The following is a 139347-nucleotide window of genomic DNA, read 5'->3' on the forward strand; positions in this document are numbered from 1 at the left end:
CCTGAGTTATATTCTTTTATAACAAACTAGTAATCTAGTAAGTAAAATGTTTCTCTGAGTTCTGTGATCTGCTCTAGCAAACTAATCGAATCTAAGGACTAATCTAATCCCCCTACAGTGGGACTCTCCCATCTGTAGGTCAGAAGCACAGGTGACAACCAGGACTTGTGATTGATGTCTGTGACAGGGGCAGTCTTGTAGGACTGAACTCTTAGCCTGTGAGATATGAAGCTATCTCCAGGTAGGTAATGTCAGAAATGAATTAATTGGTTGGTAATGTGGAACAAAACAAAACAAAACACATCAGAACTGGTGTCAGAATTGGAATACCCTTAATCACACCTGCAAAGACGCTTTTGCTGTGTAAGGTAACATTTTTCACAGGTTCTGGGGATTAAGGCATGGACATCTTTGGGGTACCATCTTCTACCATACATAGTTATTTATTTATAGTAGTACTACTGTTTCTGTTTAATGAAGCCATACCAAGTTTCCTCTTGCAGACAAAGAATGTCACCTGCCATAACAGTAAACAAAGGATGTTGCAGCCATCAAGCCACCAGCCAATGCAGCCACCCCAACGGTGCAACCTGAAGGGATTCAGGATGGAGAAAAACAGGATGCTGGCCCTAGGTAAGGTGGAGCCCTCATGATGGGTTTAGTGCCCTTGTAAAAGGGACCTCAGAGAGCTTTCTTGCACTTTCTGTGAGGTGAAGACACAGTGGAAAGACAGCCATCTATGAACCAGTAGGCAGGTCCTTACCAAACACTAAAATCTATAGGTGCCTTGATCTCAGACTTCCCAGCATCCGGAACCGTGAGAAACAAATGTCTGTGGTTTAACTCCCCTAGTCTATTACTGCTCGAACCGACTAAGACATGGACATATTGTCAGTAGTATTCCATATAGTTCTTAGGTAGGAAAGAAACAAAACTAAAAACAACTAAAAACTGGGAATGCAGCCAGAGAATGACTGAGGTTTGGGAAACTGAGGCCTGGATGAGAAGGTTCCAAGGCTTGTCTCAAGTGAGGAAGCAGGTGGAGTTGGAGGAAACAGCATCTGTTTGGTAGAAGGCCTACCTCCCAGTGACCCGACAGCAATCCTGTTGACATAACCCCGTTGATCAAAGCAATCCCGCAACTGCTCCAAACCAGTTCCTGTGGCTCGTGGTGGAATTCACTCAGCAGATCCGGAGCTGGTAAATATAAAAGTCTGGTCCTCGGGTGGGAGCTGCATCCTGGAAAAGGCTGCTGACAACGGCTCCCTCTGCCAGTGCTAAGCCAGGCGCTATGGAATCAGTAACAGTCCCAACAGAAGACCCCAGAGACCTGAGAGCCTGCCCTAAAGTCAGGGGCCTGGAGACAGCCCTGGAGACTAGCTCAGGTAAGAGGTGGCAGAGGGTGCCTCAGCCCTGCAGCTGAGGGGGGCTGGGCAGGCTGGTGGGGGGGCTGGCAGCAGAGGGCTGACACCCTCCCCTCCGGGGCCGCCAGGATTCTCAAGCCATGGGTGGGCTTCATTTACAGTTGAACCTTGAACAGCTTGGGGGTTAAAGGCGCTGACCCTCCACGCAGTAGAAAATCCGCCTATAACTACAATCAGCCCTTTGTATCTGAGGTTCCACATTCACAGATTCAGCCTACTACGGATTGTGTAGTAATTGGTACTTATTGAAAAAAATCTGCATATAAGTGGACCTGCAGTTCAAACCCATGTTGTTCAAGGATCCACTGTATTTCCTGTGTTCACTAACCTACCAGCCCAGAAGCTTCCTTCTGAAGCCTGTGTTGTAGTGAAGAGCACGTAGTTAAGAGGATAGATTTGTTTATTATTTGGGTAACTTGAAACGTTACTTTTCTAAGAGCACAGGCTTTTGATTCAGAGAGACCTGCTCTGGCACTTGCTTCATTGATAAATCGATTGATTGGTTCTTGGCTTCTCCCCGTTTGGTGGGGTGGACAGAGCAGGGATCCCCAGGGCAGAGGGGACTGACAGACAAGATTATGGGTGGGGAAGGAAGAAGAACAGCATGATGTTCCCTGAGGACCACCAACGTCTGTACAAGCGGAGCCTCAGTTTCCTCACCTGTAGAAGGTGGCCGGGGCTCTCCTCTTACTACGCACTACAGTGTGGTCCGTGGACCAGCAGCACTGGCATTCCCTGGGAGCTTGTTAGAAATGCAGACCCTCAGGCTCCACCCCAGACCCGCTCGCTGTACCAGAATCTGCATGTTAACAAGATGCTCAGGCAGCTCGTGGGCACAGTGTGGTTGAGAGGCTCTGATGCAGTGGCTTCCATGTTCCTGGAAGGCAGAGAGCTGATAGGGGGAAGCCAGGTTTAAACTCAGGTCTCCCCAGTGCTGAAATCCACGCTCTTAGGCCCCACTGTCTTCCCATCTTTGTGCGTCAACTAACACACAGTTCAATCCCTGTTAAGGGAACTCTACTCAGTATTCTGTAATAACCTATATGGGAAAAGAATCCGAAAAAGAATGTATGTATGTATATGTATAACTGAATCACTGTGCTGTACACCTGAAACTAACACAACATGATAAATCAACTACACTCCAATATAAAATAAAAATTAAATTAAAAAAAATCCCTGTTGAATGAATGAACAAGTGAATGAACACATGAATTAACGGAACCATATCCCTTTCAGTGCTAACACAAATCTTTGGTCTTTTCCTTCCTTCTAGGTGGAAAGCCGGCCCGCCATCAGAAGGCCATCCCCAAAGCTCACCTAACTTTCGTCATCGACTGTACTCGTGGGAAACAGATCTCCCTGGCAGCACTCCCAGGGCCACCCCGCATCCCTAGTCCCAACCTAGGACCTGTCATCCCTCCAATGAAGACTTACATCTTGTTATGTGGGGAAAACCGGCCCCCCCGTATAAATCAGGAGGCTCCCCTAGGTGGGGGAGGCCTTGCCCAGACCAGGGGCCCCCTGCCACCCTGCAGAGAGACTACGGCCCCAGATTCCTCTCCAACCAGCCCACCCTGCCTCCAGGGGGCTCCTGAAGCCAAGGGGGGCCCTGTGAAGACCGTGTCCTCGAGGTCTTCAGCTTGGGGGACGGTCATAGTCTCGCTCAAAGCCCTCTCCTCCTGTGTCTGTGCGCAGGCTGATTAACTGGATGAGCCTGGCCAAGGGAGGAAAGGGCTGGCAACCCAAGCTCCAGAGTTCAGCAGATGCATTTCCCAGGGGTTCACTCCCTCTTCCCCAGCCAAGCAGAAGTCTTTTGTGCCTGAGCCAGGAAAGGAGCGTTAGATCCCTAAAGGACATCTGAAACAGCCACGAGTATCCTACTTCTCCATCCTCTCCATCTTTGTTCGCCTTTCAGCGGAAGCAGGATAAGGCAACGCCACACAGAAAGAGACTAATTCACTAACACAGCAAGTTCTGAAGGAGCATCTCCCGCATGCCAGGCCCTGCAAAGTGCTAAAGAAGATGCTACAGCTTTCTTGGAGCTTGTACTCTTGGGGGTGGGGAAGAAAGGTTAAACAAGCTAATAAAGATGATTTTGAACAGTGTAATGAGTTCTGTGTAGAAACTGAAACAGGGTGCTGGGATGGAAAATGATGGGGCAAAGAGCTTTTCTGATACACTGATTGGGAAAGGCCTCTCTGAGTGGGTAACAAAGTATGATCTAAAAGATGAGAAGGAGCCAGCACTGCGAACCATCCTCCCTAGGGTCACCTGGTTGGCATCTCATCCCAGAGCAAGAGTCAGAACCTCCCAGCACAATGGGCAGGGACAGCACATTGCCTGCTGTCAGCTCACGTGCAAGTGTGTAGGTCACTAGGGATCACCCGGAGGGCACAGGACTCAGGATGGGAGAATCAAGGGCCCAGGTGGGATGGGAAGTAAGAGGAACTGGCTTCTCAAGAGGGGGCAGAAGTGCTCAGAAAGGGAATGGAGTATCATGTTTGAATGAATGAAAATAAGAGATATGATTTATTGAGCTGCGTACCAGGCTTATACTGCCCTCTAGGGATACAGAAAAGGGGGCTGGGGGCTTTGTCCCTACCCCACAGGGCAGTCCTGTCCTCAGCAGCAAGTGGGGGTTGCTGTGAGGGGAGGTGTAGGTCTAAGAGATGCACAGAGCTGTGTGAGATTCATCTGAGGAAGAGTGTCTCAAGGCTCTTGGATTAAAATTGCTGGATGTTCATTTATTCAATGACGGTTTTACTAGGTTCCTACAAACACTAGTGGCTAACATGTACTGACCATTTGGTCTGTGCCAGGGATGTGACATCCTCCAAGTGTCAGTACCGGGAAGCACTGTTTTGTACCCATTTCACAGATTAGAGAATCAAGGCACAGAGAGGTTGAGGAATGCACTCAAGGTCTCATAGACTGGTTCAGTTGGGATTCGAAAACAAGCCAGACTGGTGCTCAATTTCTTGCTCTTAACTGTAGAGCAGATGGCCTCTCGTCCTTGGCAGGGTCTCTTCTAAACAGAGGGGATCTAGAGAGAGCAGACCCTGTCCTCAACGAGCTCACAGCCTGGTGGGGAGGCAAGAAGAAGGTGACTATTGCAATAGCTTCCGGTAAGTGCAACAGTAAAGGCACAGAGAATGATGTTGGTGCTGGAGGAGGATGCCCAGTCCATTAGGGAGAGGAGATCAAGGAGGGCTTCCTGCAGGAAGTGGCATCTAAACTAAAATCTGACCAGTGAGTGAGTCATACAAAGGCAAGGGGGCCAGGGTGGGGAGTGTTCCAAGGAGAAGGACCAAAGTTATTCAGTCTGGCTGGAGTATTCATTCACTCACCAAGTATTTGTTGGGCACCCACTGTATGCTAATCTCTGGGCTAGACCCTGGGATGGAGCAGTGATAGACAGACAAGGCCCTGCCATGAAGGAGCTTATCCTCCAGCTGGGGGAGACAATGCATGTACACACTCAAAACAGAGAGGCCAGAGAAGTGACAGGGACCATATCATGTGAGGCCTTGCAAGCCACGATGAGGTCTTTGTTTTTTGTTTGTTTGTTGTTTTTTGGGCAGCGCTGCATGGCTTGGCTTGGCTTGTGGGATCTTAATTCCCCGAACAGGGACCGAACCTGGGTCCCCCGCAGTGAGAGCACGGAGTCCTAACCACTGGACCGCCAGGAATTCCCGAGGTCTTTTTTTTGTTTGTTTGTTTTGTTTTTGCGGTACGCGGGCCTCTCACTGTTGTGGCCTCTCCCTGTTGTGGCCTCTCCCGTTGGCGGAGCACAGGCTCCGGACGCGGAGGCTCAGCAGCCGTGGCTCACGGGCCCAGTCGCTCCACGGCATGTGGGATCTTCCCGGACCGGAGCACGAACCCGCGTCCCCTGCATCGGCAGGCGGACTCTCAACCACTGCGCCACCAGGGAAGCCCCCGAGGTCTTTTAATTTTATTCTGAGATGGGGATCATTGGAAATTGTGAGCAGAAAGCAACATTACCTACCTTTAAAAAAAATTCCTTAGCTCTTGTGCTGGGATAGGAAGGCAAGGGAGGAAGCTGAGGAGGCTGCACCTTAGTCCAGACAAAGGGGGTGATAGTCTGGATTAGGGAGGTGGTGAGAGGATAGTCTGGATCACATATACCCCCTCCTCTTTCCTCCCCCTGCTGAGAATCACTGGACTAGAAAAGCGCAAAGACGTCGCTGCAAAGGGAGTTTGAGACCCACAAGGAAAAGTGTGGGGCTGCAGGTCTAGCTTTGCGCCAGAAGGTGTCGCCCTATCATCAGAATGGAGGCACAACCCCCTGGTCTGGGTGGGGAGGGCGGGAACCTGCGCGCTGAGGGGCCGGCGCCATGGGGCCAGCCATCTGGTGGGGTCAAGTTTTCAGAAGCCAGACTTTCATTCTAACCAGAATCCCTCTCATTTAGAAAAATAACTACTGATATTTTTATATGCACCACATGCCACCTCAGTTCTTCTCACACTAGACCCATGAGGTGGGTATAATTTTTGTTGCCATTTTACAGGTGAAGAAACTGAGGCACAGAGAGATGAAATGATTTGCCCAAGGTCACCAACTAGAAAGAGGCAGAGCCCAAATCCCAATCCCAGGCGGTGTGACTATGTAGTCATAGCATCCTAACCCTGTACTGTGCTGTAGGTGCTCTGTTCATGTGTGTTGAATGAGTGAAGGAAGGAAGAATGAACGTTCTCCAAGGACCCAGCCTAGGGCCTGGCAGTGTGTAGGGAGTGTTTGGGGGTCGAACACGTGAGTGAGGCCCTCACTGAGCTGGGGGCACACAGGTGCAGGAGAGCAGCTCAGTCTCTTCACCACAGTCCTGTGAGGGGCTGTCCCATTTTACACATGTGGAAACTGAGGCTCGGGTAGGTTAAGCAACTGGCCCAAGGTCACACAGATAGGAAGTGGCAGAGCCAGGGCTGAAATGGAGGTAGTTCGCCCTCCGAGCTTTACCTACCCACAATAGTGCAGGAACTTACTGAAAAGCTGTTGAGAGAATGAATCAACAAAGAGATGAAAGACTTTACTGAACCAGTGAGTGGAATGTGTGCATCAGTGAATGTGTTTCCAGGTTGGCAGTTATGCCTAATCAGGACTGTGTCCCCTGTGCCCTAAAAGTGCCTGGTACATAATAGGTGGTCAAGAATTGTGTGGGAAGGAAAGAAGTAAGGAAGGGAGGGAGGGAGGGAGGAAGGAAGGAAGGAAGGAAGGAAGGAGGGGGAGGAAGGAAGGAAGGAAGGAAGGGAGGAGGGGGAGGAAGGAAGGAAGGAAGGAAGGAAGGAAGGAAGGGGGTGATGAAGGGGCAGATTTGCTGTCCTGCTCTCTCCTCTCTGGCTCCCTGGGGCCAGCAGCCTCGCTTTGTGCCCTTCAGGGAGGCACTTCAGAGGCCCCCCACCCAGTCTAGCAGCCCTCAGGCTCCCATGGGAAGTTGACCCTGGGTCCAGGCCCTGGAGGGCCTCAGAGCTCATGACTGGCCTGGCTGGCTGCCCAGGGTGAGCCCCAGGCCAGCTGTGCTGACTGTAAACAACACCTCCCCTGCCCAGAGGCTCCTGCTTCAGGCACCAACCTAGCAGACTCAAGTCACCATGCCCCTCAGGACCCTCTCTTGTTTGAGGGCAGAGCCAGAGGGTGGAAGCTTGGTTTTCCCTGTTCAGAAAACAAGCACAGAGATTTTCACAGGAGCTTAGCATTTATCGAGCTTATACTAAAACACCATCTGTCTCTGGTTGCTCACAGCAGCCCTGGGAGGGGGTTACCTGATCTTTGTTTATGATGAGAAATTAAGGCTTCCAGGTGCTTTTCTCCCCCCATCTCTACCCCCAGGGCCCAGATAGGTCTTCTGAGAGGACCCTGGGGAACCTACCTTTTAGCTCCGCCTCACCTGCTTTTCCTGGAAAGAAGACCCCCGGTACAGGGCAGCTCCTCTGCCCTACCAGCCCAAGTCTTGGTCTTTTTTTTTTCTTTTTTCTTTTTTTTTGGTTGCACCAGGTCTTAGTTGCAGCAGGCAGGCTCCTTAGCTGCGGCAGGAGGTCTTCCTTAGTTGCAGTAGGAGGGCTCCTTAGTTGTGGCTCACGGGCTACTTAGTTACATCACGAGAACTCTTAGTTGTGGCATGCATGTGGGATCCAGTTCCCTGACCAGGGATTGAAACTGGGCCCCCTGCAGTGGGAGCACAGAGTCTTAACCACTGTGCCGCCAGGGAGGTCCCCCAAGTCTTGGTCTTGATGGAGCCAGAGACAGTGTGGGTGAACAGAGGGTGTCAGGATCCAAATCTAAATGAAATAACAGGGCTCTAAATGAGCCCTTCTGGGCATTTTCAATGCATGGCATATGGGGGCTAGAGTCAACCACCATGTGCCAAGCCCCTTAAGTGAATTACAGAACAACCACCGCAGGTAGATCCTATTAAGCACCATTTTATGGTGCAACAGAGGCACAGAGAGTTTAAGTTACTTACTCAAGATCACAAAGCTCAGAAGCAGCAGAGTCAAGATTTGAAGCCAGGTGCTGTGACTCCAGAGTCCGCAATTGACCCTCCACCCTTTACTGAGGCTTCTTAGCTTTTTAAAAAATTCTACAAACACTTACTTAGCTCCTTTCCCATGCCAGGCTTGGGAGCAAGAGGGCAGAATAAGGCATCTTCTGACATGGCAGACCTGGGATCCAAGGCACACTGGGAAGAGGATGGGGGCAGGCGGGAGATGGAGGGGTACAATGTTGGAGGCGGGTCAGGGAAGGATGGCCTGGGGATGGGGGGGTTGGTCTGGTAGAGAAGCTCTGGCCTGAAGTTCTAGAGTCCTGGGTCTTCACCTCATCTCTGCCACTGACTTGCTGTGTGACCCTGGGCAAGATCCTACCCCTCCCTGGGCCTAGGTCTCACCATCAAACCATGAGGAGTTTGGAATGACTCCCAGAGGACACAGGGCTGGCCAACCAAGCCTCAGGGTCTGCCCTCACTCCCAGGCATGTGCTCCTTTCATCTGAATTTGAGCTTCTTTTAAAGACAAGTTTTGGACCTAGGGTTCTTTGGGCTCTGTCTGTGACTCTGAGCGGGTAGCTCTGGAAGGCTTTCTGGAGGAGGAGGCTTTTGGCCTGGGCTAGGACTTTGAAAGTGATGGAACCTCCTAAGTCCTCCACACCCCTCTGGCACCACCTGACCTGGACCTTCTTGCAGGTCTCTAGCCCTAGAAGGCTGCATCTTTTCAACCACCTCGGCCTCCTGCCCACCCCCACTCCAAAAGCTCGAAGATGTAGGAGTTCCCCTTCCCTGTACAGGAAGGGACCAGGGGAGCTGCCTCGGCCCTTCGGTGGTGGGGGACTGATCTGGGGTGACCCAGCAGAGGACCTTCTAGAGTCACAGACAATGATTCAAATTCCAGCCATACCACTTCCAAGCTGGGTGACCTTGGGCCAGTTGCTTGACTCTCTGAACCTCCTATCCTCCTTGGTACCTACCTTGCGTTTGCGATTGTTGTGGGGATGAGCACGTGTTTGGCACACACTAGGTGCTCAGTGGATGGGGCTGCTACAATTCTTCTTCACGGGGCGGGGGCGGGGCCCAGGGCCCGCAGCCAGGCCTATATTTAGCCTAGAAAGTGTGGGGGGCCAGTGGAGACAAAGCGTGGCGGCCAGCCCAGGCGCCAGGGGGCGGAGCCAGCGAAGGAAAGCCTGCAGTCCCCACGTCCCCGCCCTCCTCTTCCGCAGGGTCACCTTGGCAGGAGGGCACCTTCACTCTAGATGTGCCCAGTCCCCAGCGGCCGCTCTGTCCGCGGCGCAGCCCTCATCCTCTAAAACCGGGATCTGGGGAGGGGCTGCTGGGGCCTGCGGGGTGGGGAGTATTCGGCCCCACTGGTGACTTAAGGAAATGCCCCCTTTCCCAGCCCAGCCTCCTGCCAGCCCGGCCCAGGGAGGGACGCCGCTGGGGTCGGGACGCCAAGGTGAGCCTGACCCCAAGTGGGGGTCGAGGGAGGGGGAAAGCTGGTCCGGCTCCTCCCCCCAACTCCTCGCCGATGAGTGTCGGGCTGCAAATAGCCCAGTGGAATCAGTGAGTCACAGAGGCTGGAAATACCGCGCCCCCGCTTCCCTCCCCTCCTCCTGTCTGCACCGAGCTGCGAGCTGCGTGGAGGAGCTCCGCGGAGGAACCCCGATTTCAGTAGCGCCTGGGGGTGTGTGTGTGAGTCCTTCCAAAGGGTACACAGACTCCCTGAACCAGTCAGCTTCCCCGCCAGGTTTCAGCCGGGCTATGCCCCGGGGCTGTGTGACCCGAGGCTAGTCACTCGGCCTCTCTGGTCCTCAGAACCCATCTGGTACGAGATAAGCTTCAAGAGCAACCCAGTGCAGCTGGCCCAACTCTGGTGTCCCTGTGCCTGGGACAGTGCCTGGCAGGTAGTAGCAGGGGCTGGCAGTTGGAAGAGAGGGCGATGCAAGGTTTTTCAGAGAAATAATTCCCGGATTATTGCCCTGGTGGGCCTGGGAGCCGAAGGAGGAGGCGAAGGACACCCACATTTCTGTGAGGTCTTGAACTTTGCTTGAGCTACCACCCCTGCCCCCAAATCTCAAGGAAGGTATGTCTGTTCATCCCCAGCCTTCGCACGCTGCTGCCTCCAGCCCCATCCCAAGTTTGAGAACTTCAGACGGGTGATCTCCAGAAGTCCATGATTCTGTTGTTTATTGTGTGTGCAGGGTACAATGCCAGAACCCTCCTCTGCCCACCCCCAGTCATTTCCTAAGGGTCCCAGAATGGCAGGGGTGAGAGGGCACCTTACAGCACACTGACCAAAGAGGTGCAGAGGGCCGAGGCTGGCCTTGCCACTTGCTCCAGGGGCCCCGACTAACTGGGAACCACCCTTACCCATCACCCCTTTTTCTGTATGTGGGAGACTGAGCCAGGGTCACGGGGGGGCAGTTGGGGCTCCCCAGAATGAAGGCAGACGGGAGGTCCTTGCCCTGGACTGGGGACTAGGAGGGAACTGGGGTGGGGACTCTTCCTGTGATTAGGACATTTTCTAGCAGGAAACTGTGGGCGCAGGGTGCACAGGCTGAGAGGCAGAATGAGGGGAACTACCCCCCATGGCCCGGAGGGCTGGGAGGGCGGTTTGAGAGCAGCTTCTGACATCGTGGGTTCAAATCCAACCATCAGTGGTTAAGCTGGGCGCTCAGCTGTTCAGACTCTGTCCCCATTGAGAAGAATGGAGATGGTAAATCTGATTTTAGAACGTTCCGAATTTGGCTTTAACCCGTGGTAATGTTTAGTATTTGAAGGACAAAGATAAGTGTGCACGTGTGTACGTGCATGTGTGTACGCCTCTTTGTGTGTGTGTGTGTTTGTGTGTGGTATACACACACCAAGCCTATAGCTTCACAGATTATAGAGGACAGGATGGGGGAGGTGAATGGCCACAAGGGAAGGTTGGCAGGAAGCTGGGGTCCTACCTTGAGGACCCAAAGCCCCATCCATGCTTCCTCTGTTGGGTAACATGTCGGCAGTGGAGGCAGCCCCAGGAGCCCAGGTCTCTGGGTGGGAGGGAGAAGGATCAGCCCCACCCCTTGGCCCAGGCTTACCTGGGGGCATGAGCAGGTAACAGACGGTTCACACAGTTTATCACGAACCAGCTGTATTGGAAAAACCCCATCCATATACAGACACAATGTGGCCCTGCGCTGGCACAGCTGGCTGGCTGGGGCACCTTGTGGGCAGACAGCCTGGCAGCTGGTTCGGGGCTTGGAGAACAGCAGAGGGGAAGCGGACCATCGTGGCTGTCTCTGGCCTCCCTGTGCCCGGGCAGTTCGCTTTAGCTGGGCACCTCTGCCTGTGATCTCCCTCTGCTTCTCCTGCTCCCCTTGGCCAAGGGGGTCCCAGGTCCCCAGGTCCCCAGTCCCCCTGCCCCTGCCCTGCAGAGACTCCATAGATCAGAATTTGTCTGTCTGTCCTGCAGATTATTTGCCCAGAGTTCCTGCCTGTCCCAATCCCCCTTCCCCAAACTGGGTTCTTCAGGATCTCCTGTTCCCCATCCCAATCCCTTTATTCTGGATTAAGTGAACGAGGCCACATCTGGAATCTGGGGGCCACGGGTGAAGTGAGGGGGTCCCTGGCCTGCCCTGGGTAGAGCAGAAGGCCACATTTGGAGGGGACGACCCACCTGGGGTCTGGGGTGGAGGTGTCAGGGCCTGAACCTGGGCTGAGATGTCCCGGAAGCTGTCATGAGGGGGTCAGGAGAGCCACTCTGGCCGGCCAGTGGGGGAGAAGATGGGGGAGTTGGGGGAAGGGAGGGGGAGGCCGTCAGATTTTTATCTCGGTCCGGAAGATCTGCTGGACGTGCTCCGTGTGTGGCTGGCGCCGAGCCCGGATGATGAGGCTGCCGTCCTCTCTCAGGGCCGAGGTCACCGATGTGGGGTCCACGTCCTCCGGCAGTTGGCACTTGTGAGCAAAGGTGTTCATGACTGTGCCGTCAGCTGCCAGCTGGGGAAGGGGTGATGGGTCAGGGCAGGCTGCCCCGCACCCTTGTCCTGCTCACGTCAAGCCACAGCCCCTGCTCCCCAGTCTAACCCCAGCTGGGCCCCCCTGGGCCGAGGGGTTCTGCTCTCAGGTGCAGAGGCCCGGCCTAGCGGCTGGCCAGGGCTGAGCAGGGACAGGCGCTCCAGCGGTCCCAGGGGAGAGGCAAGGGCTTGGTGGGGGAGCTCAGATGGGGAGGAGACTCAGTGGCAGAATCTGGGGCTCCTGAGCAGCAAGGAGGTGGAACAGAGCAGAGCTGAGCCCTCTTGGATTCCCGGATACACGGTGTCCACCGTCAGGGCTCGGCCGGCGGCCCCTCCTGCGTGACTCAGCCAGCACATAGTGTCCAGAGGAGCCTGGAGCGGCTGAGTCACTGGTGAGGGTGGCAGGGCTGGCACGTGCTGCTCACCGGTCCTGGTGCCCACAGTTCTTGGCTTCCCTGAGAGGCGCCCCTCAGGCATCCAGCCTCCTGTGCTCAGGGGAGAAAGCCAGGCCAAGGGGGATCCAGAGGCAGCCTTGGGCCGACCCTCTTCCCTAAGGAGCAGCAGTGGCTCTGGCCCGCTGGGGGCAGCATCCCTGTTCAGCCAGGGCCACACCCTCCTCCGGGGTGCAGGCCTCCTGGAAGCTGGGACTCAGAGACCCTAGTGACCAAGTGACCCTGAGACCTGTGGGTGGAGGGAGTGTGGGGTTTGGGGTGTGTGTGACCCTGAACTGCAGGGCCTCTGCGCAACCTTGGGCCTAATTCAGGGGTCCAGAGGTGAGGGACCAGTGAGCCCCCCACCTCTCCAGATGCCCACAGGAAGGGCTATCCTGCCTCAGCCACGATCTCCCTCCTCTCATCTCCCTTCTCACATCCCCGCAGCATCCCTCCCCCTCCCCCATCCCCTGTGGTTTCCTCAGCTGCCCCGGACTCCGGAAAAAAGCATCTGGGAGCCTGGGGCAGAGAGAGGCAGTCACGGGGGTCCCGTGGCCCACCTGCTACAGGAGCGAGGCCTCTAGTTTGTCCTGGGGGTTGGGGGGTACTGGGCAGGGTGCGGGGTCCCGGGATGAGTGGGGACACGGGGCAGAGGGTACAGGTGTGGGGCCCAGGGTCTGTGGGCAGGGAGCGGGCTCACCTTCTCAGCTCGCACCTCGATGTTGTTGTTGGAGGTGGTGACAATGATGTCTTCAGGTGAGAAGTCGCTCACGTCCACGGCAAACTCATAGGCATCTCCCAGGGTCTTGATGTTGCCCTGCCCGCCGGGACGGGCTGTGGGGAGGGCTGCCGTGAGCAGAGCAGAGGGTGGGCTGGCCCTCAGAACCCAGGTCTCCGGCTCCCTCTCCGGAGGGAAGGGGCTGGCCCCGGGCCTGAGCTCCCCCCCAGCCGTAGCTGCCACCCTCCCTGCCTGCCACCTGCCCTCTGGCAGCACACCTTTTCCGCCCGGGGGATGGGGCCTTACCCAGCACAGGTGGGGTGGGTGTGTGTATATGTCTGTAGTGACCCACCCAGGCCTGGAGTAGGGGTGCGTGTAGCTGAGCCCCAGGCCAGAGCTGTTTCTTGAAGCCCTGCCTGTTCTCAGGCCACATCTGTCTCTGTGGCCGCATCTGTCCCGGGGTCACACGCGGCTGCAGCTGTACGGCACCTGTTCCCGGCAGCTTGGCAGCTGCAGCCACATCAGGTGGTGCCCTGGAGCAGGTGTCCCCTCCCTGGGCGCCTCCCCTCCCCACGGAGGACTTGCCTGGGAAGGCCAGGGGCTCCGAGTGGGGCCGCATGAAGCTGCCGAAATCCTCGGAGAACATGCTCAAAGCCTTCTCCATGGGCGGCTCCTGCGCGGGAAGGGTGTGGGAGGCCGAGGAGGAGGAGGAAGAATGGAAGCTTCTCTCCGCTCTGAAGGTGGAGGAGGTCCTGTGGCTCATCCACGGGCGGGCGGCCGGGCCCTGGCCGGTGGGCAGGGTGGACAGGAGGGCGCGTGGGCAGGAGGCTCGGAGGGAGCGTGCCGGGCCCCGACTGCCGCCGCTTTATAAGGCCCGACCGTCCCTGGGCGCGGGGCCAGCCCCTTGTCTACCAGCTAAATTTAGTCCTCTCGGTGGCCCAGAGGGGCTGGAAATCTTCTCCAGTGAGACGGCACTGCTGACAGTCCAACACAGGCAGGCCCATGAGGCTGAGCTCACTGCCCGGCATTCCAGACCGATAACTCCAGCACCGGAGACTCCCATGGCAACGAGGTGGAGACTCATGCTGTCCCCTCGCCACTCAGACCCCTGGGCCCGCCTCAGGACCTTGTGTGCGTTCGGTGTTTCTGTGTCTCCCCCACCAGATTGCAAGCTCCTGGAGGACAGGGTTTTCTCTCTCTCCGTCCCCTGTCCCCCAAAGTTCCAGCCCTGGCGGAGAGGGATCTAGGTGTGGGTGATCAGGGCAGAAAGGCCCAAGCCCCTGGCTCTGGGGAGAGTGGGAGATGCAAGGTCAGGAGGTCAAGGGTGCATGGAGGACCCCCACCTGCTGGACCCCTGTGTGAGGCGAGGGGTTCCCTCCCTCAGGGCAGATAATCACAGCCATCTCTCAGGAAGAACTGAGACAGCCCCGGGGGGGGCGGGTATAGACTGTGCAGCTGTTCCCCTGCCAGCTCCCATGGGGACCCAGATCTCATGCTTACCTCCCTACCCCCCACCCACACCTCCCAACTTGGGAACATTTCGGGACCCAAGAGGAGAAAGCTGAGGCCAGGCTGGGGCTTGGGCCTGGACTCAGGGGAGAAGATCAGATAATTTAGGAATGGTCCTTAACAATATAAAAGGTTATGTTCCCAGGAAATGTCTGCTTGGCCTCCAGCTCAGAGGAGATGCCGGGGGTGGCAGCGGGCAGGGTGTCTGTCAGAGGTACAGGAGAGCTCCGCAAGACAATCCTTCTAGCTCTGACTTCTCAGGTGCCTGCTGGGCACCGGCTCCTGGCTGTGAGCTCTCCAGCATGGCCTCATTTGATCCCCGCACGGCTCAGGAAGGAGATGGTAATCCCATTTTATAGATAGAGAAACAGAGCCTCACAGAGACCCTGGGGCTTGCACATGAGCAAGTGGCAGAGCTGGGATTTGACCCCTGTCTTATCTGATCCAAACCCTCCAGGAGGCCGGGGTGACCTGAACATTCGTGTATGGAGACAGTCTGGTCCTGAACACCCCTGAGAAGCCCCTCGGCCCGTGCACAGATCATGCGGGACCAGGGGGTGAAGCAGGGAAGGCCCTTCTGGGAGGCGGGGGGGGTCCTCTGCTGCCCAGGTTGCAGTGTGGGGCCTCTGGTCCCCCCTCCAAATCCTGCCCTTCCTTCCCAGATCAGCTCCGGTTCCTCCTCCTCCGTGGAGCCCTCCCTGATTGCTGCCGCCCACACAGGGGGGCCTGCCCAGATGCCCTCTGTACCAACTGGCTTTGCCCACCCCAGCACCTGAGTGTGACGTGGTCTTCCTGGGTCCTCTCTCCCCTATCAGACTGGCAGTTCCCTGGGTTAGGGATTCGCCTGTCTCCCCGCTAGACTGGGGGCTCCTGAAGGTCGGGACAGTTTCTCTTTTCTCTGGCTCCCACAACACTTTCTCCCTGGGGCGGTTGGCGGGGTGGGGGGTGTCCGTCAACACGGGTAACCGCTGATGCCGGTAGTCCATGAAGTGGGGTCAGGGTGGTGGCTGGAGCCAAAGGGGTCTGTCTGTCTAGTGGAGATTCCTGCCTGGCTTGTGTCACCCATCCTGGCCGACGGGGTTCCAGTAGGGCTGCCAGGAAGTCACCAGCACTGAGGTGAGGTGGAAAGAGGGTGGGGTGGGGGTGGGGGACCCAGAAGCCTGCCTCCCGCCAGGGAAACAGGAGCCAGTGGCTAAATGCAGATACAAGGTCATGGCGCTGAGGGCCTGAGTCACTGCTCCTGGACGTCAGATCTCATTACCCACCCCCGCCCACCATTCCTCCCCCTGCTTCCCCCCATCCCTGAGGCATCACCCGCACATGCACTGGATCCACTGACTTCAATGGCCAGGAGGGACCCTGAAAGGTCATCAAGGCCGTTCCCCTGTCTCTGTGCATGTCTCTCCTTTCAGATCCCAGGGGCAGAAGGAGCTTCAGAGACGATCCAATGCCTTGAATCCCATACCTGCCAGGGCACCCCAATCACATGGAGGGACTTTCAACAAACACAGACTCTTCTCATGTACCCCAAGATTCTGATCTGGGCTCTTGGGAAGGGACCAGGAATCGGCTCCCATCAGGTCCCCACTCAGCCGGCCCACAGGCCAGTGTCCGGAAACCACTCATCACTCAGCAGGTATCTACTGAACACAGGCTATGTGCCGGGCACCGTTGAGGCTCTGGGGGACTCGTGATGAACGAGGCAGAGATAGAGCCCTGCCGCCATGGCTCTCAGGCTCCCCTCATTGGACAGAAGAGGAAACTGAGTCTCTGAGCGGTGAAGGACCCATTAGGGATGGGAGAGCTGCTCTGGCATCAAGCTCTCACCCTTCACTGCTTGATGCAGGAGAGGGAGAAGTTGGGGGCTGGCATCAGGGGCAAATGGCTTTGGGAGGGACTAGCCACCACACCATGTCCCTTTGCTTCCCTCTTCCCAGTTTCCTGATGCTCACAGGGCTGGAGGTGAGGGTGTGGATGTGCGGTGCTGGCTGGCTGGCCAATGCCGGCTGTGAGTTGGAGCCAGCAGCTGCCCGAGACCAGAGATGGGTTTGGGATGTCAACAGGGCGGCCAGTTATCCTGTTACTGTACACAGGTTGGGGCAGCGGAGGCAACGGTGGGCCCAGATCCGTGCAGAGCAGCAGCCTCCACCCCCCAACCCCCCCACCCCCCACCCCCAACACACATGTGCTCCTATTTGGGATTAACTTGGCTGACATCTAGGGGCAGAGGGTGGCTCAGGACCTCAGGATTTTAACAGGTCATTGAAGGTCCATCGTGATTTTCAGAAAGGGGGCTTTGTCTGGAAGAGCAGGGGGAGTTGTCCCAGATCTCTTGCCCAAATCTTCTAAAATTGGTATCAGGCACAAATCCTCTGCTTTGTGCCCAAAGCCTTGCCCTGAAGGCTGAAGCCACAGGAGCTGGAGGAGCTCTGGGAAGAGGGAGAGCCACAGAATCGAAGTCTGGGTTCAGCCTCTGCTTTGTGACCTTAGATGAGTGACTGCACCTCTCTGATCCTCCATTTATTATCTGCAAAATGGTGATGCTGTCCCTGACCCACAAGGGTGCTGGGAGGATGCACTGGGTTCCAGACCAATGTGCATGTTGCTACATTCCACTGGGGTGGGACAGGGTCTGTGGCATTTACGTAGAAGCCCCAAGCAGAGCCACTGCCCCTTGGGTGCTGTGGTTTGAGGCAGTTTTCTCAGACTGGAGGGTTTGGACGTGAGGATCTAGCCCAAGTTCCTCCCCTCCGCCCAATTCCCTTCCCCCGCTCCAGCTTGTCGGCCCCCTCCCCAGCTCTGAGCAAGGCAGGTCTTCAAGGCAGGACCTCGGAGAGGTGTGAAGCCTTTGGAGTCAGGCAAACCTGGATGGAACTTTTTTTTTTTTTTTTTGCGATACGTGGGCCTCTCACTGTTGTGGCCTCTCCCGTTGCGGAGCACAGGCTCCGGACGCGCAGGCTCAGCGGCCACGGCTCACGGGCCCAGCCGCTCCGCGGCATGTGGGATCCTCCCAGACCGGGGCATGAACCCGTGTCCCCTGCATCGGCAGGCGGACTCTCAACCACTGCGCCACCAGGGAAGCCCAGTGGATGGAACTTTTGACTTTGTCCCTCAGCCTCTGTGACCCTGGGCAAGCAAGCAGCCTCAATTCTCCGAAACTCCGTTTCTTTATTTAAATATTTTTTTATTTTTTACTTATTAATTTATTTTGGCTGGGCCGTGTCTTAGTTGTGGCACTCAGAATCTTTGTTGTGGCACGCAGGATCTTTAGTTGCAACATGCAGACTTCTTAGTTGTGGCATGCGTGCGGGATCTAGTTCCGTGACCAGGGATCGAACCCTGGCCCCCTGCACTGGGAGCGTGGAGTCTTACCCACTGGACCACCAGAGAAGTTCTGAAACTCCGTTTCTTTAAAATGGCCTAATACTGCCCACCTCGCTGGGTTTCTCTGAGCACTCACTGATTTGGAGGAGGGTTGAGCACAGTGCCTGGCATATAGCAAAGATGCAGTAATAATAGCACCCCTTCCCTATGGGTCCTTCTCCTCTTCCTTCTCTGCTCTTTCAAGCCCCTCCCATGCCCAGCTCTGAGAACCCAGAGCCCTGACCTTCAGCCCCTGCAGATGACCCCTCACCATCCTGCTGTGTCATGAGCTTCCCCCTCCCAGGCCCTGCATACCCCACCCGGTAGCTGGGTTGGTTGCCACCCACCTCTGTGTGGCTCTGGTAGGTTGGGGAGCCCCTGCCCCTCGTCCCTCCTGGCTGCTCTGGCCTGCACCACTCAGCTGGCTGGGGCAGTTCCAGTTGGTTTGTCAAGGACATTCTTAATGGCCAGGGTAAACCCCGGCGGGCTGGGGCGGGGAGGCGGGGAGGCCAGGATGTTGATTGGTGGAACACACACCTGTCCAGGTGCACCTGAGCTGCAAGCAAAGGAGTCTCTGTCAGAGGAGGCCTGGCTGGGGCCACAGCAGAGCGGACTGACAGAGGTGAGGGGCCGCCGGGTTCAGAGCTGGGGCAGGGACTTGGATGGAACCTGCCAGGACCAGGGCAAGGCAGGGCAGGCAGGGCAGGAGCAGGAGGCTGGGCGGCAGGGAGCCAGCACCTCCTTTGGACCCTCAAGGCTTCTCCTTCTGGGCCTGGAGTTTTCCTGACTCTGGCCTGAGCTGAGGGGGAGGAGGCTCAGGGATGGGCATGGGGAGTCAGAGCGGTCCATGGGGACCCCACAGTGAGACAGTGACTCCCCTGGGCAAGGAGACTGCTCTGAGCAGTGGAAGCAGACAAGCGTCCAGGGAGGGTAGGAGTGGTGGCCACAGGATGGGGAAGGGGGCTCTGAGCCTGGGGTCCTGGCTTGATCAACCTGCTGCTGGACATGGAGGGGACAGCTAGGGACCACTGCCCTCCTCCCAAACATTAACACACACACTCGCACCCTCGGGGCCACCCCCTCAGGACACACCAGACCCACGTCCCCTCCTGAAAATGCCACCTTTCCCTTCTATCTGGGAAGTACATATTGGAAGGGCCCAGTGGCTGGGTAGGGGCGTTGGAGCAGCTCACCAAGGGTCCGTCTGCCTGTCCATTCCCTCAGGGGCCTGATGGAGGAGCTGGTAGGGCTTCGTGAGGGCTCCTCGGGGAATCCCGTGACGCTTCAGGAGCTATGGGGCCCGTGTCCCCGCATCCGCCGAGGCATCCGAGGTGACAGCTAGGTTCCCTTCCGCTCCCTGTCGAAAACCCTTCGGGACATCACCCTCCCTGGGTCCGCCTCCCCACCCACTTTGGAGCCCAAGAGCTGCCCCCGTCCTGGGCGGCAGGGAGGGAGGGGATCTGTCTGCCAGTCTGTGGGACAGACGTGCTAGATGTCTGCTCTCTGCCTTTGGGGAACGCAGTCCCCAGGCCTGATCACTCTGCCGGGGACCTTGCTAGGGGCCCAGTGGGTGCTCTCTGGCCTGACACCAGGACAGCCCCACTGGTCCTCGGACAACAGAGCAGTCTCTCTAGACTCTCGTGTCCTCTAAGCTATGTCCCCTGCGGAGATGCTGGAGAAAATGTAGTTCCCAGCCCTCCCTCCACACCCTGCCCCCTCCGTCACTCTTCCATAAGTACCTCAGGAAGGGGCAGGGGTGGGGAGGGCGGGTGGGTCAAAGGCCCCCTCCTGGCGGGGCCAATAGGCCTGGCGCCCACCGTGCTGCCACCTTCACTTGCACAAATCCTGCTGTCTCTCACGTGAGGCGGAGCCCCCTCCCAGCTTCCCTGGATTCGACCACCTGGCCCCAGCCCCACACAGCCCCTGCCCCCCGCCCCCACCCCGTGCCCTCAGGGGGCCCTGGGCTACCACCTGATGCCCCTGCCCCAGGTGGCCTCGAGTGGTTGAAGCAGAAGCTGTTCCGCATGGGTGAGGACTGGTACTTCCTGATGACCCTCGGGGTGCTCATGGCCCTGATCAGCTACACCATGAGCTTCACTGTCGGGCGTGTGGTCCGAGGTAACCCCTCCCCGACATGCATGGCATGCGCGCCTGCTCTGGACCCGGGGCTTTCGAGCACGCTTTCGGGATGCCAGATGGGCCGCCAGGTGCAGCGGGGGTGGGGGAGGGCTCTGGGTGGGGAGGAGGCCTGGGTCTGGTCCTGGCTTTGCTCTTGACTTGCTGTGTGACCCTGGGCAGGCTCCTGCCCCTCTCTGGGCCTCAGTCTCCTCATCTGCACAATGAGTGAAAGACCAAATATTCCTTCTTCCTCTGAGCTCTCTGCCCACCGCTTCCTGCCACCCCCGCTCCTTCTCCTCCCTCCTTGCTCTCAGCTCAGTAACTGTGGGGGAGAACACTTGTCCAGACCACCAGGCATAGAACATTCTCTCCTCATGCTTTGGCAGGCTCCACCCTGAGGTCTCCCTGGAAGAGGGGGCACGGGGCAAGAAGTGTCTAACACACCTTCTCTGGGAGACTTGCTCAGGTGGCATTATGAGGACCTGCCATGCACCAGACCTCATCTGAGAGCCCATTTGACAGATGGGGAAACAGAGGCTCAGAGATGTTGAATGGCTTGCAAAAGGTCACTCAGCTAGGGAGTGGCAACACTGGGATATGATCCAGGGTCCTACTCTTGCCTCCTCTTGGGGATCTGCCACTTACTGGGTGGTCCTGGGCCACCGCCCTCTGAGCCTCCATTTCCTGGCCAGCAAGTGGGTGTCTGAGGGCTGCAGAGCCTGTGGATGGCTCCCTGACTCCCAGCTGTCCCCAGCACACAAGTGGCTGTACCGGGAGATCGGGGACAGCCACCTACTCCGGTATCTCTCCTGGACCGTGTACCCTGTGGCCCTGGTCTCCTTCTCCTCAGGCTTTTCCCAGAGCATCACGCCCTTCTCGGGAGGTAAGCCCATCGCCATGTCATTCGCCTGTTTGCCTTGTCCCGCAGTGCCCACTGCCCAAAGCCTTTTCCTGTCCCTCGGGGCTCCTGATGGGGGGAGGCAGGAAACTGTAACCCCACTTCACAGCCAGAGAAGCCAGGCTCAGAAGAGTTGTGTAAGTTGCCTGAAGTCACACAGTGAGAAGGACAGATCTTTTTTTTTTTAATATAAATTAATTGATTTATTTATTTTTGGCTGTACTGGGTCTTCATTGCTGCGTGCGGGCTTTCTCTAGTTGCAGTGAGCGGGGGCTACTCTTCGTTGCGGTCGGTGCTCAGGCTTCTCATTGTCGTGGCTTCTCTTGTTGCGGAGCATGGGCTCTAGGCGCGCGGGCTTCCGTAGTTGTGGCACGTGGGCTCAGTAGTTGTGGCTCGCAGGCTCTAGAGCGCAGGCTCAGTAGTTGTGGCACGTGGGCTTAGTTGCTCCGCGGCATGTGGGAATCTTCCCGGGCCAGGGCTCGAACCCGTGTCCCTTGCATTGGCAGGCGGATTCTTAACCACTGCGCCCCCAGGGAAGCCCCAGGACAGATCTTGCTTGACTCGGGTCACTGTTGACTCTGCTGCCTTTCTGAGGGCTCCTCTGGGCCGGCACCATGGTTCCCCAGGGAGGGGCTCACGGAGGGGCACATCTCTTCCAGGCCTCTCAGCTCTGCTTTCAGCTCCAGGCCAGCAGCACAGGGGAGCTGCAGGGATGCATCTGGGTGGCCTGAGATTCTCTCCTAGGTTCCCCCCCATCCTGCAATAGCTGACTGGCAGGACCAGCTGGAAGAACGTAGGCAATTCACATCCCCTGTCTGTCCCTCAGCTTCCTCATCTGCAAAATGAGTTTAGGAATCCTAACTCACAGGGTTTAGGAGAGCTGACGAGATCATGATGTGAAGCCCCGTGCAGGGTAAAGCGATAAGGGTTTATCTAGAGATTGTCCCTCCTCTTCCTCCCCACCCTCACCCCGTCCATCCATCCCCTGCCAAGGTTCTGGAATTCCGGAGCTGAAGACCATCTTGTCGGGCGTGGTCTTGGAGGACTACCTGGATATCAAGAACTTCGGGGCCAAGGTGGTGGGCCTCACCTGCACCCTGGCCACGGGCAGCACCATCTCCCTGGGCAAAGTGGTATGGACGGGCATGAGAGCACCCCACCCCGTCCCACCCTGCCCTCCTGCCCCCTCTGCCTCTTCTCCATCCCCACCGAAGCTAGGTCAGGGGGAACTCAGGCCAGGGCCTGCCTTCGCGGGGCTCAGTCTTGGGGAGGAGACAGGCCAGGTCCCCAGAGTGTGACAAAGGAACTGGGGGGATGGAGGCATAGGGAGTGGGTGGGGCAGCCGGGCTGCTTCTGGATGAGGCTCCCTCTACCCCCCAACCCTGGGCCCGGAGCGGGAGGAAGGAGAGGAGCAAGGGCCCCGGCTCCCCCCAGGGGGCGGACCCTGTGCCCTGTGCGCACACCTCCTCTGGCAGGGCCCCTTCGTGCACCTGTCTGTGATGATCGCTGCCTACCTGGGCCGCCTGCGCACCAAGGCCATTGGGGAGTCTGAGGTAAGGGGCTCATGGGCCCCCCCCTCCTTGGAGGAAGGAGACGGAGGGGAGGGCGGGGGCTGACTCTCAGCGCGGGACTCCGGATCCCCCCAGAGCAAGAGCAAGCAAAACGAAATGCTGGTGGCGGCAGCGGCGGTGGGCGTGGCCACAGTGTTCGCAGCGCCTTTCAGCGGTGAGGCCCTCGCCTTGCACCCCGGGCTCCCACCCGCGATCCCCCGTCCCTCCCCTGGCAGACTGACCAGCTCGCTCCTCCGCCCAGCGGAGGAACCCGCAGGGAGGATGGCGGCTAATCCGGTCTTGGTTGTTACTTCAGCCTTACCGGGAGGGCAGAGCCGCCCCAGGGTGGAGGTGGGGGTGGGCGTCGAGATGCTTCACGGTCACATTAGACAGACTTGGGTTTGAGACTCAGATCGCCTTGCGTGACCCTGGGCCGGTGAGTTCAGTTCTCAGCCTCATTTCCTCGTCTGTAAAATGGGGATTGTAATCGTCCCCACCCCAAAGGCTGTTGTAAGGTTTGAGATGGCCGAGAGGAGCGCCTACAAGCCCGTTCCCTGGGCAGGGGGCTCCCGCCCTGCCCTGCCCTCCCCTCAGCTCAGGACCAAAGAGAAGGGGTGGCCCTGTCTCTTCGGGCTGTGGGAGAGCAGGACGGGAGTGGTCAGGGCGCTGGGAGGGGCGTGGTGGTGTCTGTCGAAGCTCAGTGTTGCCCCCAGGCATTCTGTTCAGCATCGAGGTCATGTCCTCCCACTTCTCGGTCTGGGATTACTGGAGGGGCTTCTTCGCTGCCACCTGTGGGGCCTTCATGTTCCGCCTCCTGGCTGTCTTCAACAGCGAGCAGGGTGAGCCCCGCCCCCTGCCCCGCCCCCTGCCCCGCCTCCCCTCCCTCCTCCCCCCTCCCCTCCCTTTTCCCTCCTCCTCCCCTTCCTCTCCCTCCTCCCTCTTTTCTCCTCTCCCTTCTCTTCTTCCTCTCCACTCCCCTCCTTCTAGAAGTGCGGAAACGAATTCACCTGTATTGGGCATGAAGGATGGGAGCCCCGAGGGTAGAAGCGGATGAAGCTGGCCGGGGAGGCAGGGCCAGGGAAAGGGTGTTTGGGGGCAGGACATGGCAGCACCTCCACTCCTGCCTGTTAACTCTGAGCCTTCGGTTTGGCCGGGGTAGGACTGTGGTCTCTGATCCCCACTCCCCTCCTTTCCCAGAGACCATCACCTCCCTCTACAAGACCAGTTTCCGGGTAGATGTGCCCTTTGACCTGCCAGAGATCTTCTTTTTTGTGGCGCTGGGGTGAGTGGATGCCTCTGGCCCCCCAAGAGCCCAACTGGGGGCCTCCCCCAGCCTGAACTGCTGCCCTTGGTCCTGGCGAGGGGCTCTGGACTCCCCTCCCCTCCCTGCAGGGCCATCTGTGGCATCCTGAGCTGTGCTTACCTCTTCTGTCAGCGAACGTTCCTCGGCTTTGTCAAGACCAATCGGGTCCTCTCCAAACTGCTGGCCACCAGGTGGGCTCTGAATGGGGGCCAGGGACCCCTCAGGGTGATGCCCCTAGACTCTCCTGAGCCTTATATAGAGATCCCCACCTCTAACACCCCTGTCCAGGTCCCCATAGTAACTGCTCCCCCACTTACTAGGCTCCCAACCCCAATATCTGAGCCCTCCCTCCCTCACTAACCTCCCTCCCCCTCACTGAACCCCTACTTCCCAGTGGAGCCCCAGGCCCCTTACTGAGCCCCCTCTCCTTACCAACCTTGTCTGCCCCCTGGCATTGGCATTTCAGAATCAGCCCTCCTCCACCTTGGCGGGTCCTGCCCTGGTCCCACCTGCCTGGCGGGCAGCCTGCCTCTGTCCCAAGCTCTCCTATCAGCCCCGAGCCCTGCTTACCCGAGCGGTGTGGGGCTGACCCCCACACGTCCCCTGCGCCTGTGCCTCTTCCTCCCGTTCCTGCCTCAGCGTCAGCCCCCAGGATGGCAGGGCCGCTCCGTGGGGTGGGGGGAGGGGAAGAGGACAGCTGGCACTGGAGCTGGCCCTCCACCCCCACCCCACAGCAAGCCTCTGTATTCGGCTCTGGCGGCCTTGGTTCTCGCCTCCATCACCTATCCCCCTGGCGTGGGCCGCTTCATGGCTTCTCGGGTAAGGGGTGTTGAGCTGGGGTGGCCAGAGGGGGGAATGCCCAGTCGTTGTCCAACTTGCGCCCATCATCTCCCTTAATCCCCACAACACCTATAAGGGGATGGCTGTGCAGCTCCAGGAGGGCCAGAGCCCTTCCCAAGGTCTCCCCACAACAGCAAGTGGCAGAGGAGGATTTGAGGCAGGGTCAGGCAGTGGGGGGTGGCAGGGGCTGCCGCCCGGCGCTCACACAAAACTCCGAGCTGCCCCCTTCTCCAGCTGTCCATGAGGGAGCATCTGGACTCACTGTTCGACAATAACTCGTGGGCGCTGATGACCCGGAACTCGTCCCCACCCTGGCCCTCGGAGCCCGACCCACAGAACCTATGGTTCGAATGGTACCACCCGCAGTTCACCATCTTTGGGACCCTTGCCTTCTTCCTGGTTATGAAGGTGGGCTCCCGGGGCCCCCAGGGATGTGCGCAGAGCTGAGGCCAGCCTTGGGTGGGATGGGGTACCTCCCCATAGCATGTACGTAGCGCAGGGCCTAGGCCTTCTCGCAGACTCCCTGACCTGACCTCCGCCCGCTGTGTGGTCCTGGGCAAGTTGCTTCAGCTCTCTGAGCCTCGGTTTCCTCATCTTTAAAATGGGCTAGTTACTGTGCTTACATCAAGGAAGGTTGAGAGGGAAAGGAGAGTCCCTGGCACAGTGCCAGGCACACAGTAGGCACTTTGCCAGGGTGGGGATCCTTCCCCTGGGCACACCTTCCCTCACACCAGATACTGGCGATGGGCGTGTGCCTGGGCATCCCTCCTTCTCCCTGGGAAACGCCCCTGTCCCCGTCTTGTCCCTCCCTTGCCTTCTCTTGTCCAGCTGCCTCTAACCTCTGCCCCCTCGGTTCCCACCCCCCACAGTTCTGGATGATAATTCTGGCCACCACAATCCCCATGCCCGCTGGGTACTTCATGCCCATATTTATCTTCGGTGAGTCTGGGGTGTTGAGGGTCTGAGAGACTCAGGGTTATCGGGACAGGGCCATGGCTCCTGGTCCAGCCACCTCCCCAGGATGGTACTGAGGTTGATCCCCAGGGATGGAGGACTGTGGGGACCGGGTCAGTCTGGCTCCCTGCCCTCACCCTAAATCTGTGACCAGGAGCTGCCATCGGGCGCCTCATAGGGGAGGCCCTCTCTGTTGCCTTCCCAGAGGGCATCGTAGCTGGAGGTGTCACCAACCCCATCATGCCTGGGGGGTATGCCCTGGCAGGTGAGTAAACCGGGTTCCCACTGGATGGGCAAACATCGTGGGTCTGGGCTGGACCCGGAGGATCAGCCAGTAGCTCTGCAGGGCATGGGGAGGTCGTTAGCCTCCCAATGAGCCCCACCCTTCCCTGAGCCCCGCCCCTCAGCCTCCATTACGTTTTCTAGCTCCGGTCTTGTCCCTAATGCCCCTTCTTCCTTACTGCTCTTTCTCTCACCAAGCCCAGGCATAGGGCACTTCCAACAGTGGCCAATGTGTGGCCTCTGGACAATTCCCCCCCCAGCCCATGGCCATAGTCACAGCAGCCTTGCCCTTTGCATGAAGCTGTCTCCTGGCCTGAGCCCCCCTCCCTGGCTCTGCCCTCTGCAGGGGCTGCGGCTTTCTCAGGGGCTGTGACCCACACCATCTCCACAGCATTGCTGGTCTTCGAGCTGACTGGCCAGATCGTGCACGCACTACCTGTGCTGATGGCGGTGCTGGCGGCCAACGCCATCGCCCAGAGCTGCCAGCCTTCCTTCTATGATGGCACCATCATTGTCAAGAAACTGCCATACCTTCCGTGGATCCGGTGCCGAAAAATCAGGTGAGCGGTGTCTGCTCAGGCTGGCTGACCGAGGTGATGGTGTCTGGGTGGGCTGACCTTGGACATGGGTGAGTGTGGGAGGGGCTGACACATGGCTGCTCCCTAGTCTCCATTCTCTCTAGCTCCCTGTGTGACCTTGGGGGAGTCCTTGGCCTCAGTGTCTTACTGGTCATCAGTCGGTCTCCACAACAGGAGGACAGATATCGCCCATTTGTCAGAAAGTGGGGCTCAGAGAGGTGCCATGTCTTGCTCCAGGTCACACAGAGAGTCAGCACCAGCTCTGGGAGGTCCCACCCCTCCCCCTGCTCCTGCTCTGCTGTCCTCACTGGGGCGTTGGGAGCCAGAGGTGGGACTGGAATACTGCAATGGAAATGAGCTTTGAGGTCCTGACTCAACCAGACAGGGCCGAGCAGCCTCTGTCCCCAGAGAAAGAGGACTAACAGGCTCTGAGAGTCCTGAGTCCAAGGCCCAGCTCCAAACATGCGCAAGTTGCTCCCTTCTCCAGACTCAGTTTCCCCATCTGTTAAATGGGGGTGGTGACTCCCGTGATTTTCAAACTTTAAAGCTCTTTTTTCCCTTTATGCCATAAAACGTTTCTTCAAATGAAATTCTCCAGCGACGGCTTCTGCATAAAACAGATCAAAGTAGAGCTGGTCTAGGGGGGAGATAGGGGTCCAGAGGGCTGGGAATCCAGAGCCAGGCCATAGGCCAGCTGGTTCCTCCCTGCCCACGTTGGGGTGCTAGGAGCTGCTCATCCCAGGAATCTCTTAGACCCTGCCCACGCTGGAGAACCGGCAAAACTCCTCCCGGGTCCCCCCAGCTTGTCCAGGGGTCTGGATAACCCCCACCCCAGGACCTGATGGGAGCATCCGTCTACCTCAGCTGTGACCACGTAACTGTGGAGCACTTCATGAACTGTACCATCACCACGCTGGCCAAGGACACACCGCAGGAGGAGGTGGTCAAGGTCGTGACCTCCACAGACACTGCCGAATACCCCCTGGTGGAGAGCACAGGTGCCCGACAGGAAGGGGGAGCACGAATGGGGAGGGGGCATTCCCTCTACCTTCCTCTTGGACCTGGGAGGGTCAGGCCCAGGAATGGGTAAGCAGGGCATTGTACCTATCAGGCACCTGGATCCAAAACCAGGCTCTGCAACTGTGTGACCTTGGGCAAGTCACTTCACCTCTCTGAGCCTCAGTTTCCTTATTGGTAAAATGGAGGTAATAGCCATCCTACTTGCGGGGCAGGAGTAGGATGATGGTAACACTACTAGGGTCTCCCAGAAGGCTCCTTCCCTCAGTCTCCCCTTCAGGCATTCCCCAACTGAGTCACCTCCCTCAACCCTGTTGCCATGAGAAAGACATCCTTTTAGAGAAAAATGAGTGGGGGCCCTTGTTAAAAGACACATAAGCTGAATCTTGGGAGAGGACCTAGCTAGAGCATCATTTCCCTCTAGGACAAGTACAGTATGAGTGGGAGAGATAAGCTGGGGGGTAGGGAGGGGACAGCCATGCCCCACTCAGGGCCACTGTCAGCCCATATGTCCCCTTTGTGCAAATGAAACAAAATTGCACACTTGGCAAGCATAGCACAGCTGGATTTTGATCCCCACTTGTCCTTTGGGCAGGTATCTTGTGCAATGAGCAACCTGCACAACCGTATGGGTCATCCCCATACCTACCCCAAGAGGCATAAAGCTATTTATGAGCAGCAGAACTGTAGATAAATCCCTTAAGCTTTATGAACTGCAGTTGCCACATCTGGAAAATAGGGAGGACAGAGTTGTCAGAGGTTCTCATCCCAAAGGCCAGGCCCTTCTCCCCACCCAAATTGGGACACCTATAACATTATCCCATAGAACATGCCAAATATCACACTTGAAAATATCTGCACATGGGTGACCTCTCAAGAACCTTCACCCCCCTGCTAGAACAAGACAAACTCCACTTCTACCCTTAGAGCCACAGGAAGCAAAGAGTTCCCAACCAGCACAGGCCCAGCCTGTGGGACCCTGCTGCTCATCCAAGAAATAGCTTTAATTGTTTTTGTTTTTAAACAGGGAGCATTTGTATGTCCACTTGTAAAGTTTTTATTTTACTGGACAAAAAGCAAAAAGATCAGACTGTCCCTCAAAACTAAATACCTGCAGACCCCAGTGATACCCTGGAGTGAGTCTTGCCAAGCCTCCAGCACGCAGGAGGACCTCAGAACATGGTGGCCTTCCAGGTTCATGCCTTCACTGGGCTGAGCCAGTGAAACTTCCTATGGGAAATGAGGGACAAAGCCCAGCCCTGACGCACAGTTTCATGCAGGTGTCCCAGACCTGCTCCTGCCTTGAGGCCCTGCCAGGTGGGGCATCTTGGGGTGGGCAGGTTACCTCCCGGGCCCCTGGCAGCCTTACCTGGCCACCCTCAGCTACCACTCCTCCACGTCAGAAGCTGAGTGACCTTGGGCAGGACAACTAACCTCTCTGTGCCTCTGAGCCTCGGTTTCCTCTTCCGTAAAATGGGTGATAATAGTTCCTGACCCATAGGTGCTGTACATTCCCAAAAGTCATGAGAACACCCAGCACAGTTCTTGGCACGTCGTAGCTGTCCAGTAAACGTAAGTTCTTTTTTCATAATGTGGCTTTTTTCCTCTCCCTCTCCACTTGTCCAGAGTCTCAGATACTGGTGGGCACCGTGCAAAGGGCACACCTGGTGCAGGCCCTCCAGGCTGAGCCACCCTCCTGGGTTCCAGGACACCAGGTGAGTGCTCATATGAGGTGTCAGTAGAAGATGGGGAGTCAGCAGGGTTGTGAGGGGAGTGGCCAGCTGATAGCCTGTGGTTTGACAGGGGCTGCCTGGGGAAGGGGGAGCTGTCCCAGGCCCCCATAACCCTTCCCCCATCCCCAGCAGTGTCTGCAGGACATCTTGGCTGGGGGCTGCCCCGTGGAGCCAGTGACCCTGAAGCTGTCCCCGGAGACCTCCCTGCACCAGGTAATGGGGAAAATTTGCGCTGTGGGCAGACAGGGGTCCTGGGATAGAGGGAAGAGCCTGAGAGGGAAACTTGGCTCCAGCTTCCCGGACATGCTATGTGGCTCTCTGTTCTTCCTGTGCCTGCTTCCTCACCTGTGGAATGGGCATGCAGTTCCCGCCCTCTCTGTCTCTCGGTTCCAGGGCTGTTGGGATGATGCAGAGACTAGGGAAGAGGGAGAGCTTGGGAAACAGAGGATTCTGGATGGAGAGAAACAGTGGTTAAAAATATGTCTTTTCATCAAGGCACACATGGGTTTCAATTCCAGTTCTACCACATTCTGCCTGTGTGATCTTGGGCAAAGTACTTAATCACTCTGAATGCTGATCCCCTCCCCCCTGCAAGCACAGAGGCTGGCACATGGGTCATGGAGGGACAGAAGCAGGTTGGGGACCTAAGCGTGGCCCCAACCCCTCTGTGCCAGTGGATGATGCCGGATGATGCTGAAAAACGGGTCCTTTCCACTAGTCCCTTGTGTGGACTCTGGGGACCCCTGGTGGTCATATTGGACATTGTAGGCCCAGGTCTTGGTCTCCCTCCCACCATCACAGCCGTCCAGCCCTCCCAGGCTCAGAAACAAGGTGGGTTGGGCACCACTGGGACAGAGCCTGGCCCAGGCCTTCACCTCTGCTCAAAGCTGCCAACCTAGGAAGAAACTGAAGCCAGAGGGTTCGGGTGGGTGCCACCTACCCTCCAGTGTTTCCTAACCGCCCCCCCTGCAGGCACACAACCTCTTCGAGCTGTTGAACCTTCAGTCCCTCTACGTGACGTCTCAGGGCAGAGCTGTGGGCTTCGTGTCTTGGGTGGAGGTACCATGGTCCCGAGGGTGGAGCAAAGGGGAGGAGCCATGCTCGAACAGGCTGGGGAGGTCGGGGGCACCAAAACTCTGCCATCAAATTTGGAGGGGCCTTGGGACTTCCCTGGTGGTCCCGTGGTTAAGATTCTGCTCTTCCACTGCAGGGGGCGTGGGTTCGATCCCTGGTCAGGGAACTAAGATCCCACATGCTGCACAGCATGGCCCAAAAGAAAAAATTTGGAGGGGCCTCATGGGATTCTGATGAGCCTCACTTCCTGGCCCAGAGTAGCCAGCCACTTGGTCCAGCTACCTCTACCTTATTTTGTGGCCAGCCCTGCCATTCTCTGGGCCTCAGTGCAATAGGGAGGCACTGGCTCTAAAATTCACTCCAGAATCAACCCTTAGGGGAGTCACACTATACTGGCGCCCCCCACTTGCAATCTCCTCTACATCCGCCCCACTCTGTTCTCTGTTCTAGTTGAAGAAAGCAATTTCCAACCTGACAAACCCTCCGGCCCCAAAGTGAGCCAGCCCGGCAAGATGAAACAGGGCCCCTCAGCTGCCCTGGTGAAGGAGATGGGGCAGAGACCTTGCCTCTCTCCCCCGCCATCATAACGCACCCCTCCCCTCCAGCCCAGCACAACTCCTCGGCGAAGTAGGCAGCTAAGCTAGCACTGGAGAGGCCCCATAGTCACCACGTCCCATTCTCCATGAAACACGTGCTACCTGCCTTGAAGGACAAATCCCCCTCTGGAGAGAACTCAGAATGCAAGACAGCAGAAAACCAGCATATGGTGGGTGCTCCATGAAAGAATCAAATTCACAAATGAAGACATTGGTATATTCTGTCGCCAAGGGCACGCAGAGATGCCCTCTGAGGGTTGTAGGACTCCCAACTGGAGGCTCCTGAGAAAAAATAAAGCTGATTGCCAGAGCCGTCTGTCTCTCATCTCAGCTTCCAGGGTGTTAATCCTGCCACCTTAGCAAGGCCACGGTCGCCGGCCCTGAGTGAGCCCTTGGGCGCCCCCTGGTGGTCATATGGGCATTGCAGGCCTGGGGCCTGGTTTCCCACGCCTCCTCAGGTCCCCCTTCCTGGCTGGGAGTTATGAAAGCAGGTTCCCACCAGGTCTTATGATGCTTGTGGTCATGTGTAAGCACGACCCTGTGGCCCAGTTTCCCTCACTCCAGCAGCCTCAGCCTCCTCCTTGGCTGAGCCAGGGTTGACAAAGTGGGGTCCCCACGTGTGGTTCCCTGGAGAGTCCACAGAGCCTTAAGCATCCTCCACGGGGACCCTCCTGGCTGCTGGCAGCAGGTTGACCAGCTGTCTGTGTATTTTGGGGGGTAGGGGCCTTCCAGAGCTCCCCCCATCAGGGCCTGAGGACATGCCGTCCCCAGCAGAGACCAGGCCAAGTTCCTCCAGGGTGAATCCACCACTTTAATGTCTTCAGAGAACCTTCAGGGAGATGCGAGGAGAGCAAGGAGCGGGGAGCAGGGAGCAGATCCAGAGAGTGAGGGACAGACAGACACTCCAGAGACAGAATCCTCGTGAAGAGCACTAAGGAGCAGATGGTAGGTGCCCCAAGAGGCTACCCCGCCTCTGGTGGGGGCAGAAGCACAGAGGGGAGGGGCGAGGAACCGAGCCCTGGGGTCGAGGCGGGGCTCCCAGGCCCTTCCGTGGTTGTCTGCCTGGGAACCTGGCTGTTGGCCCCTCCGGGCGGCCTGCCTGGTGTCTCCTGAGTCCTTGAGCTCGCTGATGGCAGAAACTGCAGGGGAAGGTGCCCGCCTGAGCCAAGTAAAGAGGGAGAAGGGGATTATGGCTCCCACTGCGGGGGGCAGGTCCACAGAGGCACGGAATGGTCCCCAAGGAATGCTGGCCCCCATCCCTGCCGCACCCACCCTGTGCCTGCCCTGAGGGGTCAAGAGATGCCCAGCCAGACCGTGGTGTCCTGATACACCTGGGCTGCCCACCAGGCAAGGTCACAGTGTGAGCAGGCTCCGGCCCCCGCCTCAGTTATAGAACACCTCGTCCTCCTCCTCCGAGAGGGAGCCACTGTCCACCGACGGGAGGGAGCCCTGCAGGCGGGCCCCACCCTCGGGCCCCGGGGCCCCCAGTAGCTGCTGCCAGTGCTGCTGTTCGGGGCTGGGGGGCTGGGGGCCAGGGGCTGTGGTGGGGGGCTTGTCAGGTGAGGGCCATCCATCGGGGGAGGAGAAGGCCAGAAGACTGTCATCCTGCGAGGGGACACTCAGAAGACTGTCCTGAAGGTAGATGCTCTCCAGGTCTGGAAAAGCAGCAGGGGTGTGGGGGTGAGGAATGGAGTTCAGAAGACCCGGCTCCGCACCCTCTCCGGGAGTGTGAGGCAGGGAGAGGGGCAGAAGACCTGCCTCCAAATCTGGCTTTGTCACTGCCAAGCTGTGTGACCTTGGTCATGTCACTGAACCTCTCTGAGCCCCAGTTGCTCCCTGGGGGGGGGGGGCGACAGGGTGGTGGTGGCAGTGGCAGTGAGCAGAATAGCTAAGAGCAGGCTCTGGAGCCAGAGCCCTCAAATCCCTCTGCGCTCTGAGAAGTGGGGCAGCCAGCGCTCTTCCCAGGCCTCCGCTCCCTTCCCGGCCCTCACTGTCACAGGGAGGAGCAAATGAGATAGTGGGTGCAGGCGCCACCCAGGACCCAGGCTCCCTGAAGCCCTCGGTAGTAACCTGGGGTCCTAGAAAGGTGGTTGACTGTGCTTGGTGTTAAGGCTCAGATCCTGGCTCTGATGCCTGTAGCTGTGTAATCTGAGGTGTTTCTTGATGCCTCAGTTTCCCTCATTTGTAAAATGGAGATAACAGCACCTACGTCCTAGAGCTGTCACAAGAATAAAGTGAAAGAACACATGTAAAGCACTTAGCACCGTGAGCACTTAATTCATGTCATCTGTCTGTCTGTCTATCATCTATCTTTCTCTCCTTTATGCTCGTGGCACTCCCTGGGCAATGGGCGGGGCAAGGATCACCAGCCTCAGTTTTCAGATGAAGAAAAACTAAGGCTGAGGGACAGAGGGGCTTGTCTGAGGTCACAGGGCAGAGCAGGCATGCAGCCCCAGCTCCGCCGCACCCAGCCCGCCCTGGCGCCCGCCGGGCTGTACCCTGTAGCTGGATGATGTCCTGGGGGCCGTTCTCTGGGTGCAGCTCCTCGTCGTCCAGCGAGGACCAGGCACTCAGCGTGGCCTCCGTGATGGCAAACTGCTCGGCAACCCCTGCGGGGGACGGACCCGGCTCAGCAGGGGCACGGGCAGAGGGTGAGGGGGCATCCGGTGCCAGGTCAGGCTGGCACCAGACACTGCCTCTTGGGGCTGCCCATCCATGCCCGGGCATGCTGCTCAGCATGTGCCCACCAACGCCCCGTCCACCCCATGGCATTATTCTTGCCTGCCCAGACAATGCCCAGGGGGTGACTCTGGGTCCCCTGAGGACTACAGCCCCGGCCAGTCCCCGTCCCCAAGCTCCCCCTCCCCCCTCTGACCTGCGGCAAAGCGGGCCTCACGCAGCTCATCGGGGAGGCAGCAGTAATGCTCGTCCTCGGCTGCGGGCGGCTCCCAGCCTGAGCGCTGGGCACTCCAGCCCTTCCACTCGATGAGATGGGCCACGCGACCACGTGCCATGGCCGTGGGCTTTGTGATGTGGTCCTTGATGCTCTGTACCACTCCTGGGGCAATTGAGGGCAGCTGAGTGATGGCTCTGACCCACGGCCCAGCTCAGGGCCCCACCCCCAATACCCCAGGTCCCCCAGTACCTCAGGGCAATCCCATGGCCTGTACTGCACGTCCATTCAGCGCCCCGTCCTCTCCCAGCGCCCTGCGTCCGCCAAGCCCCACGCCCACAGTGCCTGTACCTGTCCAGTTCCTCCTGCCAGGACAACGCCTCGTGCCCGCTGCCCGCCTGCCCCACGCCCTCCCACAGCCTGAGGCCCTCTCACGTAGATGCTCCCCACCCATCTGCAGGCCCCATGCCCCGCCCCCCCCCGGCTGTGTCCTGCTCCCAATCCATGCTCCTGCCCACCTGGTGCTTCTTCTCCAGACCTGTCGCACCCTTCATTCCCTTTGTGACCAAGTTTAGACCCTTCTGCTCAAGGAGGTTCACTCAAGGATCCATTCAAGATCCACCCAGCCCTCCCTGTATCCAGTACTTAACAAGTTCCGAGAGAGCAGCCCCTGTGCCTAGGACACTGCCCGCTCTGCTGAGGGCGAGACCTGTAGCAGGCAGGGAAGGCTTCCTGGAAGAGGCAGACTGGAGTCCAGCTTGGAAGGCAGCTTGAGTTGGATAAACAGAGGCAAGACTGGAGGCTATTCCAGAGATGAGAAGAGGAGGAAGGCATAGAAGAGTCTGGTGTGGTTCCAGGACCACTGGGGACAAGACATGGGGCAACACCAGGACTAGGGAGGCAGGAGAGGCCGGGAAGCCCCACAGGGGCCAGACTGGGGGCTAAGCGAGCCAGACTGAGGGCGCTACTGCTCTTCTTAGAGCAATGGGGAGCCACAGCAGGGTAATGAGCAAGAGAGTGACAAGCCAGATCTCTCGTTTAGGAAGAACATCCTCATTAGAGGATTAGGGGCCAAGGGTGGAGACAGGGGGACATTAGGGGCCATGGAAGGGATCCAGCAAGAGACAGGACAGGGCTGGGCAGATGCGGAGGAGGGCCTGCAGGGGTTCTTGTGAGTAGACCGGTCGGATGTGGAAGATGATAGACAGAAGGTTGTCAAGAATGATTCGGCATCTCCTTTAACCCAGGCTGAGAACTCAGATCTGGGAGTCACTGGTCCCAGAAGCCATGACGTGAGGAGCAGCAATATTTAAGAAAGAAAGGCATCCATGAAGGAAACTGAGACATAAAACTCTGGGGAAATGGGAAAGACGGAGGTGGAAAGCAGGGGGAGACCCCCCACGGGTTGGGGAGTGCTGGCAACCAGAGGAGGTTTCTGGAGGCGGTGGTTCAGTGGCCCCCGAGGGGCAGGTGAGGTGGAGGGAAGGGGTTTCAGGTGGCGGGAATGATAGGGGCAAATGTGCGGGGGCGGCAAGGGCCTTCTGGGGAGCCGTGAGGGATGTAGAGAAATGGGAGCCTGAGGACAAGGAGCAAAGCTGCGAGCAGAGGCTGGCTGGCTGAGAAGAGCCGGTGCTGTGGTCAACGTGGGGCAGATGCCGTGCTGGTCCGGCGTGCCCACCCACTGCCGCTGCAGGTGCTGCTGCCGGCTCACACCTGTGCCCTTCTTGGGAGCCTTGCCCTTAGCTGATGGGAGCTGCCTCACCCAGAGGTGCTCGGAAGGTGGCAGCCAGTGGTGGACCGATGGAGGAGTAATATAAAACCAGCCACCTTGGGACTTCCCTGGTGGCGCAGTGGTTAAGAATCCGCCTGCCAATGCAGGGGACACGGGCTCAAGCCCTGGTCCGGGAAGATCCCACATGCTGCAGAGCAACTAAGCCCGTGTGCCACATCTACTGAGCCTGCGCTCTAGAGCCCGCGAGCCACAACTACTGAAGCCCACGCGCCTAGAGTCCGCGGTCCACAAAGAAGAGTAGCCCCCACTCACGCAACTAGAGAAAGCCCGTGCCCAGCAGTGAAGACCCAACGCAGCCAAAACAAACAAACAAACAAATAAATACATTTATATAAAAAAAAAAAAACCCAGCCACCTCGCCTCAAAGTGCCATGAATTCTGTGGTGCAAGTCATGCTCCTGTGCTCCCCATGGGATCAGGCTGAGAAAGACAAGACTTCTGCAACTACACTTCTGCTGAGCTCCCTCCCCTGCCCTGTCCTGCTGCCCTTGCTCCCTTCAGGTTTCCTTCGAGAATAACCTCTCAGGAAATCACTAGCACAATTCTCCTCTTGGGCTCTGCTTCTAGGGAATCTGACCCAAGTTGGCACGAGAGCAGGTTTCATGTGCTGCAGAGAAGCAGGAAGAACACAGCTGGCAGACACCTGGAAAATTGGGGTCATCCCCTCAGAACTTGTGGAGAACCCAACAATTTAACCCATGGCGGGGTCCGGGGGGGTGGGCAGGAGTCCTAAGTCCTGCAGAGCTCAGCACGGAACCTGGCATTTAGAAAATGCTGAATCCAGCAGGGCCGCAGTCCTTCCAGCTGCAATTCAGCTTTGACCTTCCCACCACCAGTGCCTGTGTGCGAACTTCCAGGACAGGAGAGGGCAGCTGGAGCTTACCCACAAGGGACGAGGTGGCCAGGGCTGCCACGTTGTAGTTGCTGGAGCAGGATCTGGAGTCGGACAGGTAGCCGTTGGTGGTCTGGAAGCACCTCTGGAGAAACGGGGGGCGGATGAGCAGGGTGGGGCAGACCTGCCAGATGATTTCCCCCCACCCCTCCCATCCCCATTACGCACCCTCCCCACGTCCTCTGGCCATCTTGCCACCCCCCCCCACAGGACCATCCCCAGCCCTGCTTCCATCAGGCCCCCCTCCCCCAGGGCTGGCAGCCCTGTGTGCCCAGGCTGGGCCCAGCAGAGGGAGGGGCAGTGGTGTCAGCTGGGGCTGGCTAGACTGGGGGATGTGCAAGTGCACTGACCTGCCAAGGATCCCAACAGAAATCCATCTGTTTGTCCTAAAACAAGAGGAGAAAGAGGAACAGGCAGGGTCTGGCCCACTGTGCCAGCAGATGGCGCGAATCCTGGAGCCCTGGCTGGTGGTGTGGGTCAGCCTTCTGGTCGTCCCTGAGGTCGGGGTCTGCCTATTCATGGGTCATGCCCTGGTGTCCCCTGGCATGCAGAGAGAGGAGCGGGGGGTGCAATGATGGCTCTGCCAGGGGACGCGGTGGGTTAGGGGATAGATCAGACCTGGGCTGGCCTCTGACTGCCACTTCTACCTGGGTGTCCTTGGACTAGTGACGTAACATCTCAGAACATCAGCTTCGTCCTCTGTAAAATGGTAGCAATGCCATTTATCTCACAGGTTGTGCGGAAGCGTAAATGACATAACGTAGGCAGAGTGCCTAGCACGACGCTTAGCATGTGGTATGTGCTCAAAAAAAAAAAAAAGGTAATTATATCAACTGGTAGGTTCAAGCCACAACCTCTGGGGCAAAGATGGAAATTATGCGCAGGATTTGAGGCCCTAGCAAGATCGTCGTGATCTACCTGGACTGAGAATTCCATTCCTTTACTCTCCAGCTGGCAGTGCAGGCTGCTAAGGAGTCCGTGGGCTGGTAACAGAACATCTAATCTGCAAGGCTGAGTTAATTTGGGTGGGAAGCCCTTCAGCGTGGGACTCTCCTTTCTAAATAGGTCTGGTTCAGTTCCTGGATGCCCAGACCAATTCAGACCTTCATCCAGCTGAATACCAACCCTGAGGGGTCCTGATCCCACAGGAAGGAGCCAAGTTCGGCAGGGACAGAGGAGGCTGAAATGGTTTCTGCTCCCTGTGGGGAGCTGTAGGGCACAGCCCAGGAACCAGGGCATACATGGGGGTGAAGGTGGGGATGAAGCGTGACCAGTTACCTTGCCAGTGACATGGTCTGGAGCCACGATGGGTGGGCGGCTGGAGGGCAAGTCTGGGTTCAGGGGGGCCGTGCCCTGGGGCATGGGGCAGTCCTTGTGGGTACTTGTGAGCAAATCTGGAAAAAAGAAAGACAAGGAACTTAGAAAAGCCCAGAGCTCTCTTGCTCACGAAGCTTGTTCAAGCCAGTCCTGAGAGATGGGCGTTACTTTATTATTACATCATTTCGTAGAAAACAGACTCAAGCTCACAGCAGGTGAGAAGTCCAGCCAGATCCCCTCAGTGGGGTTTACTTGCCCATCTGCTTGTTACTCCATTTGCACTAAGTCTAGTACCCACACTCCAGCAATGTGTTGACCTCACAGAGATCTCCAATCGACTTATTTTCTACCTTCCACTAACTCCTCATGTCCTCACTTCCCTCCTGGCCCAGCTAAGACTTCCTGGCGTATCCTACAAGCTCTCCTTGGCAGATACCCTTGACCCTCTTAATCCTGTTTAGTCTAACCCTCTGCCTGCTTCGTGCCTGGACCCTTCGAGCTGCACGTCGCTGGGGAAAGTCACGGGCGTCATGTTAAACCGGTGCCTGCCAGCCGCACACAGGCCGCCACCCAAGGATCCTTCCATGTTTCTCTGATTCCTGCTAGTTTGCGTCCTGCGAGGTCGACTACCTCATCCTCCTTCCTTCTTGAACTCCCCACACTGACAGCCCTGCTGCTCCCCGGACCTTGCTGCTGGCTTCTCTCCAGCCCTCAATGCAACCCAGGAGCCTTCAGAAGGCATCACCCCACTCTCTCCACCTCAAATCATCGCCCTGCCCGCACGCCACATCGTCTGCTTTCCCTCTTGGGACAAAGGAATAACTGTCCCCCCTCGGTCCAAGACCAGTCCCTCCACCCGGGGTCTGGGCTCCGTCTCTGCCCTCCCTCCGGGGCGGGCTTCTGCGCTCTTTCTCGTGTGGCCTGTGTTCCCTCCCCACCACGGCAGCCCATCAGCGTGGCACGGGCTGCAATGCCTCTCGGCTCAGGGACTCTTGCCAGCATCCCCTCTCCTCTCTTCCGCCTCATGGAGCCCCTCACCTCTGGGCCAGCCCCCAGCCCCTGCTTCCCTCTACTCCTTGCTCACTCCTCTGTCCCCTTCGTGGCCAGACTTGTGTCCGACCTCTACTTCCCATCTTTTCCCATTTTCTCCCCCGCCTGTCCCAACCAGCCTTTCATGAGACAGCCCTTGGCAAGTGGCCAGAATCCTGCATGGGGTGGGGGTGGGGGCCAAGCTCAGCGGTGACTTCTTCAGCCCCATCTTCGGTAGCCACCCAGGAGGCACTAGGGTGGCGCCCATCCCTCCTTCCCTCTCCAGCCACACCCTTCTCCCGGCTTCCCCCCCACCTCCACGGCACTCTTCTTCAGCCTCCCGCACTGCTCATCCCCTGAGCCCGCCCCACCGCTCCATCCCAGGCCCCTTGCCTCCCTTCTCTCTCTCCCAAGAGATCTCACCCGTATGTGGCTGACACCCACAGTTACACCTCCAGCTCCGACTCTTGGCTTGAGCTCTTGAATGAGTTTCCAGCTCCCTACGTGGATGCCCAACAGGCATCTCAAGCAAACCCCGGGCAAAACGGAACTTGCAAACCTGAGTCCATCTTCCCTTACTTCCCCAATTTTAGAAAATGATGCCATGGTCCGCCCGGCTGTACCAACAAAAAATCCAGGAGCTTTCTCGGAGTCCTGCTTTCCCCACCTCTCCCCACCAACCCCATCCAATCCACCAGCAAGTCCCACTGGCTCTCTCTCAGAGCTCCATTTCAGATTTATCCTTCTCCATACCCACCGCTGTTCCCCTGGTGGGACCCATCACCTTCTCTCACCAACAGTCACCTGCTTCCCCTCCTGGCCCTGCCATCCACTCTCCACCCAGCAGCACAGGGACATCGCATTCCAGGTCAGACTGTCTTCACCTGCCCTGGCTTCCTTGCATCGCACTTTAGAAGAGCCAGCCCCTCACCTCGGCCTTCAGGGCCCTACACGTCAGCCCGCCGACTCCTGACCTCAGTCCTCTGCCTGCCCCCTCGCTCACTGTTTCAGCCACTCTGGACTCCTTGCTGCTCCTCAGATGGCCAAGCTTGTTCTTTGGCCTCGCTGTCCCCTCCCCTGCGCCTGGAACACTCTTTCCCCAGGTCTTCCTGAAACTCATCATCCAGGATTCAGCTCAAGAGAGACCTTCCTGGGCTTCCCTGGTGGCGCAGTGGTTGAGAGTCCGCCTGCCGATGCAGGAGATATGGGTTCGTGCCCTGGTCTGGGAAGATCCCACATGCCGCGGAGCGGCTGGGCCCGTGAGCCATGGCCGCTGAGCCTGTGCGTCCGGAGCCTGTGCTCCGCAACGGGAGAGGCCACAGCAGCGAGAGGCCCGCGTACCGCCAAAAAAAAAAAAAAAAAAAAAGCGGGGCTTCCCTGGTGGCGCAGTGGTTGGGAGTCCACCTGCCGATGCAGGGGACACGGGTTCTTGTCCCTGTCCGGGAAGATCCCACATGCCGCGGAGCGGCTGGGCCCGTGAGCCATGGCCGCTGAGCCTGTGTGTCCGGAGCCTGTGCTCCGCAACGGGAGAGGCCACAGCAGCGAGAGGCCCGTGTACAGGAAAAAAAAAAAAAAAAAAGAGAGAGACCTGCCCTGGCCACGCTGTTCAATGTGGCCCTCCCTGTCCCCATGCCGGCCACCAGTCATTCCCCTCACAGTCATCACCGCTGATATTTCTGTTTATTTAAGAGTCCAACCGCTCTCGAGCATGGAGACCATGGCAGCCCTGCTCAGTGCTCTGCGTCCAGAGCGTAGAACCCCGCCTGCACTTAGTAGGTGCTTTGTAAACATCTGTGGGGGTGATTTCCACCTTTATTACAGCATTTAGCACAGGATGTCTGGTAAAATTATTTATTTTTTACCGGGGGGGGCAGGGATCGGCCTGCCCCTGATGCATCCCCAGGGCCTACCACACTGTAGGTTCACAGTCGTTGCTGAGGGAATGAACACCTTGACCTGAGCAACTGGAATTGCCGGACTGAATCCTTGGGCCAAATTGAAGAGGACTCGTCCGCCCCCCCAGGATGACAGAGAACACCCTTATCATTCATTTGATTAATGCATTTAGTTACTCTTCCATTCACTGAAGAGTATTAGCTGAGCACCTACTATGCGCCTCGCGCTGTTCTGAGTACTGGGGACACAATGGTGAAGAAGACAGAGATGGTTTCTGCCCTCATGGAGCTGACGTTCTAGTGAGGGAGAGAGACTATTCACCGAAAACTCACAAATGAGTAAGAACCATTAGGAAACAATAATAGCTATGAAGAAAAAAATGACAGCGTAGGTAGGAGGGGCTGGAGAGGGCTTCTCAGAGCTGAGGCCTGAGTATCAGGAAAAGCCCAGTTATGTGAAGATCTGGGGGATGATCGTTCATTCCTTCATTCATGCATTCATCCATCCATCCATGCAGCCATTCATTCCTCACCCGCTGAGCACCCATCTACTGGACGTCTACACTGTGCAAGCACCTGGGGACGAGGCAGGATTAACTCCATCCCTGCCCTAGGGGAGCTCACATTTTGATGCAGGAACACCTTCCCGCAGAGCCCCTCATTCAAACACAAGGCTGAGCCAGGGGAACAGCAGCACCAGAGGACTGCTCTGCTTTCTACATTCTCCTTTCTCAGTGTGATGGCAGAGTCCTCACCTTGACCTAAAGAGGAAGGAATCTGTGGCTCAACCTGACAGGTGAGGAAACTGAGGCACAGATGGGAAAGCCACTAGTCCCAGGCACACAGTCAGTCGCCGGCAGTCAGGACCTGAGTCCTGTGGGTCTGACGCCGAGGTTCACTCTCTTCCAAAGCACAGAAAGAGTTTTGATGAGTTCGGGGTGGGGATTGGGGGCTGCGCAGGAGAGCTGATGGCAGGGAGCTGGCCAGGAGGTAGGCGGTCCAGGAGGTCGTGGGGATGGTGGTGCGGGAAGACGGTGGGCATGGCGCGGGTGGGCGGGGCTTGCACGAAGCCATGGGGTCTGGAAGGAGTCTGCAAGGGGCAGCAGTGTCTGGGCTGCCATAGGGAGGGGGGCCCTCTGCGGGACACTGGTCCCAGCCTGCAGCCTATCCAGCCCTGGGCGCTGGCTCCCACCACCCCTTTCTGGCTTGGGCCAGAGCGGGCAGAGGCGGAGGAGCTGATGGCATGGAAGCCGCCAGGGCTTCCTGGAGGAAGCTGAGGCCAGAGAGGGTCTGAGGCTGGAGATGAGGGGCTGGGGGCGCCACTGGTGGATGGAGGAGAGTGGGCTGAACTGGAGACTCGGGGTAACAGGGAGGAAAGAACTGGGTGGCAGGGGATGGTGCGGCTGCTGCACCCGATCCCCCAGATCCCGGTGGATCTGTTTCTCCTGTTTATGTGCACCCACAGTCCCCTCCCCATGGACTTTGCTTCCAACAGGCAGCACCTGAGGCTCTTTCTAGGCGGGCTGCCCGCGGGCAACTGGGCTGAAACTGAGAAGTGCTGCTGCTCCCACCGGAGCGGCCCTTAGCCCGTGACTGGAGGGGCAGGACCCCAGCTCCTCTGTTTTGGGTGGGAAAACACTGAGCTTCACTTTCATCCCAGAGCTCCCTGTGGGATTAGGCAGAAACCACCCCCCGCAGGATGACAGACACCCTTTCCTGGCTGCGTCTTCTCTGCCTCACTCTCTCCACTCCTGTACTGGTTTCCTCTGTAAGATTTCCTTCATATTCCAGCTGTACCCACTCACATTCCAGCTGTACCCACATCCCCGTTTCAGGGTCTGCTCCTGAGGAACTGCTCCTAAGACAGCTGGGTGAGGCTTTGGTGCCAGATTGCCCGGTTCAAATCCTGGGCCTGCCCTTTATTATCATGGGATCTTGAACAAGTGACTTTGCCTCTCCAAGCCTCTATTTCCACATCTGTAAAATGGGCAGCTGAGGGAGACTGCTCCTGTTCCTCAGGAATTGTCTACCAGGTTCCAAACTGAGAACCAAGACGCTTTGAGGGCCCCGCTTTTGAAGAAAGTCTCTGTCAGGGGGTGGAGGCGGGATGGGGGTAGCAGACGCTCTCTTCAAAGTGGCTGAAACCGGCTTTGCTACCCCAGCTGTCAACCCCCTTCTGACTCTGACTACCTATTTCTCCCCACGGGCTAAATGAGGGGCTCCCAGAGACTCACCTGCAGAAATTTGGGAAGGCTGCAAAGGGGAACATTGTGTTGTCAAGGGTCAAGTAGACACTGAGGAAGGGGCCAGGTTTGAGCCTTGCTCCACCCAAGGCTCCATTTTTGCTCCATTCTTGAGCAGTTCCCTAAGAGGGCTGCTTGCAGGCAAGAGGACCCCAGCCCCAAGAGGCTGCAGGGTGGATCACTTTAGGGGGAAAAGGGAATTGGGCAGGGAATGCAAGAGGTCAAACCAGGTCAGATCTCCCACGACATGGGCTCTATAGTGGGGAGGCCCTCCCCGCCGCCGCCATGGCTCCCCGGAGAATTCACACGTGCTAACCCGAAAGACCCTGGCCCCCTCCCACCTCGTGTCCCTCCTCTCCTCCTCTCTCACTCCAACACACTCCTGCCTCAGGGCCTTTGCAACGGCCGTTCGTTCCTTTTCTCCATCTGGGACTCTCCTGCCACCTACAGATTCACTCCCTCCCTCCGTTCATGTCTCCGCTCAAATGTTACAACCTCAGCGAGGCCTCCCCCAACCATCTTATTTAATATGACACCCGACTCTTTCTACCCCCTCACCCTGTTTTACACCCATCACTCCACAATGTGTGTGTCTGTTTCCTTGCTCATGGTTTCTCACTGGAACATGAGCTCTGTGAGGACTGGGACCTGGTGTTATTTGCTACGTTAGTCCCAGCACCTGCCTAGGGCCTGGCACATAGTAGGTGCTCATTAAACATTTGTTGTAAGAATGAAGGAATGAGTATTTGCATGCCTACAACACAGAGGCTTCATCACTGAGCCAGTGGTAGCCAAGGGAGACCACTAGAGCTCCGGATAAATACAAATGTCTTGGCCATTTTTTCTCAAGTTCCTCATGCCAGACCCCACCATGTCAGAGAAGAAAGGGACCCAGAGAGGAGAGAGAGGCCTGCAGAGTAAAGAGCAGCCAGCCATGGCTGACGGGGAGAAGGAGAGGGTCAGATGGGATGCGAGATGAAAGTTGCCATCCAAACTGGGTGGACTGGACTTAGTGTCCAGAAGAGGCTAGAGAGTTCTGGAATGTGCCCAAAGGCTGTTACGGGTGGGCAGGTCAGGGAGGTTCAAGTGAGACTGTCTGGAGAGGGGACTGGAGAAAAGGGAAGTGGAGCCAGGTTAAGCCCCCACCCACTGAATCCACAGCTCAGTGACCCGGGCGCTAAGAGCAGCGAGGGCAGTGTGGGATCATGGGGGCTAAGCCGTGCACCCCATAAGATGTCCAATACATCTTGCTCTTTATGACCAGTCCTGGCTGTGTGACCCTGACAGAGTCCTGCCCCGCTCTGGGCATCATAGTTTCCATGTGTACAAAGGCAACGTTCCAGGTCCCTCAAAGGTGGTGTTCAAACCAGGGGCGCATCCTTTAGTGGGTCAAGCAAGCAATTTACTAGGTCATATTTTTAAAGAATGAAGTAGAATTGAGTAGAATAGAAAATATCAGAACCCACTGCAGAGACAGGCTAAGTCTTATTTCACGAAGCCTCTCTTTCAATTGCACAGACACACGTGTGCACATGTGTGTGTACTGGATTACGAAGCAAAATAATTTATTCTTATGGGTCCAGTCAAAAAAGTTTGAAAGTCGCACTCTGAAGGTGCCAGCATGCACAAGCTGGGGCCTCCAAGGTGCAGACAGGGTGATGCTGGCTACAGACTACCCCTGGGAACTCTGAAGGGTGAGGGAATATCTCCAGGCCCCTGCCCATCGCCCGAAGCTGTTTTAGAACTCTGCAACCACAGGCCAGGGAGCAAGGGGAGCTGGCAGGTGATGTCGAAGGCCTGGAGGGACGTGACTCGAACAAAGTTACCTGTCGACGTCGTGGCGGACATGGGCTCCTGGCTCCCAGCCCCCTCCCCAGCTTTCCTGCCCCCCACCTCAGCGGGGGTGCAGGTGCCTCTGCCAAAGCTGCCTTCTCCCCTGAGGACTTTGGCCCCGTGATGTCACAGGCTGGTTGCTATGGAGACGTCAGGTAATGAACCAGCCCAGGGTGAAATCACAGGCTGCTTTTCGCCCAGCTGGGACTGGCAGCCACGTCACCACCGGCAACTGGAAAAACACAGCTTTCATGTGGGGTGGGGGCTGGGGGATAGCCCGAGGAGACCCCTAGCCTCTGCTCCTGTGGGCTCCTTCCTCTCCCAAGGGAGCTGTGGGGATACCTTCCCCCTTTCCCAGTCCACACCCTACTCCCCCGAACTCAAGGTCTGAGGCTCCTTCTCAGACTGCCCCCCTCCCCAACCTGCCCTGGCCACAGAAGTGACGGGCCTCTGGTTGCCACGGCAGCCTGGACGGGGCCACGCTGATCCTTCAAGGAGAGGGGTGCCATCTAGATGTCCCCTCCATCCCTCTGCCTTCAATCGGAGCTTCTCTGCGTACCAAGGATGCTTCCTGCCTTCCCATGCCAGCTCCTCAATCTGCTAGAGTCCAGCCACCGCAGCAGATCCTCCTGATGTTTCACCTAAACCCCCCTGGCTGCAAACGCTCCCACACTGGTTTTCTCTGCTCCTTCCTTGGGTGCGTCTGCAACATTACCACCCAGATTCTTCTCACCTCCTTCCCAGTCGTCCAGCCCCTTGAGCTGTTCCTTGGTGCCTATGTCCCAGCCCATTTGTCAGCGTGGCTGCCACCTCCCCCAAAGTCTCCCAGGGCTCCACACCCCAGGAGGACACAGTGGTTCCAGGCTTAACCCTGCTCCTTCTCAGCAGCCCAGAGAGGGTAGACCTCCTCTTGAAAGCATACTGAGTAAACTGAGTAAAAAAGTAAACTGAGTAAAAAAGTAAACTGAGCAGCAGCCGAAGCCCCTTGTGATGGCCCCGCGTGATGACCCTCCCTGGACAGTCACGGGCCTCCCCACTAAGCTTCTTGGGACCCCTGCGGCCAAGTGCACGACGCAGTCCTCCAGCCATCTGCGCCCTAGGTGTGTGCGGCTCAGCTGTGACATGCCAGGTTCCTGCCTTGCACCCAAGAGAGCCCAGCGGGCAAGGCCTTCCTTGCACAGTCCCTGCTCTAGGTTTAAATCCCGGCTTTTCACTGTCAGCTCCAGGGCTGTGGGCCTGTGAGTGGCCCCTGGGAGCCTCAGGGTTCTCATCTGTGAAATGAGAATACTGGCGGGTGGCCGTGAGGATGAAGCACCTACCACGCAAGTACTCCATAAACGACAGCGGCTCTGCCCGCCCCCGCCCCAGACCTCACGTCCTCTTTCTGGACCCTGGGACAGATCTCAGGCACCACCCCTCTGGTCCTTCCCCAGGGCTGGAGCTTGCCCTGGGGGACTCTGCAGAGGGAGGCCACCAAGGGTGAGTCCTTGTGAGTCACTGCCATGGCCGCAGTCCGTCCCTCTGAACTTGGCAGTGGCCTGGCCTTTAGGAGACAAAGTGCCCCCCGCCCCCCAGGACACTGATTTACAGGTCACCAGGTCCACGTCCATGGCAGGAGCTCCATAAGTGCGTTGGTACACCTCAGAGCTGCCCAAAGGGGTCCCTTTCCATGTTCTCTTCAGGACTTTCCACACATCCTAGCTCCTTTTTACTTCCTCTGCCATCCTGTGGCCCAACTTCTTTGAACACCCTGATCTAGCCTCACCTCCTCCAGGCAGCCTGCCTAGATTGTCTTCAGATGTATTAGGCTATTACCTTACCAGCAGCCCTAATGGGCAAAGTCTGGCATACAGTGATTTGCTTGCACTGTTTACTGAACACCTACTATGTGTCAGGTACTATCCCAGGCCTTTCGATCCATTATCTCTGATTCAATCTTAATAACAACCCAGCAAAGTAGGTACTGTTATGCCCATTTTACATATGGGGAAACTGAGGCTCAGAGAGGTTAAATCACCTCTGCAAGGTCACCTACTAGTAAGTGGCAGAAATGAGGTTCAAACCTAGGCCAGTCTGAAATGCCAAAGCTTGTGCTCCAACCACTGACCAGCGCTGATCTCCTGAGAGGGTCCTCAGGCTGTTTTTCCACCTGTGTGTCCTGCCTCCCCCACTAGACAACTCCAAGGGCAAGGTTGTGTCTCCGTCCTCAGACTGTGAGCTTCTAAACGGCAAGGCCGGTGGGGGCGGGGGATGAATTGGGAGGTTGGGATTGACATATATACACTATTGATGCTATGTATAAAATAGATAACTAATGAGAACATACTGTATAGACAGGGAACTCTACTCAGTGCTCTGTGGTGACCTAAATGGGAAGGAAATCCAAAAAAGAGGGGATATATGTATACGTATACCTGATTCACTTTGCTGTACAGCAGAAACTAACACAACAGTGTAAAGCAACTATACTCCAATAAAAATTTAAAAACAAGGGAGGGGGGCAAGGCCCCATCTTCCCATTCCTCAGTCTCTCCACCGTGCCCAGGGGGACTCTGCCAGGGGGACTCATGGGCTCTGCTAGGGCCAAGGTGAGACAGGCCTTGGGGAGCTGAGAATGGAGGGGTCACAGTCAGTGCGCCTGAGTACTGGGGGTGGTTCTGGTCGGCTCCTTTAGAGCTTGTGCCTCCTCCCAGACATAATCAGATGCCTGGCCTTCCAGAAGGAACTCCTCGGTCTCCAGTTTCTGCTCTCACCACCTGCCAGTGCCCGGTGCACTAGACCCCGGCAGGGGCTGGGGGGGGCAAGAGGCTGATGGGTTGGCCTGGAGGAGTGGGCTGGGACGGAAAGGGGCAGGCAGAGAGGCTCCGGAGCCAGGGACATGGGATGGGCACTGAGAGACCTGGAGCTGGACAGAGGCGGGTAGACAGAGATTGCTCTGTACAGATTGTCACCATCGGTGGTAACACAGCCCAAACCGAATGCTAACACTGGAGTTATTCCAGAGGGCTGAATTTCTTGAGCATCAGCCACACGCTCGGTACCTCCCTCCATGTGGGGACATGAGAAGGCAAAGGGCAGGTGTTCCGTGCTCAGGCTCTGGGATCACACAGTCCTGGATTCAAATCCTGCCTCTCTGTGTTCTGGCTGTGTGACCTCAGGTAAGACCCTTCCCATCTCTGAGCCCTACATCCCCCCTCCAGGGCTGAATGAGAACTAACAAGGTCAGGCGAGTGATGCCTCAGGCAGCTCAGGATAAGCACCCAACAAATGGTAGCTTAAAAATAGATAATGAACACAAAATAGCCTCTAGAAACAGCATTTGTTGCCTTAATCTGGTCCCAATCACTTTCCCCCATGTTCTCAGCACCTCAAATGCTTGTTTCTTTTCCCATGAGGCAGGACGGTGCTCGAAGCCTCTGTAGCTTGCCCTTTCCCAGCCAAGAGGGTCTGGATCAGCTGTCTACACAGAAGGGTAATAATAAAAATTAAAAATTAAAGTGACAGCTAACACAGTATTTACTACATGCCAGGTACTGGTCTGAGTGCTTTACGTGAATTAAGTCATTTAATCCCCTCCCAGTAACCCTAAGATGTCAATACCAGTATTATTCCCATTTTACAGATGAGAACACTGAGATACATATACAAGGTTAAGTAACTTGCTGAGGTCACAAAGCTAGTGGATGGCGGAGCAGGGATGCGAACCCAGGCTGGCCGGCTCCAGAGTCCGCGCTCTTTTTTTTTTTTTAATTAATTTACTTTTGGCTGCGTTGGGTCTTTGTTGCTGCACGCGGGCTTTCTCTAGTTGCGGCCAGCGGGGGCTACTGTCCGTTGTGGTGCATGGGCTCTAGGTGTGCAGGATTCAGTAGTTGTGGTGCACGGGCTTAGTTGCTCTGTCGCACGTGGGATCTTCCCGGACCAGGGCTCAACCCATGTCCCCTGCATTCGCAGACGGATTCTTAACCACTGCGCCACCACGGAAGTCCCAGAGTCCGCATTCTTACCCTCCCAGGCCTGGCTCGCAGAAGCTAACTGCTGCCCAGTGCTGGGATGGGGTGGCTCTCCCAGGTGTGGCTTGCACCTGGGGTTTGGCTGGGGTGGCCCCAGTTGCACGTGGGCTCTGGACTTGGTATGGGCATCAGCAGGAGGTCAGCAATTCCTGGCCTGGCTGCAGGTTGAGCACTTGACACAAGGAAGTGCTTCAAGTAACAGGGCTGTTGTTAGCAACTGGTGCAGGTGTGGAGACTCAGAGGCTCGTGGGGGCTCCAGCTGGCAGCTGGAGAGGAGTAGGACGGCCCGGCCCTGGGTCCGAGGGCTGGCTGTGTGGTGCAGAGGACAAGGGCCCAGGCTCCAGAGTCAGTGTGACTGGGTTCAAGTCCTGCTTCTGCTCTTTCTTTCTTTCCTTCTCTCTCTCTCTCTCCCTCCCTCCCTTCCTTTGTTCTTTCAAAATATTTATTTATTTATTTATTGGCTGCATGGGGTCTTAGTTGCAGCACGCGGGATCTCTCACTGTGGTACGTGGGCTTCTCTCTAGTTGTGGCGCGAGGGTTTAGTTGCCCCGCAGCATGTGGGATCTTACTTCCCTGACCAGGGATCGAACCCGTGTTCCCTGCATTGGAAGGCGGATTCTTAACCACTGGGCCACCAGGGGAGCCCCGTTCTTTCTTAGCTATGCAGCCTCGGGCTCTGATCAGTTTCCCTGTTTGTAAAAATGGGGACTGTGATAGTATAAGACCCCCAAATTAGCTAGTTGCGCCTTGAATGTTCCCACCAGTACTTGGTAAGCCGTAAGCACTCTGGGAGCATTAGTGATGACTAGAGGGGTGGGTGGCCTCCACTTAGTGGCTTGGTCACCCAGAACCCGGAGTGCTGGGACGATGGTTGTCCTCTGCTGAAGTGGTCTCACACCTTCTTTACGAGCATCCAACTCGCCTGCGTGCATGTTGAGACTGGAAGTAGGCCGAGCCCTCAGGAGGGGGACAAGGTCAGAATACACAACGAGGAGCCCAAGCCACTGAAGGAAGGGTGGAGAAGACCCATCTCAGGCCAGTGTGACCTCAGACAGGCAGGGCAGAGGGTTCCAGCACCAGGTATGGGGTAGCAGCCAGAGGACCTGGGCCCCAGCCCCAATCCTGTCACCACGTGGCAGCCTGACCTTGGTCTGCAGGTCACAGGCAAGTCCACCTGGGGCTGGGCCTCCAGCACCTGGCACAGGATGGCCAAGTGATGGGGGAGGGACACAGTCAACAAGGAAACACCAGATCCCCGACACCTGGAGCCTGCCCAGAGCCTTCAAGGTTTCTGGAGACGCACTGAGAGCCTGTGGGGTCTGAAGAACACTAAATACTCTTCACTCTTAATTCTACCTTCCCCTCTGGCCAGGCTGTAGGCCTCAGAGCACATGCTGTGCTGGGCTCACTGCCTCTGGGTACCCAGCGTGTACGCAGTGCCTGGCACACAGTAGGTGTCATGCTAACATCAGCTTAATGAATAAGTAAGTGAATGAACCTCACACAGCCTAAGCCCCACCCATGATCCCAGCCCTGACACCCTCCTGAGACATCCTGAGCCACTTACCTGAATGTCCCACATGGACTTGTGGGCAGAGCCCCATAGAGGCCAGAGGATGGGGGGAGGGGTTGCGCTCCTTCCCCAACATCTCCCAGGACAAGGTCCCCTCCAGAGCCTGCCCAGCCCCTCCCCAAGGCCTGGTCATCCCTCCACACCTGAGTAAGCTACTGGGGGTGATGGGTGAGGTGGCAGCCCCCCAAGGCCATGGTTGGGATCAGTGGATTTGGCTTCAGCCTGCAGAGCTGGAGCCAAGGCCTCAGTCACCCCCTCACCTCACCCGCCCCCCCAGCTGGTCCCACTGTGGGGTGAAGTTACCAGGGTGGGAGAATGACCCAGCCAGCCTCTTCTACAGTGCTGCTCAGCAGCCTGTCGGAAAACTGATGGTGGGGAGGGTCCCAAAGACCCATCTGCCCATCCCCCCTGCTCTGTGTAGAAGTCCCTGCCACCCCCAAACCTCCCCCCCTAGGGCAGCTCACTCCGGCTCCCTGGGGACCACCTTGGGGAGAGCCATGGAGCTCAGGCACAGAAGGAGAGCGGGAGAGTGCCCAGTCAAAGGCCCAGGGGTTACTGGGAACATCAGCTGTCTCTGTCCCTTCCAGTCCCCTGACCGAGGGTGGGGGTGGGGCTGAGGAGTTAGGGATGAGGGTGGGGGAAGGGGAACCTCCTTTATAACCTGTTCATCTCCATTAACCCCTTGCTGCCAATGGGGTTCAGGGACTCTGAAGACAGGGGCATGGGGTAAGGGGACAGAGTGGGGACACCGAACCACTAAGGCCTGTGTCTTGGGGGGTGTGGGAAGGAGGGTCTGCTTGCTCTCCTGGTGCCCCGCAGTGACCCCCGAGAAGCCAGGAGCAAGTAGAAGCCTCCGTCCCTTCCGAGGCACACGGCAGGGGGTGTGTGGCCGGCTGCTGGAAAGGAAGCGGCCCTGCTTCTGCCGCCTGGTGGGGTGTGGGTCTAAGCGGGGCTGGGGATGCGGTGACCTCCCCACGCTCTCTCTCCGCGCTGCTCCCCCCCAACGCCCTGTCCCCCTCGGGGCACCGTGTCCCCTGGGGCTCGGCGGGGGTGGGGTGCGGCCGGCCGGGAAGGGCGGGTCGTCCCCCCTACCCCCACCGAGGTTCTTTGGAGCGGCCAAGGGGACGTGCGCGCGTCCCCGGCGCGGGGCCCCGGGCGCCCCATCTCCTTCCCTTACGGTCCGCGGCCTCCTCACCTCGCGACACGCAGGAGCCCATCACGGGGCCGCGGGGCCGGGCCGCTGCGCCTTGGGTGCGCCGGGCCGCCGGGCGCTCATGTCTCCTCGGGCTCGGGGCTCACGCGCGGCGCTGGCGCAGCGGAAGCGCGGACGAGTGGAGAAGGGGCCGGGGCTCCGCTCGCCTCAGTCGCCGCTCCCGCCGGGTCGTCCCCGCCAACGCCGCTGCCGCCGCAGCGCCCGGCTCGCCTCGCGCCGCCGCCTCGCGAGCCGCGCCCGCCCCTGCCAGACGCGGGCAGCACGGCGGGCGGGGCGGCCCCGGGGAGCGCTCGCCCCGAGCCCCGAGCGCGGAGCCCGCGAGGCCGCTCCGCCTCCAGCGCGCCCGCCGCCTGCAGACCTGTTGCAGCAGCCCGGCCGGGGGGTGGCGGCGGGGTAAGCAGAAGCCCGGCGGGGGGGCGGAGGGAGGGGAAGGGGAGCCAGAGGGGGAACTTCTCGCCCTCCCGCTTCCCGCGCCACTAGGCGAGGGCTGAAGGTCAGGGAAGAGGGCGGTGGGGGCGGGGAGATTCCGGCCTTTGGGGCACAACCTGGCTGAGCGCAGTAACAACAATTCCATTGTACCCATTTTGCTGGGGAAGAAACAGGCTCACGGAGGTCGGATGCCTCGCCTGAGGTCCCTCAGCTATGAGGGACAGCGACTTTTGACCATCAGCTTCTCAGTGGGGGGACGGCGGCCCAGGCTGGGGATACAGAGGGTGGGGATGGTGTACCAGTGGCCTCACTGACGGATGAGAGTTAAACTTCACTCCACGGGGTCAGGCGGGTGAGAGGCCTGGGCTGCCTCAGCCCTGCGCCTGCCGTCCGATGGGGCCACAGTGACCCCTCTGATCGTTCACACTCGCTCTCTCACGTACCTACCCACGAACACACACGTGTGTACGCACTTGCACGTGCACATCCACACACTAACAGCCACACACACTCATATTTACACACAGACGCCCCCCGCCCCAGCTCCACAGCAAACCTTCCCCCTGCACGCGGCTCTTCAGCATCTGAGCGCTCACTTTCACATCCTTCTGTCGCACTCCATCTTTACACCTGCCTGTGCACCAGGCAGGGCAGGTGTCACTGTTTCCCTTTTACAAGGGAAGAAGCCAGGTTCACTGGTTCTCTTCCACAACCTGGTGATGGCCCAGCAGGACTCTGAAGGATGAACGAGGTTTGAGGCAGGGGTGCAGGTGGAGCCGGAGGCCTCTAGCAGGGCAGGATCTGGGTCCTGTGGGACTGCTGGGTGGCAGTGGGGTGAGCAGTGGGGCGGGTGCTGCTGTTTTTCTCTTTCCCCAGGCCTGGTGCCCTCTTCAGAGTAAAGTCCTGATGGGGAGTGACCCTAGCCACGGGTGTCAGCAGAACTGGTGTGAATGTGGCTTCAGCTCACACAAGCTGTGTGACCTTGGGCAAGTTGCTTCACTTCTCTGAGCCTCAGATATTTTCTTTGACTGTTAACTGGGGGTAAAAATTTTACCTCATGGGATTGCTGTAAGAATCAATGAGATAATTGTGCAAAATGACTGACACATAGTAGGTTCTTAGAGCTAAAAATAATTAACGGTGACGGTGAACACAGGTGTGGCGCACTATTACTTCACCAGGTGTCCCTACCCCCACGGGAATTCTGAAGAAACTCCACTCAGTGGATGCGCTGGTGTGAATGAGACAGGTGTGCCGGTCCTAGAGTCCAGTGCTGTACTCAGACATGGGTGCTCAGAGCCTTCCATGCTATGCCCCCATCAGACGAGCCTCCCCCACCCCCAAGTCTGGTTTGGGGGAGGATAGCTCTGAAGGGACGAATGCCTTGCTCAGTGCCAGCTGTGTGCCTGCCCTTGTGTGGAGAAGCAAAGGCTGGCCTGCCTGCAGCCAGCCTCTGGGGTCCTGTGCTATGTGGCCCAGGGTTGGGGCGGCAGAGGTGTCCTTTCTCTTCTTCCTGTCATGGAGTGACTGGATCTGGCTTGCAGGGAGGGCTCTGACTCACCATGACGCAGGACGCTCGGTCACAGCTGCAGATGCTCCCAGCTGGCAGCCTGGCAGCTCTGGGGACAGAGGGGACGGGGAGGGGGACCCCGGCAGAGAGGATGTGCAGCTCACAGGGGAGAGAATGCCTGGGGAGCCCACTGTGCCCCCTTCAGCCCAAGACAGAGACAGGTGGATGAGTCTGGGCAGTGGTCCCTCCCAGGGTCCCTTGCTCACCAGCCCAGAGACATGTCTGGGGTGGAGGTCTGGCTATCTTAGCCTCTGGCATTCGTGCTGGTCAGTTCCACCCCGACTCAATCCTTTCATTGTACAGATGGGCGCTCAGAGAGGGGCAGGGGCTTGCCCAAGGTCACACGGTAAACTGGCGGCAGAGTGAAGACTAGAACCCAGGCCTCCTGCCTGTCAGCCCAGCCCTGGCAGCAGCCTGAGACTGGGCCATGTGGGGTGGGCCGCTCCCCTTGCACACCCACATTCACCTTCCCAGTCCTTGGAATTCTGCTGAAGTGGACGATTCCCAGACAGCTCCAAGATGTGTGGCTATCCTTCCCTGGGGGCAGGCCGTCCTTTCCCAGCTCAGCCCACAGCCCATCTGCCCAGCGACCTTCTACTACACTCCCACCAGCCATGGAGGGGAGGGAAGAGGGGGACTCCTGGTGGGTGAGAGGACCAGGGGAGAGTGCCCAGGCCATGCCCTTCACACTGAATCTCGCTCTCCCATCATGACTTGGGGGACCCAGCCAGAGCCCTCTCTCCTGTGGCCTGCCCCACTTACTCCTATTCAACAATGGACATCCACTAGTCCTGAGCGCCTGGCCCCGGGCTGGGCGCTGGAGTGTGGAGAGCAGATGCTGCAGGGTTTTGATCCGAGGGGGAATAATCAACGGGAGCCATTAGAGTGACGAATCAGACTCAGTCCTGCCCAGGCAGCCCCGGGAGGGGGGACGGTGCGGTGCACGGGGAGCCACGTGCATAAGTAACTCGGGTCAGGGTCGACAGCAGTGCGTCCCCATGCCAGCCAAGTGTGGTAAGAGGAGGGTTGCTTCTGCCAAGGGTCATGAGGATGGTTTCAAGGTGACGGTGACCCTGCAATGGAATTTTGAAGGTTAAGTGGGCTGCTGGCAAATGGAGATGGAGGAGGGCTCCGTGTACACAAAGGCTTGGAGACAGGGACGCTGAGGAGCCCATGGGCGACTGGCATCTATAACATCCAGGGGTCCAGTGGGAGAGGACGAGACTTCAGACTGGAGTTGCCCACCTCCCAGCCTCAAGCATGTCCACAATATTTGTTTTCTCAGGAAAGGCAGGCAGAGCTGGATAAGCAGAAAGAGAACAGAACTGGAAACCAGACATCTAGGTTTAACACCTGTGCCCAGAATAATACATAGTAGATGCTCAATAAATATTTGTTAACTGAAGGCAAGAAAGTGAGACTTGTCCAAGGCCACACATCTTGAAAGTGGTTACAGCCAGGGCTGATTCAACCTCTCATTCACCCAGCAAATACTTATTGAGCACCTACTATGGGCCCTGCTCTGAGTGGTGCTGAAATTTCGGCATGATCCAGACAGGTCCCCGTTCACTGGGGGAGGGAGAACAGACTGGTTGGGGAGGTTGGCATTAACCCAATAATGACCCAGACAAATTGAGACTCACAGCCCTGGAAAGTTCTAGGGAAGAGCTCTTGAGAGGGTAGAAGAGAAGGACTTGATCTGGTCTCGCAGGTGGAGGGAGCATCCAGGGGAGGTGGCAGTGATTGAGTCCACAGCTGAAAGACGAGTGGGACCTGGTTTGGCAGAGAGAACAGCACAGGCAATGGTGTGGAGGAGGGAGGAAGTGTTGGATTCCCAGGAAGGAGAGAGGCCCAGGGTGGCTGGAGCACAGAGGATGAGACGGGGGCAGGGAGTGGCAGGAGCTAGCTGCTGCAGGGCCTCATGCTGGGATCTGGTCTTTATCCAGAGAGCACTGGGAAGCCCCATCCTCTGTTTCTTCATCTGCAAACCGACCTTCCTTCCAGTTATTTTTGGGATGGGGGGTTGTCGAGTCCCAGATGAGGGTCCCAGTACAGTTCCCTATTTCTCTGGAGGCCCAGCCTGGCCTGAGGGGCCCAAGGACCAGAGCTTGGGGCCTTTCTGGGAAGCCTGAGAGAGAAGGCCACAGGCTGACCTCAGACTGTGTCCACTCTTAGCTCCAGCCTCGGGCCTGGGGGCTTCTAGCCAGAGTGGGGTGACTGGTCAGAGTTCCCTGTCTTCCCCCAGGAAACAAGCTGGACTGGGTGGGATAGGGAGAGGGAGAAGGGTAAGCCCACAGTCTGATGGGGCAGGGGAGACAGAGTCCTCAGGGACCTCCAAGTCTGCTGGAGGAGACCCTGTGATAGGCACTGGTGACACTGGAGTGAAACCAGCCCTGGCCCTGGGGAGGCTTCCAGCCTGGTGAGTGAACAGTTACACTGAGTTCATCTCTAAAATGCTTGACCCAGGCCTGGTCTACAGTGGCTGCTTCATGACAGGATCCCTTTCTCAGGATTCAGAGGCTGGTACCCTGACTCCTGGACTTCAGGATCTCTGCAGGCAGGGAGGAGGCCCCCCTGCTAGGACCAGGGTAGAGACACTGGGTAAGGCTCACCTGAGATGCTTTTCCTGAGCCATGTGTGTCATGTGGCATGTGGCCACCAGGGGGCAGCCTGAGACAGCATCATTCTTTACTGCTTGCATTTTCCTTCCTCTCTTGGCCAATTGACCCAGAAAGTACCATGTTTGGCAACTCAGACCCAGCCACGGTTCAAGGCTGTGTATCATGTGCCCTGCACAAAGGTGCCCAGTCGAGGGGGAGGACACTGAAACCCTGCCTGTGCTCTGGTCACCAAGCCCTGAGCTCTGGCATGGGCTGGGTCTGCCCAAGTATGGGGTGCCTTTTCCTTAGCGCAAAATTGTCATCTGCTTTCCATGCTCTGTACTGCAAGGTTGCATCCACCCACATTCACACAGAGTCTCCATCTAGGCCAGCAACACTCCTGAGCTCAGACATCACCTGGTCCTAACCCCTGCTGTACAGATGTGGAGACAGCCCAAGGGAACCAAGGCCAGTTAGTAGCAGAGCTGGGACTGAAACCCCACAGCCAGCAGGACTGCCTGCTCCACCTGGAGTCTTCAGGTGCCAGGTGCTACCTCTTGGAGGCCTGGCCCTGCCTAGGGGTCCCAGGAACCAGGGATTGAGACCTTTCAGGAAGCCTGAGAAAAAAGTCCACAGGCTGACCTCAGAATGTGCCCACTCTCAGCTCTAGGCTCAAGACTGGAGGCTTCCAGCTGGAGTGGGATGACAGGTCAGAGTCTCTCCCAGGCAACCAGCTGGACTAGATGGGGAGGGACAGAGAATAAGCCCCCAGTCTGATGGAGGAGGCACAGCTACTGTGCTGGGCACTGGGGAGACACCAGCCCCTGCCCTCGGGAAGCTTCCAGCCTGGTGAGTAAACAAGTGGTGAGGTGTCTCCAGCATTAGGACCGATGTCCCCCAGCTCCTTGAGAGACAGGCATTCTCATGGTCATTACAGGCACACCCCCTGCTGACCTCGGTGGGGCCATCGGTAGGGGTTTGGGGCGCAGTTTCAGGTGTTTGGATTAATAACAGCAACAATAATAATCATGGCAGCTGAGACCTTCCCGTGTGCCAGCTGCTGTGCTGAGACCCTTTCTGGTCCTGTCCTGTTTAATCCTCCCAGTAACCTTAGGAGGTGTGTCCGAGCTGTGGCCATGCTGGGGCAGCCCTGAGACCCCCCAGCATTCCTCCTCTGTCTTGACCCTGGGGGGGCTTACGAGCCCAGTAGCTCCTGGGACCTGGAAGCATCGCCTCCATTCCTGCCTCTGGACGTTTGCACAGACTGTGTGCTTCCCCTCGATTAGTCCATGTCACATGTATCCCTCAAGTCTCAGCCACAGAGGTCTTCCCTGTTTCCCTCCTCATTCCTGTCTACATTCATCAAATATTGATCAAATCAGCACCTGCAATGTGCTGTCTGCTCAAATAAGGGGATATAGTTGAGAGTAATCAGACAAGTCCCAGCTGTCTTGGAGATTAGAGTAGGTGTCAGCAAACTACGATCCGTGGGCCAAATCTGGCCCTCAGCCTATTTTTGTAAATAAAGTTTTATTGAAACGTATCCATGCTCATTTGTTTACCTATTTTCGATGGTTCTTTGCCTTGCAATGGCAGAATTGCGTACTTGCAACAGAAATCTTATGGCCCTCAAAGCCGAAAATATTTGCTATCTGGCCCTTTGCAGAAAAAGTTTGCCAACACCTGGCTTAGAGTCTTGCAGAGAAGACAAACATTAACAAGCCACTGGAGGGACTTCCTGGGTGGTGCAGTGGTTAAGAATCCGCCTGCCAACACAGGAGACATGGGTTTGAGCCCTGGTCTGGGAAGATCCCTCATGCCGCGAAGCAACTAAGCTCGTGCACCACGAGCCTGCGAGCCTGCGCTACTGAGCCTGCGCTCTAGAGCCCGCAAGCCACAGCTACTGAAGCCCGTGCACCTAGAGCCTATGCTCCGCAATAAGAGAAGCTACCGCAAAGAAGAGTAGCCCCCGCTCGCCGCAACTAGAGAAAGCCCGCATGCAGCAACAAAGACCCAATGCAGCCAATAAATAAATAAATAAACAAACAAGCTACTGGAATAAATAATAAATTGACAAATTGTGAGACGTGCCAGGAGGGACATAACAGGGGCAGGAATTCAGACTTAGGGTTAGACTGGTCACCACTTCTTCTTACCTCCCACCCTTGATACCCTGATCAGGTCAGTGGAGGCAGGATGTGGACAACATGTACAATGTGCTGGCCCGTCTGAAGGTCAAGCCTTAGACGGGAGTCTCCTACTGGGTTGTGTTTATGGCAGAGGTGAGGGTCCTGCTGAAATCTGCAGTTTGGGCCACTGCCCTCATTCTCACATCACCAGACCTCAGAGTCAGTCATGAGCGCTCTCACGTCCTCCATCTCCTCGTCCCCTGGGAGGCAGGCAGAGCGGGAAGTACTGTTCCTTTTACAAATGGGACAACAGAGGCTCGTTTTGTTTAATGACTTGGCCAAGTCTCGCTGAGCAGCAGGCAGAGATCTTGATGTTGTGGGAAAGCCCTGGACAGTATTTAGGACAACAGGGTTCTAGCCCAGGAATCATTTGGGCAAGTCTGTTCCCCTCTGGGCCTCAGTTTGTTCATCTGTAACGGAGAAGGTTAGGGAAAGGAGCTCTTTCCTGGATCTGCCAGCAGCACGCTGGGGCTCACCGCCCCCCCCCAACCCCAGGCATTGGTTTGTCTCTGTAAAGTGGGGAGAGAAATGCTGGGCCCTCGCACACTCCTGGGGCTGGGCCCAGGCTAGGCAGATCACAGATGGGAAAGTTCTTTGAGCTCAGGGGAAGAAAGGAGCTGTATAAACCCAGGGGGTTATTAAGGTGATGGGGATGGGGCCTGAGCTGATGGTCCCAAGGCCCCAGGGCAGTGTGTGATCTGACCAGCAGAGGGCACTGTGGGGGAAGCTATGGCCAGCTCCTGAGCTGGAATTATTGTCCCTCCTGGAACACAGATCGAGGCCCCCTCTGTGTGCCTAACCTGCAGTGCTGGATGTGGGGACACGGCTGTGAATGAATGGGACCCGAGATGCTCCCAATCTAGGGATGGGTTGGGGTGGGGACTTGAAGCACACAGGCCTTAATACTGAGATGGGCACTATGGCGGGGCCAGGCAGGGATGGTGACCCCCTTGCTGGAGGTTCATGGGAAATCAGAGGTCAGAGGTCTGAGCTGGACAGCCAGAGAAGTGAGGCATACGGGCTGCCTGGGCTTGAATCCTGGCTCTGTCACCTATAGGCAAGTTACCTCACCTCTCTGGGCCTCATGTTCCTCACCTGTAAAATGGGAATAATAATTGCACCCACCTCACAGAGCTGTTGTAAGGACTAAATTAGCTACTCCTGGGTAACACCTTAGAACAGGGCCTGACTCGTGCAAGTTCCTTAAATGTTGCTATTGTGACCTGAACTGGACAGTTTGGACATTGGCAGCTAAAGCCACGAGGGGTTCACCTCCACGGATGAGGACAGGGCTGAGGATGGAGCCACCTGGAGAAGAAAGAGGAAAAGGAGAGAGAAGCACTGCTGGAGAGGGGGAGGGGAGCACAGAATTGGGGAGGAGGGGGTTTGGAGGAGGAAGGAGTAGCTAAGCCCCCAGTGCAGCCCCAAACTAAACTCCCTGCTGAGTCACCCCCTCCCAGCCCCCTCCCCAGCTGTGTGCTCTCAGGCATGCCCTTGGGCCTCTCTGAGCCTCAGTCTCCTCCTCTGTAAAATGGGGTAATATCTCCTGCATCACAGGGCTTCAAGGCTTCCTTAAGATGGCTTGGCTCTGAGAGGAGTGGAAACGCCCCCTGCCATCTTCTACTGTAACCCCTGGTCCCAAGAGAGGGGTCTGGCTCTGGCCCCATAGACTCCCAGGCCTTTTGTTTAGAAAAGCAGCCAAAGAGGAAAACCCCCAAAACAAACACAGCCCAGCTGGTCTCTGCAGCCCTGCCCAGCCCTACCCTGCCCACTCCTGCCTTCCCAGCCCCAGAAGTGGGTGGGGGGAGTGGGAGGAGAAACTGACACTCTGGGAAAGCGTTTTTCCCAGTGCAGGGTGGGCAGTAACCAGGTCAGGGTGGAGTTGACGGAAGGGCCCCCAGGACTCACCTGAAGGCTGAGATGTTCCTGTTCCAGCAGGTAGGACAGTGAGGATCAGAATCCATTGGGAAGCTGGTTAAACACGCAGGTTCCAGAGCCCTGCTGCCTCCTCCCCCCAACCCTGCCGCCCAGGTCCTGATTCCCTAATCTTGTGATGACCCCAAGCCCTGGGGGATTCGATGGAGGAGGCCCAGCTGGGCCTGCTGGGAAAGGCAGAAGCCAATTTCGGGAAGGGCCTGGGGTGGGGTTTGTCTGAGGACAGGGGACTCTTCCAGCAGGCTTGGAGGCTGAGGACATGGCAACCATGAAAATAAGGAAGCCAAAAGTGCAGGGGAAGAGGGGATGGGGAAAGGACACACAGAGGGATGGCAAATAAATGCAATTAAAAATAAAGATTCTGAGCTTCCCTGGTGGCGCAGTGGTTGAGAGTCTGCTTGCCGATGCAGGGGACACGGGTTCGTGCCCCGGTCCGGGAAGATCCCACATGCCGCGGAGCAGCTGGGCCCGTGAGCCATGGCCGCTGAGCCTGCGCTTCCGGAGCCTGTGCCCCGCAATGGGAGAGGCCACAGCAGTGAGAGTCCCGCTTACCACAGAAACAACAATAATAATAATAATAATAATAATAATTCTTAGGATTCTGCACCTCACTGTGTGAAGGTTTTGGGGTTTTTTTTGGCAGCGCTGGCATGTAGGGTCTTACTTAACTCCCTAACCAGTGGTAGAACCAGCACCCCCTGCATTGGAAGCACAGAGTCTTAACCACTGGATTGACAGGGAAGTCCCCTGGGTGAAGGCTTTTCACACATTGTCCTTTCGGTCCTTATCACGAGCCTAGGAAGTGGAGGTTATTTTCAGGACCATTGTACAGATGAGGAAAGTGAGGTTCTGAGAGACAAGTGCCAGGATTCCATATCCCATCTGCCTAGGAGAGCACAGGAGGCAGTGCTCTCTGTGTCAGGATGTGAAGATGGGGTGCAGGAGGTAAGGATGGGTCACTGGGGCTTTGTCTAAGGCTGGTCCCTTTGGGGACCCTGAGCTTCAGAGTAGAGTCGTTGTGACACTTCCAGCCCTGACAGGGGGCAGGATGAAGGTCATGGCTGGCCAGCAGCAAGGTCCAGAGCCTTCTAATCCTGGAGAGCTAGGGAAGAGGCAGGCATCAAGGGTGTTGCTGGGCTCTGGACACAACCTGAGGAGGGGGAGACATGGCTGCGGGGACAGTAGTTACTTCCCCTGTCCCCAGGGAAGCCGCAGTGTCCTGGCTGAAAGCTGTCTCCGCTGCCTGATTCTCATCCAGAAAACTCTGCACTGCTCTGAGGAAGACCCTCCCTGGGGGCCCTGCTTTCCCAGGAGCACACCTGTGCAGACCCTGATCCATGGCAGAGTCAGGCAGCGGGGCTCTGGGGTCCATCCTGGGTAAGTATCACTGTGGGAGTGTAACCACTTCCTCTCTCTCCACCACTGAGAGGATCTAGTTCACGGTCAGGCCCCGGGTCCCAGGCTTTGGGTCGGAGAGCCTGGTTCAAATCTGGAGGTGAAGAAGAGGTTGTCCAGGCTGGGGGTGCTCCTGTGGTAGAGGGGAAGCCAGGCGGGGAGGCAGGAGCTAATTCTGCAGGACTTCAGGCTCCCAGCCTCGGAAACCCCCTGGCTGGGGACTTATCAAGGGATTCTCGGTCCCAAACTGGCTGGCCCCCTCCCTGGCCAGCCTGCAGGCCATCTTCAGCTTTCAGTCTCTCTCCCTTCTACCTCACTTTACCCCCATTTTCAGTTCCTCTTCCCATGTCTCCCTAACCCTCTCCCCCATGGCTAGCTGGGACCCGCAGGCCTGGACCACCTCGGGTCAAGTGCCCTCTGATCTAATTTGGACCAACACTTCCTCTCCTTCTTAACTCCAGTCTGGGCTGGGCACCTCCTGAGAGGAGGAGGGGGCAGACACGGGGGCTGCAGGGTGGAGGTGGGGATGAGGAGCAGATCTCCAAGCAGGAGATGGGAAGAAGCTCTGGGATGCTGGACTGCAAAGGGAGATTCAACTGTGGCCAAGTCACTTGACCTGCTCTGCCCCAACCTTCCGGGGTGGCTGTGAGGATTAGGGGATGCTGCACCTGGCGTGCACTTAGTCTTCAAGGAAAGTTTGCTGTTATCCTCATTGGAGAATGGCTTCACGTGACCTTGTCTCACCCCCTCACTTCTCACTGGGGAAACCACGGCTCAGAGAGGGTGTGGGCCCTGTCCCGGGTCACACAGCACTCAGAGATGGCTAGGCCTGCGCCTTCCCGTGTGGCAGGCTCCATTGTGCTCTCCCCAGCAGGAAACCGCTGTGCTCAGCAGCCTGGGCAGCAGAAAGGAGGAACGAGTTTGGCTACGTGACTTGCAGGCCCCGGAGGCTGAACCAGGCCCAGCACCAGAAAACAACCTGCTGGGGGCAGCCTGGGCAGGGCAAGAGGGGTGGGCACCAGGGCGGAGACCTCCCTGCCTGGAAATGGAGATGTGGGCTGAGCTGAAGCCTTACCTTGGGCCCCAAAGCTGCCTGCAGGAGGGCAGCTGGTCTGTTCATTGCTCCCCAGAAGAGCAGCTGCTTGGGGGAGGAGAGGGCACACAGGTGGGCAGCAGGGCCAAATGGGCACCTGCGGCACCTGGGGGTGATTTGCACAGGCTGCCCACCTGCTCATCAGCTCCAGTTTACAGGGATTTGGGGGGCAAGAGGTGGAGGGCTCGGCCCTGGCTGGGCCTCTGCTGGGCTGCCCGGGTGGGGTTCAGAGAATGGTGCAGTGTCTCTTTGGGCCTCAGTTCTCCTGGCGACTCATGAGGGGACAGTTGCGTCCCTCACTCCGGACGCAGGGCTGACTCGGGGCCAGGAACCCAGCTTGAGGAGAAGGCCCTCTGGGCCCAGCTGGTTCACGGCTGGGCTGGTCTCCACAGGGAGGGCCGTGGAGGCCAGACCCAGCAGCCAGCGCGCTACCAGGAAGCACAGTGGAGCCACTGAAGGATCCAGCACAGAGGTGGGTGCTGGTCGGATGAGGCTGTAGGAAGGGCCAGACTGGAGGATGGGAGGCCAGAGGTGAGTCCACAGTGTGGGCAGCAGCAGGGGTCTGGAACAGGATGGAGGGAAACAAGGTTTCACAGAGGCCGAGTGGATGAGGCTGGAAGTGTGGGTGCCGGAGCGGGCTGCCTGGAGTCCGCCCCCGGCTCCTCGTCCTGCTGTGTAACACGTGGCCGCATATTGATGGTGTATTAAGTCCCCTGCACCTTGTTCTTTGCACGTAAAACAAAAGTGAGTTTGGAACCGGGTCAGAACAGAAACCCCCCCTGCCTCGTTCTCTGGATGCCCCAGCACAAATGCCCCGACCAGAGGATGCCTAGAGCAGGACAACGGGGCATAAAGAAGCGGGAGCCAGCACAGGATGGGAGGCAGAGGTCTGGCCTGGACAGCAGAGGGGCTGGCGAGGAAACTGGTGTCCCTTGGGGCAGGTCCAAGAAGTCAAGGCGGCCTCGTGAGCTGGGGTGGTGGGCGTTGGATAGAACCTCCGCTGGTGGGGTCTGGACGCCAGTGTCATTAGGGGAGCCAGATGTGCAGCTGGGACCCATTGCTGAAGGAAATGGAACTCGGGGAGGCGACTGGAAGGGAACACCCTGTCTGGATGACGAGAACCCCTTGTGATGGGGCCAGCTGCAGCCCTGAACGGAGCTGCTGGTCTCTTCTCCTTCTGCAAACTGCCACACATCCAGGCCACAATCCGAGACTGCCTCACTCGTCTGCTCTCTGAGAGAGAACAGGGGCCGCCGCAGGACGCATATCTCCCAGCTTACCAGCCTTGGACTCTCTAAGGCCCAGTTTCCTCATCTGTAAAATGGGGCTACAATGATGCTTGCCTCAGGGTGCCGATGGGAGGAATCAATTAAACCATGCGTGGCAGATACAAATTGCCTGGCACATCTGGCTGCTGGTGTGACATGGTGTGGCCTCACGTAGACCCTGAGAGGCAGATCCACTCTGCCCATCATACAGAAGAGGAAAACTGAGGCTCAGAGAGGTTAAAGCAATTTGCCCTGCAATTCGAACCAAGCAACTCCCAACCCTGGTTCTCTCCATGGTGATGGCAGGCAGCGTGGAAAGGAATGGGTGGGTGTGTAGGTTTGGGACGGGATCCACATGCCCTTCACCTGGTATCAGGAGAGGTGACCTGGCTCCCCAGTCGCATCCTACATCTCTCCTGGCCCATCTCCCCACTCCTGCCAAAGGCAGACCCTAGAGGGGTCAGGTCAGCAGCTCCATAAGCCTCCCTTGCTGAATCTAGCATGCCTCCTTGGGCTACACTGATTCTTGGGTCTAAGTTGAATCTTTCCCACTTTAGCTACAGCCTGTTCCCTCCTCACCTGCCTCTGGGCTGGCAATTGGCAGCCACCCTTACTGAGATGCACCCCCAGTCTACTGGTGTGGAAGAGAAGTCACCAACCCCTTCCCGGGGGCATTGTCCTTTCTGGCCCAGGGGTGCCCTGAAGCACTACCAGCCTCCCTCAAGAGGAGGATCTGCAGTTCCTCAGACTCAGAGGAGTTGCTGTGGGCCCAGGACAGAAATCAGGCAGAGAGAAAAATCAGACATCTAGTTCTAAGCAAGAGTCTGGAGTCATCCTCCTCCGGCTGTGCATTCTGGTGCCCAAATCCAGCAGGGCCAGAGCATTGAATGCCGACTGGAGCTGGGCAGAAGCCAGCCAGCTTCTCCTGGCATGCCTGCAGGTGAGCAGACAGTGAAGCCAAGAGCCAGCTCATCGCTTGGGTGTAAACAGCAGCCCAGCGGGAAGTTGGCATCCACCTCCTCTGCCCTTTCCCCAGCCCCCTCCCCGGGAGCCCTGCCCAGAGAAAAGAGGGTGTCCTAACTTGTTGGAGGAGTTCCCATCCCACACCTGTGCCCATACTGGGTGGGTGTGTGGGGTGACTGAAGGGGGCCCACAGAGAATCCTTGTCCTCCTGGCCCATCCCAACCCCACATCTTCTCTCAGCTGGTGCTGGGAAGGCTCCAGGGTTCTTGGAATGCTGAGGCCCCCATCTCATCCACCCCAGCCCAGATGCCTTTGCCACTCACTCCCAGGGCCCATGCCAGCAGGGCAGAACAAGTGCCATCTGGGAGCTGGATCGTGCCCCGAAGGGGGCCCATTGGCTCCGTTCCTGCCAGCTGAGAGCTGTGTCCCTTGGAAGGAGGGGTGCAGCTCCAAGGTTTCCAGAACAAGGAAGAAAACAAGTCTCCACAGAGCACTAAGACCCGACGCCCTGCGCTTTACAGACACTATCTGGAAGGTGGGTATTGTCACCCCCACTTTAAAGATGGGGAAGCTCAGGTGAGACCAGCAGCTGCATGAGGGATTGGACTCTCTCTGCCTTGTGTGTTCCTGTCTCCCCAGTGGCAGCCACACAGCAAGAGAGCAAGTTTTACTTGTGGAGTGAATGAATGAATGAGGCTCAGAGAAGGCAAGCGATCTGGCCAAGGTCACATAGTCAGAAGGTCGTTCAACTGAGAATTGACCCTGGCTAGTTTGAGCCCTAAACCCAGGCTGTTTCTGAGACCCACCTACCATGGTGGGAGCATCACACAGGCACACATGCAGGTGCACCTCCCCTGCTGTCAAAGTCCTGCCCACACACATCCACACACCTACACACACAACCCTCAGCTAAGAGACTCCACCTGCCATACCACTTAAGCCCATGTAAGGGGCCCTCCCCATGCCATCTCCGGCTGGTACGTAAACCTCCCTCTGTGCGGGCCTCACACCCTCCTCTGTCACCACCCGCTCCTCCACGCTTGGAGAAGGCAGGATGGTGCATGCCCTCTTCTACCTCCGCAGTCCTGGCACCCTCTCTGCCTCTCCAGGCCCCAGTAACCACATCAGCACCACAGAACATCGATGCTGGGAGGGCACCCCATAGTGTACAGATGGTCAGACTTGGGCCAAAGAATGGGCAACATCCAGGACATGGTGCTGGAGCTGGTACCTGGGCAGAGCTGGGGGTTCGGCTGCCTTCAGGGCAGTTCCAAGATTTGGGGCCACCTCCTCGCTGTGTCACATGGTTCAGCCCCAGGAAGCAGCTGAACATGCAGACCGGAGGGGCCAGGACCTCCTCCTGCTTTGTACAGCCCCAGACCCGCTTGGTGACCAGCTGGCCTCTCGGGTCCCTGGGACTCACTCTCCGAAGCAGGCTGAACCTGGAATGGGCCCCTTGTCCTGCTTCCCCACTAATACAGGGCCCACAAGGCAGGGGTGGTCAGGGAGAGTCAGGGAGCCCTGGGAAGAGCAGATGGCACGTGCCACACTGTGCCAGAGATGATCCACACAAGTTTTCTTTGAACTTCACAGCAACCCTGGGAGATAGACAGGGACCAGTCTCATTCCCATTTCCTAGAGGGGTAAACTGAGTCCCAGAGTGTTAAGGATCTTGCCCAAGGTCCCCCATCCCTGGCATACAGTAGGTGCTTGCTAAGTATTTGTTGAGTGGATGCAGTTGCAAGGGAGGGGGAGGCGGCTTGTCTAAGAGCATGAACAGAAGCAGAATTTGAACCCAGGTCTGACTCCAAAGGCTTTTGGCTTCCCTGTCTCAACTGAGCTTCCTCGGCAGCCTTGGGACCCACACACAAGGCATAGCTGACATTTACCCATTATGGGTCTCCTGTGTGACATGGCCAGCTTTCCAAGGTTCCGCGCTGTTTCCTTTCACACTGAGAAAAAGAAAAGCAGCCCCTGACATCCAGGAGCCGGCCCGGTGCTCCTGGCCAGGCCACCGTGCACTCCTGTTAAGCGTAAGCAATTTCATAGATCACCAGCATCAGACAAGGCCCCTCAAGGACCACGATGGATCAAGACAGAAAACAAGACCACTCCATAATCATGTCTGAACACAGACAAAAAGTGAATGTGGTCCAAACCACAAAAATGACCAAACATCCCAGCTGAACGAGTGACGACTGCTTCTTTGCCAGTCACAGCTTGAGCTTCAATTCATCCCTCTTCCCTTCCAGACTAAAGCCATTAAGATACCCAATCACAGAATCACCCCCGCTTCCTGATGCATCCAACCCAGAGCAAAGCTCCACTCCCCCAAGCCCCCCCACCCCAAGGCTCCTAACTCCAGCCCAGATCCCTTCCCAAGTCCTGCCTAACTCCCGCTCACGGAGCTGTCCCTCAGTTTCGTCCCTCAGTTTCGTCCCTCGTTGCAACGAGCAGTAAAGCCAACTTTGTTCAGGTGTGTTTCTGGTGGTCTCTGGCTGGAAGGCGTTGACAAAGTCTTAGAAAAACTGCACAAGACATGTTTTGTTCAGCCCATTTTGTTGATGGCCCTAGAGCCGCAGGCCAGGAACGTGTCAGCCTCTGATGAAGCATGACGGGGTGGGAGAGGAGCCCGTAATCTCCATCTGTTCCCAGGAGGCCGAGTTTCAGGCTCTGGGGCTGGAGAACAGTTAACTCCTTGGTTAATTCCTGCCGTCCCAAATGTGAGCCTTGAGACCTCCCCTCCCCACGCCCCACCCTGGCAGGTGTCAGACATTTGTGCTGCGGGGGACCAGAGATGGGAGTGAGCCCTGGGCCAGGGGTAGGAGACCTGGGCTCATCTCTTGCCTCTGCCTCTCATTGGCCATGTGACCTGAGCCTCCGTTTATCCATCTGGACAATAGGGTGGGGCTGGGTCTGAGTGGGATAAAGGAACCCCTCTCCAGGTATGATCAGTTACACAACTCCCTGCTATAACCCTTCAGTGGTCAGGACAGAGATCTCCTAGTCTCCCCTCTCGGTTCCTGGTTCCCTGAGGGTTAACCAAACTTCCCTTCCGGGCTTGATGTCTGGGTGACCTGGGGGCAGGTGAGGGACTGGGGGTCCTATATGTCCCCAGTTACTAGAATTCTGGCTGGATAGAGAAGAGCATTACTCGTGACCGTTTCTGAGGGCTCAGGGCTTGGCCTCTGCACCCCGTCACCCCCATCCCTCCAGGTTCCCTAGATCAGGGACCCCATCCAAGCCAAACAGGACGGGAGGATGGAGCCGGAGGTGCCGCAGGAAGGGCCTCGGGGCCTGTACGGAGGACTCTCTGGCAGAGGCAGTGGAGGACGACAGTCTGTGTAGCTTCATTCAACTCTATATCCTGCTTCTCTCGCGACAAGGGGATGTGGCCGTTCCCCATTCTGCCCCAGGCAGGAGGAGACGAAGGAGGCCGAAGCTGAGGGATCGGGGCGAATCAAGGATGGGTGACCTTTCCTGAAAGGGATCGTTTGGTGCGGAAGGTTAAGGGACTTTGCCTTCCCGCAAGTGCGGGGTCCTCTCATCTTTGCAGCCCCATCTTTGGGAGGGGAAGAGGGAAAAGGAGAATCCATAAAGCAGGCAGGGGTGCTGGACCCACCTCCCAGCTTTACCCTGTCTCCTCCTCCCTCGCACCCCATTCTGATTCACCAACTCCACTCTGCACGTTCACGGATGATCACTCTGCCTGCAATGCCCTTCCCTGCCCCACTTGTATTTGCTGGGTAATTGCTACACATCCCTCAAGCCTCAGCTTCAATATTACTTCCTGGGCTTCCCTGGTGGCGCAGTGGTTGAGAGTCCGCCTGCCGATGCAGGGGACACGGGTTCGTGCCCTGGTCCGGGAAGATCCCACATGCCATGGAGCAGCTGGGCCCGTGAGCCATGGCCGCTGAGCCTGTGCGTCCGGAGCCTGTGCTCCGCAACGGGAGAGGCCACAACAGTGAGAGGCCCGCGTACCACAAAAAAAAAAAAAAAAAAAAAATTACTTCCTCTTGGAAGCCTCCCCTGGTTGAGTCTCCTTGCAACGTACTCCGTGGCTCTCTCTGTTTCTTCCTCCCAAACTTGATCCCACTGGGTTGTGAACAACCGTTTATTACCCTCCTCGAGGGTAAGGGGCAGCCTCTGTGTTGTTCCCCGTTGAATCCCCAGGGCCTGGGATGGGCCTGGCAAACTGTGGGTACCACATAAATGTTTGATGGTAAATAAATACAGTGAGGGCTTCCCTAGTGGCACAGTGGTTGGGAGTCCACCTGCCGATGCAGGGGACATGGGTTCGTGCCCCGGTCCAGGGAGATCCCACGTGCCGCAGAGCGGCTGGGCCCGTGAGCCACGGCCACTGGGCCTGCGCGTCCGGAGCCTGTGCTCCGCAGCGGGAGAGGCCACAACAGTGAAAGGCCCGCGTACCGCAAAAAATAAATAAATAAATAAATACAGTGATGGAGATGCGGACTCTGGGTACCAGAGCTGAGAGCAAGATACCTTGAGTTGAGAGAGCCTCTGGTGGCAAAATTCTGGGTAGGGCTTTGAGAGTAGGAGTGCCTGAGATGAGTAGGGAGGGGGTACATCCTGGGCACAGCCTGGGCAAAGGTAAGGAAAAGCCAGTGGGAAATTATGGATTTGCAGAGACTTCTGCCTCCAGTAATGGTGGGATATGTAATTTGGACCAACCCTCCGGTTGAAGACACGAGTCCCTAGATCCAATTCAGAAACATCATGTTCTTAAGACCATCGAACAATTAACAAGAATTCCCTAGTAAGAATCTAAGAGACGGGCTTCCCTGGTGGCGCAGTATTTGAGAGTCCGCCTGCCGATGCAGGGGACATGGGTTCGTGCCCTGGTCCGGGAGGATCCCACATGCCGTGGAGCGGCTGGGCCCGTGAGCCATGGCCGCTGAGCCTGCGCGTCCGGAGCCTGTGCTTCGCAATGGGAGAGGCCACAACAGTGAGAGGCCCGTGTACCACAAAAAAAAAAAAAAAAGAATCTAGGAGAAGGCAAAAATCCAGAGAGGAAAGCCCAGTGTGGAGATCACATTGGCCAATCTGGAAGAAAAAGCTTTGAAACTGAGCTGTGGTTTTGATGGCCACAAGGGGGGCAGGGAAGGAGGAAGAATAAAAGGTAAGCCTAGCCTTTTGTCCAAGATGGGGAGCCTGATATCCCACCCCTTCTTTAACCAGAGACATCCTCAGAATAAGGGTGAACCAGAAGAAAACCAAGCCTTGAGCCCAGTCACCTGGGTGACTCATGAAACTCAAGACTTGAACTTGAATTACAGTGGCCTTAGATTAGCAGTGTCTCCAGGTGCTTGGTAGAAGCAAACAAAACACTTGTCTGGAGGGAGCTGCCATCATCTTAGGCCTCATGCTATTTTCACAAATAATTTTCAAATACAGTGAGCTGAACACAGTCAAAGATAATTAGGTACAGAAGGAAAAAGACACCATGAGCAAGAATCAGCACAAACAGAAGACACCAGAAATAATAATTATGTATCATGATAGAGGTGTTAACTAATACTATGGTGGTAATCGTATTGCAATATATAAATGTATCAAACCAACATCCTGTACACCTTAAACTTACACAATGTTATATGTCAAATATATTTCAATAAGTTTGAAAAAATATGACAGAAATAGACCACAATGACTTCATATATTGGAATTATCAAAAATTATGGCCTTAGAATCACAAGTTCAGGGACTTCTCTGGTGGCGCAGTGGTTAAGAATCCACCTGCCAATGCAGGGGACACTGGTTCTATCCCTGGTCCGGGAAGATCCCACATGCCGCAGAGCAACTAAGCCCGTGCACCACAACTACTGAGCCTGTGCTCTAGAGCCTGCGAGCCACAACTACTGAGCCCGCATACTGCAACTACTGAAGCCTGCGTGCCTAGAGCCCGTATTCCGCAACAAGAGAAGCCACCGCAGTGAGAAGCCCTCACACCGCAACGAAGAGGAGCCCCTGCTCACCACAATTAGAGAAAGCTCGTGCGCAACAACGAAGACCCAATGCAGCCAAAGCCAAAAAAAAAAGACCAAGTGCTCTGAAGCCAAACCCCCCCAAAAAAAGATTTCTTACAACTCAACAGTAAAAATGACAAACAACCCAATTTAAAAATGAGCAAGGGATTTGAACAAATATTTCTCTAAAGAAGAAATATGAATGGCCAATAAGTACATGAAAAGGTGTTCAACATCATTAGTCACAGGAAACTGTAAATCAAACCCACAAGGAGACACCATTCACACCCACTAAGATGGTTACAATAAAAAAGACATTAACAAGTGTTGGCAAGCGTACAGAGAAATTGGAATCCTCATACATTGCTGGTAGGAATATAAACTGGTGCAACCACTTTGGAAAAGAGTTTGGCAATTCCTCAGAAAGCTAAATGTGATCCAGCAATTCCATTCCAACAGAGATACCCAAGAGAATGAAAAACATATGTTTACATAAAACTTCTACTTGAATGTTTATAACAGCATTATTCATAATAGCCAAAAAAGTGGAAACAATCCAAATGTCCATCAACAGATATGGTATATTCATACAATGGAATATTTTTCAGCCATGAAAAAGAATGTAGTACTGGTACATTGTAAATGAACCTTGAAAACATTATGTTAAGTGAAAGAAGCCAGATGATACAAAACTGTGTATTTCATTTATATGAAATGTCCAGAATAGGCAAAGTCATAGAGATAGAAAGTAGATTAGTGGTACATAAACCGTAGCAATATTTCTTTGGATCTGTTTCCTAAAGCAAAGGAAATAAAAGCAAAAATAAACAAATGGGACCTAATTAAACATAACAGCTTTTGCACAGCAAAGGAAACCATTGACAAAATGAAAAATTCAACCTACTGAATGGGAGAAAATATTTGCAAATGATATGACTGATAAGGGGTTAATATCCAAAATATATAAACAGCTCATGCAACTCAACATCAAAAAAAGAAAAGCTTGATTTAACAAATGGGCAGAAGACCTAAATAGACATTTTTCCAAAGAGGAAATGCAGATGGCCAATAGGCACATGAAAAGATGCTCAACATTGCTAATCATCAGGGAAATGCAAATCGAAACCACAGTGAGATATCACCTCACACCTGTCAGAATGGCGATCATCAAAAAGAGCACAAATAACAAATGTTGGCCAGGATGTGGAGAAAAGGGAACCCTTGTACACTGTTGGTTGGAATGTAGATTGGTGCAGCCACTGTGGAAAATGGTATGGAGATTTCTCAAAAAACTAAAAATAGAACTATCAGATGATCCAGTGATTCCAATCCTAGGTATATATCTGAAAAAATACTAAACCACTAATTTGAAAAGATACATGCACCCCAATGTTCATAACAGCATTATTTATATTTGCCCAGATATGGAAGCAACCTAAATGTCCATCAACAGGTGAATGGATAAAGAAGATGTGGCATATATATATATATATATATATATATATATATATATATATATATATGATGGAATACTACTCAGCCATAAAAAGAATGAAATTTTGCCATTTGCAACAACATAGATGGACTTGGAGGGTATTATGTTAAGTGAAATAAGTCAGACAAGAAAGACAAATACTGTATGATATCACTTATATGTGGAATCTAAAAAATACAACAAACGAATGAGTATAACAAAAAAGAAACAGACTCACAGATATAGAGAACAAACTAGTGGTTACTAGTGGGGAGAGAGAAGGGGGGATGGGCCAGATAGGGGTAGGAGATTAAGAGGTACAAACTATTATGTATAAAATAAACTACAAGGATATATTGTACAACTTAGGGAATGTAGCTAATATTGTATAATAACTGTAAATGGAGTATAACATTTAAAAATCGTGAATCACTATATTGTACACCTATAACATATAATGTTATAATATAAACTATAATTCAATAAGAAAAATTTTTTAATAAAAAAAAGAAGGTAGATTAGTGGTTGCCAGGGGTGGGGGATGGGAGAGAATGGGGAAAAACTGACAGGTACAGGGTTTCATTTTGGGGTGATGAACATGTCCCGGAATTAGACAGCGTTGATGATTGCACAATCTTGTGAATATAGTAAAAGTGACTAAATTGTATATTTTAAAAGGGTGAATTTTATAGTATGTAACTTATATCTCAATTTTTAAAAAGAACCTCAGAGGGCTTCCCTGGTGGCGCAGTGGTTGGGAACCTTCCTGCCAATGCAGGGGACACGGGTTCGAGCCCTGGTCTGGGAAGATCCCACATGCCGCAGAGCAACTAGGCCCGTGAGCCACAACTACTGAGCCTGCGCGTCTGGAGCCTGTGCTCCGCAGCAAGAGAGGCCACGACAGTGAGAGGCCCACGCACCGCAATGAAGAGTGGCCCCTGCTCCCCGCAACTGGAGAAAACCCTCGCACAGAAACAAAGACCCAACGCAGCCAAAAATAAATAAATTAATTAATTAATTTTAAAAAAAAGATCCTCAGAGATAATGTTAGCTAATAATAAGGGCTAACATCTGTGAAGCACTATGTATCAGACCTGTTCTAAGCACTTTACATGTATTAATTCACTTATTCCTCTCAGCATTCCTGTAGGTAGGTACTGTTACTGTTCCATTTTACAGACAAAAACTCAGTTGGAGAGAGGTCACTTGTCTAAGGTCATCCAAGTCAACCGGTCATTGTTCAAACAGGGAACCTGAGGCCCAGAGAGGGGTAATGACTCAGCCAGGTCACACAGCAATGTAATGGCAAACTCAGAACCAGAACCCAGGGCTCCTGCATGGTTTCCTTCAGGAGGCTTTCAGAATCAGGTCTTGTTTGGGCTGGGGGTTGCCATTAGGGGTCTGTGTGCCCCTAGAGGCCCCAGGAAAGTTTTTGCAAAGGATTAAAAAAAAAGAACAGCTCCTGAGGCTGGAACACTTACCATAAGCCAGGCACTATGCTCAATGCTCTATGCCTCATCCCAGTGAAACCTCCAAAACCCCTGTTTATCTTCCCCCTTTTCTTTTTTTTTTTTTTTTTTTTTTGGCTGTGTTGGGTCTTCGTTGCTGCGCACGGGCTTTCTCTAGTTGCGGTGAGAGGGGGCTCCTCTTCATCACAGTGTGCGGGCTTCTCATTGCGGTGGCTTCTCTTGTTGCGGAGCGCAGGCTCTAGGTGCACGGGCTTCAGTAGTTGTGGCTCACGGGCTCTAGAGCGCAGGCTCTGTAGTTGTGGCATAGGGGCTTAGTTGCTCTGCAGCATGTGGGATCTTCCCGGACAAGGGCTCGTACCCGTGTCCCCTGCATTGGCAGGAGATTCTTCTTTTTCTTTTTTTTTCTTTGCGGTACGCAGGCCTCTCACTGTTGTGGCCTCTCCCATTGCAGAGCACAGGCTCCGGATGCGCAGGCTCAGCAGCCATGGCTCACGGGCCTAGCTGCTCTGCGACATGTGGGATCTTCCCGGACCGGGGCACGAACCCGTGTCCCCTGCATCGGCAGGCGGACTCTCAACCACTGCGCCACCAGGGAAGCCCGGCAGGAGATTCTTAACTACTGCGTCACCAGGGAAGTCCCTCTTCCCCCTTTTTACTGTTGCAAACTGGGGGCTCAGAGAGATGATGGGACTTTCCCAAGATCACACAGCTAGTAAGTGGTGAAGCAAAATATTAACTCAGCCCTTGGGATTAGCATCCATGCTCTAACTACCACATGATGAAAGAATGCATGAATGAATGAATGAGAATTAAGGAGTTCCCTGGCAGATCCCAGGCCCAGAGTGTCACTCGATGGTCATCACAGATGTTGGGGGAGGGGACAGGACCAGGGAAAGAAGTTTTGGGGACATGGGACTGGACCATGCAGCTGCTGGTTGAGTCAAGAGTTACCAGTGCTTGGCAGAGAGGGCCCAGCAATATGAAAAGCGGGGCGGTCAGTGGGCTCTGGACTGGGAGGGCCCTCCTGCTAGGAATCTGGGCAGCAAACAGCTCTGGGCAGCCTTCCAAGTTCCTCTCCTCGTCCCCGATAGACCAGGGCACCCACAGCTTGCTGGTGAGAGCTTCTTCCTCTCCCTGCCGTGATGGCCCCTCTTGGTTGTAGTTCTTCATTAGGGGCTGCCAGCTGGGGCAGGGAGGGCCCCAGTGTGGAGCTGAGCACAGCCCTCAGACTCAGCCCGGGCTCAGCCCACCCTGCCCTGCCAGGGAGGCACGAGGAAGGGGGACACCTCCTCTCCAGTGCCCAAGAGTGCCTGGCAGAGTCCACAGTGACTCAGGGTAGTGGATGTGGCCCCCATGTGGTGACTACGGGGGGGAGATCCCCACGGTGTGGAGCCCTCCTGTCTGGGTCCCCAAGTCTCCTCACTGTAGGAATCTGCAAAGATGAGCCTTATCTCCCTGCTGACTTGGAGTGGAGAGAAAGAGCGCCCTGGCCTCCTCCTTTTCAGAAACTTCAGCTCCACTGACAGCAGCACCCTAGACCTGGGGTGGGGAGTGAGGGGTCGGTGGAGCAAGGGGACGGTGGGGGAGGCTTTCTCAGGGAGAGAGAGAGAGACGGGGGTCTGGATTGCTGGGACATGCATCCTGGTGACCAGTTCACACAGCCACTCAGCTCACATTTGCAGAAAGGCTGTAGCCTGGCGCCGTTCAGGGCATGAACTCTAAAGCCAGACTGCCTGCGTGTTCAAATCCCAGCTCGGGTATTGGCTAGCTGTGTCACTTTGGGCAAGTCACTTGATATCCCTGAGACTTGGTTTCCCCTTCTGTGAAATGGGCATCGCAATGGTGCCTACCTCATAGGACTGAGCTAAGTAAAGTTCTTAAGACAGCCCCTGCTGTTCTGGGCTTCCCTGGTGACGCAGTGCTTGAGAGTCCGCCTGCCAATGCAGGGGACACGGGTTCGTGCCCCGGTCTGGGAGGATCCCACATGCCGCGGAGCGGCTAGGCCTGTGAGCCATGGCTGCTGGGTCTGCGCGTCCGGAGCCTGTGCTCCGCAACGGGAGAGGCCACAACAGTGAGAGGCCTGCGTACTGCAAAAAAAAAACCCCAAAAAACCCAACAACAGCCCCTGCTGTTCTAAGTGAGCTTTCAATCCTTTCACCCAGTGCTCAGCATCTGGGTCCCGCTGGGAGCCAAAGTCCCCAGGCTTCATGGAGCGCACAGCCAAGTGGAGGGTAGACAAACTATAAATAAGGATTTGAATAAATAAACAAGATCTTCAGGATTTGGGGATAAGTGCTGGGAGGGAAATACTCAGAGGTTTATGATGGAGAGTGCAGGAGGGAATGGGGGTGTCAGGGAAAACCACTCTAAGGAGGGAATATTTAAGCAGATTCTGGAAGGATGAGAAGGCAAGCAGCTATGTGATGATCTGGGGAGAGTGAATTCCAAGCAGGACCAACAGCACGTGCAAAGACCCCGAAGCAGGAACTTTGGCACGCCTGGGAACAGAAGGGTGATGGGTATGCTGGACAATTCTTGGTTGTACAGGCTGTCCTATAGGATGTTTAGCAGCATGCCTGGCCTCTACCACTAGACACCAGTAGCGCGCGCGCACACACACACACACACACACACACACACACACACCAATTCTGACAAACAAAAATGTCTTCAGACATTGTCAGATGTCCCGTTGGGGCAAAATCACCACGCTTGAGAACCACTGGGTTAGGGTGAGCACAGTGAGAAGTCAGCCAGGTTGCCGGGCCCATGGCACCTCGTAAGCCACTTAGGAGGTGTTGGATGGTGGGAGAGCCAAAAAGGGACTGGGATGTGGCTGGTGAGAAGCGGACGCCTGGTGCCTGCCCCAGCCCTGCCAGGGTGTGGCCCGGACCCAGCTTTGCACAGCCTCCTGGATGACCCCCATGCCCCCTGGAGGACCTCCATCTGAATTGCCCCTCTTGTCTCTGCCAGCCTCCCCTCTTTGTCCCCCCATCCTCTCGGGGCACACTCTGGGACCACTCCCTGGCCTCCTCAGCCTCTGAGCGTTTGCTCCTTTAGGTAGACCACACCCTGGCATGCACAGATAACAGGTCCTCAAAATATCGCCTTAGGGGCTTCCCTGGTGGCGCAGTGCTTGGGAGTCTGCCTGCCGATGCAGGGGACACGGGTTCGTGCCCCAGTCTGGGAGGATCCCACATGCCGCGGAGCGGCTGGGCCTGTGAGCCATGGCCGCTGAGCGTCTGGAGCCTGTGCTCCGCAGCGGGAGAGGCCACAACAGTGAGAGGCCCGCGTACCGCAAAAAAAAAAAAAAAAAAAAAAAAAAAAAAAATATCGCCTTAGGCAGAAATAGAGACACAGATGTAGAGAACAAATGCATGGACACCAAGAAGGGAAGGTGGGCGCGGGGTGGTGGTGGGATGAATTGGGAGATTGGGATTGACATGTATACACTAATACGTATAAGACAGATAACTAATAAGAACCTGCTTATTAAAAATAAAAGAAATAAAATTCAAAATAAAATAAAATAAAAATCATAGTTGTTATATTCCACCCCAAAGAAATACTGCCTTAGGGACGGGTGATCTTAGACCCACTGACCAGAACAAAAGCAGACATAAGGGGTCCTCCCTTGGTCCCCCACTCAGGGGAGGCATGGGTGGGAAGCTGCCTAGACTACAGCCCACTTCCCTCCAGGGGAGCCCCACCCCTCCCCCGTCTCTGCTCTCTGGCTCCCTCTTTCTCCAATTCGCCCTCTTTCTGGGCATCTCTTGTCTCCTCTCCACCAACCCAACATCCGCCATCATCCTGTCTGTCTGTCTGCCTCCCACCCCACCTCATCCCTCTGGCTCTGGCTCTGTCCTTCCCTGTTCTCTCCTCTCTGCCTTGGTCTCTTTCCCTCCCTCAGCACCCCCTACTCCCTGCTTCCCCCCACCCCGAGTCTGTCTCTCTCTCCCCTAGTGGCTCCAGTGGTTTGGACAAGCTCAGCTCCCTTCTGCCCAGATGACCTCACTTCCCCACCACACGCAGGCACGCACACACTCACTGTCACACACAAATACAAGCTACACACACACATGCACGCACCCTGGTCCCTGGCTGGGTTTCCCTCAGAATCGGAAGGGCCCCAGCCCCAGCGCTGGTCTACCTGCCCGGGTCCGAGGGTGGTGGAGAGCCATTCACATGCCCTGCGCCTGGCCTGCACCCTGCCTGGTCCCTGCACAGCAGTCCCTCACCCCCCGCCCAGCAACCTCCCTCCCATCTCCCCCTGGGGCTGTGGGGGCAGGCTCACAGTTCAGGGTCCCCCCTCCGCTCCCCAGGAAGGACTAGCCATCTCCACTGTCCCCCACCCTCCCCTCTGCCTTCTACAAAGGGACCAGCCCTGGCCTGGGAGCTGGAAACCTGGGTCCAGCTGGCTTAGCCTCCAACACCCTGGGGGACCTTGAGCTCATGCCTCAGTTTCTTCCTCTGTAAAATGGACCTTGCAGTACTTCTGGAAGGATCAAATGTGCTAATTCAGCCCCGTGCCTGGCACACAGCAGGCACTCGCAGACACAGACACGAGGATTCTGGGGACAGCCGCCCGCCTGCCTGGCTCCCACCCCAGTCTAAGCCCTGGGCACCTCTGTAGTTAGCCCCCCACCAGCGGTCTGTCTCCAGGAGAACTTCCCGGCAGACTTGAGGGGTCGGAGGGAAGCGGGAGCCAGCCTCCTGCCTTCTAATTTAGATTCCTGGGTTTATGGCAGGAAGCACAGTGAGGCTGATGCTGTAATTAAGGCAATTCCTGAGGCTGCGGCAGGAGCCCACCGCAGGGCTGGCCCCCTCTCTCTCCTCTCTACCCCTCTGCCAGAGGCCCCGGCCTCAGACCTTCAGCAGGCTCCTCGGCCTGCAGCCCCCTGCTGCTGCACTCCATTTTGCAGCCCGGGAAACCAGAGACGGGTAGCTGCATTCCAAGGGTCACACAGCACTCAGGGTCACATGCCTGAGCCACCCTCGGGGGTCCCCCTCTGGCAGCTAGGGTCCAGCCCAGGGTGCAGGGAGAGTCCAGACACGTGGCTTCTTTGTTCTGGACCCCAGGGCCCATCTTCCCTGAGTCCCGCTCCCCCCACATTCCTGAGGTGTCTGGGCAGAATCTGGCCAGGGCTGTGGCAGGAGGGCAGAGCCCGCCCAGGGGTCAAGACCAGGGCAGCAGCCTGGGCCTGAACATCCGTCTCCCTCCTCCCAGTTGGGGCCTGCCCTAGCTGAGGCCTGGGACTGTACTGGGGTCTGCGGTGGCCAGGGAGGGGACCTGGGGGCTCAGCATCTCTGACAATCCATCCCAACCACAGGGCCCCAGGGCTGAAGCTCAAATCCTCGCTCTGCTCCTGGCTGGGTAGCCTCGGGCCACTCCCCTCCAAACCTCAGTGTTCTCATCTGTACAAAGGGTGCAGCCGTTACCAGGGAGGCCAGTTCTCCCCGCCGCCCCTGGCTAGGCTCAGAATGAGATCCCACCAGAGTGTGTGCGGCCTTCCCCGGTCCCTACGCTCCCTCTAGGCCCAGCCCTACAAGGCTCTGTGGCCCCGGGCAAACCTCTTGCCCATCCTGGACCTCTGCATCCTCCTTGGGAAAAACAAAGGGCTTGGACAGAATCAGGGGCTCAGACCCTGGGACTTCACACGTCAGTACCAATGCAAAAAGTAGGGGCAGGTGTGGGTGGGGCTGTGACTTTTTGCTTTGCCAAGTTTGGATATTTTTAACAACATCATCAAGTGCAAAGTCACAGGAAGAGCAAGGTGAGGCTGGGCGGTCACGCTCTGCGGGCCTTTCTTCCTTCGTAGCCTGTTGCAGACATGTTTGCCCCAGACTGCCTCGGATTCTGGACTGGGCTCAGGGCTCCGACCCAAGGGCTGGGCTGTTTGGTGTTCGCGCGCGTGTGTGTATGTGTGTGTGTTGTGTGTGTGCGTGTGTGTGTGCTCCTGCGAGTGTGTGTGTGTGATGGTGGGCAGGGGAGGCTGCTGAGGGGCAGGAGTGGCACTCTCACACTGTAAAGGGCCAGCGCTGCCCAGAGGCTCAGGGCAGAGCCAGTGCCCAGCCTGGGCCCCATGGAGTGAACGCTAGGCCTAGGTAATAGATATTGATGGGGCGGGGGCAGGAGGGGGTGCCAGGCATTCTTCAGGCTGCGGAGAAACAGGACTTTGTTGTCCGAAACCAAGCCACCCCTGGCCTCTTTGCATGCCCAGGCACTCTGCCAAGGATAGAGAAACCCACTTGGGAGGCGGTAGGGGTGCTGCCGAGGCCTCTCCTGGAGCTGTACCTCCCCCCACCTAGGTGTCCACAGCCGGCAGTCGAAGCCCCAGACAGTTTCCAGATGCCAGCCTGGAAGAGCTTGGCGGAGGGTTGAACCCCAAGGAGAGATGGAGGTGGAGCAGGGGTGCCAGGACTAGAGACTCCCTGCCCCCACCTGCAGCTGAAGGTACGGTGAGGGTGGGCTAGTGATTTGGAGGAGAGTTCTGGGTGCTCATACTATCTCGCCCAGCCCTCAGGACAACCCCTGAGAGGGGTACAGTTAGTTCCATTCTATGGATGTGTAAATGGAGGCTCAGTGAGGGAGAGTGTGCAAGTTAGTGGCCGAGGAGGAACTGCAAACCTGGTCTTCTGACCCCAGAGCTTGAGCCTCAGGAGCCCTGCCCTCTCCTCCCTCAGGGACCCCTGAGTCCCTGTCCAAAGTGGCCAGGTCTGGGGTTGGTGCTGGCCAACACCGTCCAGGGTTTCAAGGATCAGACGACCAACCCACAGAACAGACTAGTATGGCTCTCAGTAGGTGTTTAATAAATGTTCACAGATGCTGCTGGGTGACAAGTTCTGTCCCTCTCTAGGTCTCGGTCCCCCATCTGTGCGCAGAGGCTCCTCCCCCCAGGTCTGTCTTTCAGGGACTTCCGCCTTCTGACTCCAGCTGACTCTGCTTCTTCTCCCCGCACAGGGCCCCCCGCAGCCCCCAGGGCCTCCCGTCCTCATCTCAAGGCTGACTGTCATGTCAGGGGTCCAGGAGGGGTTTCTGCCTCTAGCTTCCTCCTCACAAGTTCTGGCCCCAGAGCTGAGGGCGACCTGGGGTGGGAGGTGCAGGGCCTGGACTCTCTTTACCTCTGCTGTCCTACTTGCTGGCAGCCCAGCGAGGAGCCCTGGGGACATGGGGGCAGCGACTGGTGGCGGCAGCAGGGCCTCCAGCCCGACCTGGAGACCCAGCTAGGGGAGGTGGCAGGCTCTGGAATGCACAACCTCTTGCTGTCCCCTCCCTCTGCAGCCAGTGACTCACTTCAGACAGGGTTAAAGCACAAAGCGCCTTCCTTTGTCCCCAGCCCGTGCTTAATAGGATTGGGCAGGGGGTGGGGAGCGGGCCTCTGGTGGGGGACACCTCCCCTTCCATGGCCACAATGAGGCCCTGTGACATCATGCTGCCCCCCGCCGTGATGTCAGAGGCCACCACAATGGACCTTCCCACACAGATGGCTGGGGATGTGGTGGGAAGGGTGTGGGACCGGGACACCTGCATCCTCCGGGGCTCAGTCCTGTTCTGGAGAGCAGGCCTTGCAGGGCCAGGCAGGCAGTGGCTCTGGTCTTACAAACGGCAGGCAAAAAACTTTACAAGAGGACAACACAATCCTGAAAAACAAAGTTGAGATTTTTCTTGCCCATCCCCCTCCCCCCATGTTAAGAATCTGCTCCTTGGTGCCACCCTCGGGATCGAAATTAAATCCCTAGCAGGGCAAAGAGACCATCTCAGAAGGCCAGCCACACTGGCTGTCCTTTGGCTTCTGAGATGAACCTACCACCTCATCCTTCAAGTCAGCTTAGAGGCTGCCTCTTCCAGGAAGCCTTCCCTGACCCACCCCAGACTGACCAAGTTGCTCTTTCTCTGGGTCATAGCACACAGCACTGAACTTTTGAGTATTCTTCTTTCCATGAGTGTCTCTCCCCAGGCAGACTGGGGGGTGGGGGGTTCTGTGAGGGAACCACTTGGATCCTCCCACTACCCACCCTTTCCCTAGGACCAAGAACCATTCACCGATTCCTACATTAAATACGTGAGGGCAGCCCACAGGAGTCAGTTCTGGGGATCCAGGAGCCACAGAACAGGCCTGCCCTTGCCCTCATGGAACTGGCTGGCGGGCAGGAGGTGGTGTCTATGACAGACGATTATCACATCATGTGAGCCAGTAGCTGCAAAGAGTCAAACGTGCATGAATGGGCTTTCCCTGGTGGCACAGTGGTTGAGAATCTGCCTGCCAATGCAGGGGACACGGGTTCGAGCCCCGGTCTGGGAAGATCCCACATGCCGCGGAGCAACTAGTCCCGTGAGCCACAACTACTGAGCCTGCGCGTCTGGAGCCTGCGCTCCGCAACAAGAAAGGCCGCGATAGTGAGAGGCTTGCGCACCGCGATGAGGAGTGGCTCCCGCTCGCCGCAACTAGAGAAAGCCCTCGCACAGAAACGAAGACCCAACACAGGAAAAATAAATAAATAAATAAATAAATAAATAAATGTTTTTTAAAAAAGTGCATGAAGGAGATATGGTGGGGGTCGGGGGTACCTTTAAGTTGGGTGATGGGGGATCCTCGCGTGGAAAGGTCAGAGGAAGCTGGTGGGCCATGCCAAGGGTGTGTGGGAAAGAGGTCTAGGCAGTGGGTGGCACACAGTAAGCCCTGGAGAAAGCCTAGTCTCGTTCACTCAGAAACCCTTCAGTGCATATGGGGAGGGGGAAGGGTAAGCTTGATGAAGTGAGAGAGCGGCACGGACATATATACACTACCAAACGTCAAATAGGTAGCTAGTGGGAAGCAGCCGCATGGCACACGGAGATCAGCTCGGTGCTTTGCGACCACCTAGAGGGGTGGGATAGGGAGGGTGGGAGGGAGGGAGACGCAAGAGGGAGGAGATGTGGGGCTCTATGTATATGTATCGCTGATTCACTTCGTTATGAAGCAGAAACTAACACACCACTGTAAAGCAATTATACTCCAATAAAGATGTTTAAAAAAAAAAAAAGATTCAAAAAGAAAGAAAAGAAACCCATCAGCGGGGAGTAGGGCTCTGGGCCAACGTGCCAAGTTCTGATCCTGACTCTGCCACTTGCCAGCTGCGGGGCTTTGGGCAAGCCTTTCCCTTCTGTAGACCCCATCTGGGTGACCAAGTAAGGTATCATTGGCAAATGGGGTACACAGTCCCCCTGCCCATGGGGTAGATGATAACCCCAGTTCATGGAGCTCTTGAAGAAGGGATATGGAGGGAACTTCTGTCCCTCACTTGCTCAGAGGAGCTAGGACCCACCTTGAATGTCATTCCAGCCCCGTTGTGGTCCATGTGCTGAAGCCGCATGGGAGAATGGGGCTGGTTTTTCCCAAATCAGTTGGTAGCAGGAATGGTTCTGGAGGTCTCCTGGAGGATGGAGAACCTGAGGTGGGCCTGGAAGAGTGAGTGCAGTTTCCTCAAGCATAAATAAAGGAGGGGAGTCTGTGCAGAGATGGGGGAGGGCTCAGATGGGGAATTGCGAACAGGTTGGGGTGTCTGGAAGGAGAAATGGGAGAGGTGTGGAGTTTGGGGGAAGAGGCGTGTGGAGACGTCCTGGGGCTTTGCAATGTAACTGTCTGGGCCCAGATGCTGGGACTGGCTTGCCTGGCCCCGAGGCTTGGTCCCTGGGGGAAGGACCCCTCCGCCCAGCAGGAGACCTGGTCACGCAGCTGCCTGGCTGCCAGACCAGAGGGGAAACTGCATCCGTCCATCCAGGCTGCCGAGGCTGCTGGGGAATGTGATGAGGCTGCTGAAATGGGGCCCCTGGCAGGGGGGATGCAGCCGCGGCTTCCCAGAAACCCCGGTCTGGTTCTGCCAACAGAGAATAGCTGATAAGGTTTGCATTAGAAAGCCAGACCCTGAGGGGCTGGAGTGGGGCCTGCTGCCTGGAGCTGCCTGGGGAGAGGGTGCCAGGAGTGGGGGGGGGCAATCTGTGGTTGGGGGGCAGGAGCCCCTCAGCCCAGCCTGGATGGACTTCCTCGCACCCTCCATATGACAAATGGACAAACCGAGATGCAGCGCCCCAAGGGACATGACCAGGGTCCCACAGCAAGCTCATCAGGAGGTGACAGAGCCCCCTTCTTCTTCCAGTCAAGGGTCTTCCTGCTGCCTTGCTTCCTAAGAACCCCACAAACTCCCAGATGTCACTCAGCAGCAGGCAGTGGGATGAGATAGCCCTTGTCTCATATTCTGCTCTGTCACCTCCTGGCTGTGGGATCTTGGTCTGATACCATAACCTCGCTGAGCCTCAGTGTCCCCATCTGTATAATGGGGATAATCCATGCCTTGCAGAATCATTGTGATCTTTCAATAAGACAGTGTGGGTCTCAGGCTTAGCACACTGACTGGCACATAGTGGGTGCTCAGAAATGCTCAATCCCTTCTCCTTTACTGCTTGCGTGCGTGGTCCTGGCCAGCCAGCGAGAGCTGAGGCCGTCTGCATAGCATGCCTCCGGGACGCAACCCACATGTGGGGATATTGAATAATCTGGCTCCATATGGCTCCACTGAACCCCCAGATCCCAAAAGCGTGGCCCCTCTGTCCTTCATTCTTTGTTTATTGAGCAAATATTTATTGAGGGCCTAGTGGGTGCCAAACACTGTTCTGGGGAGGGGGCCATGGAGGCATGGCGATCCTGCGTAAAGGCACAGAAGACCAGAAGTGAGAATGCAAGCACTTTACACACTGCAAGCATCCAACCCCTGTTCCAGCGGCATCTGTTGTGTACCAGGCCCTACCCTCAGCCCTGGGCCACAGCTAGAGGTGGGGAACGGGGTGAGGAGGAGGGGCAGAGAGCTTGCCCACTCCTCTATGATTTACTAATTAACTAGAAGACCCAAGGCCGGTGCCTGGTGATACTGTTTTGACTTGCCACCCAGACCGGGAGCAGAAGAGAAAGAGGGCAACTCCCTACCCAGCATCCTTGTAATTGCTGCCTTTGCCTCCTTTAGGGCTTTGTTGGGTGCATCAGAGGGCTGCCAAGGCCCCTGAAGCTCAGAGCCCAGGGAGGGCAGTGGGCTGCAGCCCCACTTCTCAACTGAGATGACTGAGGCCAGAGATGAAGGTTCTGCTTGGGGTGGCAATGAGAGCAGGGCTGGCGTCATAGGGCTGCTCGTGGAGCAACAGCCAGGGGCCAGGGTGGCCTTGGAACCAGAGCAGGGCTTGTCCTGATCAAATGAGGGAGACTCAGGCCCCACTCACAAAGGTCTGGAGTATGGAGGGCAGGGACAAGCTCTTCTGGGGATCCTTCTCTCCCCCTCACCTGATGGACTCCCTCTTGACCTTGGCCTCAACTTGGATGGCTTCTCTTCTTCCAGGAAGCCTGCCTGAACCTTCCAGGCTGAGTCAGGTGCCCCCCTCTGGCTCCTATGATACCCAGCTTCTCTTCTTCTTGGCCTGAGTCCTGCTGTGTTGCCACTGCTGCCCCTGCCTGGCTAAGAGCTCCTTGAGGGCAGAGAAGGACCTTATTCATCCCTACCACCCCAATGCCCAGCATGGCCCAGAGCAGGAGGAAGCAGCAAACAGTCTCCATCCTCTCCCCTCCCCACTCCAATCTGGGTGCCTGGGGCGTTGGGGCCCTGTGGTATTTGGAGATCGTGGGCAGGTTATGTGGCCTCAGTTTCCAGAGGTGCCCATTATAGCAGAGAGAGGAGAATGCCTTGTCTTGGCAGTTGAAGGTGGCAGACGAAAAACCATTTTATCAAGGCCCCAGACTGCCTGGCCTCAACTCCTGCTCCTTCTGTGCTTGAGCCAGTGGCTCTGGCGAGTTACTTAACCTCCCTGTGCCTCACTGTTCAAATCTATAAAATGGGATAATGATGGTACCTACCTCGAAGTGTTGTGGAAAGATTAAATGAGTAAATATGGGCAAAGCACTTGGAGCAGTGGGTGGCACCTGGTAACTCCTGTGTGTTTGCTGACACCCAATCAAATTCAAGCAATATATTCCTGGGTTTGTTTGTTTGTTTTTTCACTGATGATGTTAACTTAGTTATGGTGGTGTTTGCCAGGTTTCTCTACTGTAAACATTTTTTTCTTTTTCTTTCTTTTTCTTTTTAAACCCTTTTTATACTTCCTTTCTTTGGAGGGTCTCACTAGGTCCAGTCCACACTCAGAGAAGTGGGGGACTAAGCTCCACCTCCTGGAGGGGGAAAACCTACATGAATTATTTGAAATTCTTCTGTAAGGGAAATTTGTCTAGTCTCCCCCATTTATTTATTTCTTCAATCATTATAGCAGTACAGACTCATGGATATTTATTTTATACTTTGGATGATAATCTAATTCTGTTATTTGCTCCACTGCTCATCCTGGTTTAGGTTTGGCCATTGGGATCTCTTTCAGGTTGGTTCCTGCTCTGATATCCCACCATCTGTTTATTTTTTGAGCATTTCCCCACTCTCTAGCACTGCAAGATGTTCCAGACTCATCTTGCATTTTTCCCTGCCTCAGCCCTGGAATCAGCCATTTCTCTAAGGAGCTCTGATTCCTTTTATTAGAGAATGGTGTTTAGGAACCAAGATCTGGGGGCTGGATGTGCTTATTGCTACCAGGATGTCACAGCTTCTAGGCCCTTTAGAGGGGAGAACTGGGTTTGCTTTCACTTAAAAAATTAAGTTTCCCCTCTTGCCAATCGTGGGTTCTGTTGGAGGCTCCAGACGGCTGCCCACTGGCCTTTGACCCAGTCTGTAGGCCACAGGCCTGTGCAATGTCATATGCCCTTAGTAGGCCTTATGTCCACTGGGGCTGTGAGAGAGTGAGAGGGGGAACACAGGCCGCCACTTCCCCAGCACGCTGAGCCACCTCTTGTGTCCACTCCTGCTCACCAGTGGGGCCATTGGGTGGCTGAGTCGCTTTGGGAATGGGACTGAGCCTGGTCTCAGGTGCCCTCACAGCCCAGACCGCTGGGGAGATTATAGGCTTGCTCCTTGCTGGACCAACAGCTTTGTCAACAGTGGTGGCAGTGGCCACAGCCCAGCAACAGAGCCACGCTGGCCACCTGGGGCACGACAGGCAAGGGTCATGTCCCAGGAAGGCCTGACTCAGCCACCATGCCCAGCACACTCAGGTGGCCCAGTGCTCATGGGAGAAAGGGCTGGTGAGCTGGTCCCTGTCCTCTCTTACCTTTCCCAACCCCAGCCCTGCCCAACGCTTCAGGAAACACGGATGCTCAGTGGGCCAGGACCCAGAGCTCCCCACGGAGGCAGCTCTCCTGCAGCTGAAGGGAGTCAGGGCAGAGTAGGCATCCTGAGGCCCTAAGGCAAGCTGAGCTCCCTCCCAACTTTGCCAGAATGTATCCTGTCTCCCCATAGCTCTAGGCTGGGAGTCAAGAGGCCCGAGCTCTGGGCCTGCCTCTACCAGTGACTTCTGTTTGGGGCACCGTAATCACATCTCTTCCTATTTAAAATCTTCAGTGTCTCCCCATCGCCCTCAACTTAAAATCCCCACTCCTGGAACTGCCTTACAAGGCCCCGGAGACTCTTCAGCACCCTACGTCACACCCTAATAACACCAAATTGCTTGTGATTCCTCCTTACAACACCACTCGGTTTCCTACCTCCACAGTTTACTCTGCCTGCATCACCCTCTCCCAGTGCTTCACTGGTTAATTCCTACTTGTCCCTGAGTGCTTAGCTCTGGATCACCTCCTCCAGGAAGGCTTTCTCCTGTGCCCCAGACCACTTCTGCTCATCTGGTCCTGTCTCTGGTCACCCGTGTAGGACACCTTCCTAAGGCCCACTGTGGACAACCTCTGGCATACCGGGCAGCAACCCGGTACAGTGGAGGAGGTTCGGGGTGTAACACCCGGGCTTGGGCTTCCCTCACAGCCTCTGCTCCTTCCTGCTGTGTGACTTCGGGCAAGTCACTGCACATCTCTGAGCCTCAGTCGCCCCTCTGGGAGAAAAGCATCTAACTGGGATTCAAGGCCCTGCTTTCAAGTCTGGCCTCTGCCTCTAACTCACTGTGGAGCCTTGGGCAAGCCCTGTCACTGGGCCCGGCCTCAGTTTTCTTCTTCTGTAAAATGGGGCTACCCATAAAACTCGGAGTGCTAAGGCTCCAACAAGCCCAAACTTGTGAAAAGTTTTATAAACCTCAGAGCCCTACATGGATGAAGAATCTATTTCAACAACTCCGTGGAGATGTGTGGGAGGGAGGCTGAGGGGTGTTCTCACCGTTCTCCACCCGCCCGCCCCGTCCCCCAAGCCCTCCAGAAGCCTTGAGATCAAAGGTGACAGAGGCCTGTTGGCATGGAAGCGGGACTCGGCAGGGCCCGCTCCCTGGTCCTCCGCCCACCTTCCACCCACCCCATTCCCAGGGTTACATGACATTTGTGCCTTGCGTAAGAAGCTGTTTAAACACTCTGGGTGGGGTGAGCCTTCCCCTACCCACTGCTGACACAAAGCCTCTCCAACCCCACTGTTTGAACAATCTGCAACTTTATTTCAGAGCAGAAATAAGTCATTTCCTAACAATAAATATAAAAAAAATAATAATAAATTAAGGTTCGAAAAAAATACGCAACAGAACAAAATCATTAATACTGACAGAGTAGAAAATGTTGTCTAAAGGGGTGAGAGGCCGGATGGGCCAGCCCCCAGCCTGGGAATGTCTGACACAGGCCATTGTCTGCCCCCAGTCCTAGCTGGGCCCCTGTCACACACACATTCTCTCCACAAAGTACAAAATATATATTAAAAAAAAAAAAAAACCCTCCACACAACCAAGCATCCTGTGAGGGCACCGAGGAAGCAAGAGTTTGGCCCGTGGGGGCTGAGGATGGGGCCTGGGGGGCTGAGGAAGGCACTAGAGGGACGGGAGAACCACTGTGGGTCTTGCCCAGCTGACGTTGCTGTTTGTCCTCTTCTCGTGAGGTACCCTGCTCCTGTGACCACTGCAGGCCGACTGCCCCAGCTCCTGAGACGGCGAAGGGGAGGTCAGTTTAGCAACGTCCCACGTGTGTGTCCAAAGGCCTTGGCGGGGCTCCTGCCCCAGGGGAGGCTGGGAACACGATGGTGACTGCTAAGTGCTTGGCTGTCTGTCCTTTGTAGGTGAAGAGGCCCCCCTGCCCAAGGTTCCTGAGCATCTCCTCAGCTCAGGCCAAGGTATCGTCCAAGACCCCCCAGCAGAGCCCTCAGGGTGGCATCAATAAAGAAAGGCTAGAAATAAATAAGGTCCCTGGTGGCCCAGCATGGAGCTGGCAGGAAAGCCAGTCTGTTTCTTCAAGTATTCTTAGCTGAGGGGGTCACGAGGTCTGTCAGGGCTCAGATGGGGATCCCCACTGTGTTCACCTGGTCCTTGAGGCCCAGCAGGCTGTAGGCAATGCGCTTCTGGTGGCCGGGCAGCCGCACCCCGATCCTCTTGATGTCACTGTGCGGGGGAGGGAGAGAGGGAGAGTGAGGGGCCTGCTCTGGAGAGGTGGGCAGCCATGGGAGGGAGGTGAGGGGAGAGAAGAGGGACCGGGGAGGGGGCCTTGGGTGCCTGGGGGGCAGAGCTCGTAAGGCAGAGGTCTGATGAGTGGATCCATATCCGGAAAGCCTGCCGACACCGACAAAATTCGGAAAATGATTGAAGCGCTGAATGCGAGCAGCTCTGTTTTTTTTTAAATCAAATCTGCACAAAATCTATGGTAGGTGCCATTTTTGCCCCCATTTTGCAGACTAGAAAACTGAGGCTCAAAGAGGTGAAGTGACTTGCCCAAAGTGACCCAGGCTAAGAGGTGGAGGAGCTGAATCAAGCCAGCTGTGAACAAAGGCTTCCCTCCCCCACCCTGGGGTCTGTCCCCAGGTAAGGCTCCTCCCCAGGCAGCACTGATGCCATCACCAGATGCCAGGGACCCTCTGGGGGTGTCGCTCAAAGCTCTCTGCCCAAGGTCTCTTCGCAGCCATCGCCTTATTTCACCCCCACTCCCTCCAAGTTCTCATAATGGAGGAAGGACTCAGGAAATCCTTGCTGAGGGGCCATCAGAGGTTCAAGTTCTGCTGGTCTCTAATGGGAGGGGCTTTCAGGTGACCGGATCCAGTGACTAGGTTACCCTGAGGTAGGGGTTTTCCCTTTAGGGACCTCAATTTCCTCACCTGTAAAATGGGATAACAGTGCCTAACTGGAGAGTGGGAAATCCCGGGTACTGGTGGCAGAGGGCTAAGGCAGCATTAGTACCAGATAGAAAGACGCACCCAGGAGCCCATAGCCCTTCCCTGCCCCTCCTTTCCACGCCCCTGCAACCCCTTGTAAAACCACTTACACTCCAAGAGCCCTGGAGCGGACCTTACTGCTTACTCTGGGAGTTTCCTCCTTCACCATCCTCATCCACCAGCCCAAACCCATGAAAACACCCAGGTTTTTATGGGACCTCTCCTGGCTGTAAAGGGAGCTAATTATATGGTGCAAGCTCCTATCTGCAATTCCGGAGACATGACTTTCCCACAGGCTCTGCGAGCCCCTGGAGAAGTGCTGAGCACAGAAGAGCAGGTGTGTGGGAGGGTGGCTCAGGGACTGAAGCAGGAAGGCCAGAAGTCAGACATCTGGGAGAACTTCCTAACCTAACACTACAGTGCCATTTCTAACCTATACAGTTGAGGGTGTTGGAAAAGAAGCACTGTGTTCCCCATACCTGTAGGTGTCTAAGTGTGGCTCCCAGATAAGTATTCGGACCAGCAGGGAAGGAGGCACTTACTGAAAAGGCAGGATCCTGGGCCCAACTCCAGACTCACAGACTTTGAAGTTCTGAAGGTGGGGCAGGGAGTCTGCATTTGATCAGCTCCCAAAGACCCTGATGTATGGTTTAAGGACCAGGGGGTTATGTTAGCTACAGCAGAGCAACGGTAGGGCCTAGTGCCCCAGGCTCATGCCCTCAACCCCAGCCCCTCCCAAGGCCCAGGATAGGCCTGGTAAACAGTAGGCCCTCAAGAAGTGTCTGCTGAATGAATGAATGAATGAATGAATGCTTTAGTGGCGACTGAGCCACTGCCCAGGCTGCCTGGGGCCCCCCTCCCAGGTTGCTGAAGTTAACCTGACAGGGCGAGAACTGAGGGTGCTTCTGAGGTCCATCTAGGAGGAAAAGTCCTGGGCTGGGAGTCAGGAGGCCGAATTCTAGTCCTGGATTCCACCAGAGCCTCGGGTGGGTCCTGTCCTGTCTCTGGGCCACAGTTTCTTTATACGTAAAATAGGAGGCTCTGATTAGATGCTTCTAAGCCACCTGCCCCAGCCCCATTCTCTTCCAACACAAAGCCCCCCAAACCTTCCCTGCCTCATTTCCTAAGGATAAACAGAGACACACACAGGATGAAGCTCCCAGACCGGCCAATGCCTGCGGCCCCAGCCTCAGTTCCCCACTCGGAGATCCAGGGCAGTCACTGCCTTGGATCAACTCCCATCACAGGGGTGGGGAAGCACATGACTGAGGCCACCTTCTTCCTGAGCACTCGCAAGGCCAGCCCCGGCCTGAGGGAATTCAAAGGCCACAATGTCCCCCGGGAGCACCGACTGTGCTCTGGCCCTTGGCACAAGGAGAGTGGAGGGAGAGGTGGCCTGATCATTCATCCTCTCAGCAAACATCCCATCAGCACCAAGCCTGTGCTGAGGGCACTCGGAGACTAAAAGACCTATCAGCCAGTGTCCCCACGTCCTCTCAGGACGCTGTATGCCACAGCCTCGCACACTGGATAGGCCTTTTGTTGGACTGGGTATTTTTCTGGGGTGTAACATCCACTGCTTTCATTAGCTCCTTGAAACACATTTAGAACCACTCACTACTCTAGCTAGAAACTCAAGTGACTCCAAAATAACACGGTGAATGCTCAAGATGAGAAAAGGTGGCCACTGTGGGACCACAGGGAACCGAGCAACCAGCCCCCTGGGAGGGGGCAAAGGAAGCAGGGAGGCAAAGGCGGGGGTAAGGGCATTGAAGCCGAAATCCAGACCCCATCCCAGAAGGGCTGAATTCTGAGAACGGCTCAGAGCCTCGCACCGGGATCCACAGCATGTGTAGACAGAGCTTTCGGAGGGAAAAAGCATTTTGAGACCCCCCTTTCTTTCATTTAATTGAAATAATGAAGGAGGCAGTGGCATGAGTCACACAGGCCCCAGATCTGAGCAGCAGTAGAGCCGATGGGAGGAGAAGCAGCGTGGAATGACTTCCTGCCTTTATGCAGGCCTTTGCAAAACACAACACACACACCCTCCACCGATCCAAGACAGCCCCGTCCCTGCTCCTGCTCGTGGGAAAGGAATTGGCCCAGGAGCACCCCGGGCTATTTCGGGAAGCTTCTACGAACATGTGTTTCCTGTATGCACTTCTCCGTGCCCTCAGCTCTGCTCACCCAGAAGAGAAGCTGTACTGTCCTCAGTGGGAGCTCCTGGAGGGCCAAAGGGGGCTGTTCCAGGTTCCCAGGTTAGAGGAGGGAGCCGAGGAACCCTGGTATTTGTCCGCAGGCTACGGGTGGAAAGCAAGGGCAGGAGGAAAAGGGAAGAGTGACATGGGTTAAGCCCTTACTGCGCACCAGGCGTATCATCTGTACTGCACCCATGCCATCCCCACAACGGGGAAACAGAAACCAAGGCTCAAAGATGGAACCTAATTTGACCAAAACCACTGGCTAGGAAGTGGCCAGTGTGGGACTCGAACCCAGGTGTGACTGCAGAGCCCAAGCTTTGGACCCTGCAGTTGGCTGGAAACAAAAGATATCCTGGGGGCTGTGTCTTCTCTCCACATTCCCGTGCCGCCCTCTGGTCAGCTCTGTCGCTGCCTGACTTTCATCCCGGCCTTCCCCTGGGACAGGCCGGGGCCTGGTCTGAGAGGCCTTGAGCAGCAGGTCAGAAGCCCAGTTGAGCAGTTTTCAGAGGCCTTGGAGAATGTTCAGACACAGGCCCAAATCCCAGAACTGTGACCCAGAACTGTGGGACCCCTGGGTCATCCCTTCCCATGTGATTCCCAAAACCTCTCAGCCCCAAGGCTCATTCCCACCATGACCTTGGACCTTACACAAGCTGGGCTATTGGGAACTCATAGTATTTTTAGAAGCACAAAAGGCTAAGAGGGTAATGTCTTCTCCCTCCTGGGGTGGGAGGAGGTGTCCATGCCAAGGCCATGCCGGGAAGGGTCCCTGATGCTGGAGCTGGGAGGAGAGAAGAGCCCCCATAGGGTAGCCTGACAAAAGCCAGAACCCAGGGCCAGGGCAAGGGGTAACTGGCACTTCTTGCCAAGCTGGACCGCAGAGCCGAGAGTCAGCCACACGGGGAGAGGTGCCTGGGATGGGCTGGCCTGGTGCCCTCTCTCCTCGGCAACAGCCAGGAAAGTCCAAGGGCTCTGCCCATTTCTTCTCAGCATCCTGGAGAGGAACGCTGCCCCTAACTGGCTGCGTGACCTCGGGCGACCTAGGTAACCTCTCGGCCTCAGTTTCCCTACTTAAATAGGGAAGTAATCATAGCATCTATTCACAAGGCAAATAGGGAATTCAACCAGGTGATGGCTGTGACGTGAAGCCCTTCTTTTCTCAGCTACAAACTGTGTGATCTGGAGTAAGCCACGTAACCTCTCTGAGCCTCAGTTTCTCCACTAATGGCCTCCATGGTCCCTGAGTTCTGGACCCTGACTGACCAGGGCTGGAATCCCCCAAATGGCCATAGACCCTGGGCTGTACTGTTTCTGACCTGCCCAGTGGGACTACTGACGGGAACCACCTGCCAAGTTATCACAAGGGCTGACTCAGAGTGCTCAGGCGCAGAGCTGGCACAGCCCACGCTAAATGCTACGGTTATGATCACAATTACTATTATTTTCTCGCTGTGGAAAAAAGATGTAGGAAGAGGACGGAGCCACGAGTAAGCGACCAGAATCGCTGGCTGCCAGCCTGGTTCTGCCCTTCCTGCAAAGCCACTCTCCCCAAAAGAGACGGAGGGAGAGAGAGCAGAGAGGGGAGCGCTGGGAAGGTAGAGGGAAGAGCAGACGGGTGGTGGAGCCAGCGGCAGCCTGGGGAGGCAGGAGGCGGGGGAGGGGCGGGCGTGGGCGGGGCCCGAGCGCAGACTCACTCGTTGGTCATGTGCACCACCTTCTCGATGGCCGTGTAGCCGGCCGCCAGGAAGTGCTCAGTGTACTGCTGCATCTTGATGGATTCCAGCCACTCGGACACCGTGCGGAAGGGCACACCCTCGGAGCCGCTGGTGCTGGGCAGCCGGATGGACACCCTGCAACAGGAGATAGAGGCCCGCGGGTGAGGGGCTGCAGCATCCAGCCCACGATGCTGCTCCCTAACCCCGGCAGTTGGCTCAGCTGCCCTGTGCCTCGGTTTCCTCGTCTGGGCAACGGGGCAGCCAAGTCAGGTAGGCTGCCGGGAGCCTGCCTGATGTGTCGGGAGCGCTCAGTGTTTATAGCTCCTGCCGCCCCTCTGATCCTACTGACGATACCACCACCAGCTACTACAAAATAACCACATGTTAAGAAGAGTCAGGTTTTCAGAGTCACAGCCCCAGCCTGGCCACTTGCCAGCACATAAGACACTTCATTGCCCTACGTCTGTTTCCTCATCTACAAAAGGGGGATGATTACAGGAGCCAACTCCTAAGTCGTTTAAATGAGTTAAAACACGTGAAGCGCCGAGTGCCGCGCTGGCACATTTACTGTATATGCTGATTGGTTCTGTGAGGGCCACCTGAGCCAACCCGGTCCTGTCTAAGTAAAGCCCACGCGTAACGTCTGAGCACCTTGCCCACCGCCCCTGGCTGCCCATTACGCTGAAGTGGCTCAGGAGTAAAACTGGGGGCCACCCTGGACAGAGGGTATGGAACCCACCGGGGGTCAAAGTCAGCCAGGGTCTTGAGGGATTCGGGGGCTCGGATGAGCTTGTCCAGGATGCTGACAATGTCGGCGAACTTGGGGCGGCGGGCGCGTTCCTGCTGCCAGCACTGCATCATGAGCTGGTAGATGGCGGAGGGGCAGTCCATGGGTGTGGGAAGCCGGAAGCCATCATTAATGGCCTTCATCACCTGGGGGAGGGGGCGAGCAGGATGGTCAGGGGTGCCTTCACAGCCCCCAAACTCCCCCATACACAGGAGCTGGTAGAGGAGAGAAGGGGAGCCCCTGAAACAGAGGGGTTGGCCTCCTTCCTTAAGCACGACACACAACCTTCAGCGCTACACAAAGGACAAGTGCTAAGAGGATGTCTCCAGAGGAGGAAGGGTCTCCTGACTTTGTTCCCTCACGGGGTACCCTGGGCAGCAGCCATGCTGTGTGCCCTGCAGCCAGCCTCCCTGCGGTCTCTGGGCGCCTATACACTCTGCTCCCTTCAGCCAGAGCACTCTTGCCGCTCCGTGTCTTCACCTGGCTGCTGCTTTATTGTGCCTTAGTCCTAGCTGAGACGTGACCTCCTCTGGGAAGCCTTCCAGGACTCCAGGCTGCGTGAGGCACCAGGCACTTGCACACACACACACACACACAGATACACACATGCATGCACGCACACACTTCCCCCACACCCACTACTTCTTTCCTCGTCCTTCTGCTGAGTGTAAGCAGGGACTGGGTCTGGAGCTCAGCACAAGGCCTGACACATGGTAGGCCCTCAATAAACATTCACTGAACGAACCAATGAAGGGGTGTACCAGATGAAGATTAGCCCCCAAAACTCTTCTCTGCCCAGCCCCTGGGGTTCGAGGATGAGTAAAGGGTTTCACTTCAGGTCCAGACGGGGCTGGGCAGGGCGAGGGCGCCTACCTCGTGGTTTGACAGCTCCCAGTAGGGCCGCTCGCCGTATGTCATCACCTCCCACATGACGATGCCATAGCTCCACACGTCGCTGGCGGAGGTGAACTTGCGGTAGGAGATGGCCTCCGGAGCCGTCCAGCGGATCGGGATCTTGCCACCCTGTGGGGACCTGGCCAATCACTATTGTCCCCTAGGCCACCCCCAGGACGATCGCAGTCAGGGCCCTTCCTCCATGCTCCCCAGAGGCGTTCTCGCCTCCTGAGGCCCACGCCCCAGGTGTGTAGGGGAGAGGACCCCGGAGCAGAGCGAAGGCTGCTTCACCTTGAGGCCCCCATCCCAGGTGACAGCCGCCCCAGCCCTTACACTGGTGGTGTAGGTGGCCTCAGGGTCGTCCTCCAGCACACGGGACAGGCCGAAGTCAGACACCTTGCAGACCAGGTTGCTGTTGACGAGGATGTTGCGGGCAGCCAGGTCGCGGTGGACGTAGTTCATGTTGGCCAGATACTTCATGCCGGCCGCGATGCCCCGCAGCATGCCCACCAGCTGCAGCACGCTGAACTCGCCATCCTTCTCCTGCCAGAGCACAAGCCCTCAGCTGCCAGCCAGTCCCGCGCCCACCAGGGCCCCTAAGCACCGGCCACAGATCCCGGCCCACCCCGGCCCACGTCCTTACCCGAAGGAACTTGTCCAGAGCCCCGTTCTCCATGTATTCGGTGATGATCATCATGGGCTTGTCTGCAGGGGTGAGCACAGGTGTGAGGGGATGGCCACGGGTGGAGGGAAGAGGCACAGCCGGGGCTGGGGTGGGCACAGCTATGAACAGAGGCCCGATCAGAGGCCCCAGAGGGCAGCCCCTCCCCCATTCCCCACGTGGGTCTCCCACACCCCACCCTGGAGCTGGGCCTCACACTTGGAGACAACGCCTTCCAGGCGGATGATGTTGTGGTGGCTGAACTGGCCCATGATGCTGGCCTCGCTGAGGAAGTCCACCCGCTGCTTCTCGGTGTAGCCGGCTTTCAGTGTCTTGATGGCCACGGGTACCTCCTTCTTGCCCGACACCTTCAGCGTGCCCTTGTACACCTCCCCAAACTCTCCTGCAGGCGGGCGATGTGGGAGGCACACCCCAGTCAGCCCGGGCGTCGGGTGCTCCCGACCCGCACCAGGCCCCTCGGCGAGCGCTTAACCTCACCTGCTCCGATCACCTTCTGCCGTGTGACACAGGACGGATGGATCTCGGTGGTGAACTTGAGCACGGCCTGGTTGGGGTCCTCGTATGTGTGTGGGTCCACGTATGTCTTCAGGGGCTTCAGTTGTTCTGGGAGGGAAAGGAAGGGCAGGGTCATAGACAGTTTGGGGAGGGGAGGGGTCCCTACGAGGGGCTGCCTTGGAGGAGGCGGAGGAGGCAACAGTCCGGGCACCTCAGGAGCCTCTGGCTCAGCCCTCTGAGCTGCCCAAGGACGCCCAGGGAGTGCTCTGGCTGCCCGCATCTCTACCGCAGAGCTGGGGAGGTCCGTGGGGACAGCAGGCCAGGCATGGAGGCGGCGCTGCATCTCACCTGACTTGGAAAAGTAAACGTCTTCCGAGGACTGGCGCGTCCGCAGGCTCTTCCTCCTGAGAGACCCCATGGGAAACCAAACACGCAGGGAGGTCAGTGACCTGCCCCAGCCGGGGAGCCTCCTGACCCTACTCTGGTCCAGGTTGCGGGCCTGGTGTGCTCAGCACTCTGCTCAGTCAGGCAGAGGGCGTGGAAAAGGCCAGGGGGAGAGGAAATGAGCAAGCCGGGCTCACTCCTTGGGATCTACACCCCGTAATGGCCCCTTAAGTGGCTGTAATGAAGGCTCTCCTCATTAGAGCTCCCCAGAGCTTCCTGCCCGCGTGTCCCGAGGAAGTGTGGACGCACTGTCATAAGGACCACCATGCCCTGAGCCTTGCAGGTGCTGTGCTGAGCCCTTTACAGATCATTACATCTTTACAGCCCCCCGGGAGGCAGGGACTAGATTCCTATCAGCCCCATTTTCCATACAGGAAACTGAGGTTCCCGCCCCTGTGTCCCACCTAAGCCCTTGGGGAGCCGGGGCGTAGGCTCCAACGAACCTGCGGAGGATGAAGAAGCCAATTCCTGCCAGCACCAGAAGCAAGACCACACCAACGGCCAAACCACCAATCACTGCCATGTTGCTAGATCCTTCTGTGGCTGCCAGGGAGAGAACAGTAGATGACAAGGGAGCCCCCCCCCACCCCACTTCAAATCATGGTAATACCCCCGGTTGTACTTTAGGGCCCCAAGACACCTGCCGGGTGCCTTTACTAGTGATGGTCCATGAGGATATTTATTCCCATTTCATAGATGGCAGATGAGAGGGCTTCCCCAGGGAATAGAGCAGGTAGTCTCAGGTGTGTGGGACTCTCTCCACGATGCAGGATTTGAACTGGGCCCGCCAATGCCAGAGCCCACATCCTTCCTTCTCTCAACACTGCCCTGGACACACAGCTGGTTCCCACACCCCCAGCCCTCAATTCTGCCCCCTCCCCAGACTTGGGACTGACCCACACCGGGCTGTCCTAGGCCCTGGCTGACCAGGAAGGGGACACTTCTAAGTTCTTTGATCCATGCCCTCCGCCCACGATGTCCCAGCTGTTTCAGGACTCTGGCCTGGCCCACACCCAGGTCCCCGACTCACACAGTGTCTGGAACTCGTGCACCTTGCTGCCAGCACCCTGGCCCTCCTGCGTCAGCGCCTGCACCTGGACCAGGTAGATGGTGTCCGGAGCCAGGTCATCCAGGGTTACGGAGAAGCCTTCAGTGCGGCGCACGTTGTAGCTGTTGGAGTCCCCCTGTGGGTGTTTGGCGGGCGGAGGGACAGACAGTGAGGGCAGGGCCATCAGCTTAGCCCACCAGAGAGCAACCCCAGCTTAGCAAGGTGACAAGCTATGTTAGCAACCTCGATGCTCTCCTTACAGAGGAAGAAGCTGAGGCTCGGAGAAGTGAAGCGACTCACTCCAGATCATAACCAGCAAATGCGTGACCCAGGACTCAAACCCAGGTCTGTCTGATCCCCAAGACCTGGCTCCCCACCCCCCAAGACTATGGGGGTTCCAGAACACTATGTCTTCTTTCCCACAGATCTCTGCTGGGCTGGCCTGGGAGAGGCAACTCTCAGGAAGACCCCAGACCCCACTTTCCTCATCTGCAGAACAGCACTTCTTCAGATGGCTGTGTTGTGCAGTGAGCATCTATGTGACCAGCTGGTCCTCTGTTCGAAGCCCAGCGGGGACAGCCCCAACCCTTTGAGAGTTACCTTCTTGCGGTAGGTGACCTCGTACTTCCACACGCGGCTCTGCTGCGGCGGAGGGATGCTCCAAGAGACGCTCAGCGAGGTGGTGCTGCGGTCGTCCAGCTTCACCTTGGGGGGTTCTGGGCAGGACGGTGGGGGGAGGGGAGGGATGTGAAAAGCCACGCGGGGGAAGGGGAGTAGTGGGTATGCACCCAGACGCATTCCCATCCACAGCCCAGGCTCCTTAGATCCCAACCTGGCATTCTCAACTTCCAGCTCCAGAGCACAAAGCCCCAGGCTGGGCCCCACCACAGGCTGGCACATCGGGGGTACCCTGTGAGTACTTACGAGTGCATAAATAATAAAACCAAAACAATATCTGACTCTTGCTAGAACCTTTCTATGGACCAGGCACTGTTCTAAGAGCCTTATATACAAGAGTTTATTAAATCCTCTCAAAAGCCCTAGAACGCCCATTTTACAGGTGAGGAAACTGGGGCTCAGAGAGGTTAAGTAACCTGCCCACAGTCACAGAGCTTGGAAGTGATTACAGGGACTGCGTCTTTAACCACCTGCTGCTGTCTCTCTCTGAACCCAGCCGAACCCTGAGTGGCCATCCTCATGAAGCCCCACCTGGGCGGGCCCCAAGGGCACAGCTGCCACCCCTGGGCCCTCACCTGTCTGGTTGATGCTGACGCTGGCAGTGAGGAAGCTGCGGCTGGTCACCAGGTCCGAGACGCCGTTGCGGGCCTCTACGGTGAAGGTGTAGTTCATATGGGGCTCCAGGTCGCTGACTGTCACGCTGGTGCGGGTCAGCCCGTGCGGTGGCTCCGAGTAGCGCACGCTGGCCTCGCAGGGACCGCACTCGCCTGATTCGGGCCAGCACTGCTCGCAGGTGACACTGTAGGTGATGTCCTCACGGCCCCCATTGTCCTGGGGGGGCGTCCAGCGCAGCTCCACTTTGGCGCCCATGCCCACAGCCGTGAGGTAGTACGGGGCGGAGGGCGGGCCTGTGCAGAGGGCAGAGGTCAGAGCTCGGATCCAGGTAGGCCCGGACATGTCAACATCACCACGCCCAGCTGTCACCCCTCCTTGACCCGCTGTGAGACTCACGTGTGCAGGGCAGTGACAGTGGGTCCTGCGGGGCCCGGAAATAGCCTTCCTCACACTCGCAGGCGGTGGCCCCCTCGGAGGATGGCAGGGTGTTTGGGGGGCACTCCAGACAGGGGCTCTCGGAGGCCTCGGACTTGAAGAATCCCGGCGAGCAGGCTGGCAAGCACAGGGACAGACATCAGCTCAGCCTGTTCTCACCTCCATCGACTTTTCACTCCCTGGCCCTGGGACCCCTGGCAAGTCACTAAACCTCTATGGGCCTGTTTTGTCATTGGTAAAATGTCTTGTGGTGAGAAAATGCGTGGTAAGCACCTAGCTCGGGCCAGGCACCCAGGAAGTGCCTTGCCTTCCTGCTCCCAACCTTTGCAGCCCTCCCCAGTGGCTCTTGTAAGAAGCGCCATGCCCCTGAGCCTGGCATTCAAGGCCCGCATCTCACCTTCCAGCTTCCTAAGAATCCTATCTCACAGCTGGCTCAGCATTGGACAGAGCATGCCGCCCACCTGCCTTATCTCCTTTAATCTGTGCGGACCAGCCTGGCAGGTCCCCATCTGGACTGCGAGCTGCCCAGGGCAGTGACTGCTTCTTCTTCACCATTTGTGTTTGCTGACTAACAGATCAGACAGGGGCATCAGGATGCCACCTCTGCAGGTGCTCCCCCCACCCTGGGACCTGACCTGACCGCTTTCCTGTGCCGGGGCTGGCTGACCAGGAAGCAGGAAAGGCCAGGCCCCCAGCATTTTCTCTGGACCTGCTTTCAGGGACCCAGTCATTTCCGCCACTCACAAGGGTGGCCAGGAAGCAGCTTTCCCTCCCCCCCCCCGTGGCAGGTCCTGTCCTGGCCAGGGCGGGCGGGGCTCAGACACCTGATTCCAGAGGCTCCTTCCTCCCACCACCCTATCCTGCCCCTGCCTGCCCCTGCCCCAAGCCCTCTCCTGGTCCCACAGACAGGAAGCTACCCAGACACTGTGCAGGGCTGTCCAGGGATTGGGCAGTGGCTGAAGTGGCCAAGATGGAGTGGGGTCACCCAGGGACCTCTTACCCAACCCTACAGTTATCGTTCCCGCCCTCAGCTTACTCTGGAGAGGGTCCTGAGATACCTCCAGCCTCAGTGTCACGTTCATCAAACACTGATCCTCAACTCTGCGTCCAGCCCAGTGCATGGACCTTGAGATGAGACAAAGCCCCTGACCTCTGGGAGCAAGAGCACGTGACAATGTCCACCATAAAGGGGTGGGCAGCAAGGACCTACTGTACAGCACAGGGAACTCTGCTCAATGTTCTGCGGCAGCCTGGATGGGAGGGGAGTTTGGGGGAGAATGGATACATGTATACATATGGCTGAGTCGCTTTGCTGTGCACCTGAAACTATCACAACATTGATAATAGGCTATGCTCCAATATAAAATAAAAAGTTAAAGTAAATAAATAAATAAAGGGGTGGGCAAAGGGCTAAGGGGGTAGAGACAACCTTGGCTAGAGGTTTGTGGAGTCATAGAGGAGATATTTCAGCTGGGGTTTAGAGGCTGAGTAGGAGTTCAGCAGGGCAGAAATACTGGGAGGAGGAGTTAGGGGTGAGAAAGAGCAAGACTAACACAGGAACTCTGAGTGCCTTGGTGGTCGGAAATCAGGGCAGCAGCAGGCAACAAGGCTGAGCGATCTCCAGGGACCAGATTGAGAAAGGCCTTTAATGCCAGGTCAAGGACTTTATCCTGGGGGCAGTGAGAGCCACTGAAGGTTTGATGTAGAGAATAATGGCACAGTCAGATCTACGGTATCAAGAAAAATTTGTGGACAGTCTCCCTCCTTCAGTCCTCTACGCGAGCAGAGAGGTGGGGAGTCAAGGGACGGGACTCAAAGGACACCCCGTTCTTAAGGTCTTGGATAGTGACTTCCCATTAATGACTGCTTGCTGGAGGCCCCAGGGGGACCACCCCAGACGTCTCTCTCACCTCCTCTGCCTGTCCTGCCACTTCAGAATGTCAGCACAGGCCCTGAAAGAGCTCAGGCACACGCTGCAGGGAAGGGGGCTTGTCCAGGACAGAAGGGACCTGGGACCCGACTCCTGCTCTGTGCAGAGCCTGGAGCCCCAGTTACAAAAGCGACCACTGATTCAGCAGCTGCTGTGTGCAGTTCCTGGGCTACGCACTTGACACTCATTTAGTCCTCACAGTAAGTCTGTTATACTAGGCACTGTGATCACTCATTCCACTTTGGAGGTGAGGAAACTGATGCTCAGAGAGGAAAAAGAACTTGGCCAAGGTCAACAAGCTCCTAAGACACGAACCCAAAACCTAAACCCAGGATGCCTGACCTCGAACCTCCCTCCTTTCTCACAAACATTTCAGTTTGGAGCAAAGAGAAATCAATGTTCTGAAACAAGCCAGAAGAGAGAGGAGAGGAGGTCCGACCTGCTTCAACAGCCAGAAAATCCCAAAACTAATTTCAGAGCAGCTGGGGGGCGAGGCGAGGGGCTGTGCCACCTCTTAACATACGTCTTCTCATACTGGGCACATTTATGTCCTATGGGGAGAAAAGACTAGAATCAAGCCCGGGGGGTGGGTGGGGGTTTGTTGGGGCTGCCAACGTGGCCTCCTTCAAGGAAGGCCCAGAGGTCTTTCAAGTCTCCTACTGTATTTAAGAAATACACATGTTGGGGCTTCCCTGGTGGTGCAGTGGTTGAGAGTCCGCCTGCCGATGCAGGGGACGCGGGTTTGTGCCCCGGTCCGGGAGGATCCCACATGCCGCGGAGCGGCTGGGCCTGTGAGCCATGGCCGCTGAGCCTGCACGTCCGGAGCCTGTGCTCCGCAACGGGAGAGGCCACGACAGTGAGAGGCCCACGTACCGCAAAGAAAAGAAATCCACATGTATTTTGCAGTCCTCCTCATAACTTACCTGTTACAATACAAAAATAGCTCTCTCCTCCCCCAAATCTTCAAGTAAAAATGAGACTTCAGAAAGCTGGGCTACGTTTATCCTGGGATCTCAACTCCCCCAAATGCCCTGACTTGTCCACCCGAGGGGCTTACACTCTGGGTAAGTGCTGGCTCCAGGTGGTCCAGGCCCCACAGACTAGGGGTGCTCAGGGGCCCCTAGAACACTGTCGCATCTTCCCGGCTCAGGCTCTCAGGCTGGGGAGGGACCACGAGCCCCCACAAAGTTTTAGCCACCTGCAAAACCCACAATGTCTCCACTCCCCACCACGTGGTTGCTCCCCAGCCCCCAGCCCTATGCCAAGAGGCGGAAGTGGGGGAAGAGGCGGGTTCCATTCTTTGGTCCCAGAGCCCGGGGGTGGCCCGCCTGCTGCCAGCAGGAAAGAGGGAATTTGGAGAGATTTCCGCTGCGGATGTGCCAGATATTACAGTGGAGAGGCAGCACCAACAAGGCATGTACTTGCCTGACGAGAATGTGGCGCCCCCTCCTCCAACCACAGAACTTCAAGGGGCCCTGCCAGAGTGTGCCCGTGCTCAGGGGCCCCAGAGTTCATGTGTCTGACACCAGCAGGCCCCTGTGTCTTCCTGACTTTGCCTGGTTGGATTTCCTGGCATGCAGGGCAGGCAAGTGGGGACAGGGGTCACACTTTTGGTGTTCACACATTCTCAAACATACTCACATACACAAAATACCCATGGTCCCTTCGCCAACCAGCAAACTCCTATGCATCCTTCAATACCCAGCTTGAGTTCTTCTACACAGCCCTCCCAGACTGCCCAATTTCTGGTCCCCTTCTGACCATTAGGGCATCTATTACTCAATCTTATGTTTGCCAAATAGAAATTGAGCGTTTCCTACGTGTCTGGCACAGTGCTGGGTGCTGGGAGACCATGGTAAGATAAACACTGTTTCTGCTCCAGGGGAATTCACAGCCTGGCTTTCATGCTTCATTGGAAATGATTTCTGCACATATTAGGATCCTCTATGAGACTGGCAGCTCGTGGGGAGCAAAAATTATCTGTGTCCCGTGTCCCAGCACAGGGTCTGGCATGCAGTAGGTGCTCAGCTAGTGTTTGCTGACTGGATGGATGAATGAATATGTGAGTAAAGACAAAACCCACGTGCTCATTAAATATGAGCTCTAGGGCCACAGAAATGAGTGGCGTTTCAGTCCCCAGGGAGACCCTGCGGGGACGGTGCACCGGGACACCACCTGCCTGGCACCGGAGGCTGACTCTGACACACCTGTGGAGAACTCCTCTGACCCCGGTCGCCTGGCAGGCCCGGGTCACTCCGAGCAGGGGAACTGGGGCATGGTGGCTGCACCCAGGGCTGCACCCCAGCTTTTCCAGTTCCCGATGCCCGCCCCTCAGATGGCAGCATGGGGTGTGACTCAGGGACATACATCCTCTGGCATGACGCAAAACCAGCCCCTGGCAGAGCCCCTCCCCCAAGGCCCAACAACCTCCCGGGCTGGTGGTGGCGAGGTCACAGGGTCAAGAAGTCGCAGTGACAATTCCCTGCAGCCAGTCACCTCCCCAAGCCATGCCCAGCTGACGACCACGTGCACCCCCTCAGCCCAAGAATGCGAAGCCTGGACTTTGTCTGGTGCCCTGACGGGCAGCAAACGGCGACCCCATAAGTTACTGACCCTGCAAATGAGGGGAACTGATAACTCCAGACCCCAGCAGCTTCTCAGTCCCCAGCAGGCCCTGTCGCCCCCATGGAAGCAGTTGTCCCAGTGGCCCAGTTGCTGCTAGCACCTTGCCCTTTTCCCACACACCCTGGGGAATTATCTTTGTGCGCATTCCTCCACCAAGCTGTGATAAGCACAGCCTCTGCTTCCCACTGTCTCCCTACCACCAGCCTTTTATCTTCTGTTTGCTTTCCCTGCCTCCTTCCTTCCGTTCTGGGGACTCACTCACCTCAGCGAGGGAGGGAGGGGCCACCCCATGGAGCTGCCAGTGTCTGAATTTTCCCCCAGTGTGAGCTGAGGGCAGGGTGAGCAGGACACAGAGGTGGGAGCTGCCACCCACAAACCCCCATTCAGGCCAGAGGAAACTCCACAGAAATAAGGCCCGGTGGCACTCCCCAGGGAGGGGACAAGCCCAAGCAAGAGTCACAGCGCACAGAGTTCCCCGCCTGGGGATCAGCCCTGTCCCGACTGCCAACAGCCCCTGCCATGGCTCAGGGACACCCTGCCTAAGGACCACCTCAATCAGCTCCTCCCCTTTAACTCTGGATCTTGGGAGAGGCCTGGGCCACTCAGGATGCCAGCACTAGGACCCAGCTCCTTGCACACATGGTGAGGTCACCCAGTCTGCAGCTTGCCAGAGCAACCCAGGTTCTCAAAAGGAACCACAGCAGAAAGTCACAGGAGGTAGACTCTGATCACTAAGTCAGCAAGGCTCCAACCTACCCATTTTACAGGTGGGGAGAATGAGGCCCAGAGGGGACTCACCAAGGTCACACAGCTTGTGGGTAGAAAGATATATGCCAGGGGCACTTGGGGACAGCCCTCCCCATGCCAGGCCCCAGCTCTTTTGGTCATTGTTTCCTCTTTCTGGGCCTCAGTTTCCTCATCTGTAAAATGAGGATAAAGTCCTCAGGTTCTCTGGTTTGTTTGTGAAGACAGAAGGAAACCTCGCTTGGGAAATGCTCAGCATGGGATGAGGTGTCCATGAACTGGGGGACGGAGGGGCTGCAGGAGCGAGGGGCTGGGCCCCTGGAGGGAGCAGCAGCTTCCAAGGAGGGAATTCCTGACCCTGCAGCCCCACCTCCAGCTCTGGCCTCCCAGCTGCTGGGCTGAGCCTCTGGCCAAAGCCGCTGGCCACCTGCTCACCTGGCCGGCAGTCGCCACGGCTGAGGCGCTATCCGGGGCCCCACCAGCTCAGCTGCCGATGCCAGCACAGGAAGCAGAGACAAACAGGGAGACAAAGCCGCCCCGGGGGAGATGACGGTCAGCCTGAGTGACTCCACTGTCCCCTAGGCAGGCCTGGGGAGGGAGGGCGGGAGCGGGGGGGGGGGCTGGAGGGAAGCTGGCTCATTCCTGACATAGCTCACAAGAGCTCTCTGGGCAGTGTGCCCACCTGTCCGCACAGCACCTGGGAGGTGCCTCTCTTCCGTTGTCTATTTAACTCTTTCTTGAGCTGAGAGCTTCCTGGGGAAAGAACTCTCAGGAGAAACAAACGCTGGGAATAACCTGGACCAGGTGCTGGGTGACCTTGGCCTGCCCAGCGCCCTCTCTGGGCTTGGTTTGTCGTCAATAAAGACCACAATGGGAGAATCTGGGTCCATGGCCCCGTGGAGGGTGAGGCGTCGTGGTGGGGGGGGGGCGGCGCAGACCCTGCATCTCTCTCCATTTCTCCCTTAACATGCTCAGTAAGAGCCCCTCAACTACCTCACATCCTGCGCCAGGACCCACCATCCCGGGGCTGCCCTGAGAGTCTGTCCCAGGGCCAGGAGCTGAGTCAGGGATTCCAAAGGAACTGGTCATTTCCCGCCCCGTTTCCTGACCCATCCTCCAGCTTGGATGCTGCTGCATCGCTTAGATTCAATCCTGATGCAACTAAATCTTAGCTGTGTGACTCCAGGCAAGTCTCTTCACCTCTCTGAGCCTCAGTTTCCTGTCTGTTAAGTGGGACTGATAACAGTCCCTGCCTCTCACGAAAGCTGGTGCAGATTCAGCAGGAACAGCAAGATAAAGCGCTTGCCGAGCTCATGCCTGCCCTGGAAGAGCACTTTTCTTTTCTTTCTTTTTTTTTTTGAAGAGCACTTTTCTACGGGAATTACTGTTATTATCTCCACTGGCATCCGGTCAGGGGTGCTGGGGAAGGTCTGGAGGGATAAAAGAGTAGCCAGGCTGGGGGTTCCCAACCACACAGAGGGTCCCTAAACCACGTTGAAGGGAATTTTGGGAGAGGGATCCTAAGGAGGAAAAACCAAGGCAACAGGTGGCCGGCAGTGGAGAGGGTCCCACAAGCAAAGTCAAAGATTTCGCTCCTGGAAACCAGTCCTCCCTACCCTGGGGTGGCTCAACTCTTCACAAACAAAGCCTGTGAGGCCCTGACCCCCCACTTCCTGGGGAGGGAAGCCTGCCCCACTTCCTGGAGAGAGACACCCCTCTCCAACCTCAACTGTCCACTTATCTCTGCAGGGCCTGAATCACCAGCCTGTGGAAAGTTTTCAGCTGCCCCTCACCCCCCACCCCTGCATTCTTGTGTGAGGATGTCATGTGGGAGGAGTCTGCTCAACCCACTGGGCTCCCTCGCAACCCCCCCAGTCATTGTCTGAAACTGGGAGTGTGCACTTGAGGTCACCTAAAGCAGGGGCTGCCTGAAGAGCAGAGGAGAGCTGGGAGGACAACAGGGTGGTGGGAAGGGCCAGAGCAGAGACTACACCACAGGCACAGAAAGGCTCTGAGGGGACGTCTCATTCAGGGGTTTGCAGACTGTGTTAAGCAGGGTTCTGAGGATTTGTTTTAAGAGGCAAGTGGAGCCCATGAGAAAGGGCTTCAGGCTCCTCCAATACCTGAAACCCTTTCATGGGTTGCAGGATCCACGGCTAAAACCCAAGTATACAGTCTGCTAGTATAGTTGAACTTCTTGTCTTACTGACAAGAAGCCTGAGGCCAGAGATGAAGAGAGATTTACTGAAGGTCACTCAGTCGGTATGTATAGCTGTAGGGCCTAACCCCCCAATTTCTCAACACCCTGCTTATCTCAGCAAAGAAGCTCCCAGAGAGAGGGGATGAGCTGGCCTTCCAAAGGTCAGCCTACATTCCACAAATGCCCTGCCCCACAGCCATTTCCAGAAAAAGTCACCCATTGAAAAAATCCACGTTGCTCTAGAGCTTTCCGCTGTCACAGGTCCTGGCCGGGCCAAGCCACAGCCTCCCAGTGTGAGCTCACTAATGCCCAGGCCCTGTTCCCAGAGAGAGTCTGATTTAATTGGCCCCCTCTCTGGGCTCAATCTGTCATCAGTAGAAGCCCCAATGGGAGGATCTGAGTCTATGGCCCTGGGGAGGGTCAGGTAGGGAGGGCAGATCCTGAGTATCCCCTCCACGCAGGCATTTTTCAAAAAGCTCCCCAGGTAACTGTCATGTGCAGCCAGGAGACGCGAATCCTGGGTTCAATTCACTCACCTCCATGTACAAAAGAGGAGCCTGAGACCCAGAGAGGTTAAGTGACTTGCCTAAAGTCACAGGGAGTTAACAGAGATGGTACTAGCTCCTGGGACTGTGCTATGTGCCCACAGTGCTAGTATATAATAGATACTCAAGATATACTTGTGGGATGAATCAAAAATAACACTCACACTTAAAAACGCTTATGTGTCAGACGTTGACCTAAGACCTTTACAAGTATTAAGTCATTTGATTATCATAACAACCCTACAAGATGGGCACTATGTTTATCTCCATTTTACAGATGAGGAAACCTGGGCACAGAGAGGTTAAGGAACTGGCTTAAAGTCACACAGCTAAATGTAGACCTGGGGTTCGAACCCAGGTATTCTTTCTGAGAGTCTTCACTCGTAACCTCCATACTGTTTCTCAGTGTACCCATTCTCGGTGAATGAGTGAATCCAATCATAAGGCCAGGAAGCCTCCGAGATTTTCACTAACAGAACCACTGCGTGTCTGAGCAGGGACAACCTTACCAAGATCCCCACATCCCAGAGCTGAGACCAGATCCCGGACCACAGCCTCCACCCCAGTACCCCCTTTCTCTGCCACCCCAGCACCGTCACTCACCCTGGCAGGCGTCCTCCTCCTTCTCGTAGCCTGCTTGGCACAGGCACTGGCCGATGGGCACCAGCCACTCGCCATCCACTGCACAGTGCATGCGGGGCTCTTCACCCCCGGGCGGCACCACAGCGTGGTCCACGCAGGTGCCAGCCACGGTGGCCAGGGAGGGCGCGTCGGAGCCCGCAATGGTCTCGGGGAAGTGGGCCAACCCCTGCAGCAGCTCGGGACACTTCTTGTAGTAGACGCGCACAGAGAGCAGTGCCACGCAGGCACCAATGTCCTGAAAGGCCAGGTAGAAGCCCTTGCGGCTGAGCGGCCCCACGGAGCGTTCTTCCACATTCAGCTTCACGTGGCGTGCTTCGAAGTCGCTGCTGACCGTGATCTCGTCAGGCGCAATAGTGTCGATCTTGGTGAACTGGCGCTTCTGGAAGTTGGTGCCATAGTCCACGTCAGACTCGGCGTAGTAGAGGTTGAAGGTTTCCTTGCAGGAGCTGGCGCCCCCAGGGAAGCTATTGCAGTCACGCACGGTGAACTTGAGCTCGATGAAGATGCGCTCGGCCTCACCGCGGTATACCCAGTTGGTGCGGAGCCAGTTGTCCTGGTCGCCAGCCACCACGTTGCACACGGAGTACATGTAGATGGGCATGTCGTCCATGATGTTCTGCATGAGGTCCCACTGCATGGGGCCGACAGATTAGTGTGGTCAGGTGCCTGGGGGAAACTGAGGCCCAGAGGCATTGCCCAGGTGGCAGAGCTGGGCAGCAGGAAGCTGCTCTATGGTTCCTGCTGTCCTCATTCTACGGGGAAGGAAACTGAGGCCCAGGGAGGGGCTTCAAGTCACCATCGCACATTACAAGTGGCTGAGCTGGATCTGACCCCCTGGTGTCCCTGACCCCAGTGTTGCAGTGCTGAACCCGTATATTAGACAGTGAGCTGAGGGGGGAGGCTGGGGGTCCCATGTGACCTCAGGCAGATCACTTAAAACTCTCTGAGCCTCGAAGTCCCCATTGTACAATGGGGGCAAGAACTACCTCACAGAACTGCTGTGAAGATAAATGACAGAATGTCTATCGAAGGCTGAGCACATCACCTGGCGTGGGTGACAGTCACACAAGGCAGCTGGTATCATTATCATGATTATCCCTATTATAATTATCATTATAATTCACCGTGTAGATGTGTGTGAGTGGCAGGGAAGAGGTTAAGTCAGAAACAATGGATGATCCCCCATCACTCCTCAGAACATTGCTCAGCCTCCTCCAGGAAGACTTCTCAGGTTGGGCCAAGATTGGGGCAAGTGCTTCCCCCTGGCTCCCACAGTCTCTGTTAGCTTAGCACCTAAGTGGTGACAACTACACCTGGCTCCCACACGAGATTCTGAGCTCCTTAGGGCAGAGACTGCACCTAGTTCATTTCTGTATCCCCAGGGCCTACCTGAAATGGAGTAGGTACTCAGGAAAGTATTTGTTGAATGAATGAGCAAAAGAATGAAAAAACCAGAAGGGGCCAAGGAAAAAGACCTGGGCTGCATTGTGTCACACGGGCCTCAGAGGCCCTTGGGCCTCAGTTTCCCACTCTATATAATGACTGGGTTGCATTAGGTGATCTGTGTTCTCTCCCAGCTGAACATTCCAGGATCCTGGAAATCCACTAGAGTTAAACTCCAGGCCTCCTCGGAGCTAAGGTGACCAGGGACAAGTGCCTGACTCCACAGATCTGGCCAGCAATAGAAACTGTCCCCAGCTATCCCCCTGGAGACACCACTCTCCCCAGCTAAGGCCCCAGAACAAATTCAACAAGGGGAAAACTGAGGCCCAGAGAGCAGCAGTATCCTCCCCAGGGCCACACAGTAGTCACAGGCAAAGCCAGGGAGAGGACCCTGGGGTCTTGCCCTCCAGTCCAGGTCACAGCAGGGCAGGGCAGAGGGAGGGGAGGGAATGAACTTGGGTGGGAAGGAGGCAAAACAAACTCAACCCCGAGCAGGAAAGGGAAACAACAGCTGGAGGAGCAGGGAGAGGGCCCAGCAGGAAGGAACATGATCTGGTTTCCCGGGGCTGTGGGGACCTGGGAGCCCACATTCCCTGTCTCTTCCTCACCCCTCACTTCCTGGGCTGGGACCTCAAAGGCAGGGGGAGTCTTTAACCCCTTCCCACCCAAGAGGGGAATGAAGGGAGCACGAGGGGGTCCCTCTTGACCATCAGCCTTCTGGGGCATCCAAGGGTCCTGCTCCGCTAGGGCCTTCAGCTGTCTCCCCAGCTCTTTCCACGCCTCGGGTCCCTTCCCCACCTTCCAACCCCAGCCTGCCCAGTTGGTGTGAGAAGCAGGAACCTGAGTCTGAACCCTGGCTGAGCTGTTTGATCTGGGCCAGGCCCCATCCTCCCTGGGTCTCAGCTTCCTCATGCCCACACCCGCACCCTGAAGGCTTACCCCTTTGCCATATGGGTGTGTGAGCCAGCCGAGTTCCCCTTTAGCTGCAGCAAAGTCCAACAGGACGACTGGAAGAGATGAGAGAGGGCGCTGGGTGAGCTTGGGGGTATCTTCACGGGTCAGGCCATGGGAAAAGGTGAGAGTCCCCCAGGAATCCCAAGAAGCCTTGAAGGCTTCCTCAGCCCTCAGAGAGACCCCACCACACAGGGTCACCAGGTCCAAGAGACCCGTCTCTCCAAAAACCAGGAAGCAGAGCTCCAGGCAAGGGATGGGACCTAGTCAAAGTCACAGAGCAGGTTGGGTGAGGCCTCACGTCTCCCAGCCCACGCCGCCCCCTCAGCAGCCCCCAGCTGGGCAGAGCAGGACAGAGCTCGGCCCAGCAGGGGAACAACAGCTGGGTAGAGAGCTGGGGCGAGCAGGGCTATTAAGTGACACCACGCTGCCCCATCTGCTTCCTGAAACAGGGCCCCTCCGCAGCACTTCACATGCACGTGGGCCTTGGAGGCACTCTTGTCCGCTCCTGCCACGTCCCCTCCATACACACACAGCACAAAACACCCTCAGCCCCACCCAGGCCACGTAGCACATGCCTATGCAGCACACGTATGTACACACATGTCTCATGGACCTCCGAGAGGAGAGAGCTGTTCACAGGTGGGAACAGCTCCAGGGAGGGGAGCGGGATCGGTGGGGGGGTCTGGAAACCGACCTTCCCACCACAAAAGCCACAGAGCAGGCAGGATAAAGCCCTGAAGCCATAGGGGCTTTTAGGAGGGACCCAAAGATACACACAGCTGGCGAGGTCCCCTCCCTGGGAAAATCGCTCCCGCTGCCCCCGTCCCTCACACCCTGGCCACTGCCCTGCCAGGGGTGCCTAGGGGACCAGGGATGGAAACCCTTAAAGAGGACTTCCAGGCCCAGAGGGACCAGGTGCCAGGACCTGGCACCCAGAGAGGCATCTGGAGCCTGAGGGAAGGCTACATTGCCAGGGGCTTCCCTAGATCCAGCCCCCACCCCCCGCTTGGGCACCTCCCACTGGTCCACCCCGGGTTCTGCCAGGCTCAGGGGCTACAGCCAAGACCCCAGACCCAAGACCCCAGTATGGCCCCCTCCTCCATTTCCAAGTAAGGTCCAGGTAGCTGCCAAAGAAGCTACCCTCCCTGGAGGATAACGCGATTGGAGAAACTGAGGCATGGACCCTATACAAGGTCCCTGGATTCTGAGAGTAAAGCCCTAAGGTGGAGGGGGTAAGGGACCAAGTGCTTACTTCCTCTGGAGTCTGGAGCATGAGGAATATGGCCTCAAGAAGGTGCATTCCTCAAGGCCTAGGCCTGGAAGAATGACTCTAAGGGTGCAATCCCGGGCAGGCGGAGATGGGCCTGAGTTAGAGAGATGGGGAGGGAGCGGGAGAGGGGCCTGAGTAGGGTCTGAGAAACCCTTTCTTGAGGACAGACTGCCCTGCTCGCCTGGGCTGAAGGCCCCCAGGCCTGGGGATGAAGCACTGCCACCTGACCGCTGCTGACCCGAGCCAAGTCTCTCTAGGAAGGGCCTCACAGCCCAGACAGGGAGAGGAAATCCGATGTGGCACCGGCCCCAAGGCTGAGGGGACAGGGGAGGGTGGCTGGGGGGTGGGGTGGGTAGGGGCAGGGATTTGTTCAGACATGCCCAAGGCTCAGGCTTGGAAAACTCACTAACCCCACTAGCAAATGGAATGTTCTGGCTCCACAGGAAGGAATCTGGGGGCTCCAGCTGGGTGTGTAGGCAGACAAAGGTGAGTGTCCCTCAAGGTCCTGCACACCCCCCTTCCTTAGAGGTGTGGGAAGCTGCAGTCTGCGCCCCTTGGGAAGGGGGCTCATGGCTCCTAGGCTCTGAAGGGTTAACCTGGCACAGAGGGACCCCCACCAGCCCTGCCAGAGCTCGCTCCCATTCCAGACCCAGGCCCGGCTCTAGAAATGTCACAGGGCTCATCGGAGAAGAAAAGAAGCCTTCACACAGGAAGGAGCCCCCTCCCGGGGAAATTCCCTAGAACCGATCACCAGGAACAGGCGCCCAGCCCCGGTCCCTCCACCCTGCCGCCCGGGTGCGGCCTCTCCCTGAGCGGCCTCCAGGGTCTGAGGCTCCTGCTCCCCTGGAAGGGGCGGGGGCCAACAGCCCCTCGGCTGGCCCCGAAGTCTTCACTGAGAAGCCTGGGCTAAGCAGGGCTCATCCAGGAGCCCCCCCAGGAAAACCTTCTCAGTCTGAAGTTCCATCATAAATGTCATCCTTCTGGGTCCGTATTGTTTCAGGGCTCTTCACTCAAAGGCAGTACGACCACCCACTCCCCTAGCGTCACCTCCCTGCTCCCCCCATCCCTCCTGAACCAAGACCAGCTAATTCCTAAAGAAGCAGGGAGGCAAGGGACTGGGGGGCGGGGAGGGGGAAGAATGAAGAAGAAAAGGGGAAGGGGACAGAGGGCACATTGGGCTCTTCCGGAATCAAGAAGCCAAGGACTTTCCAGGCCTCCTGAGGGCTCTCCAGCCCACCTCCCTGCTGCACCTCAAGTCAGCAAGCCCTGCACCCCTGCCCAGCTATTCTCACTTCTCAGAAAAACCCACTACACAGCCGGGTGCGGGGGCCCCGGGCTCTGGCAGCCCAAGAAGCCAGATGCTCAGACCTAACCCTCCCTATACAGAGGGCCCTACTGAGGGAGGGCTTGGGCCTCCCTGTTTCCCCATTTGTAAAAGGAGGGCAGATTCAGTGGCTGTTGAGAATTTAACAGGCTCCATCTGGGTCTCCCAAGGCAGCCTGGCTCCTCCACTCACAGGGAAGGAGAAGGGAAGCGAAGAGCAGCCTGGGTGTAGGGTTGAAGGGACGTGTGTCTCTGCACCCCCAACCCAGCCCCAGGCAGATCCAGCACATCCAGCCAGAGTCCCGGCAGCCGGGCCATCACTCCCCCACCCCTCCACTACAGGCACACCTCCTTAGGGAGTCCTTCACAGGGACTCTTGAAGCCTAAGGAAGAATGTTCCCCTGTCCTTTTCCTCCCCCTTTCCATGGGGGTGGGGGGCACAGTAGTCATCTAGGCTGGGGAGGGCTCGGCAGAGGGGCACAAGGACAAGGCTGCAGCACAACAATCGCCCAGTAGCATCCCTCCTGCCTAATCCCCCCACCCCCCATGGGCAGCCTTCAAGAAAGGCCTGTAGTGAATCCAGCTGTCTCTCCCCTTCTCTCCAACCGCAATCCCCCAGGAAGGGGGAGGACGAAAAGCTGAGGTGGGGGGCGGGTATTGAGGATCACAGAAATCCCTGCCACCCACTCCTCCAGCACATTGGGACAAGAAACCCTGAGTGATTCAGGGACGGGGACAGGATGCCACCCCCGCCTCCACCCTCCAAGAGTTCCAGCTCTGGCTTCTTTTCCTCCCAACTTGGAACAGCAAAACCTCCAACCCCAGTTTGGGAGGCGGAAAAGGAAGGCAAGGCTCAAGGAAACTTCTCACCGGGCCAGGGCTTCCTCCGCACTTCCCCCTGGTGGAGCCTGCGGAAACCTCCCTCGGCCCCGGCGAGCGGGCAAAACTCGTTCTCAGTCGGAAACTGAAACCGGCCTCGGCTGGGTGGACAGGAAGGTCCTCGGCCAAGGGCAAGAGCCCGCATCCTCTCTGCGACCCTAGCCGAGGGGCAACTTCCCCATCCACCACCCGCCCCGCCCAGGGCAAAGTCCGCGGCCCCTCGCGCAGCGCGGCAGCGGGAGCGCTGGGGCGGGGGTGGGTGATGCTGTCCCCCACCCCCGGGCGCTCGGACTCCCTGGTGGCCCTGGGGTGACGGCTCCACACCTTGGGAGGCCGCGCCCCCACCTGCCGCATTTCCTCGTTCTGAGTCACCCCTTGCTCAGAAGGCTTGGCTTTGGGACTTCCTGTCCGCTCTCGCGGCCCCGAGCCTGCCCCCCGAGCCTGCCCCCCGAGCCTGGGAGTGCGGGGAGGGAAGGAGGGAAGGCTGTGCGTGGGCAGATTGACCCGAAGCTCCCCGCAAGCTCTCCTCCCCTACTGGAGGCATAAGGGGGCGTGGAGAAAATCTCAGGGAGCTGGGGCTTCTGCAGGGGTCTGTCTTCTCGCCTGTCGAAGAGACCCCTCCCCAAAATGAGGGGCCTCCACAGAAACGCCTTCTCTACAGAATAGGGACAAGCAGGTTAGCGAATTCACCGTGAAGCTGAGCCGGCGGAAAGGCCCCCAGGTAGCCCATTCTCCAAGGGACCCCGAGCCCCCGCCAGGACGCGTTCCTGAAACCGCCACCCTAGCTGCAACCGTGTGGCCGCCCTGAGTCCCCCTTTTCTTTCTTTCTTTCTTTTTTAAAATTTTTATTGGAGTATAGTTGCTTTACAATGTTGTGTTAGTTTCTGCTGTACAGCAAAGTGAATCGGTTATAGGTTCATATATACCCTCTTTTTTATATTTCCTTCCATTTAGGTCACCACAGAGCATTGAGTAGAGTTCCGGGTCCCCTTCTCTGCGGCCTCTGAACCCCGCGCGCCCGGGCCCCAACCTCTTAGTCCCCGGAGCCCCTATAACCCCGGGTGGGGGGGGTCCCAGATTCGTCCCGATCGCAGCCAGCAAGTCCTCCCGACCTCAGCACTCCGGGACTGGGCGGCGCCAGGTCAGTTTCCAAAGTTGCGCGCGTCCAGGAGCGCCTGGCTCCGGGAGGAGCGGGGGTCCGGGGGTCCGGCCGCCGCGGCTAGGTCGGGCCGGGTGGCCGCCGGCGCGCACACTCACCTTCCTTGCCCTGCGCCGCGGCAGCCGCGGCCAGCAGGCAGCCCCACAGCAGGGCGAGGCAGGCGCGGGGTGCCAGACGCTCCATGCCGCGCTCCTTGCTCTCAGCCCAGTTCTCCGTGCCCGGCTCCCGCACGCCCGCGCGCAGGCCTCGATGTCCGGCTACCTCCTGCCGCCTGCGCGTAACTTCTGCCCCGAGTGCTTAATGGAAGTTGAGTGAGAACCGGCTCCTGTTCATTCATGTCCCGCGCTGACGTCAACGAAGCCACGCCCTCAGGAATGTCTTTAAAGGGGCCGGGCTGGCACCCGGCGAGAAGGGAGGGGGAAGTCCCGAGGGGGTTGGAGGGGCTCTTTGGGCCCGCTGGACTCGCTGGCGCCCCCCAGGTCCTTCCAAGTTTGAGCGCCTCCAAGCACCAGTGCAACCAGGGCTAGTCCTCGAGGATCTCTGAGCCGGGAATCCTCGGCCCAGACTTGGGGATGGTTTTGTGCTGAGCCATCCCCCACTCTCACCCTTTGGCCTCTGGGACCAGCTCAACGTTGGCCCGATGGCCTGAACTGAAATGGCCTGGAGGGTCAAGAAGCAGTTGCCTGCTTAGCAGCCTGCCTGGAAAGAGAGCTCCAAAGTAGACCCAGATGCCCCTCTGCCTGGGATTTCTAAACTGCACCAAACCGTCGGAGGTCAGGGAGAGCTTCTCTGCTCAGGGGCCTCTAAGAATACAGTAATCTGAGAGCAGCCTCGTCTAAAAATGAGTCAGACATGCATGATCTCCTTTAATTCTCATCTGGGAGGTAGATGTCATTATCCCCATTTTACAGACGAGTAAACCGAGGCTCCAACAGCTTAAACAATATGCCCAAAGGTTGCACAGCTCAAAGGTAGTAGAGCCAGGATTTGAATCTGGGTAATCTCTGCTTTAAGCACTGCCCATATTGGGAAAGGGTGGGCAAGAGGCTGCTGGGTAGAGCACCCCTATGCCCCAACCCTGGCATGGTAGAATCAGTTGGTCTGTTTTGACACTTTGGAGGACAGGACACCTGCTTCCCACCTGCCCCTTCAAGGGGCCTCTCCCCAACGGTTCCTCAGACAAGAGCTCATCTCCCCTCCTGACAGAAGTGGCTGGTGCTAGTGAAACAAATGGGAAATGTCCTCTCTCCTGCCTGCCTGGCCACCCACAGTTGCCTGTTGCCCAATCGCCATTTGGCCAGTCCAGTCCAGGAGGAGCAGCTGTAGCAAGCCTGGCTTCCTGGGAGGCTACAACCCCCTCTGCCCACCTCCTTCTCTTTCACCCTGTCCTCTTCTTGACTCTCCTGGACCTGCTCACCAGACAGCCACGCTGACTTCCTCTGGTACCCAGGTCCTCCCTGCCAGATGTGGACATCTTGGCCCCTCGGCCTTGGCGCCAGCCCTTGGGAAGCGGGTCCAGACATCTCCCTTGGAAGGGGGTGGGAGGGTTAATTACAGGTGTTGGGGTAGTATAATTAAAGCCTTTGACCAAGATGATGGGAGGAGAGCCTTGGTCTTCTGAGAGTGTGTGAGTGTGCAAGTGTCCATGAGATTGAGTGTGTGGACATGTGTGTGTGTGTGTGTGTGTGTGTGTGTGTGCGTGAGCATGTGTGGACATGAGAGGATTTGTGTGTGACCAAGTGCCATACTTGGCAGTGGTCAAGACTGTAGGCTGTGGAGTCAGCCTATGAGTTTTTGGACATTTCACTTCTTGGAGGCTCGATTTGCTCATCTGGAAGATGTATAAACCTACTTCAGAGGGTTACTGTGAAGATCAAATACGATCATGCATGTTAACTGCAGAAGCCAGGATGACGGAACGCGCTTGTTAAATCTCAGCTGTTATTATGGTCACACGTGGTGCAGCCAGAGGAAGCAGCATCTGTAGCGGGTGGGGCGGGCGGTGTGCACAGGGTGCTGCGCATGGCCTGTGAGGGGTGTGTGTGTGTGTGTGTGTTTGTGTGTGTGTGTGTGTGTGTGTGTAGTACATGGTATGGATAAGTGTCTTGCATTTTGTGTTGGACCCTCTGGGCTATGGACATTGTGTGGGGAGCGTAAGATTTCCTGTATGTTGTATGTAAGACTCTGTACATGTGTGTTACCTACCATTGCAGGCTCTGAATGTTGGACGCGTCACTAGAAGATGTGGTCCAAGAGGGCAGGGATGTTTGTGGAAAACAGACAGCATCTGATACATCGTGGGTATTCAGCAAACCTTTGCTGAATGTATGAACTGATGAGTGAATGAAGGTGTTGGTAAGTTCGACGTCGTGTGAAAGTCGTTGTGTGGCGAGTGTGGGTTTGCATGTGTGGGTTTCCATGTGTGGCCCCGCAAGGTTGAACCCACATGCTGGGGTGCAGGCAGGCCCTTTTGGCTGTGAGCTGAGTGCCTGCAGGATGTGCCCAGCTACGGGCTGAGAGCCCAGAGCTAAGTGTGGCTCATCTATGACAGAGGACATGAGCAGAGGCGTGTGGGAAGGGTGGTGTGTGAGAGGGCAGCAGGGTGTGGAGTGGGGGCAGCTCCTTGGTCTTTAGTCATTCACCTGGTGACAACGCCCTTCCCTCTCTTCCTGTCTCACCCTGAGTCCCTCCCGCTCTGGGTAACTGGATGCTGAGAAGGAAAGTTCTTCGGTGAGTCGGTGAGTCTTATAAAGCAGCAAGGAAAAGTGGTATTTATAGTGACATAATAAACCCTAATGGAGATGGAATTACCCCATAAAGGCCCCAAAGAGCCCTCGGGGCCTGAGAGCCACTGCAGCAAGTAAGCCTTCGGGTACAGGCAGGTGGAGCCTGAGAGAGAGAGAGAGAGAGAGAGAGAGAGAGAGTGTGTGTGTGTGTGTGTGTGTGTGTGTGTGTGTGTGTGGTTGCACGGGCCTCACCTCCTAATCCCCACCTCCAGCCCACCAGCCTGCTCAGGTGCCCACCCTTTGCTAGGACTTGGCTAGTGGCTGGTGGCAACCAGGTGACAAAGATAAACATTGAAACAATAGTTTCACCCAGGAGGTGAACACTGTTACTGTGCCCTTTTGCAGAGGATCAGACTTGCTTGTAAAAGCTGGAAAACAACTAGCGTTCTAGCCCAGGCAGCCTGAATGCGCCACACCCCCCTCCCAGGTACCTCTTTCCACTGCCTCTCAAAACACTGAATTCCACAGAACCCAAAGAGCCGTCCCAGCCCAGATGCCTGGAATTATGCCCTGCTGGAGTCTTCAAGACCAGCCCAATGAGTACCTCTGCAATGAAGTCCCCAGGGATCAGGCCCTCCCTTGAGCCTCTGGAGCCCCTGTACCACATGCCCTCCAGGACCCCGGCCTCAGCCAGCTCAACTCTTTCTTGTCTTCGGAGCCTCTGAACTGTCTCTCAGCTAGACTGTAAGCTCCCTGAGGCAAGGAACAAATCCAACGCCCCTTTGCAATCCTGGCATCAGCTAGAACAGTGCCCGGTACAAGGAGTCACTCAAGAGATGCGCACATTTGATGGTGACCCGCTAAATCAGTTCTCTCCATTCTTTCAATTCATTTTCTCAAAGGCCTACGACGTGCCAAGCCACTTTTACCTATGCAAACTCATCTAATCCTCCCAGAAGCCCCGGAAGGATTAATATTGTCCCCATTTTTGCAGGTGAAGAAAGTGAGACTCAGTGAGAACTTGCTTGCCTAGAGTCATACAGCCAGGACATGGCAGAGGTAAAACTAAAAAGTTAAGTGGGTTTCAGTCCAGAGCCCGGTCTAGCTGTGTTCCTTTGAACACACCATGTGTTTTCATGCCTGCATCCCGTTGTCCAAGCTATACCCTCTCCCTGGATGCCCTTTCCACCTCGGCAACTCCTATTCCTTCTTCAAGGCTTACCTTGGAGCAGCACAGAAGAGACACTGGAGCCCCCAAATGGAGGTGGGCACCTGGCCTACAGCGTGTGCCGAGACAGATCTGGTGGGTGAATGAATGAATGAATGAATGAGGATGGGTCCAGTAGACCTGGACTCTGCCATTGAACCAACTGTGTGGCCTTGGGCAAGCCTTATAATCTCAACTGCCATGTCTCTAAAATGGGCATGATAATAATGGTTTCCACCCTCCAGTACTGCTGCTGGAATTAAACGAGATTATATGTTAAACCCTTAGCACAGTGTCTGGCACAGGGTGAGTGAGCGTTACATTTTAGCTACTGTTACCTTTATAATCAAAAGTCACTTCGAAAAGCCAGCTGGGCACTGCCAGGCAAATAAATCATCTCAACCTGGAACAGACCTCAGTTCTCACACTGTATTATAATTACTTCCTCACCTTCCCTCCCCTTTAAGCAGGGGGCTCCTTGAGGGATAGAAGCCCAGTTTTATTCCATCCTGCCATGCCCCATGGAGACTGGCATACAGTAGGTGCTCAGTAAATGTACCTAGTACCACGCAGGTACTAGGACTCCATCTTTTTCAAAGGAACACACTCCCCAGTTGCAACCACAAAGTGGGACTTGAAGTTCAGCTTTTCAGGCGAGGTTTTTGGGGTGAACTTACCTGAGCAGAAGTGTTACTGAGCACCCCTTCCCCAGTGCGATGGTCAGGGAAGGGGAACTTAAATGTGGGCTCCCTCATTTGGACGGGGGCAGTGTGGGAGGAAGCCCTCCCATAATTGTGGGGCTTCCCCCATGCCCAGAGTTGGGTCAGAGGCTGTGCCGCTTCCTTTGGGACTTGCTCAAGCTTCCTGGGATCCTTTGAAGTGGGTTCCCTGAAAATCCTGCCTGTGGGGCCTGGATAAGGGACGGAGCCTCTGGGTGGGGTGGGGTCTCAGTTGGGAGGAGGGGCGGGAGTGAGGTGTGTCCCTGATCAGTGTCGCCTGGGTGCCCATCTTCTGCCTGCTTCGCACCTGGATTCAGAGCCCCCTTCCTCCTGCACTTGGCTTCCGGATGACACCCCCCATTCCTCTTGGCCTTCTCTTCCCCATCTGGCCACATTCTCTTCCCCTTCCAAACTCAGCTTAGACCCCCCAACCCCACCCCGCCCCAGAAGGCTTCTCTGATCCCCGGACCACTACTGGCCTTTCTCCCTTCTCTGAGTGCCAGTCCTTAACCAGGTGTTTAAAAAAATCAAAGTAGGGACTTGGGTTAAGACTCCACGCTCCCAATGCAGGGGGCCCGGGGGCCCGGGTTCAATCCCTGGTCAGGGAACTAGATCCTACGTGCCGCAACGAAGATCCCGCGTGCTGCAATGAAGATCCCGCGTGCTGCCACTAAGACCCGGTGCAGCCAAATAAATAAATATTAAGAAAAATAAACTACTAAAAAATCTAAGTAAAAGCAGAGCCCATTTGTTGAGCCCCGATTATGTGCCAGGCCCTGATCTAAGAGCTTTGCAGCACCACCTCATATATACACGCAAGCACCCTGAGAAGCAGGGATTCTACCCCCATTCTACAGAGAACACTGAGTTTCAGAGAAGTCAGGGTCACTTGCTTAAGGTCAGGAGCCTGAGGGGACAAAAGTATCTCCAAAGCCCTTGCTGGGATCACGCCCCCTCCCCTGACCGAGTCATAGCATGGCCACTGAAATGGAGTCTTAGGAGATCAAGTCCAATCTCTGTATTTTACAAAGGAGGAAACTGAGGCCACAGAGGGGAAAGAACTTGCTGGAGGTCACAGAGACTGCGTGAAGACTACAGCCCTGGCCTTCTGAGTCCTAGCTCGGTGTAAACACCTTCTCACTAATCACTTCTCTCTCTTTTTTTTGGGGGGGGGGGGCGGGCAAGAGGCATGTGGGAGCTTAGTTCCCCAACCAGGGATGGAACCCGAGTCCCCTGCAGTGGGAGCGCGGAGTCCTAACACTGAACCACCAGGGAAGTCCCACTAATCACTTCTCTTGACCTTCAAAGGCTATCAACCGCAGGGAAGGTGCTTCATCAAGACCTTTGGCATAAGTGAATTTGGATACAGGAATAGGGCAGCCCTGCCTCAGGGCTTTTGCACCTACTTCTCCCTCTGCCTGGATCACTCCCTCCCCCCACTCAGTTTTCAGGGCGGCTCCCTCACCTCCTTTAGCTGACCACTCTATTTAAAATAAAAGAGCAACACCGGCCCCACCCCTGGACTCCCTACTTCCCTTCCTTGCTGTTTTTCTCCATCTCACTTACCACCCGCTGCCATGCTCTACATATTATTGTTTATTTGACTATTGTCTGTCTCCCTCCCCCACCCCACCTCCATTAGTGTGTCAGCTACCAGAGGGCCCGGCTGCTGCCTGCCTTCTTCATGGTGTACCTGCCCCAGCAGTCTGGCCTGGAGCTTTGTGGAACGAAGGAGCCCACAGTGTGGTAGCTTCACAGCACAGTGGGATCTGGGCTAGCTATTTCTGTTCTCTTTCCCTCACTTTCCTCGTGGGTACCTTGGGGGGAAACAGTGGCTCCCCCACTTAGAGAGGTATGAAGATGGCCCAGGCTACCATCTGGTGCTCAGCCACACCCAGAGGCCCAGGACGCATTCCAGAGATGAGGACTAATGGGGGGATTCCTGCTACTGCAGAAGGTGGGGTGGGTGACCAGGGGCCCCAGTGGATTTACCTGAGTTCCAGGATCCTCTGCTGTGGCCCTGGGGTGCTCAGACCTGCCAGGTGCTGTTCCTACATTATCTTATTTCACCCTCACAACAGCTCCTGTGAGCGGCATGTTCCCCATTTCACAGACAAGGAAATTGAGGCTTAGACAGATGAAGTGACCTGCTCAAGTCACAAAGGCAGGATCCGAATCCAAGCCCGTCGGGCTCTGTGGCCCCCAGTGCTAACCAAGGGTCCAGAGGTCACTCCTGTCCTTTCTCCACCCTGGTCTGCTCCCTGCTCTGTGTTCTGAGGGTCCCCCTGCCAACCAGAGTCCCCTGTGCAGATGTGGCAAGGCGGCTCCGGCCATGGCTGGCAAGGGGCTGAGGGTACACTTCTGGCTTTCCACAGCCACCATCTCCTGGGAGAAGCATCACCTCTCAAGCTTCTGTTTTCTCCTTGGTCAATTGGAGATAAAAATAATACAATACCCACCTTGTGGGGGAGCCGTGAAAGTATAAACAACTCTCTCGGCACAATGCCTGGCACATGGCAAGTCCTCCGCAAATGTCAGCAGTGATCATTTTTATTGCTGACACTGTATTTGGGGGCCCAGGTGCACAGTACCTGCCAGGCACCACCCGCCTGCCTGAGTCCTGTCTGTTTGGCCTCAGGACTGTTGGAGGCTCAGAGGAGGAAGGGAGGAAGGGTAGGAAAGCTGCTCTGTTTGCTTTCTGAAAACCTCCAAGTCTGACCCCAAGCCCCTTTCCGCCCCGACACCACTGACAAGCACACAAGGCTTCATTCACCAGGAACCCTGCCCTAGGTCCCCTTCCCACCATGCCCTGGATAAACCCAGCAGGACCCTACTAGCCCCTGAGGGAAGGACAGGGACCTCACACTCCAGGCCTCTATTCTCATGCCCATCACCAGGCCTGTGTGCTCGCAAGTCTACACACACACTGAGAAGTACTGTGAACACAGCCGTGGTCCCAATACTGCATAGGTCTGAACACACACACACACACACACACACACACACACACATGTCCAGGCACGCATGTCTAGGGGACTCGGTAGGGACAACCTTGGGACAAGACAGGAGCTCCTAACCCACCCCACCCTTGCCCCTGCTTCCTGTCCTGTCTCCCTCCATCTGTCTAGCCATCTCCATCAACCAGTCCCAGCAGGGCTTTGGTCACTCCTCAGCTATCCTCCCCATCCATCTATCCATCCATCCACGAGTCCATCCGTCTGTCCACCTGTCTGTAGCCAGCCCAGCAGTGAGCATCCATCCTCACCCAGGCCTATGCATCACCTCTGCCACAACCTCCCCAGCAAGACCCTGTCCCCTCTCTCAGCAGGCTCTCTCATCACTCGTCCACCCCCCACCCACCCCTCCCCCACTCCTCATCTGTCTCCCTCATCTGTCAGTCTGTCTGTCCCTCTATCCATCCTTCCTTCCTTCCTTCCTTCCTTCCCCAATGGGCCCAGCCCCTCACAGTCCTCTCTGTGTCCCATCCATCACTTCCCAGACTGCCCTTCCCAGCCAGGTAGTCACCTCCTGGCAGCTCCTGTGTGTCTATCTTTCCACCAGCCCATCCATCCATCCATCCATCTGTCTGCCATCCCATCCATCATGCCCCAGCCACTTGTCCAAACTTGCCACCATTCACATATTCCCTGGTTGGACCCCCTGAGGTGCCCCCAGCAAGCCCTAGGTAGGGTGTGTGTGTGTGTGTGTGTGTGTATGTGTGTACGGACACACACATGCTCACATCGGTAGATAGCTCTGTGACCTCTGACACGCATTGTGTTGAATCCTGTGCTGAGCATGAGGGGACCAGAGACTTGGACACAGCTCTGCCTTGAGAAGCATGTGTGTGTATGTTGAATGTGTGTGAGTGTGTGTGGAAACTGGGAACCTTGGTGGGGACCTGGGGGGGGGTGGGCTATTTTACTGTGTATTCTTCCTGTTGCAGTTGACAATTTCACCATATGCATCAGTGACCTATTCAAAAATAAGTACATAATATGAAAAAAAATCCAACCTCTATTCTTATCTCCTGATTCCTTAAGAGGTACCTGACCAGTGCCCCCAAGATTGGGGGCCCAGGCACCCGCCAGCCCTGGCGTCCCAGACTGGGGCCACCCATCCATCTCCATCCAAGGGCACTCCCCCTCCTCTCCAGCTTCCGAGAGACAGAGGCGCGCTGAGACAGAGGTGGAAGCTGCGGGAGAGCCTGGAAAAGCCCGGAAGGAGCCCGGGCCACGTGGAGAGGAGAGAGCCGGAGAGGAGGCCGGAGAGAGGGGAAGGCGGAGCGAGACAATAGCCGGGGGCCAAGGGGGGTGGGGGTCGGACTCCGGTTCCCTGAGGGGCCGGCGCCCACCTGCCCGGGAGCGGGACAGTGAATTAAGGGGCCCGGGGCGGGGAGCGGGGGTGGGGTGGGGGGGCTGCGCGGCCCAGCATCCCCTGCCCCCGCGCCCGTCTCGCACCCCGCCCGCCCGGGCTGCCAGCCCCGCAGGTGCAGCCTTTGAGGGTTGCCGCGTGCGGTTTACGGCCGGCCCGAGCCCATTCCCCGCTGCGAGGAACCGCCTCTGCGCCTCGTAAAGGGGTCGGGGGCCTGAGAGGGGCGGCCCCCGTCGCCATGGAAACGAGGGCGGCCCTGGGGACGGCGACAGGGGACGGGGCATCCGGGCCCAGGCGCTCCGGTGCGGTGCGAGCTTTGCTTGTTCTTGCCTTGGAGTCCCAGCCGCTCCTCCTCCCCAAGCCTCATCACCCCCGCCTTTAAAAGTGGCCTGGGGCCTCACTGGTGCTTCACAACGATAATAATTAGTAATAAATCACAGCGAGATTCACTGAGTTCTATCTCTGTGCCAGGCACTAGGTTAGTGCTACACATCCATTTCCTTTTGTCCTCACACCAGCCCTGTGCCGGAGGCAAAGGAGAAAACTAAGGCTGGCAGAGGTCTGCTCCAGGTCTCACAGCTGGAAAACTACCTCCTGGTTTTCTCCATCTGTAAAAAGGGAAGGTGGAATGGGTTTCACCAGCTGACCAGCCAAGGGCAGGAACTAGATCACAGACTTGCCTGGGGGTGGTGGGTCTGGAGGGCTGCCTGTAAAATCCCGACTTCGAAGGTCTTTAGAGGGCATGCAGGCTCCGGTTTGTCCCAGTGCCTGCCAGGCACACCCACTCTCCCCACGTGCCCCCCGTGAGTCCCGCCCCTGTGATCCTGAGTGGGTCTCTCCAGGCCAAGACCCTGGAGACTGGAGAGAGGTTCGAAGGGACCCCCCAGCTTCGACATTCCGAACAGACTTAGGTCATCACGAGGGTGACTTGGTACACTGCCTCCCCCCTCTGACTGGGTGTTGGGGGGAGTTCCTGCCTCTCCCATTAGACCAAGTGCTCCTAAGGGCCAGCACACCCCTGCCACTTCCCCAGGTCTGTGGTCACCAGAAACGTGCAGACCCCAGGGGCTGAGTTGGTTGACTATGTCTGTCCATGGCCAAGCTCATCCCAGGGGTCTGCCCCGGCCCCTCCCCCTGCCCTGAGATCTGGGCTCCACAGGACTGGGTTCCCGGTGAGGAAACTGCAGGCTCCACCATGGAAACAGAGAGCCTCGTCCGAGACCCCCAGACCCTTCCCCAGCACAGGCTTGGAAGGGGAGAAAGGGGCCTAGGGGCCACCTCCCAGGTAGTAATCACACCAGAATTATCATCCCTTCTGCTTAGTGAGCTTCGTGCCCAGCGCATAACCAACAGTGAGCCGTTCAATTTCACGCCCATTTTGTGAGTGGGGAAACTGAGTTCAAAGAGGGACAATCACTTGACTAAGATCACCCCCCTGAAAAGTGGCACCCCTACTCTTTCCCCTCACACCCTGCTGCCTCTCTGTTTGTCTCCCAGCACACCTCATACTGACTTGGAACTGACCGTTGACACGTCATCCGTCATCCGCAGTATTGGGTGAGCACCTTGAGGGAAGGGAGGGAACAAGGTTTGGTTTGGTTTTGCTTTGTTTTAACTCTGAGGCCCCAGTGCCCAGCTCAAAGCCTGGAACATAACAGGCTTGTGGATCACACCTGATCATATCTGTTCTCTTCCACATGCCACGTAGGTGCTGCTGTCCCAAGTCAACCCAACCAGCGCTTACTGAGCATCTGCTGTATCCCGGGCACTTTACACATGTCACACTTGGTATAGATCCTCCCATGGCATGCAACCCCTGCCCCGTGGCCTCTCAATGACTCTTTGCACTTCCCCACTTTACAGATGAGGAAGCCAAGGGTTGGGGCAGTTGGCATTTGAAGCCAGATCTATGTGTCTCTCACACACAACCTCCCCCTGGCCAAATGGGCATTAACCCAGGAGAGAGAGAGCAGGGGGCACTGAGCCTGGGCACCCTGCCTGGGGCATGGCTGACTTAGGGGTCCACCCCAGAGACAGAATGCTGCTGGTGGGGGGTGAGGGTTCCCTCTGCGGTCCTGGAGACCCTGCCGCAGTCCCCCAACTACATGTACTTGTGCGTGCACTTGTGTGAAGGTTCACAAGCAAGGGTGTGTGGGCACATTGCATGTGAGTTGGGGGTGTTCTGAGCAGGGCCGTGTGGGCTCACGTGGGTGCCCACGTGAGTGTGTAAGGACGCGTATGTGTCCACGTCTGCATGTCCCAGAGTAAGGGAACAGGTGGGGGAGGGAGGTGCCAGGCATGCGAGCTGTTATGATCCTCATTTCACAGTTGAAGAAACTGAGGCTCAGGGAGGTGAAGGGACTTGCTCAAAATCATACAACTAGCATGTCTGTCTGCGTGTGCGCACAGATGTGCGTGTCTGTGCCCGGGTGTGTGTGTGTGTGTGTGTGCGCGCGCGCGGTGGGCAGGGTAGGGTGGGATGAGGAGGGAGGGCTGCCTGCAGCTCCAACCCTGTAATAGAGCCTCCCTGTCTCACCGGGGCCTAGAGGAGCAGCGGTAATAACTGTTTTGCACAGCGGATCCACCTCATGTCACAGCCCGAACCTGTGCCTCGGGGCCAGTCTGGCAGAGACCCCCCCTCCCCAGCCTGGGCCTGACCTCAGGCTGATCCCTGGTGCGGGTGGGGGTGTCTCTGGGCCCTGCCCTGCCTTCCTCGCCTCCAAATTGGCCTGACGAGGCCCAGCAGGTGAAGGGGTTGGACTCCAAGCAGCCCTGCTAGTTCGCAGCCGTGCCCGCCTGCCTTCCTCTGCCCTCAGACTGTGAATCCCCCAAGGGAAGGGCACTGTAGGTCCTCCAGCAGTTGGTGGGATGCTTTTCCAGGAACGGCCTGTGTGCCCTCTCCTGAGACGAGGAACTCCCTGAGGGCAGGGGCTGTGTCTCTTTCATCGGAGGAGAGATATTCCCAGGGCAGGGGCCAAGCCTTCCCCCATCAGACAGGGACCCCCCCAGCCCAGCCCATCAGCTCAGGGCGCCCATCTCAGAGGAGGCCCCACAGACACGGCCTCTTTCAGCCCTGGGCCCCCAAATCATTGCCATCTGTTCGAGTCCCCTCCCCCCAAGCCAGAGAGGGGAGTCAGGGCAGGGGGCAGCAGGTCCTCAGACCCGGGTTGAGGCCTCGGGCAGTGGGGCATCAGCTGGCAGGCAGGCTGGGAGTCAGACCCACTGCCCCTCTCCCACCCCACCGGGTCTCCTGCCCCCGCCCCGGCTCCCACGGACCTTGACCACCCCTTCCTTCTCTTATCAACCACCACCAAAACCAGCCATTGAAACTCCTGGCCTCCTGGCCCCTCCCCCACGTGCCCCACCCGTCTGCCCCGTCCTGTCTCCCATTGCCCACAACCCGCCGGTTTCGTTCCAAGGGAGACCCGGCGGGGAGCAGGGCTGGCACCGCGAGGCCAACGTCCGAGACGCCTCCAAGTCCCGGCCCTTCTCGGCCCAGGCTCTTCCCACCACCACTCTTGTTTCTCCTGGGTGCGCCCCCCTCTGCCCTCTGGGTGCCAGTGGGGGGTGGGGGGGAGAGGGTGGTGCCCAGGGGCATTGCCCATAAAGATAAAGGGAATCTGAAGGCAGGCACCGCCAGGAGATCAAAGGCCGGCCCGGAGGGTGAGGCCAGCCAGGGGAAGTGACTTGTCCCTAATCAAGAGCAAATAGCACTGAGGAGGATGTGGTACAGGCCCCCCCACCCCGCTATCCCTTCCCCCTCAGGGCTTGGAGGGACCCTCGCTGATCCTAGCAGAGACGGGAAACTGAGGCCCCCCCAGAGTGGGAGGGGCTGGTCCAGGCGCACGAGGCCAGGCCTGGGGGAACAGGGGATCCCTCCCGACCACCCTGCACAGTGAGCAAGGCTCTGAGTCACAGGCCTGGCCCTGCCCTTTGCTCACTAAGGATCTGCCCCTCAGTTTCCCCGTATGAAAAATGGAGGATAAGGAGAGTGAGTCAGTTTTATTAGAGGAGATAAGAGACCTGGCAAAGCAGCCGGCACGGCGCCTGGCACATGGAAGGCGATACTGAAAGCACAGATGCCCCCGCTCGGGTCCGAAGTCCTCACTCTGGGCCCTGAGCTCCACTGACCCAACTCCTTTGCAGGGAGCCTCTTAGCTCCCCATGCAGGACTCAGCCTGACTTCCCCCACTAAGGCATCTCCCCCCACCCCCCTCCCCCTGCAAGGGAAGCAGAGCTTCCTCCTCCCCTCCTGCCACCACCTTCCTGGTGACGGGGGTTTGCTGGGAGTGACAGGGCTGCGCGGCCTGCTGACTCAGCGCCTGGAGCTGGGACTTGCTTAACAACCGGCACAGGCCTCCGGCAAACAGAGCCACGGGCCGCCGACACACCCACACCACAGGAATGCAGTGGCATTCCTGGGGGTGCCTGCAACTGGGGGGCAGGTCAGCACCCTGCTCTGCCACCTTGGCACCGGGAGGGAGGAGGGAGCCTCAGACAGAGGCGCAGGGCCTTACAACCACCCAGGCCCTGGGGCCAGCCTGCTGGGATCCCAGCCCACAGCTTGGCATCTGAGACCGGGGGGCCAAAGTGAGGTCGCGAGGCTCTGAAATCTTTACGAGCTGCGTGACCTCGGACAAGGCCTCTCTGAGCCTCAGTTTCCTCATCTGTCAAGTGGGGGGGAAATTATTCTGGTGCAATTGCTGTGAGGATTGGATGAAAGAATGCAGGTCCAGGCCTTAGCACAAGCCTGCCTCACCGAAGGATTCAGTGAAGGGGCCCCTCAGTCGTCAAGCCCACATCGCCATGACAGAATGAGGAGGTCTCCTGGCTCTGGGGCCCTAGAAGGAGAATGAGGCCCAGAGAGGGATTTTCACCTCCCTGACGTCACACAGCAGGGCAGAACCGCAGGGCCCAACTGCCCATCGTGATGCTCCCCTCGTCCTCTACACCCACCCAGAGCCCTCACTATTGAGACCCACACTCCCTTCTCTCCCAGGTGAGTCTGGGTCCCAGGTCAGTGAGGACCCCCAGGCCCCACTCCTCACACTGGCCGGGGGCAGACCTGGTACCGGAGGCTCTGGGTGGGGAAGCCCCGGGCTTTCATCTCCCCTCGTCCTGGCACTCCGTCCTCGTGGGGTTCCCTGTCGCTCCTCGGCTCTCCTACCAGACGGGGCAAAGTCCAGGCGGCACTGCAGCCCTCGTTCCCCAGCGCCCCCCTCAGGCGCTCAGGGGAGGAGGCTTCCCCTAGGGGACCCCCTCTCTCCTCCTTTCTGCCAGCTGGTGTGTCCTCCTCTCTCTGCCTGCCTTTGTCCTTTTCTCTGTCTCTGGAAGAGGCCACAGGACAGGGGTGTCAAGCACAGAGGAAACTTGTTTCATGAAAAAAGCCCTGAGTGGGAGCTGGGTCACCTGGATTTGAAGCCTGGTTCTGCCTCCGACTTGCTGTGTGAACTTGGGCAAGTCCCTTCCGTCTCTGGCCTTCCAATTCCCATCGTTACCTACACTGCCGGTGGCCATGAGGACTACGTGAGATCGGGGGGTGCCCAGCACATAGTATGGAGTCCCATGAGAGTGTCCCCAGCTGCTCCCCAGCACCCCCAGCCTCTCACTGCCTCCTTTAATCCCCCCAGATCTGCCTGCCTTTGATAGTCCTGTCGGTGGCTGAGCCAGGGTTCTGAATAGGAAGCTGAGGGCTCCCAGGCTGTGGGGAAGCAGGCAGGAGCAGAGCCTGCCAGGCCTGCCCACGGGAGGGGCTGCGGGCCCCTCGCCATTCACCACTAAGCCTGGATCCGGATGCCTTTGTGCCAAGAACAAAACCCCAGGGATCAGTTGTTCTCAGACCTGCCTCTCTCAGCTCCGGAAGGGACAGGAGCCTGGGCCTGAGGGTGGAGGGTGCCCCCTCCATGGGCCCTGGGAGGCCAGGGGGTGTCTCCACACCCCAGAAGCTCCCCACTGTCCCAGGGTGTGGGGCTGTGGTGGGTGAGCAAATCCGGGTTCAAATCCCGCATTTTATTCATCAAGAGATTTGGGTAAGCGTGTTAACTCCTCTGAGCCTCGGTTTCGTGATCTGTAAAGTGGACGGACGTTATAATGGCTCCAACCTCATGGGGTTTGAGGGTTAAATGAGATGCTGCATTCAAACTGCTTGGCAGTTGCTGGGGCCCATTAGGTGCCCTACAAATGCTAGCTGCTATCAGACTAGCTTCACTCCTGCCTGGGTCCCTGGGGCTTAGGCCAGATCAAAATTGGGGGTCTGAGTGCAAAATATGTGCGTGTGAGATGGAGGGGCTCTGAGCAAGCCTGGCCAGGTGTGCTGGGGGACAAGGCCCCCGACCCACCCCACCTGCTCTTCCTCGCATGATACCCTCCATGGTCCCCATGGCGCACGGGTCACTCCCAGCCAGGTGCCCTCGACCCAGGGCTGCAGGGACCTACCTGCGACGTGTCCCTAGAGAGCGGGGGGGAGGGCCTCTGAACATCTGGGGACGCGGCACCCCTGCTGACCAGGCCCCAAGTCAACGCCGAGCCTGAACCTGTCCCTACTCCAGCCTTCCTCCGGGCCGCAGTGCCCCGCCTGGCCCTCGGACTCGGGCCTCATGGTGGTTGGTTGCTCCCAGCCCGGAATGACCGCGAAGCTCTGGCAGGGGCAGCCCCCTTGCGGGGATATCTGGGAGAAGCCTCAGGGGCCCTGCCTGCTCGGGGATCCCTCCTGGGCCCCTCAGGCCTGAGCCGTGCCAGGGGACGAGGCTCTGTGTCAGAGGTGGCTGAGAGCAGAGCCCCAGGCAGCTATGACTTGAGTTTCCCAGGCAGGGGGCCAGGAGGCCCGTGGGCACACTCTGCCTGGGGCCTGGGCTCCAGCCAACCGTCAGCAGCAGAGATTGTCGGGTCGGTTTTATTTTAAACAAAACAGAACTTTGAGTGGAAACATGTGTCTCTTCTTCTCCCCCTCCCCTTCTCTCCCTCTCCTCCTCTCTCCATTTCGTTCTCGAATATTTCTCTTTTGGGGGCCTCCCTTTCTCTGTTTTTCTCTGTCTTGCTCTATTTCACTCTGCCTCCCTGCCTCTGTCTCTGTCTCTGTCCATCTCTGTCTTTCTATCTCTTGACTTCTCTGTCTTTCTCCATCTCTTTCAGGGGTCGGGGGTGGTACCAGACTCCCTCCCTTGGGGTGTGGCCCAAGACCCAGCATCCCACCCCTCCCTACAGGTGCAATCCCCAGGGGGTGCCGTGGAGGGCTGAGTCCCCTCCCCTGGTGTCTGAGTAGCCGAGGCTCCAGGACCCAAATCCTCCGCCCTCTTGCTGTCGGCCCTTCCTCAAACCCCAGCTTCCCCCAGCTCGGTCCCTCTTGTGTCTGTTTTCTATACCAGGCCTCTAGACAATCATTCTGCAGCTTAAAACAAGTTTTCAACCACTGGTCTGGTCCGAACCACCAATTTTGCTGCCAGAGAGACTGGTGTCAAGGGGCGGGGACGGGGGTGGGAGGGACCATGAATTGCCCAAGGCCACACAGGGAATTAAGGGCAAAGCTGGGCAGACCCAGGTCCCCACTGGCAGGCAACATCATCTACACGTCAGTAAGGGGAGTGTTCCACCCCCAGACTCACCTTCACTCCACTTCTCAGGGCCTGGGGCTTGTAAGAGGGTGGTCACCAGCAAGAGGGAAATTGTAGGCCTTGGCTGGTCACCCTTTCCCCCCAGGACAGCCATGTTCTTGCGCCACTACCTTCCAGCCTCTTCCACCACTCACCAGGTAGCAAAAAAGAGACTGGCCATCCAGGGACTGGGTCCAGGTCCCAGCTCAGCCTCTGAGTCCTTGTGCGCCTATGAATATGACCTTTCCCCTCCCTGGCCTCAGTTTCCCCATCTTTGCAGCAGAAGGCTTGTCTTTGCCATAGGTCCCTTTCTGCCCTAATATTTTGTTGTTTTCTCCTGTTCTTTACAAAGAATCTTTTAGAACACCTGGCCAGGAAAGCAGTCTTCCCTCCCAAAGTGAGAAGGACCCTTCTCAACATGATCAGCTCCCCTTAGCTGCCAGGCTCACTGCCCCTGGATGCAGGCGCCTCAGATGCCAAAACCAAGAGGAGAGATGCAGAGTGGGGCATGGCACCAGGATCCGGTAACCCATTGTCAAAGGAGGGCTCCCTTGGGTGCCCAGGGTCCTGCCAGCACTCAGGTACGGATAGGAGGGGCTGCATGGGTGGCGGAGGGGAATTCCTCCCCCCTCCCATGGTACAGGAATTAAACCAGGGTAAAAGGAGGGGATTAGCCAGACTCGGGCAGGTGAGCCTGTCTTTCCAGGTTTGGGCAAACTCTGTTGTCACCACTGAGCTGCTCTGCCCACCCCCTTGCGCCACCCGCTTCTGGAAGTGGCGCAAACAGAAGGGCGGGGGGGCTTCATGGTCACCTCCACTGGGCAACCCAGGAATCCTTGGGCCGGGAATCAGAAAGGAAGGATAGGCTGCCCAGGAGGCCAGGGGTGGGAAGGGGATGAGGTGCCGGTCTCCCACAGCTGAGGCTCCTGGCTGCCCTCTGGGCCCCCTCAACATGCCCCAGCCAGGGCTGGAAGGTGGGACCTTCCACAGTGCCCCCTAGTCTTGCTGATCTCCCGGCCTCTGGGTTGGAGCATAGAAACAACCCATTTCATCCTCACGACAGCCCTGCAGGTAGTAACCATCAGCACCTCCACTTTACAGACGAGGAAGATGAGGCACAGGAAGGGGAAGGGCCTGGCCTGACGTGCTAGAGCTGGCCCCTTCTGGCTCCGGGAGAGTGGGTTGTTAAAATTTCATGAATTTGGTGAGCCAGCTTTCATTGGTACCTTGAAATAACTGTGAGTGGAAGTATCTACACCACAGCATTCAGCAAATGATGCAAACCAGAGCATTTTTTTTCTCCTTTGAGAGGGCCAGTTGGTAAACATTTACCAGCTCACCACTAGCGGGAGGCCACAGCTTTTTTTTTTTTTTTTTTTTCCGGTACGCGGGCCTCTCACTGTTGTGGCCTCTCCCGTTGCGGAGCACAGGCTCCGGACGCGCAGGCCCAGCGGCCATGGCTCACGGGCCCAGCCGCCCCGCGGCACGTGGGATCCTCCCGGACCGGGGCACGAACCCGTGTCCCCTGCATCGGCAGGCGGACTCTCAACCACTGCGCCACCAGGGAAGCCCGAGGCCACAGCTTTTATAATGTCTCAGGAGGGTCCCAAGCTTAGAAAGTTTGAGAGCTCAGCAAGACTGCTCCCTTGTCTCAAGACCTGTGACAGATCTGAGCCTGTCTGAGTCCAAAACCAAAGAAATTCCTTCCTTCCTTCATGATGCCAAGAGATAGCTTCTCTTTCTCCTCCGCCATGACAACTTCCTGTCCAGATCAAGAGACTGTCCTGGCTGTCCCTTGGGGGCAGCGATTAAAGGTACTGCAGGGTTCAAGGTGCCTGGCCAGCAGGCCCTGCCCTCTGACACTAAGCGATCAATTCCATAAACATTTACCAAGCACCTCACTTAACCTCCCTGAGCCTGTTTCTTCAGCTGCAGAACGAGGCTCAGCCACCTGACAGCATTCATGCATTCATTCATCCATCCATTCATTCAGTTAGTGGCTCCCATGTGCCAGTCAGGTAGTGTCTTGAAAAGCTTGGGATCAACATTCCTGCTCTGAGCCGTGACTCTGCCTCTGCCTTCCTATGTAACCTTGGGCCTCAGCCTTCCCATCTGCACTTTGACATCGTCTGTAAGGGTTTATTCCAACTCCCCCTGCATTTCAGGGGGTGTTGCAGGGTCCCAGGCTAGCTGTTGGTGAAGCAGCTGGAAGTGACGGTCATCAGGGTAGCTAGCCTGGCTGAGGACACAAAGGCAACAGCGGCTCACACCCTGGAGACAAAACACCCATGTCATTCACACCAACAGTGGTCCCTGTTTCTGTCTACTTGAATGGAGAGTTCAGAGGGCAGGGAGATGTGGGATACTCAGGCAAGACTGCCCGATGGGGCAATAACACTGTAACAGCGAACATTTTTTTTTTTTTTTTTTTTTTTGCGGTACGCGGGCCTCTCACTGTTGTGGCCTCTCCCGTTGTGGAGCACAGGCTCCAGACGCGCAGGCTCAGCGGCCATGGCTCACGGGCCCAGCCACTCCGCGGCATGTGGGATCTTCCCGGACCGGGGCACGAACCCGTGTCCCCTGCATCGGCAGGCGGACTCTCAACCACTGCGCCACCAGGGAAGCCCCAACAGCGAACATCTAATGAGCACTTAGTCTGCGTCAGGGTCTGTGCTAAACACACGCTCTAGATCTCATTTAACCTTTACAGACTTGCAAGATGGGAACTCATATGACACCCATTCTGCAGGTAAGGAAGCTAAAGCCCAGAGCAGGGAGGTGACCAAGATCACTCATTTATTAAAAAAATATTTATTGATAGCGATTTATTGTTTCATAGGGACAGAGTTTCAGTTTGGGATGATGACAAAATTCTGCAGATGAATAGCGGTGATGGTTGCACAACAATGTGAATATACTTAATGCCACAGAGCTGAATACGTAAAGATGGGTAAGATGGTCAATTTTTCATTATATGTGGTATATTTTACCACAATAAAAAATCAACTAAAAAAGTATTTATGGATCTCCAACTATGTTCCAGGCACTATGCTGTATATCTTGGACACCAGGGAACAAAGCAAATGATTATCTCTGCCTTCGTGGAGCTGACATTCTATAACGGTGCTGTCCAAGAGAACTTTCTGTGGTTGGAGTGATGGTTGGATGGCAGTGTTCTATATCTGCTCTGTGCCATACGGTGGCCCCTAAGCCACATGGGGTTACTGAGCACTGGAATTGTGGCCAATGCCCCTGAGGAACTGGCTTTAATTTTATTTCATCTCAATTAATTTAAATGTAAATAGCCACCTGTGGCTAGTGCCGACTGAACTGGAAGGTACAGGTCTCAAAGGTCAGTAACAGGACAGGTAAATGGTAGAGCTGGGGTTAGAGCCCATGTTTGCCTGTCTAACCTGGCTTTGTCTTCTTCAAGCTTTTCACCACTGTGTGTCAGCAGTGTGGGCCTCCTGCATCTGAATCACCAGGGAAGCATGCTCCGAATTCAGATCCCCGGGTTCTCCCTCAGATCCACTGAATCAGAAAGTCAGAGGATGGGGCCCAGGAATCTGTATTTTTGTCGAGGTTCCTGGGTGATTCTGAGGCACGAGAGTTCAAGTCTGAGACCCACCACACTACTTGTTCAAGACACCCAGTTGGGGAGGATTTGAATTAGGTCTGACCTGTGCTGGGCCTCCTCAGCCAGGCCTAGGCCTGCCCAGCCCGGCTAACCCAGTAACTTGGTCTGGCTACCAGCCTGTGATTCCCTGAAGAGCGAAAAGATTTGGCCTTTCCATACTCTCTGCGGGGGAGGGAGGGCTCCTGAGCTCCCTGTCTCATGCCCCAGTCTCTGGGTTCCCCAGACAGCCAGTTCAAGGCTCGGGCCCTAGCTGGTGGGCAGCAAGAGAGACAGGCTTGGCCCAGCTCCCCAGGGCAAACCAGCCTGGTCAAGTAAGGGGAGGAAGGAAGCAAAGCCAGGCCAGGGGCCAGTGGGGGCAGGGGTGAGAGGTGATGCGGGCCTCAGGAATTTGAAAACAAACATTTAGCCAGCAAAGGAAGAGCCTGCTGTTGGTCGCTGAGCTAGGGCGGGCCCAGTTCCCTCCCTCCCGAGGCAGGGGTGAATCCCACCGCTGCTGATCACGGCCCCTAGCTGGGACCAGTGCCTGGGGAGTTTCCACTCACCAGCAGGATGGGAAAGTCTTTTGGGGGGTGTGCCCAGACACCGGAGCATCCTGGCTGGAGTGAGGAGAGGAAGCAGCAGAGAGCAGGGTGCTGGCAGTACCCAGGAGGAGGCCCAGCAGCAACAAGTTGCCTCTTCAAGCTTTTATTGAGCACCCATGGTATACCAAGAATTCAGAGACGAAAGCACTGCCTTACTAGAGAGGGAAGCAGGCGCAGGGGGAAGATAATACTGAGGGAAGCCCAGGAGCCTGTGGGCCCTCTGCAGAGGAAATCAGAGAAGGCTTCCTGGAGGAGGTGGCACCTGAGCTGAGCCCTGAAGGACACATTTTGCCAGGGCAGAACAGAATCATTATCCTCACCCCTCCCTTTCCCAGAGCTAGCACTCAGTGAATGGATGGGTGAGTGAGTGAGTGGCCAGCAGACATGTGGAATGAATGAATGAATGAATGAATGAATGACAAACCAAGAAATCATGTGAAGTCTGAAGTCTCAAGGTCCAGACTGCAAAATCCAGCTTCCCACCACTCAGCTATGGACTCTCCTCCTAGTCCTGGGACTGTGCTCCCATTTGGTATCCGGAGACTCGGGAGCCAACCTGTATGGGTTCAATCCCAACTCAGTCACTTACCATCTGTATGACTTGAGGTAAGTTACTTAACTTCTCTGTGCCTCCATGAAATGGAGGTAGTAAGACAGCTTACTTTTGTGAAGACTGACTGAGTACAGAGAAGGAAAGGGCTTAGAACAACGCCAGGCATGTAGCGAGAGCTACATAAGTGTCTGCTAATGTTGTTTAGGCATTAGCTTATTCATTAATTCACTCACTCACTTATTCATTCACTGATCCACTCTATTCAATCCACCACTCCCTTCCCACTCCTCCCACTTCACCAGTCATTTGTTGAGCAATCCCGGTTCCCAGGCTCTCTCTCCTTCTCTCTCAGCCCCCCTCGCCAGTCCTGGATGGTGCCCACCACACTGCTAATTACATAACAACTTCACTAATTCCTCCCAAACCCGAAACAAACGAGAAGATGCTGTCCGGAGCAGGGGTGCCGTGCTACAAACAGAACCAGGGTGTGGGCACTAAGCCTACAGCATGGGCTCCTTGGCCGGGGGCCATCACCTGGAGCTGCCCCGGAGAAGACCAGGCCTCCCCCCTGAATCCCCCCACAAGGCAGTCTTGTCCGCTCTCCTCTTGGACAGGCTGGATTCTTCCAAGTCCTGACCTCGCCCAGATGGTGGCCTCTGGCCGTGCCCATTCCCTGCCCACACCTCAGGCTCTGCTAATGCCAGGAACCCAGAGCCGGCTCAGGTGGGAGACTCAGGTGGGAAGCTCGAACCCATTTCACCAGTGAGCCATGGAGCTGCGTGATGAGCGTGATGACTGATGCTGATGGAGTCTCCCCCACAGGCCCTGGGAAAACAGGTCATGCTGGAAGAGAGTCTGTAAGAACCATTCATTCCCTGAACACCTGTTGCCTGCCGGCACCCTCTGGGCCCCTTCTATCCTTTGAACGGTAAGGCCCAGTGGGGTGACAACCTGCATCTCATCAGTGAGGAAGCTGAGGCTCAGAGAGGTAAAGGGACTTGCCCAAGGTTACAGAGCCGGTAGGTGTGGCCCCGGAATTCAAACCCAGGTCTCCTGACACCCCCTCCTACTCCAGAGCGAGCAAGTCTGACATCTGGGAAGTTGGAGAGAGGCTGGTTTGGGGCATGACGTGATGTTTGGGCTAGAAGTTGGGGCAGGAAAGAAGGAGAGTGAGAGAGACGGGGCTGCTTGCCAGGTAGGAACAATGTCGCAGGGTGGGTAGCAGGAACCTGGCCAGGCCCGGGGATCCTGGGCAGGCCCTGCTGGGCCCTGGAAGCAACAGGTTCATCCCGTAGAGCTGCCAGGGTGATACCAGCCTCAATCCACTGACTCAGCGATTGCATCGGCCTTTTCCTGGAAACCAGCAGACTCGGCGGGGGTGTCCAGGAGGGAGGCACCTGTTTGGGAAAAGGGGGTGTGGGCCCCCCGTCCTTCCCTGTGCTCCTTCCCGAGCCCGTCCATGTGTCCTCACCTCCAGGTGCGCTGACTGCACGCTTGGACCCCAAAACCACCACCCCCAGCAGCCCGAGTGGCTGTAGGGCTGAATCCAGGGTGCCACTGGGGCCCTGAGTGACCAGTGCCACCGGCCACTACCTCAGCCAAGAAATACAGCCTTCCAGCACATGTCCACCCCTGCCTTCGCAAAGCCTTGCTTCACCCCACCCTGCGGGGGGCAGGTGTCGACAGGCATTGAGGCAAGGTGGAGGTGACACCATTTGGTGTCATTCTTCTTCGGCGGGTCACAGCTTGAGGGGCATCAGATTCGGGTTCGAGGCATCCCACTGCCTGCTGGGCACAAGATTTACCTGGGGGGCCAGGAGCACCCCCAGTCCACAGGCAGGAGGAGGGCGGGGCAGGGGGCCCAGCAGGGCCAGTCACAGGCACTTGTCACGCCCTGGAGGGGATAATAGGATCAGGGGCGCAGCTGCTGAAACTGCATCATTCCCACACCCAGGCAGGATGTGAGCAAAGAGAGGGAGGGCAGAGGCTCCGGGAGAGCCAGGCAGAGGGGCTGAAGCCTGGCTGGGAAGCAGAGAGGGCCTGTGGGCATCGCGGTATCTTCACTTCTCTCTGAGGCTCGGTGGGCTCCTATTCATCCAGGGGTGTGCTGGGGAAGGATGAAC

General features: G+C 56.8%; 5 protein-coding genes across 12 annotated transcripts; 2 read left to right on the plus strand and 3 right to left on the minus strand.

Annotated features, from left to right (window-relative positions):
• Positions 1-1291: 1291 nt before the first annotated feature.
• SRARP (steroid receptor associated and regulated protein) lies at positions 1292-3131 on the plus strand (the record flags this gene model as incomplete). Its single annotated transcript, XM_079719979.1, has 2 exons — positions 1292-1385; positions 2701-3131. 2 exons carry the CDS (start codon positions 1292-1294, stop codon positions 3129-3131), a joined length of 525 nt encoding a protein of 174 aa, XP_079576105.1.
• Positions 3132-11728: 8597 nt separating this feature from the next.
• HSPB7 (heat shock protein family B (small) member 7) lies at positions 11729-13837 on the minus strand (the record flags this gene model as incomplete). Of its 6 annotated transcripts, none has more annotated exons than XM_079696683.1 (3): positions 11729-11908; positions 13057-13173; positions 13661-13837. In XM_079696683.1, the coding sequence occupies 3 exons, from the start codon at positions 13835-13837 to the stop codon at positions 11729-11731; spliced, it is 474 nt and encodes a 157-aa protein (XP_079552809.1). The 6 variants fall into 6 exon arrangements, with proteins under 6 accessions (XP_079552809.1, XP_079552811.1, XP_079552812.1 ...); XM_079696685.1 differs by having other exon boundaries at positions 13072-13190; positions 13660-13837; XM_079696686.1 differs by having other exon boundaries at positions 11729-11866; positions 13057-13190; positions 13660-13837.
• A 5340-nt stretch (positions 13838-19177) lies between these two features.
• Positions 19178-30842, plus strand: LOC307048113 (chloride channel protein ClC-Ka; the record flags this gene model as incomplete). 3 transcript variants are annotated; one of them, XM_079697025.1, is made up of 19 exons in its annotated part: positions 19178-19277; positions 19936-20064; positions 20819-20947; positions 21956-22095; positions 22438-22515; positions 22609-22687; positions 23226-23351; positions 23710-23794; positions 23905-24006; positions 24550-24634; positions 24890-25063; positions 25525-25594; positions 25764-25874; positions 26238-26451; positions 27334-27467; positions 29113-29201; positions 29349-29432; positions 30192-30278; positions 30744-30842. In XM_079697025.1, 19 exons carry the CDS (start codon positions 19178-19180, stop codon positions 30789-30791), a joined length of 2064 nt encoding a protein of 687 aa, XP_079553151.1. In that variant the 3' UTR covers positions 30792-30842. The 3 variants fall into 3 exon arrangements, with proteins under 3 accessions (XP_079553151.1, XP_079553152.1, XP_079553153.1); XM_079697026.1 differs by having other exon boundaries at positions 29352-29432; XM_079697027.1 differs by lacking the exon at positions 20819-20947.
• Positions 30843-32272: 1430 nt separating this feature from the next.
• On the minus strand, positions 32273-51583 carry FAM131C (family with sequence similarity 131 member C; the record flags this gene model as incomplete). Its single annotated transcript, XM_079697669.1, has 7 exons — positions 32273-32544; positions 33388-33498; positions 33765-33947; positions 36458-36551; positions 36817-36852; positions 37745-37860; positions 51562-51583. 7 exons carry the CDS (start codon positions 51581-51583, stop codon positions 32273-32275), a joined length of 834 nt encoding a protein of 277 aa, XP_079553795.1.
• Positions 51584-88418: 36835 nt separating this feature from the next.
• Positions 88419-116090, minus strand: EPHA2 (EPH receptor A2). Its single transcript, XM_079696303.1, has 17 exons — positions 115937-116090; positions 111193-111260; positions 108772-109441; positions 100086-100241; positions 99650-99982; positions 98997-99112; positions 98379-98532; positions 97792-97891; positions 97253-97308; positions 96887-97012; positions 96606-96791; positions 96371-96432; positions 96061-96270; positions 95707-95856; positions 94786-94979; positions 94026-94181; positions 88419-89366 (listed from the first exon to the last, which is right to left on the minus strand). The coding sequence occupies exons 1-17, from the start codon at positions 116019-116021 to the stop codon at positions 89261-89263; spliced, it is 2928 nt and encodes a 975-aa protein (XP_079552429.1). The 5' UTR covers positions 116022-116090; the 3' UTR covers positions 88419-89260.
• Positions 116091-139347: the final 23257 nt, after the last annotated feature.

Source organism: Hyperoodon ampullatus, assembly GCF_949752795.1.
Source record: "Hyperoodon ampullatus genome assembly, chromosome: 2".
Taxonomy (NCBI): Eukaryota; Metazoa; Chordata; class Mammalia; order Artiodactyla; family Ziphiidae; genus Hyperoodon; species Hyperoodon ampullatus.

Coding starts and splice junctions, on each gene's coding strand:
- EPHA2 (XM_079696303.1), bottom strand. CDS start 116,021: ATGGAGCGTCTGGCACCCCGCGCCTGCCTCGCCCTGCTGTGGGGCTGC. Junction 99,983..100,085: donor ACTGTCACTGCCCTGCACAC/GTGAGTCTCACA, acceptor CCCTCTGCACAG/GCCCGCCCTCCGCCCCGTAC. Junction 97,892..98,378: donor GCACGAGTTCCAGACACTGT/GTGAGTCGGGGA, acceptor TCTCCCTGGCAG/CCACAGAAGGATCTAGCAAC.